Consider the following 144,179-nt stretch of genomic DNA (forward strand, 5'->3'; position numbering starts at 1 on the left):
CATGTTTTGTTGTATCCTTTCTAAGTGTGTCTGTGCCGGTGGGCGTGTGTGTGTGGTGGTGGCGAGACACATCTACATCCATTCGGCCTGTTTGTATTCCACCCGGCTGCCTTAGCGCAGGCCTCAGCTGTCATTATTCCCTGTCCATCGGCTGAGAAGTTATAGTTGGCAAAAAACCCATCAGGTGGGCAGGACAACAGATAATTGAGGTGATGATCGAAGCTGTTCAAAGACAATTGATAGTGATGGGGAAGCGGGTAGCTGAACTGATCGAGGTTTGCAGAGGCTTGAGGAGCGGCAAATAGAAAAGGAACAGATTCTGTTGTTTTTCTTTTTCTTGCAGAAAATTTAATCAATCAGATAGAATTATATTTTCAAACTTTTTTAAAGAAGAAAATTGTTCCTTTATTTTTCTGACAGCAGCAGCACAAAACAATAACTGCCATATCAGAGACCACCGGGGGCTTTATTAATAGCACAAGTCCCCTTTGCCACACAGGAACATATCGAGGTTCCAGGAAAAGCCGTGACCTGAGCATCATATTTCCACCTGCTCCAATTCTAGTGACAAGTTGCCAAACTTCAAAAATCCCCCTGAAAACCCAGTTAAGCTAAAGCAAGTTGTAAAGGTGTTTTTCATAAGCTGAGGAACAAGGGGGAACAAATGGAGGTTATTACTTTCCTCCATTCCAAATAGCCCCCTACTGTCTGGCTGAAATAGGCCTGGGAAAAAAAAATGTCTTTATATCACACATCCATACCTGACATCACTCTTCTGGATTTTTCTATTACCCACTGGCATCTCTTTTATTCCTCTTTTCATCATTTTCCTTTGCCCACACGCAAATGTTATCACCCAAATGTCATCAATTGTGTACATATAAAATCAGCCTATAATGTTAACACATCTGCTCACCAACTCGCTTTAGCGACATAAATCTTCAAAGTCCTTGGATGTCTTTGTAGAAAACTTTAGATTTTTTTCTTCCATTTTAGCCGAGTAGATCAGAACAGATGGGTCTTACTTTTCCAATTAATCTGCCATTTTGAAGGAATTTAACATCAGTAACTGAACCTTTTTGACTTGTTATTAAAATCAAATCAATCAGATTACTTTTCAGTAAAGCTAACTTTACCTAAATATGAGCACTTAACCCATTCAGGCAGGTATAGACACTTAAATTTAGGGCTGGCTATGGTCAGAATTTGATTTGGGGTCCCTCTTCTTGTTAAGAACATCACCAACCACTAACAGCAATTTCAACACAGATTTGGTAGAATTTGGGAGAAGAGGAATAGGTTTCATTTACTGACCTTAAAGTAAACTAAACTTTAAGGTTTAGTCTAATTGTAAAGTGAAGTCTAATTGTAGATTTTTATGACATTCTATTGAAGGTGAAGTCTGACAGCTTACCACAGATCATAGTTCAAGCCAGATGTTTACATTCACTGTATAACACCAGGTCCACCAGGTTCCGAAACAGCTTTTTCCCCACTTGCCATCAGACTGCTGAACTCTTAACTGGACTGCACTCAAAAACTGGTCTCCACTTCATACCTTGCACATATACATAGCTAAGTAACTTTCATTTTACTGTCAGTCCTGCACTTTATATTTTATATTCATATTTTATACTGTATTTTATTTTATTCTGGAGTAACCTCACAACATTGGGACCTCAAAACATTGTCATGTGCCGTATGCAACAAAATTTCGTTCTGTATACACCCTGTGCATGCAAAATGACAATAAAGTCAGTCTAATTCTAAGTCTAAGTCTAAGGGGGGGGTTGTGTTCGCCTGCTCTTACTCACCTGAAGACTTAAATTTGTCATTATGACCATTTAATTAACTCAGAAATTAACAGTCTGAGTTAATTTGAATTATTTTAAGAAGAATTAAAGAAATAATTTAAATGATATTTTCCTCATATTTGATATGAGAGCACAAGTACAGATATCTTTCAAAATATAAACAAGACAATATAGCAACAGTTTGAAATGTCAGAAAAGCATTTTGGAGGCTTAATACTTGGAGAAAAATAAGTTGTTTTGGCTAAAATAAAGGTTTATTTAGTTTGCAAAATAAAGTTTAACAGACCATTTGAAGTGGTTTGGAAAGCTGAAAGTGTTTGTACATGAAAAGTTCAGGAGGTGGTCCATGCTACACTTCCATGCAGCTGTCTTCTTTCCAAAAACAAAATTTGTAACATCAATAGCTCTATCACGCATAGTGACAACTCATATGCATGAAAAAGGTCGGCATTGTGCACATAAAAGCCCACAACACTTCTATGTTAAACAGGCATGGTATCAATAACTCTCTCAGCTGTATGATGACACACACACACTGTCACACACAGACATTGCATCAATAACTCAATATTTCAGGCATCAGTCTTCAGTGTGCGATGCTCTCTGCATGGCAGAAGGGGGGGACCAGGTTAGCAGCAGAGGACAGGAAGGGACGCAGCCTGACAAGCTGTCACACCTTTCAATACCCCAGTTCAGCCTGTCATTAGTTTGCATGCAAGTGTGGACTTCTGGCCTGAGCTGGCACCGTCAGCAACTATCACTGCAACTTCGCCACCCCTGATTTTTACCTGACACACACAAAATTTCATACATGCACAATTTGTCTCCACTTCATTCCTCAGACTTCAACTTTAAACTGGGTTATCAAGGAGGGCGATCGACTCCCGCTCCTCCTGTCGTGACTCCCTCCAAACTCACACCTCATTGCTGGATCCTCCGCCAGCTCCTGAGTATTGACTGAAGCTGTCACCCTCACCGGCACCCTTGACCCCCCTCTGCGACAAGAGATCCATGATGAGGCGAAAGGTTCAAATGATTTTTCTCTAACTCCCGCCAACCTGTTTTCCCAGTGAGATGATTGCTAATGGCAACAATAGAAAAGGGCATAATGGAGATTCCCAAAACAATTTGCCCCTTTGATTTGCAAACCCTAATGTCTCCAGAAGTTGTAAGAGAACAAAGGATGAATGATTTAGAAGCATGTTGCAACACCATCAAACACTGTTTTTGTTTAAGTTTTCAAAGAAGTCAGAAACTGCAGTGCGTAAGCTTAGATACTTTGGCTACATGGAGCTCTTTTTTTGCTAGTCTTTCTTTCCCATAGATAAATACAGTATATACTAATACATATGTATGCTGTAAAATTACTTTCCAGTTACATTTTAATCCTTTTTATAGTACCCCTTTGAATATAAAACCATCTAAAAACAATATAAAAACTGTATATTAATGAAGAACCTACATTTTATCAACACAAAAGTGTTGATAAAGTCAAATTCAAATTAAATAGAAACTTGAAAAATCTGTGGGATTATTAAATAATAATAAATACAAATTAAACTTATTGAGCATAAACAAGTGGATTTAAAATAAATTGTGGACTGTAATGTTTTATGGTTGGAAAAAAAAGTAGCCACAGTGGAAGATAAAAATATGAATTTCCATTTTGATCTGTCAGTTCTCATGCTAATGTTTCTTTGTACTTTCTAAATTCATAAGACAGAAAACAATTACACCACATACTAAGCAAGCAATCTGAGTACAATTGCATTGAGAGAGTTAAGAATTGAGAAGTCTGATTTTCACTTTCTTGAGAGCAATAAAACACAGCGGTTACAACAAACACCTTTGTGTTAATAAGACAGTCCTTTTGTCTCTTACCTTGAGGATTAATGATAATGTAGTTTTTCTGGCAGAGCAACCAATAATTTCCTGCCAAAAAGATACCCAGAGCAGCCATGATGCTCCTCCATTACCGGCCTCATAATATCTACCTGAGATGTATGTATTTATGTGGCAGGAAATAACATTAGAGTGAATTGCCATAACAACTTTATAAATCAGGCAAGCAGAGGGCTGGCAGGAAGAACTGCCAAGGTGGCAGTAATGCTGATGAGAGTTATCTGAGATGGCATTCATCACCTCTGAGTAGGTTCAACGTATTTTATCAAGAATATATGCTAAACCCTGCTTTTCCTGGGCACAACATCTTCTCTCTTAGAGCTGAGTCTTCACCAACTACACAGATGTTCAAAGAATACCAACTCCACCTCTGTTGATCCCTCCGGTCCGTAAGGTTGTCCTGCTTCCCCATCTATACAGACAAACAGTGGAGAGCTGACCATCAATCAAAAGTTACAAACAGACTTCGCTGTGTCATAATTCCTGCGATGGGCTTGTCCGCTGATTGATTCCTGTACACACATTTTGTCTGATTACCATAATGTGTTCTTGTGGCAAAAATCCCGCCAGTAAGGGTGCGAGAGAGGGGTGGGGGTTGACAAGGTGGTGGTAAGGGGTTGTGGAAGGAGGTGGGGGCTGTTCTGCGGCGAGCTGGAAGCAAATAACAAATGGGCCAGACCCCACCTCATCGGGAATGATTTCAATCCAATGTTTCATCACAGCTAGTGGAGAGAGGCGAGTGTTTGGGGTTTGGGCTATCAATTACAGATATGTGTAGGCAGGCAGACACTATCATTTCGCTGATTGTCACCAGTCTACCGCAGTGACATCAGGAAGTGATTCATCAGTCTATTTTCTGTGACAGCCTGGAGAAAGATGACATGCTAGGGGTTTGTGGAGTTATGGGGGGGAAGCCTGAAAGAAAGGGTCTTTAACATGCTCAAGGGACAAACACATTCTAATTCAGACATTTAACCTCTCTCCTACCTGGTTTGTTCCATTCATTCAGTTCAGTCTGAGTCTGGTTTCTGATGATACCATCAGTGCCATTTGTTTATCAGTGTGTCAGAAATTGTGCTGTGGATTGAATCTGTGGCACAAGAAACTCAAAGAAGTTTTTCACAAAAAGCACTACTGAAAACCTTACAATTTCCTTACAGTCTGAGCAGTAATGAGCAAAAGAAATATAACCAAAATATTCCTTGGGATTATAGAAAATAGTGTAATAAAAGCAGAAAGTTATTTGCTTTGAAATTGCGAATTTTCTGAATTCTAACAAAACTGAGAAGATCAGAAACGCTCTGTTGTAAACGATGGGAGTTTTCCAAGACGCATATAGAGGGTACAGCAAACATGTGGAAGAAGATGGTCTGGTCAAATAAAACCAAAACTTTACTTGTTAGACCCCATGTGTGGCAGAAAGCTAACATTACACAGTGCCCTGGAAAGGGCACTTAAAAGAAACCTTATTAAAGGTAGCAGAACAGATTCGAACTGTAGTGAAGGACCAGGTTAAAGTTCAAGAGATATGATTATTTTAGCCATGGATTTTAATTGTCTTTACTCAAAATCACAATTCAGAGACGAGGACCAAGTTTGAATCAGCTTTTTTGCAGTCATCACCTGAGCAGAACAAATATTCTCTTGTTCTTTTAGCATTTTTAATAAAGAGCTTTACATAAATAACATTATAACACCTAAATTCTGACAGAACTAGACTCTGACAATTATCGTCAGTAAAACAATTATTTTATTTTTATTAATAATTAAATAAATAAAGTAAATAAGTAAATAATAATAATAATAAGTAAATAAATTACTTTTCAGGTAATGCTATTTGGTAAATCATAATAATAATAAGCTCTGAATTAAAATATTGCACTATGGAAAAAAGACACCATTTTCTGTATAATGGAGGTTCAGTGAACTGCTCAACTGCAAGCAGTGTGTCCCGGGTCATCCTTCCTCAGAGATTCTTACCAAGTTGGTAAGCACAGATGATACCAGCAGGTCAAACTTTATTCCTCCCCATTGCAATTGCGTCTGGGAGCAGTGACTCTATCAATCTGCTGCCGGCTAGGAAGATTGCCTAATCCGGTAGCCGAGGGACTCTTATCATCAGTCTGCTTCTTCATTGTGTGTGTGTTGTGTCTGCGTGTTTGGCTGTGTGTGACCAGGCAAAGCTTCATTGGTGGGAATGCATGTACTGCTCCTCTGCTTAACATTATCACCCTCATTTGTAAACAGAGTCATCCATCAGGTACAGGACCCCCACTTATCCAAACAGATGAAGAAGGTGTATGTTCTTATAATTTGCTCTCATTTCTGAGAGAGGGAATAATAATAATCTTTCCCTCATGTTCATTTCCCCCCCCTCATCCTCCTCCTTCCTTTTTTTCCTCCACTTTCATTCTCTCACTTGTGGATAGTGTATTAATGAAGCGGTCTAATTTGACACACTGCAGCAGGGTAATGGATTAAAATGCAACCATGCTATCTATCTATGAGTCATAAGTAAAAAAAATGCAATAGAAATATTTAAATTTGTACCTGTGGTATGACTCATGGCCAACTCTTTCTTATGGGATCATTATCATTACCTGGGAAAGTTGAAATGATAAACATGTATTCCTTATGCATAACTGTCCATATTTAAATGTAATTTTCATGAACATTTCTGTGAAACTTTAATGAAGAAAAAACAGCATAGTCTTAACTAATATCTCAGTATTTACTACCCGAACATACATACTCTTGAATATATACCCTCTTTGAGTGTATAATAATAACGTAATAAAAATGACTGACTCTTTACTAAGCCCTAAAATTGTTGGAATCTAACCTTAAGAGCTGAAAGCACACACAGAACATTCCATCTTCCCATTATTTAAAACAAATGGAATGGTGGTGTATGCATTGGTATTTTATTTCATACATTCTTGATGAATCTACGGGATTTAGAAAGGGCAGCTAAGAGTTGCAATTCAAATTCAAAATATTTTATTTATCTCAAAGGGAAGTTACAGTCAGGAGATAGACACCGGCACCCCTCCTAACCCCTCTAGGGACAAGGGTGTACAGAAAATAGATGGATGAATAGAAGTTACATTCACCTGTACATAATTATTTGATTATCAGCAAGTGTGGTCAGCACTGTGGAACATGCAAATTTATCTTAAGAAGAAAAACCAGAGGCAATGACAATGCAGAAGCAATTGTTGCTGCCCATAAATGTAGGGCTTGCTTTCCACCTTACTTAAAGGTTCTTGAGTTCTTTCTGTATTCCATAGTTTTTTAATAGATAGGGTTTGGCTCAAATTAGATCTGCAAGCAGATCAAAAGCATTAAGTGAAAAAAGGTAACTGAATGACAAAAAAAATATGTATCTAACATAACAGAAAAAGGCACAAGCTGCGATTTAGCTGGAGGTTGTGCACAGAACACACAGAGTGCTAAGAGAAATAACCATGCTATCTATTTGCTGATGTCCCAAATGAACTGGAATGCAAGATGACAATGTGCTTTCTCCAGATTTACAGTTTTCGAAACAAATAAATAGATTACATAAGAGAAAAAAAAGATTCCCAGCCAGACAAAACTCGCAGGCTGATGTTTTGTCAGATTAATAATCTATTGTGAATGGATATAAATTTAGAAACCCAGTGCAAACCCAAGAAAATAAAAAATAAAATAAAATGAATAACCCAAGAGGCAGAACACACAGAGCTTCACACATGCTTTTATCTCACAGTTTGTGCTATATTCCACCATACCCAACGCACATCACATATCTTGAGGGTAATGGAAAATCCTTTATCAGATTTGTGATGAGAAAAAGCACCACATTTACCTGCCTGTACAATTCACCCTGAATCCTTAAAGTGGATTGATTTTCTGCTGCACACAGCATTAACATTTTTTCTCACTGAGATCATCTTTTCCTTGTTGTATTAAGGACCTGATATTTGCTACTCTAGTTCCTACTGCTCTATTCATTGCCTGAACTGTCTGCATTCGAAATGTACACAATGAAAATCATGTTTGTGTCAGATGTTTTCCAGCACTTGAAGTGTTGTTTCGGCCATGTTGAAGTGACTGTTCATGAATAAATGCTGTTATAAATGTTCTAGAACTTTTAATGTCAGAATAATAAAAATGTTTAATCATATTTCATTATTTTCTTTTTGATCTTCATGTTGACAATCATCCTTTTTGTCTTTCGCAGCAGGTGTCTTGACTTTTCCAGCTTGTCTTTATAAGCTGCTCAGTCTTTCAGCACTTTAGTCACGCTCTCTCATCGAGCTTTAGCTGCCCAGCCTGATAAGATACAGGTCTTTGTCTCTTAATGCTTTCTTAGTTTGAATACACGGTTGATATGCTGCGATGGTCAACTGCAACAACTTCATACACTGAGATGATCTCTAGCTACAAAAGTATAAGCTACAATGTTAAGGCCAACTGGTAAAGCTTTCAGATATCCTCAGAGCTAGGTAGTGTGAACCAAACCTAATATTTTTCTTAACTTGGGTTATATGTAGACTGTAATGTTTTGTAGAGTCAAATCTTCTTGACTCTATGAAGGGTTAAAGAGAACTCATTGTACAGCACTGCCCATCTTCAAAATATACACATGATAAAACATGGTGGAGGTAACACAATCTGGAGTTAGTTTTCTTCTAATAGAACTAAAGAACATAGAACTTTTTGCTTAAACAGGTACTGGTGTACTTCAGAAAAGATGGTATTATGAAAAAAAACTGTTATGCAGAAATATTAAAGCAATATCTCAAGATATACACCAGGAAGTTCCAAACAAATGGACAATGACAAAATCATACAAGCATGCCTTTCTCCAGCTACTTTAGCCAGGTCCTCCAAAATGTTCCGAGGCAGCCAAGAAACACAGCTCATCTGGCATGTCTTCCTCTGGTGGATACAATAGAACTGAATGGAATTTTGTTGGATTTTAGTTGTTTCGTAATTAAAGTAGTACAAGCAGGAACAACCAGTGACTGGATAAATTAACAGATCTAAAGTCCAGCACAAAGATAACTTTTATCTTTGATAGTAGAAATCATGTCAGGGTTAGTACCTGAAATAAGGAACAATTGCTGAAAGGCTCAGATTCATCATAACTGGTTACAAACTCAGACACTGAAGTGCCGTCCGCCAGCTCCTCTTTCCCTCTAGGAAACAAAGCTGATTGATTGCAGGTGTGCACACCTGCAGATTCCCGCCCTCCGATGGAACTGAAAATCCTGCTCTGTTGCTCCCTCTTTTGGCAGTCTGAAAATACACATGCACTCCCCTGGCATCTTGACAAAAATGTTTTTCAAATCAGTTTGGAATTGTTTTAATATTTCAACAAACAAATGTTCCCGCTGTACCTATTTGCAGGATCAGCAGCTGCACTTTGGGGGAAAATCCAATGTCATCAAATGAGATTCCTCAGACTTGCACTTTATAAAGTTTATAGGATTTGAGCTGATTGCGTGCTACAGGTAGCCATTGGGACATCAGTTCATTTTTCTCCTGTATTGCTCATGCCTAAAAACATTCCTGCCAATTATTCTGGAATTTAGCATGCAGATATATATTTGGTGGAGCTTAAACGGGAACAATTCAGTCTGATTTAATGTCAGACAACAAGACAAAGAGGATATCTTTTCATACAGTATGTGAGTTGAGGAAGACAGTACAAACAAATCCTTAAAGCTTTTACTCTCTGCATTTTTCCATTATTAGGGAAATGGTGTTTATTGGGGATTATTGAGCTGAATTCTTCATTAAATCCACTGAACTGAAATTATTTGCTGCTTGCTATGCACCATAGCCACAAAATCTGTTCTGTCTCTTAGATTTTTATTGCAAACACATTGTATTCCAGAGTGAGCCTCTTGTATAAGCACTCTTGCAAAGAGAGGGCCTGTTTCAAAAGATGCTTTCTGAATAGCAAACATCCCACTTCCTCTATTTGCAATGTAGATGTTGCTGTGTGTTCTTGCGCACTATCGAATTGTTTTCTTAATCGTTTCCTTTGTGCCAAGAAGTAAAGAAAACAGATTGTGTCTGAAGAGCATTGAAAGTGCTGTTGACCCCTGGTCACAGCAGCAACATTAGGACTGCCAGAACAGCAGATAAAGAGCCAGACGGGTCAACCACTTCGTCCTGCTGGGATTGCCTGCACCAACATTTTCCTAAAGACGACAAATTTGGATTTCTGTTTTGTTTGCCCCTATTTTTTTAATTCCTATGCTTATTTTTCATCTCAACCTTAAAGTAAGATGACACAATGCAAAAAAAAAAAACAGCAGACATTTGCCTACATATTTACTGTGTGGTACATTGATATTCTCTGTGCATGTTTATTGTTTATCAAATTACAGAATTACAAATTACAAAAGGTGTAAGCCTGGAAATACAGTAAGTTTGTTTTATTTCATACATCAGCAGCAAATTTCTTCATTAATGTAAAGATGTTCAGAATTCTTGGGGACAATTTAAAAAAAAAAAATCTGTTATAAATATGCATGCAGTGAAGCTGCAACATAATAAGGACCTGGTGAAAAACAGGACGCAGGGAGGCGGCTGAAAGATGAGGCGCAGGCCCTGCGGAAAAAATGTTCCCCTAGCAGAAATTGGTTTAATTAATAGGACATTTTACATAATGATTACAGTGTAATTGCACCGACTAGCAGAGTGTCATTAAATATATCCTTGCTCCTTTACAACACCCTCCAGCTAAAAATAATGACTTACATTGGAAATCACTATGCAACAGGTTCATAAATAACATTTAAACCCATACAAGGCAAGTACTTATAAATAATAAATATTTGCCTTTTGTAATTGAAGAAAAAATGACTGCCGCCTTTTTTTTCTCCTACAACACACCTCTTTGTCCTGTTGTAAGCCTTAGAAAGGAGATTTTCCCCATTTTTTTTCCCTTCTTGTAAGTACTGAATAATTTATTTGCTAGCTAATAGTCAACACTGTCAACACCCGGTGGTGAAAATATACCTGTGTCCAGATAAATTCAGCAGCAGGCTGCAAAGTGATTATTCCCTGCTTCCAGATATTTTGTTGGATGCAATCCCTGTATACACTGTAGTAAATCACAGACTTCCAATTACTGTCCTCCATAAAACAAGGCTTGTATTCAAATCAGGCCACAAAAACGAGGGACGGAGATGGGACAACTGAACCCAAGCAAGCCTGGGGGCGCTGACTGAACATGAACATTCAGGTGTGTGCGCATCTGTCTTTGTGGAGAGTCCTATTTGTTTCTTAACTTATTTTCTTTTATCTAAAGGTGACATTGGTCCGCCATCCATTCTTAGCCACTATTTCTTTCTGGAAAGATTTTCACTCATTCAAAATACTCTTACAGATTGTTTTTGTTCTTTTAAAGAAAAGAGAATCCCAAATTTATATTGTTGAAAAGTAAAACAAAAGAAACATTAACTAATGCCATGTTGAATTCAGTAACCATTCTCAGGGGACTGTTTTGCTTTAAGTGGACAAGTCATTTATAGTAATAGAAAGTCTTTGAAGTGACTTACCAATGCAGTTACCTTTATTTTTAAAAACAGGTTATATACTGTAGTATTTTGTAAAACCACAGGTAATTTTAATTTTGATGCAGTTAATTAATACCAAGCTGAATTTAAAAAAATTTGCTTTACAGTAAAACAAAATCTGAAAAATGTCTTGTGCATTTGCTGCCACTTACTTTGCTCTAAAATTCAGTGAAACTAGCTATCTTTACTAGTTGGCAATTTAGTGAGTAGAATCCATCCATGTTTAATTTAATTTCAGTTTATAAACTGGGAATCTTTAATAAAGTATATAGGTCAGTAATTAGATCAAATAACATCACTATTGGACAATGTCTCTCACCCCACGTTTGAAGCTGTTGCTGAATTGGGGAGCTCTCATATCTATTTTTATGTAGATTGGTGTGTCACTAATTACTTACTCACACAAATGTCCTTTTGTCTAAACACCTGTTCTATATTGGAAAGACAGGAGAATATGCTACTTATGTGTTCATCTCCATAAGCAAGGAAATGGTTTACAGGAAAATAACAACTATATAAAATCTACCCATATCTAGAGAGTAATATTTAAAAAGTTTAAACTGTAGACCCTGGGGAAGTCTGGAGTTAATCAAAGAATTGCGACAGAGAATAATGAGGAGATATGATCACATTAACATTGTGAGTTAATTTTAAGTTTTCAGTGAAGTTAATGTGATTGGTTTTGGACTGAAGAAGAAGAAAAAAATCCATGCAAACTTCAAACAGAAAAGACAAAAACAAGGTAAGCTGAAGACAACAGAGAATCACAGTGGCTAATAGCGTTAGCAGTGAGGTCAGGAACTTAGCTAGATAGAGACACTAACCTGAGGTCATTTGCAAATTAACAGGACAAATGTCCATTTATATATGTGTATAAACTATTCTGTTCTCCTTCACACACATTAAACCTCCGTCAACCTTGTTGTTGTTTGTATATTACAAATCTCTTTTGTCAAGACTTCTGTTCTCCATATCATGCTTGTCCCTATTGAACCGGCACGTCTTATTAATGTCTGCTCAGGTAGTATCATCATGCACGCAGAGACCCCTCAATTCGTTTTTGATCAGTTCTTCTGTAGGCTGTTGGACAAAGAACATTTAGGATGCTTTCCTTGCTGCTCGTTTCCCTGCCACTGACTTCATTAAGCAACCTGCTTTCATTCAATTCACACACACACAACAAAGTGCTTCTCTTTCATACCTATAATCCGACAGCGGAGAACATCCAAGGGTTGCATCTGTGCAGAATGCATCAATAACTGTGGAAACTAAAAGGCCTTGTCAGGAACAGGGAGTTGTCACAGGCGTGGAAAATGATTCTACCCGATGCTCATCTGAAGTGCAATCAGCCCATAATCTGAGAATACATCAGGCCTCAGTGACATGGAAATTTCCTGCTCCTCCGATCTCATTTTCAAATGTAGTAATCACAGAGAGAGGCGCTCAGCCTCACCAAAATGTATAAATAATTTTCATTCAAACATATTAACAGTCAAAATACCAGAATCCATCATGGCTACAAAGAGAGCTCCTTACAAAGCAATCAAGGCCTCTGCATGTGTTCTTTGTCTTTGGCAGCTGAGAGACAAGGCTCAGATTACTTGAGCGAGCCCTGTTTTGCATAATGGCCTACTCCCTTGGTGCTTTTAAACTTCCTTGTCAATCCATTACGGTTACTAAGCCCAGCTTCCTGCCTGGCTTTAAGACAATGCTTTCTTGGTGAGAAGATCTGGATGAGGTCTGAAACACCATTTTATTAAGGCATGCATGTCATCATCCATTCATCTTGCCTAACCAGCAGACACATTTATGTTCCATGGACAAGTTATCTACCATCATCTTCAAAGAGCAAAAACTTGCCCTTTTTATATTACTGGGAAAACCATGGATTTTGGAGACCAGTTAGAAGGTGAAGTAATCAACACTTTTGTTTTTGACTTTTCACATTAACCTGTCAAGCAGAACTGCTGATGAGAAGCTTTCTCAAATTAGTAAATGTTCCTCTGACTTTCTAACCTGTTGTACAGTTTTATGTGTTATTTAAAAACATTAAACATTATTATGACCAATGCTGCTATTGACATGCTACAACCGGACAAACTCTGCAACTAATTAATATTTCTTCCTCCCATCAGCTGGTTACTTACTGTAATTACCTCAATGCCTGTTTATGACTAAGTGATCATGTTCCATCTAGCAATTTTCTCTGAGAATTTTTCTCTGAGAAATTATTGGCTTTATATAGTTTGGGGAACTTCCACAGCAGGACAGTATAGTAGACTTGGTTTGGTTGGGAGGGAAATGTTGTATAATTTGGTTTATTTGGTTTTATTTGTGCAATAAAGTATCATGACCAATGTAGATTTAAGGAAATAAAGTAATTGGACACAGAGTACACAAAAAAAGTGTTGTTGTTTTTCTGGAAATTGCCACTTTTTGTTATTTTTAATTCTCAAAGTTGAGTGAAGAAAATTACAATTTTCCATGATTGACGATATACATTTTTGACATTAAAAATCTCTGATATTGTAAAATGAAAAATTTAAAGAAAAAATTTACAATTTTTAGAAATAATAAGGACATTTACAACAAAAAGTGATAGAAGTCCTCTAAGATTCAGGTGGTAAATTTGGGTGATGCACATCTGGAAATTTTACAAAGTCTTTCCATTCATTCTTTTGTGTTGTTCTGTTTCAGAGAAAATCAAATCCAAGCTTTAGCAGAGTTTGACAAAAGGCATGTGGGAGACTATAGAAATAGTTTGAAAACAACAAAGGGGATGTCCTGAAGTGGTCTAGTCAAAGCTCAGACCTCAGTTTGTGGACTTGAAAAGTTTTTGCAAGGAAAAGTGGAGGAAAATTATAGAATCCAGATGTGTAAACCTGACTGAGACCTAGCCACAGACTGACCTGAAGGGAGTGAATATTTATGCAGCCGCATATTTTATGTTTCATATTTTTATTTAAATGTCATTTTTATGTAGAAATCAGTTTTCACTTTGACATCAAAGAAGGTTTTTTAGGTAATTTGTCAAAAAAGCCAGATTCTGTTAAAAATTGTAAACGGAAAAAAAGGGAAGAAAACCAGGGAGTGAATATTTTTCCATAGATTTTGCATGGACCTTAAAATAGTAGATAGTTGCTACAAAGATTTCAAGATTTTCAGGCCTAAAACATTAGGAGACGGAAAAAGTGGATGGAAGTGTTCCCGAATTGTGCTTCTAAAACCACTTTTGGCCAATTTAGCTGAAACACAACTTTACGCCTGGGCTTAGACTTATTGTTTTGCCACAGATAGTGTCATAAGTTCAACACATTTATGTCTAGAAATGCAAAATGGCAACAAATCAAGCATAACACTATCTCATTAAAGTTCAGCAAAAATATCCCTTTCTTCATGCTAGAGGAGAAAGAGGATGTTAGAACTATTCACAGGAGGCGAAAATTAAGGCAGTTTAAATTTGGAAGCCACCCGAGCTTGACAGGACATGGGCTGCAGTTTTATGTCCCATCATTTATCAGCAGTTTATATTTTCTATGACCGCATTGTCTCTTTCAGGAACCCTAGGAATCACACCAGCTGTAAAAACTGCCACCCTGCATTGTCCCTCTCAAACGCTAATGTTTGTATAACAGCTTGAGTCTCTTAATGATCCACACACACTTCTGCATAACATATTTCTTTCTAATATTGTTTTAAATGTTTTCCTTTTCTGAGCAACACATTTAGGGTCAGTGAGGGTGGAGTCCTTAAAAAAATAGATGACAAATGAAACATTCTTAAGATGGCGTAAAGCTAGTGAGCGAAGGCCTTTATAGTTGGTGATAAAGCACACTGAGGCAAGGCAAACACGCATGAATCACAACTCTTTTCATTACAATACTATCAGCATCCCTCCATTTCCCACTATCAGCTTTAAATGTTAAAACCAAGACTTTTATGTAAAGTTCCATAATAAAAAGAATAATAATGACTTTCCCTGTGCCAACTGATTAATGGGATGGATACTGGTTTTTTGCAGTGAGGAATCCAAAATATTTCCAGCCAAAACTTATCTGAATAGGGAAATGCAGTATGGAGAGTCTAAATATACACAGATACAGAGAGATATTTTTACTTGCAAAAAAATATTTAATTAATTAATTAATACTTAGTCATTAAAATGTTATTTATAGATGCATTTCTTTATTTCTTCTTCCATATCTATATAAAAAAGTTGGTTTAAGCATACAAGAATGCATTACCATATCAATTTAAGTTAAAGAAAGTTAAAGTTAAAGTAATATATAATGTTTGTTTCTTAAAACAAAAATAAATGTCTGTAAATTTGTCTATTTTATCATTTCTTTATATTTCATTCTATCTTGCCCAAAGTGTCTAAAATTTACTTTCCTACAGCATAAAATATTATCAGAATACATTTTGTCTTTAGTCTCTTTGTTTTTTTAATGTTTTTCTTTTAATCTATAAAGCTAACCAGGCAATTGTGAACGTCCAGAGTCACTTATTTTTATGAACTTCACTTCTTTTATCGGTCTCTTTTATCAGATGGCAATGTGTAAAATTATTTAGAATTTTGTTTCTTTTTATTTTTCTTCTACGCTCTTTTTGTGCCTGGAGCAAAGAGGTCAACAAGGAATTATAGCTCACTGATCTGCAGTGGTTGAGCCTTTGAGATTCATAGACAGCTGCAATGATAAAGTTCAGTCCAGCAGAATTGCTAGTAGTGCAATAACAGGAAGAGAGGGTCACAATAAAGTTTAGTTTAATGACAAGAACAAATAACTTTAACATTTGGTGGGGTGCACTCAACCCTTTCTCTGGGATCACATCTGATATATCAGTGGGCAACTGGCCGTGACTGCTGGGCGATTGTGCACTCTGGCACTGGTGATGCATGCAGGGTCTTGTGGCAGGTGTCCATTTTATAGAGTTATTCAGTCGGAAATGCTGCACTCTGGCGAAGGCTTGGGATGGCAAGGAGTGCCTGCGTAGATTATAGTCATAGCACAGCTGGCAGCTTCCGGGCTCTCCATGCACAAAACCGGCCTTCAGCTAACTTTTAGCCTTTATAAAACCAACAGCAAGTTTTTGAGGAGAATTTCAAAAGAAGAGGCAACTTAGATACGAATCTGCACACACAACAAAAATATGAACACAAAGTAGAAATTTTTGTTGTTCTGTTCTTGGTCTTTATTTGTCCTGCTGGTAGATTTAGCGGGACATATTATATATCTTGTAAATGAGATCTTGGATCTCAGGGAGACAACCTGTATAAATAAAGGACAAATAAATAAATAAATAAATAAATAAAAAATTTAAAAAATAAACTTATTTTTATTTTTTCACTTATCTGACTGGGAACAAGGATTTAGACTTTGAGATACATATGTGACAAAACAAATTAATAATACTACCAAGTTAAAAACAATCAATTGTATGAAAATATCGCTGTTAAACTAATGTCACATCTTTTTTTTACCATTTTTAATATTGCTTAATCTACTAAAAATAAATTCACCTCTTCATCCCTCATTCATCTCTTTGTTCTAGATTCTTCTGCTGTTGAAGTAGTTTTCATAACGCTGCTTGTACGATTTAAAAAAAATTTGTAGCAGTCAAAAGATAGCTGGTGACGTATGGCTTAATAGTCAGAAGAATTGTTTATTTGTTATCTTTTGCACACTGGCTGTTCAGTGTGTATGGAACGACACACTGGAGTTCACAGTTTTAAATTCCTTTTGCCATCTCCATGCAGGCAGAATTGATTTTGATTAAATATATATCTAAGAAATGAAAATGTATGTCTTTAAATGTTCTATTTGTGTTTATACCAACTGAAAACATTTTTAAAAAGTCAAAGAAAATATCAGCTTTTGATAGGACTTTGAACAGTGTGGTTTTTTTTAGCTCAAAAAATTTGGAGTTCAGGATTGAATTGAACTGCGAAAGACTGGGTCTGAATTAGATTTTGTACAGTGCCTGAGAAAATATTCAGCACTTCACTTTTTCTACATTTTATTCTATAACCTCATTCCAAATTACATTAAATGGTCTTTTCATAAAATTCTACACACAAACAGCAAATTATGTAAACGTGGAAAAATGTTTCAGATTTTTGCTCATTTATTTATAAGAGAAAACCGAGAGATCACATTTATGCAACATATTCACAACCTTTGCTTAAGACTTTGTTGATCCACCTTTGGCAGCAATTACAGCCTCAAGTCTATGATGCCACAAGCTTAGCGCACAACATATCTTTTGACAGTTTCTCCTATTCTTCTTTGCAGTTTTTCTCAGTCTCCATCAGGTTGGATGGGAGACATCTGTCAGCCATTTTCAGATCTGGGTTGTTCCAAACTTCTCCCATTTACGAATGATGGAGGCCGCTGAGTTCATTGAGACTTTCAACACAGCAGAAATATTTTTGTATTCTTCCACAGCTTTTCTGACCAAGCCTGTCTGATCGTTGTACAGGCAGTTCATCTGAGTTCATGCTTCGGAACCTTACATAGATAGGTGTGGACCTCCCAAATCAAGTCCAATCAACTAAATTTTCCACAGCTAAACTCTTTAGTTGTTGAAACATCTTAAAGATGATCAGTGGAAACAGCTCAATTTAAGCTTTCTGTCAAAGGTTGTGAACACTTATGTAAATATGATTTCTTGGTTTTCTATTTTTAGTGACTTTCCAAAAAATATTGTCACATTGTCGTAACAGGGTGTTTTTTTGTAACAATTTTGTGAAAAGAGATTAATTTAATATAATTTGGAAAAAAGCTGTAACATAAAATGTAGATAAAGTGGAATACTGTGAATACTTTCTAAATGCACTGTAATTGTATTAAAAGTGTGTTGAAACCTACTTTTGACCAAATTTGAAAGCATGTAAATGTAATTTAATTGGCTCCATGTACCTTGTGATGTAAAATGAGATGACATTTGTCATAAATATGGTCACATTAAAAATCTGAATTAGAATTACCTTTTTTTTTTCATTGTTTTTTTTTTTTTTTTTTTTACTTTTGGTATATTTTTAAGCAAAATTTGATCAGTAAAGGAATTAAGCATGTTTGTCTTTGCTGGAGCTTTAGTTTTTTCCGCCAGCAAATTAATGTTAAGCTTGTCTCACAAGCTGTTCTGTTTCACATCAACATGTTAACAACAGGAGCATGCACAGAGCACTGATGAGAAAATTTTATGGATCATAACAATATTCAATTTGCTGCCACAGCACCCTTTGACAGGGTATTTAGCCTCGGTGAGTGATGGGCGCTGATGGCCCTGAGGTGTTGCTGATGGCTGCATGGGTCTGTTGGGCAGCTGCTGGTTTTTGGTGCTGGATCAGGGAGTTCAGGCTGGCGGCCATATTTTCAAAATCAGCAGGAGATTAAGACACTGGAGGATTGATGATGAAATACAACATTCATAAATAACTTTAACACCTTATGTCATTTTACATATTTAAACATTTTTAGATTTAAAAATGTCAATCATGTTACTCTCTGTCATGACTTCTGCACTACTCCAAGTTGCCACATTTCAAGTTTATAAAACCGATTTATGATTGCCATTGTTGAATGTAGGCCTCATATGCAGATTCATTTGAGGGGTCATTATCCAGAAAGAATGTGGGAGACAAAGTGAAAACAGGGCTGGTGACAAATGATCAGGCAGATAATAGGCTGGAAGACACACTTACCATGCTAACAACACTGCACGCAGAATGGACGCGCCCCCTGTCGAAAACAAACAATGTGCTTCCAATCTATCATCGTTGATCCATGTCATCATTACCCCTCGATGGCCGTGCGGACATCAACATGACAATGCAACATGCAGAGGCGACATCAGGGAGAGAGATTATTATCATAGAAAATGCAGCACAAATCTCTTCTGGAGTATAATAGCTGGTGTGGAGAGTGGCAAACAAACAGATTTATGTCTCTGAAGAGGCAGCTTGGCTGAGCAGTGCGCGTGCACATGTATGTGTCTTTGCCTCAGTGCCTATTTGGAAAAGCTTAGCAGGTGAAATGTTGTGCTAATTCTGTACAGGTTGGGCTAATGTCGAGCCCCCGGGTCCTTTTCTGTTGGCAGGTCGGCTGGTGATTAGAGATATAATTAAGAGCAGTTTTGACACAGGCATCGTCCTCCAGCTCCTCCACTGGCCCCCCGGAGCACTTCCCATCTCTGTTTATGGGGCTTCTTCCATTATGCGCCAACAAAAGGAGCCCGCCATGCACAAAACCCCAGCTGGCTCTGATGGGGAGTACACAGCTCCTCTCTGGCGACAATAAAAAGAAACTTGAGTTTAAACAAAAAAAGTTACACCATATTTGCCCAAACTAACTATGATGAAAGGCAATGAAGACAAGGGATCCTCATGTAGGCATCAATATAAATATTACTGGAAGGTCAATTAATATGTAAATTAACTCCTCCATTTAATTAGCTATTTAACTATTTTCCAAGGCCGGGACATATTAAATCATGCTTAAAGACCCCTCTAACTAGCCTCCTGACAATAGTGCTAGGGAGTCGTGGGCTCATAAACTACCGGCTTGACCTATAAAGAGCCCCGAGTCTGCTAATTCCATCTCAGCCTAATTTTATGACTTGCATAAAATAACCATAGTGCAGCTTTGTAGCTGTTAAGAGGATATGGGTAATAAAATGGAGCTGGAGAAAGCATCAGAAATCTCCTCTTCAGTAGTGTCCTCATTTATTATTCTATTATTCTTTGCAGGGTTCCAGGCTCATGTGAAAGACAAATGACCTTATTATATTAAATAATTTGTGAGGATATTAACCGTTAATCACGCATAAACAGCATTTAAAAGGTATTGATTTTCCAGTCCTCTCAACAGCTTGTTAAATTTACGTCCAATAACATGATAATAGATAATCAGGTGAATGATACTCATTTGTAGGGGACAGGGGAAAGGTAATTGGCGCCAGTGACCTTGACTTCAACCATATTTCTTCATCCGGTTGTTTCATGACCTCCGAGAATGTTTCAGTACAGGTCTACAGAGGCACATAGTGTTAGATGTTGTGTTCTGCTTAAGCAGTCTAACACCAGGTCTGTTTTTACTACGGATGCACCAATCAGACGTTTCCTGGAAAATACTAATACTGTTCTAGTATGTTAGGTTGCATTGCCAATTCAAATTTTAAATGATTGCAATTAGATTTTTCTTACCACGACACATGAAAGAGAAAAAAGGTTATGTAGATGAAAGTTTTGAATAGAACATAAAGGAATTGCAAGATTATCTCCATTTCTGTTCCTAACCTTTACAAATATTCCTGATACAATGGGATGTTTTATTGTACATTTGAGGTGCAACTGTGACTCGGTCGTCTTGTAACTCAAAACTCCAGCTTTCTGCTGCCTAACATCATTGTGCCTCAAGCTGACTACTTATCTGTGCATTCTCATAGTTTTATGAGCTAATTTCTGCTGCTTTAAAAAAAAGCTTAAACAACAAATGTTTGTAAACATATTTGTTCAGGCAAATATGTTTACAAATCTTTACAGTGTCATTACTGTTCTATTGGATGGATTTTAAGTCATAGCATACTACAGTGGACTTGTGGTATTTGCGGGGTTCAGGGACATTGCTGTCTTTGAATCACCAAAATCCATGAATAACTGAGACCCTCTATAAAACATTTAGAACTGCTTATTTTACTAGTTCAAACACCAAATATACCATAATATGGATTAATATGAAAAGTTGAAACCATCTTAGCACTACCACAACAATTAAAATCTACTGTCTTGCTTATCTCTACTTTTGGGGTTTTAGCCAATCAGCAGCAAGGAAAATGAATGTTTCGCCTATATTGGCTGCTTTGCAAACGGCAGTCAATGGTGTGTCAACAAGCATTGCGCCTAGGTATTTCAGCTGAGGTGTAGTTTTTCTTTATATTTTTAGGAAAAAAAAAATCGGCAAATATTTTTAAGTGGACAAATCTGTGCACATTTAAATGCGAATATGCCTGGGTCCATTGTAATCTGTTCCTGTTCTAGTATGTAGTATTTTGAGAACTATACTGAATCATCTTGAGTTTGGCATACATTTGTGTTAAGATCCCTTCAGTCAACAAGTACCAGAACCTTCCATTGTAATTACAACTATAAGTCTTTTGAGGTTATGTCTTTACCAGTTTTGCACATTCAGAGAATTAACTTGTTGACCTTAACTGGATCCTTCTAGCACATAACTGTGATTTCATTGTGGCTCTGGTTGTATGTTGAGGGTATTTGTCCTGGTCTAAGGTGAACCTCCATTCCAGTCTCAAGTCTATTGTAGCTTTTCTTTTTCCAGGATTGCCTGAATTCAGCCCCATCCAAAACCTTCATTCTCCCCAAAGAAGAAAAGAAATTACATGACTGCATTTAGTGATATGAGATTAAAAGGAGCTAAATAGAAATGCAAACCTTTCAGATTTTTCTGAACAAAATCTTTTAAAAACTGTGTATGATTATCCTTCCTCTTCATACTCGCTGTCAGTCTAGTCCACAAAATCCAATCTTGAATTTACCAAAATAAGTTCAAAGGTTATCAGTAGTTTTGCAAAGTAGGGAATGCTAGCCCTCTGAACCACAATTATAGTTCTACTATTCGACTTAATCTGAAGCAACAAAGTTCTGTGTGAAAAGTTTCCTCGTTTCCTAAACACTCCAACACTTCATCAGAGGCATCACTCTCCGCTTGGCACTGCTGACAGCTGTATTCTGATCTCCATGATTACTTTTTTTGATGCAGTTTTTCCCCTATCTTTGTGTGTGCGCGCCAGGGATTTCTATATGTCTCCTGACCGCCTGCAGATACCATTTAGATTTGAAAAGTCCTCTAAGTTGCTGTTGGGGAAGCAACTTGCCACAATAATAAATTTGCAGCAGGAAGGAGAGAATAGCAAGTGGCATGCAAATCTGTCTTGGTGTCCCTTTGGGCCCTGGTGTTCACTCCAGGAGAAAATGAAGCCATGCTGTGCCAAACACTGTCTCTCTTTCTCCCAGGCTTAATGTTAATTTCAGTGGAGAGACAGCCAAATAGGGTGTCAACTGGTCTTTTTTTCTCCAGCTACGCAGGCACAGGGAGGCTAGTTCAGTAGATGGATATGTGAGAGAATGGACTCACACTGCCTACTTGACACAGGCTCTCTTGATTCATTATGACAGGCCAATCTTTTATTAGCCTCTGCTTCGTATTCAGACCCCATCGCAAAAAATAGTGAAAAACTGAAATTTTTTCTGCATGAAGCCAGAAGATTTATTAAGCAGCACCTCCTCCTGACCCCATCATCTGAAGGCTGATAATTATTTGCTTCTTATTTGTGTTCAGATCTTGTTATCAAGGTCTTATTTGATATCCCTGTCAACTCCTGCACCATTGAGAGATAACCACACACACCCCTGCGGCTTGTAAATGATTTTATAATGAAAAAAAAAGTAGGTACAGTTAGGCTTTCACTTTGTACTTTCGTCACTGTTCAAGCAACAGCATTTAAATGATGGTTCTGTAGTTTCAGCAGATTTTAGAACAGTAAAGAAATCTAGAGTTGATGGTAATATAATTCAGTTACTTCATTGTAGCACAAAGTCAGTTTTACAGCTTGGTTTTCACTCTTTGAGGATGACCACAGATAAGATATTAACCTGATATGCAATGGTCACCTCCTTCATGTTGTTAGGTTACCTCATATACAAAATATCTGGGGTTTCAAAATGAGGATATAATTAGACTTTTAGATCTTAGCACAGAGGCAATTTGAACACAACAAACTGACTTGCTCACTTAGACATTTACCTGGAATATCTTGCCATTTCAAAATAAAAAGGAAAATGTAATTTGTTTCTAAAAATCTGAATTAGGAGTAACATATAATTTCAAAGTTTGATTTAAAAAAAATAAAATGGCAAATGCCCTGTGTTTGTATATGCATTGACAAGGATTTATACCCTTCTCAAAAGCAATAAAAAAGGCTTTTTTGGGGCATTACTGCAATCAAACCTATTTGTATCTGCTGACCAATTTTATTTTTACAAAAGCTTTGTGGCTTAAATGTTATCTTCCATTTGCTGAGCTGTATGTGCCATGTGCAGATCAAGAAGATACAGTAAACACTATCTACTGTAACTGGAACGTTAACCTGTTTTAACATATCCTACTTTAAGTACTAATTTCAAACGTTTTGCATAAAAAAAAGAGTTGGGAAAAGTGTTTCTTCTGTCAAAATCTATTTCATTATTTTCATTTTACTCTTTCAAATACCATAATTTGCACAAAACTATACTTTTTGTCTGACTGCATCAATTTTAAAATTTTGATCAGATGTTCTGATCAAATATGAGTAATTACTCAGATGACTACTTTTTACTTGAACAAAAATGTGTTGAAGTAACACTTCTTTTACTTTAATACAATTTTTGGGTACTCTATTCATCTCTGTTCAGAGGCAATGCTTGTAGAGCCAGCATCCTGAAGATCAGTAGTAACAGTGTAACTGATTCTGTGCTGGTGGATGGATGTGCTCTGGTGTTGAGCAAGAGGGGTAAACTGTATTGATTCTGATCAAGTCTCATTTTTGTAAGCAGACGGCACTTCACGCTGTGTTTGGGTACCTTTTTGATGGCCTTGACAGATTCTGCTGAATGCTGTCAGAGACTATTTGGAAGGCTGGACAAGGCTGGAGGAGCAAACGGGGTGTGCAGGGAAGAAGAGAAAGAGGAGGAGGAGGAGGAGGAACAGAGAGCAGAGCTGAAAGGAAGTGGAGGAGGGAATCTGTTCATTTCAGTGCAGTCTGGTGACAATTACCTCAGCCTTGGAATCAATTCTCTGTTTACAGACCATTTCACTGTCTTTTACCTGCAACATCACTTGTGTCAGTCTCATTAATACCCCTAGATATATAATGGTGGAATTAGCATAATGGCTGAAGCAAAAGCCTGGACTGGTAGCACATAAGAAATGTCAACACGTTCCCTTCACTAACCCAATTAGAGACCATTAACAGGCTCTCTCAGCAGCAGACATCAGCAAAGTTAAAGACAATTCCAAACAGCATCCCTCCAGCCCATTTATTCACCAGATGACCCATAGTAAATGAAATGTTAGTAAACAGTCAGCCAACTTAAAATTCAGCTGGTTCATCTTCAGTCTGCAAGTGTCCTAAGTTTAAAAGGTAAATTGCTTATTTGGTGTTGTCCAGATGGCACATAAAAAACAGAGCCTACCACTGTAAATCAAACACTCCAAAGATTAAACATGAACTACTATTTTTCCTTATGAAAATATCATCACACAGCATGCTAAAAGCGAAAAAAGGTAGGCAGGCATTTGCCGATCATTGACTCAACCATTTAAACATGTGTTTGCCATGGTTGGCAAGATTTAACAATCTCAGATGCATATTTAGTGGTGGGCTATTAACTTTTTTCAATTAATGGGTTGAAATGTTTCAAACAATCCCAGGGAGTTTTTAGACAGCTGGTCATCTTGAAAATGTTTACAAATTAGCTCGGAGGTAAAAACAAGGTTATTTTTTTAGGGCAGGTAGGAAAGATGTCTCCCAAAAGAACCTGCATTGGAGCTACCAGATAGGCAGATTGCATAACGTAGAGGGTGACATACCTGAAGATATATAATATTCCCAAAGTGCTACTGGATGATTGAAAAATAACTGTACACAGTACCATGTAAAATAAATTACAACCCTTTAATCTGTTCACATTTTTTCATGTCACAACCACAATTACTTTTGATTATACAGCACAGACCAATGCAAAGAATTGTATGACTTTGAAGTAGGGTTAAATTAAATATGGCTTTCAACTGTATAGAAATACAAAATATGAAAAATGTGTCATAATAAATATTTAATAGAACCACATCTTGCTGCAGTAACAACATCATTTTTGGGGGGGTGATTGGATAAAGAACAGTTGTTGTCTTGCCACATTACCTTAATTGAATTTAGGTCTAGCGTTTCACTGGTCTAACCTCGCACATTGATGTGCTCTAATCTAAACTTTTAAACTGTTGTTGTGCCTGTATGTGTAATGTTCCCAGTCAAGTGGGAAGATGTGTTCTTACACCCTCTTGCAATGTATCAAATATTTTATGTCAACCAATTTCTTGAAAGTTTTATTTCAAGAAAAAAAGCATGTATCTAATAAAACAGATGATCAAACTAGGCATGCTTTTCATTAGCCTCCATTGCCATCGTCATCCTACACCACACTTCAGATTTTTTTGTAAACATGTATTTTTTTGTAAAAATGTATAATTTTTGTCCTCTGTTTTAATTATACAAGCAGCAGATCTACTGCACGACAGGTTTATAACAAATCGGTCACTGACATAGCCACCAGGTGTTGGCTCATGTCTGCATCAGAATGCAGCCCACTGTCTGCTGCCCGGCACTCTCTTCAGCTTTGCGTCCAGGCAGCGATGATAAGTCACCCAGCCAGCCAGTATTGATTGGGGGGGGTCTTCGCGCTTTATACAACGGCGAGAAGGGAGGTGAATGATTGTGTTTTACAGAGAACATTATCGCTCTACTCAACACAGGAATGCCAATGGAATTTCCTTGCTCTGGAAATGGAGACGACCACCCAGGCTGGAAGTATATGACTTGACCCACTGAAGCGCTAAGTCCAATTTGAAAGCCAAATTGTAAGGCTAAGAGCAAAGTGGGAAAAAAAGAAATGGTTACAGTTTGCCTGGTGATTTTTCTCCCTTTATCTCTGACCGGTCTACATAATACTATTCTTTCTAGAAAACCACAAAAGCATTGAAACAAATTGCCTTTATCTGCACATGTTCTAGTTGGCTCAACTTAAACAGAACAGGAGAAACTGTGTCCCTTTAAAGTTGGTTGGTTGTTTGTCCTGTGTGTCTCTTTGACAGACTGGTGACCTGTCCAGGGCGTACCCCGCCTTTTAACCATTGACAGCTGCAGGCAGGTGTAGACAGTGAATGGATGTTTATTTAAAAAACAATAGTAAAAATGTGTTTTTCCAAGTCCCAAACTTAATATTATTCATGCTAATGATGAGTGTAAATAACCTTCTTACCAGCACTGTACATCAGAGCATTTAAGGTCTGCATAGCTAATTTAAAGGATGAGTAAAAAGATTAGATGCTTCCATCCATTCGACCCAGAGTATGGACAAATGTATTGCTTAACACAATCTATTTATACAACTTTTCAGACCAATAGCTTTTGTGCCAAAACACTTGTCTAAGCATAGCTTTTTGTTTTCAGTAACTCTGCAAGCAGATTAGCCGAGAATCAGTCTGAAAGCTGAAGATTGCCCCAGCTGATAAAACTTGCTCAAACGTGAAGGTGTTGTCGACTTTCTAATCTTTTCTGCAGCCTTTTTCCTTTCTAACTTCTTGACTCCTCTTGTATCCTCCCTTCTCGTCTCCTCTCCCTCTTTTTGCTTGATCATTTTTTACCTAAATAAAGCTTGCACACTCTCAGAGTAATCAGGCAAGAGTACCAGGACCTAATAGACTCATGAAAACTCCCTTATCAGCCAGGTGCAATCTGAGGCTGCTGCCGCTTAACAAGGAATTAAACATTTTTTCTACGCTGCTGCCAGCACTTTAATTGATTGATGTTAAAAGTTTGGAAAATAAAAGCCTGGTACGTTGAATGAGGTTCTGCTTCCCAGGCCCTGCCGGACCCCACTGAGAGAGGAATCCTGGATTAGAAGTGGCAGTTCACATTTTCGGCATCAGCCAGCCTTGTCATCTTGGCCAAGCCAGGAATGCGCGTGTCGGTGTGCACGTGTAAATATGTGTGCGTGGCATGCATGCCTGCCACATCACATGGAGAGCAGCGGCTGAAAGACACATGTATTTGAAATAAGGGAATCAATAGAACACTTAATGAACAATTAGGAGAACAGCTGTAGGCCTGTCAGATACCCATCTGCACACAGATCTGCTCTGAGAGAGCAGGATTGAGAGTGAGGCCTCGCTGCAGCTCGCAGGCTATCGCCTCAGGACATGTGCAACCCCACTTTAGCCTATCTACATCCATTTTCACCTCACCTCCCTCCCTTCGCTCCAAGCTGTGGGAGCCAGGCCTAATTTAGCCGAGCAGACCTCCATCTCCTTTCATCCCTCATCTCGCATTAGCAGGAAAACCCACTAAAGATATGGAAATGGCACAGGACATCCTTCAGGGTTGTGTCAGGGAAGGGGAGGGAGATCAATAAATTTGACAATCCATGGCATTTAATTAAAATGGCTGCCGGAAGCTAGGCAGTTTGTTTTTCTGTGTGGAACCCAGCCTGGCGATTATTGCTCAAATGAATACATAAGTATATTCATAAGCACCATGTACATTAAATCCACCTCACAGCTTGAGAGGGCTTGGAGGGGGGACCTTTCAACTTTCAACGCTGAATGAGCAGCCAGACACACAAAATTAATATCTCCACTTGTGCCCCCAGTGACTTTTAACGTATTCTTGATGCATAAAGAGATATCCCCCTCAACGAGGGCGCTGACAAATGAACATCGACCATAGTCAGCTCTCCTGATTTGCCAGTCTGTGACAGTGGCGACCTTATGTGCCAGTCAGGACGAAAAATAGTCAACAGTAAACGCACTCTGACAGAGGTTTTGGATAGATAGGTTCAGCCTTCATCTGGTCGTCTGACATTTTTACATGTAGATCAGCAGGCTATGACGGACAGGTATTATGGTGCACTAAGCACAAGGATCTGAGAAGGGCTTCAGTGGGTGGGCAAAGCCTGATAATTGACCTTGTACAGCCTTTCTGTCGTTCTTTATTAAAACTTCATTTAAAGAAGAACAACCCCGGGTGGGTGCTGCCGATGACTCTTTATCTCCCGTTTCCTCAGCAGCCATAATGGATTACACAGGAATCCATTATGCATTCCACACAAGGAAGAAGAAGGGCTCAAAACCTGCTTAAAAATATATTTTTAGTACTGAAAATTAATGTGTTCACACAAGCCACTGAATCATTTTAAATGTTCTTTTTTAGTATATTAGGTATATGTGTTGAAAAGACCTATATTTCAATAAGGCCATGGGCCCAGTGGTGTGAGAGTAATGGGTGTGCTAATTTATTCATGATTTTAGCTGTGTCGTTATCCCAGATTTTTTTCTTCCTCTTCTTCTTGAACAGTATATACTGGCTGTTTCACATCGAAATTGTTGTGCAAAACTATTATAGTACATTTACCTCATATATTTTGAATAACACCATAGAAATGAGACTACATAACCGTTTTGTGCAACATCTGGTACTTTGGCGCAGTTCTGTTTTTATTCAGATCTTTTCTGAAGTTGTAAGAAGTCATGTTATGCAAACAGCAAACATGTCAAAGAAAGTGCTCTCAGTAAGTGAGACCAAAATGGAACTTTTTTAATATCATACCATCAGGTTTGGACAGGTGATTTTAAAAAATACAACTGGTTAAAATAACAAGTTGCTCCATTTAGCATGTAAGAGTATTGTAACTAATTTATTTGATTAAGAAATATATATATATAATAAATCACATTTAGTTTTGTTGCAAGTACTTTTCAGTAGATATGCCCCAAGTTGTGGGAGCCAGGCCTAAATTAGCTCAGCAAAATTTATAGGGTGACCCTGTAAATTCAAGTTGCCACTTGATAAGAGACAAGAGTAACTAGTTCAATCTGACAAGGTGTATGTCTTTTTCTAAGTGGTGCAATTTTCTAATGTTGATATTTTTATGAAAGGTGAAGAAAATGACATTGCTTACTTTGATATGACTTACTTTTAGATCCAAATTTTAACTTTAGGAAATGTTAATTTTTTTAAAAAAAGTTAATTTGTTAAATACTTCAGATTTTTTTTATTGTATTATCAGCAGGGGACAGAGTAAATGTTGATGAAAGAACATTAAAATCTGTTGAGTCTTTACACACACAAATGGTAAAACTTCAATCAAAAATGTCATTGCACAATCAAAATACACTATATCAAGAACTAATTTTAGATGTATTTTTGGTCTATTATTTGCTTCTAAAATTTTAAATGGTTTGATTGCTTCTCCCTCACATTCAACTCATTAGATCTTTCGGAATATCCTCAATAGGATACTGCACCATGTCAAAACCTACAAATTGCAAAAGATCTACACATTTCCGTTTTATCACTGCTGCAGTTATCCCTGCTGTATTGTAAAGAATTTAAAACATTTTTTAATTCTTTATACACTTTTGATGTGAACAGACATGTTCACACAGCATAACAAAGCTTTAGTATTTGTCTTGGCCAATAGTCGAATCATTGTCCACTCAAGAGTTTCAAAATACAGAATGATTATCATGTGTATAATTTTTTACAGTTCTAATTTCTGAGGTATTAAAAGGTTAGATTTGACTATTACAATGACTGTGAGCACAGGTGCTGATTAAGTTGATTCACTGAGGCAATTACAACCAGATCCCCTTTAATTACTGTGGGTTTTATTGCAACTGCGCAGTAATGAAGCACGGGGCCTGCAGGAGTTTTGGATGGAGATGAGATTGCAAAGTAGCACACAAAGACACAAATTTAACAGGATGGAACAGATCACACTCCCACACACACATGCAGCCAGATCTACACACACAATCGAATAAAACCCGAGTGAAAAAAGCTCACATCAGAAACTCTTTTTTTCCTCCTGATTTATGGTTGTCTGTTCCCAACACATAATCCCCCACACACATGCCTCTGTATGTCATTAACCAGGTGTATGCTAAGGAATGATAACCAGGCAAAGCTTGCTTGCCTACTGCATGGCAGAGACTGATGCCAAAAGTCAGGTATGACTGTTACAGAGGGTTTGTGGAGGATGATGCACTCTCCTTTATTCAAAGCATGTCCCGCCATATGCATTTTAGACACAAAGACAGGCTGACAACCTCCTAACCTCCAAAATCGGCTTTCACACGTACACACAACACACTTGCCGCCCTGCTCAACACTGGCATGCAATAAGAAACAAGTCGACAGCTACACAGCAGACAATATCCCCCGCCTTCAGCCTCGGCACCGGCTTCGGATGCATCCGGTTAGTAAAAGCTGACAGAGGGCTGGCCATGCCTCAGAAAACAGCAGAATGAGGAATTTCTATGTTCCTCCACATCACCCCTGAGATGCAGGAAACATGGGATTGCACAGACTCCTCTCACACACAACCCGTAATGTGTTCCCAAGATTCTCTGTCACCAGGAATGGAAATCGAAAGCAGTACACACATCCGTTATCTAAATGTTAACTCCAGTGCCCTTTATGTTGTCACAGCCTGGTGAGGTTAGCCAACGGTAGGTGTGAAGCTTTGCTTTGGGCCCCACCACAGGAAGCCTCTCCCTGTTGTAACGTAGGAAGAGCCTGCAAACCCATACATTAGATACAGTAGTCAATTATTTTTAAGAAAAGTAGATTAAAAAAAGGTCCAATTACACATATAGAAGACATCTAAATTGGAGAACTTGACTTGTTTGTATTTCCATGGTTTGTGAAAGCTCATACATTTTACATTGCACTCGCTGAGGCAACCAAACACCATCTTAAGTTTTCTAAACTTAGGATTTTCTCAGTCTAAATTCAAACCCCCCAAATGATTGTCATAATTTAGAACACCCTTATCTTTTCTTTAACCACAAAGATGGAGTATATGTCTACATGTCATATATACATAATTCTATGTACTTATCTCATCTACATCTATTTATTGTAAAATTTTATGAACACTAAAAATAACGGATCTAAGGTACTGCGTCAAATAAATTATTCAATTTGGACAAAGATGTGGGACAAAAATCCAAGATTGCCATAAACTTCATTGAAAAATCCTAATATATCACACAAGGTTACAAACATCTCTTAAAATAATTGTAAATTAATCAGGGGAAATAAGAGCGATAAAGTTAAGACATAAGATTTAAAAAATAATGAAGCCATATCAGGACTGTAAAAAGCAGTCCTGAAATTTATTTAGATATTTTTACAATACATAGTCTTATAATTTGTTCATTTTACCTTCAAAAATGTTTCTTGTTAATCCTAATAATTTTAAGTCATCTAACGATCTTAGTATAAAATATTCTGACTCGTCAGCTCAGCAAAACATCAACCATATTCCTTGCTCCTTTCCAGAATTACGGTATCTAAAGTTGAAACATAAACACTTTAAGCCCCAGACGCCAACCCCATACACAGTTTTTTTGTTGGTGCAAAACGATCCAGATATTCAGCTCTGGTTATGCCACAAAGCACATTTTTAACCAGAGAGGGAAAAAAGGTGAGGGACCTTTGACCTGTGAGCTGTAGGTCATGTTCACGGGGTAGAACGCCCTTAAAGCTGTCTTGTGTGGTGCTGATTAATCACAGCATCATGACATTTGTCTGGCTTCAGCCCAGAGGAGATGTGTTAGGCATGCAGTGCCTCAGCACTTCTCCAGGAGCTTGTGTTTGGCGGGTGTGGGGGTGGAGGGCGTTGCAGGAGACGGGTGGAGACAAGTGGACAGTTGCACGGGCAGACTTAAGACTCTGAACGCAGTCTGATGCAGCGCAGGCGGTATTTACGCTCCGACGGCTGCAAGATCTGGGAGCTGGGTATATTTAGCCGCCTAGAGATCACGCCGAGATGAGATTTCAAAGTGAAGTACCTGTTTGAAGATGCATGGCATTCCACAAGGGTGGGCAAGGGCTACTGGGTATAAATCTAGCGCCCCTGCACCTGGTGTGAAGTCAGGGAGGGAGTGTGACACCTAAGATTTAGAATGTCTAACACACAAGCTGTACATGTGTAAACTACACATTCATCTATATAAATTTACACGCTCCTTAGAAATGGAAAATGAAAAAAAGACATCACTTTTTTCCTCGATAGACACACACATATACGCACTGTGGGCATAGGATTTTACTTTTTTAGTAGCAACTAATTCACCTGGATGTTGTTCAAGCGATCCATCAGTGTCTGATTTTACATTGAGGAGAATCTGAGAACCTCACTTAGCAGTTCCTCTTTAAAACATGGAAGTAAGGCGAATTGTAATTAATGACTGGCAAGTTTTACTCCGTTACATCACACACTCATTTAATAGTGCTAATTTTGGACTTTTTATATTCCTGGCAACAAGACAGCCACATATTTTTTGTTTACTTTTCAATGCTAATTTTCTAATCTATACATGTAAATTTCTTGAGGTTAAGAACACAAAATAAAATTCCCAGCTAGTCTTTGTTGGTCCCAGATCTCATCTTAAATTTGAGGCTGAACTGCCAGATATCTCAATGTTTATTTTCTTTCCTTAGAAAGTACACCTTGTGCTTATTTACTTGTACTTCCTGTATACATTCATTGGAGAATTTGCCATCAACTCCAATATAATGTATAATTTTTGTTTTTCTGTCTTACAGAAATTACACCCGTTTCAGCACCTCTGTGTTTAATTATGTCCCTTTCATTGATGGTTACTGGCATCACTGAAGGTTTCTTATTGTAAAAGGAAGATTCCTGTCCACTGCCATCACATTCTTTATCTAAATGAAGGACTGCTGTAAAGTTAAAGACTCAATAAAATTGGCTAGACTTCCTTACGCAACTTTTCCCCATTTAGCATAAAATTAGCAAAAAAATAGCCAATTGTGTTATAATTTGGATTAGACTGCATATTATTGTCTCTGAATGATCAGAACTGGACTCATTTAAAGGGGTCTCACTTGTTAAGATGCCAGATGAAAGTTTCATGCCAATGCTTTACTCGAACCCTAAACTAAAATATTAACCTCCCAATTTACTGATTTCTAAAAAGAATCCATGTTTGCATCTTGCTTGTTTTACAAAACCCACTACTCATTTATTGCAATTCTCTTGCTCCTGTAACTCATCAAATAGTCATAGATCCCTGTAAGTACAATGCAAACAAAGTCAATGTTCAAATCTCCAGGCGGCCTGGAGAACAAATGATCATTTCATGTTTCGGACAAATATCCCTCAAGCAGAGGAATGTCTCTGTAGATGCTTTTGGATATTTAATGTCCACGCTCTATCTGCAAAGTCTGTTGCTAGGCCAAAAAAGAGAGAAAGAAAAAGGACAGACATGATCAGGCAGAGAATCTAAACAGTGCCTTTATGTGTCCAGGGTGAGAACAAATGAGGCACTCTCAATCTGTCTCTCCATCTATCCTCACCCTTGGCCCAACTTCCCCACAGAAGGGACATTTCCCTCCTTTAAAAAGCACAGCTCATCATAATACAAGAATTTGCATTGTACAGGGAAAACGGCAACAGATTATCTATGGCAACAGAGCTTTGCACACAAGGATATTTTCTTTTCCTCCACAGAGGAACACAATTGCTGCCAGTGTCACTGGGTCACATTTTTTCCGGTTCCTGGTTAATGGGCTGTAGAGATGGTTAGCACGTACGATTAGTTTTAATCTTCTACATTTGACTGGGTGAGAAAAGGCATTGAATTTATTTCAACACATCGGTGAGGTTTGCATGCTGTCCTGAAAATGAAGCAAACATTTCATTTTCCTTTTAACTTTTATTTTAGGGTGGCTATGAATTTTTCAACAAGTACATAAAGAAATAATGCAAACTAATTCAAGTAAAATACTTTTAGCTTTTTTATTCAACATTTTATTGAACATTTCAGAAGTAAATTCACAGAAAAACATTTTTTGTGTAGAAAAGAACACAAGAATATTTTATAATGTTTAAGTGACAATGACATTTGGACACATTAGCTAGTGTACTTCATGTTAGTTTTAGATTCTGTAATTATTGCAGTGAATTTCACTTTACTGTTGGAACTGAGGGAAATGCATCAGAATATTTGAAAGCTTTACAGCAGGACTGTCAAATGCACCTTAGATAAAAAGTAATATTTATTCATACAGTAAATGTGTCTTTATATTGCAATTTTCTGACTTTGATTCATGCTGATGGAAATGTGCTGTTCATAAATAGATGATTCACACCAGCAATCTTCCAGTTAAGCAATCAAAGCACATTGGTGGTATGGTGTCACACAAGACTTTGATATATTACTGTTGAAAAAGAAAAAGCTCTACTATAACTTAAGTGAACTCTGTGCTAAATTGTGAAGAACTTCCTTCAATGTGTGCATTTTTTCCTTCATGTGTTTCAGAGTTTAATCTAGATTAAGAATAGAAAGTACAGAAACTGAAATAGTTACTCTACCCGCTTTAAATACTTTAAATGGCACATGGACTTCACGTAAAGTGCTGAAGTAGTGAAATAATGTTTAAGGTGTTCACTTTACCTGGAACACATTGTAAATACTCTAGATCAGTAGTTCCAGTGGGTCGGTATCTCAGTGTTACAAATCACTCAGTGTGCAGTCTTAAAAACCTTTTACAGAACAAACTATACAAGAAAAAATGGTGAAATGCATTTTTGATGTAAAAGCTAGAAAAGATGTTTAAAAAAATAAATTACATTTTATATTGAATGTTAATGCCATAAGTTCTTTAAATTATGCATCTGTGTAGCTAGCATACAAAGTTTAGGAATCACAGCTCTAGATTCATGAATCTCAAACTGCAAAAGTAGTAACACTTAGTACAGTAATAACAATGAATACCTTTAAGAATAATAACTCAATAAATTAATCTGCCTTTAATTTTCTCAAAAAAAAAAAAAAAAAACATCTGGTAAATAACTGGGACAACAGCAAGCAAGGAATAAATATTTTTCGGCTATTAATGCTGTGGTCTATTTACCTATGAAGTCGAAACCTGGATCTGGGTATAACATCAAACCCAGCTAATCATGTTCTAGTTCCAAGTTTAAAAAGCAGATGCGTTGCTCAGAACTCAGGCTACTTATTACCGACATGAGTTACCACCATATCAAATTTTTGCATTTTTGTCAAAAGTGGTAACATGTTGTCTAGAAGAGGCTGCCCAGTATTATGTGTTTATAATACTTAACAGATACAGTTTTTCTTACTGCTGCTACCACTAAATATTGAGGCCAGGGTTTGTGTTTTTCTTGAAATTATGACTTTCAGGACCATTTTATGATTTTTTTGTTTACTTGAAAATGCCTCCACCTATTATGTAGTGTCATTGGATACAATTTTGTGTATTTGTTTGATAAATCATAAACTGAACAAGTCAAATCTGGTTGTGTTACTGTTGGCACAACCTGACTTTGTATTTACTGATTAGTATTTATTAGCACAGATCATAAAAAGTGCTGCTCTAGCTGGAGATCCTATTCCAAACACATCTGCCTGACACTGTTGGTATTGAAAGATCAGGACAGAGTCAAAATTATACAAATATATCTTCAAAACAAATACAACCAAATACTAAACCTGGGGTTTCATTTGGGGGAAAAAAAATACATTTTAAAAATGATTTATAGCTTTGTTCAAAACATTATGGCTGTTTAATTTACTCCCTACATACTTAATTTAATAATCACACTGCAGACTTCAGCTAGTTTAGATGCAAAACAATGTTCCATCAAGAGCAGTGCAAGCTGTGCTTATTTCTACTGTAGATATTTTTTATGACCTTCCAAAGTTGGATTTTTTTTTTTTTTTACACATCAAGTTAATTTTACAAATGAAACCCAACTTTTGACAACTTAAGATGTCTGAACCATTGATATAAACATACTGACTACAAAAATATAAATAGTGATGCAAAATACAAAGATTTCTTATTAATTCTACATGTAAAAAATGTTATGAATTTAGATTCAGTAGAACACCACATAATGTCAAATAACTTCCCAAAAAGAATAATCCACAGTTTGCACTGCCAGACAAACACTGACAGACATAATGCAGTGCATTTCAACAGTTAGAATCGTTATGAACATTTCTTGTACCGTCAAACTGGACTGTCAGAGAAGCACAAAGTCTCCAGCTGTGGTGACGGTTCTGCGTGATTCCCTAATAAAGGGCCATTCCCGCTTCTCTGTGCTCAGACCCGCCGACAGGTCATAATCTGCGCTGCGACCTTGCAAAAAAGTAAACAGCGGATATTTCTCCTTCATTGACGGCTCCAGCAACTGGAACAAAAAACAGAGCAGCAACTTTTATTTTGTATTTCTACTCCAAAGAAAGTGTCTTTATGCAAATTGAATTAATTTTAATGGTAAAATAAGTAGATTAAACACAACAGATATAGGCAGGAACAGGGCTTTTGAAACAGCTGTACAGCATATTGACTGGATGACAATTCAATTAGATTTGTGGCTAAATGCTGCCACCTACTGCTCAACTAATGTAGGACTAGCAAAACTAGAATTTTTTTTCCAACAAAACCCCCATCAAAAACCATATCTGGAAAATTACCAATACAATTACTTCACTAATTAAGTTATTTCAAGGTGTTCTGAGTTAGGTTTCTTTACCTTGGACACTTCTTCCCTGATTCTCTCATAATCTTGAGCACTTCTAGAATAGAAACCAATAGTGCAGCTTGGATCCATCTTGCTGAAAGGCATCTTCTTTGGTGAGGGGCAATGGTATGACTAGCAAAATTAAAACAATAAAACAAAATAGAGGGAAAATTAAAAATCTAAAGACAATCAAAATGAAGTAAATATTCATGCCTCTCTAGAATATAAACAAATACAATCTTCATCACTTAAAAAAAATATTTAAAAAAATCTTGATCTGCACCGTGTATGCATTTTAATCTTGCCTATTGCAATGTTGTATGGTACAGCATCAAAGTTTACAAAAACATCACTGAAAAGTACATTTGTCCAAGTAACTTACAGAAATTAAACTCATATTCCTCACACTTTTCTTCTACACTTAAGACAAATACATCCTAGTATTTATTTTTAAAAAAAGAATCAGTGCTTTAAATGAGGCAGTATTATGCATTTTCCAGGCATATAGTGCTATTTTAGAACATAATTACATAACTGTTACTTAAAATAAATTTTACTTCATGATTTAATGTCTTGAAATTGAGTCTTTGTTTAAAACTCTTGCTCCTTCTGAAACTCAGCCTCCTGGAAATTAATCTTTCAGTTTTTACCAGCATTGCACTGAGAAGTAGCTTGAATAATTAGCTCAACAGATGTGCAGTTTCACCAGGTGTGCTAGATAGCCTGATGGAGCTGAGTGGGGGAGTCGCAGGGAAGTGCTGCTCTGTGGCGGAAGCTCAGAAGCTTGGAGCTGCGCTTGAAGGTGGAGCTACGTCCCACCAAGCTTTTTGGTTACCATGGGAGATTAAATTATTTCTCAAACGTGTATCAAAGAATCAATGCAACATTGAAGGTATATTCTTGATGTGGGAGTAATATTAAAATATTATGTAGAGCTAAAAAAGATGACATAATATTGCCCCTTTAATATCCATCACGCAAAAATGTATCCAGAACATGGGTTAAAATTGCTACACCACTTCAGTGATTCATTCTTTAAATGAATCGCTGAATCTCTAAGCACCAAATGCATTCTCAATCAACTGTCATTGTATCAACCTTCCAGACCACTTAGATCTGTTTCTGGTCAACTCTCCATCTCCAGAAACAAAACCAGACAGAGGGGCAAGATTCAGATTCTATCCTCCTCTAATCTGGAATAAACATTAGGAAAACTGCAAACCAGCTGCAGTTCTTTTAGACCAACCTGGGTTTCCTCAACATTTCAGCAGAGCCACAGGCTGTTCAACATTATGCAATACTGTAATGATACAGCAGCCCATGTAAAATTAGCCCCAAACAAAGAAAAAAAAAAACATTTTTTACCAGTCTTATGCAATTTTCTACCATTTGAGGAAGTAAATTTGGGTTTTCATTTGCTTTAGACCATAAACAGTTGCCACAGAACCAAACACTTGAAATACACCACTCCATGTCTAATGAATCTATAAAATTTCAGTTAAATCTTCTAGAGCATGCATTTTCAGTATTTCTCTTAGGTGGCAGCTTCGCTTACCTGAGCAGCAAATAAATCAGCCAATACAGACTCAGTGATTGGGCTGAGTGCTGCTTTAAGACTCACACCTATAAGTACTCACAGAAACTATAAAATCCACATTTACTGGAGCCCTCAGTCAGCCAGTCTGTGTAATTTTACGTTACCTGAAGAGGGAAATCGCTGGTGCTGACATTCACAAAAGACTGACAGTAATGAGGGTCCATGTAAATCAAGCTGTCATCTGCAAGGACAAAACAAAAGACAAGTTATTCAAAAACATCAGATTATTACAGGGAAAAAAAAAAAAAAAAAAATTGTGCTTCTCCTCAATATCTATGCAGAGCAGCTCAAAGTCACCCGCCGGACCTACATGTTGGGGTTGTGTGCGTCAAATGTGCTTTCAAGAAGGCTGTTGCTTTTTAATATCCAGCAGGGTGGATTAAATTCTGCATAATCAGATGCGTTTGTACAAGCACATTTTTTACACCCGCAAGAAAAGAGCTTGTCATTTAATTTTTGTGTGGGGGAATTACTTTTACAAACACACAATTATATTCGACCGTTTTGCATATGATGAATGCAGTGCTGAGCTGTGCACTGGCAGGGAGAATGTATTGCTTGTCATTTAGACATCATCCAACACTGTATTTCAAATGGGTAAAATGTAAATGCGTAAATATTGACTGCCAAGATGTACAACTGAAGGTTTCTCCTGGCTGCTGAAGGTGATGAAGAGTGGCTCACTTTGGGCGCCCGGATGAAATTTAATGCATGCCGCCTATGGAAATCAATTATGGTTTACAACTTGGGAGGTTTACTTGTGATAAATGGGCGAGGTTTTGATGGGTCAGAGAGAATAAAGTAAGCCCCGCTTCACTCGGTTTCATCTCTACTCCTCTTAGTTTTTCTCATACAAACATGAATACATTAACTTACTTTGTCTCTACACATACAAAGGGTATATTATGCAAAAATAATTTGTTATTCACACCAACCTCTGCGTGAATGTATCTTTCTCCATTTTCCATTATGCTGGCACTGACCTTGAAATCCCACAAAGTAGCAGGCCTCCTTGAGCTTCCCTCCAATGATGCCTATGCAGTACTCCAGACGCAATAGCCTCTAAATGAGCAGAGAAGCACACATATGTCTGAATTAGAGCTCAAATGATTTCATTTTGTTCATTACATAATGCACTGGAATTAAATTAACTCTGGTGATGAACCAAGAAGTCAGCTTGTGACCCGAATAGGTCAATTTTCAGTTTGACTGGGTCTTACCACTGATCAGTGTTTAATGTTTTTTCTTACTTTGATGAAATAAAAGCAGAACAATCTCTAGATTATCTTTAAGTTGAACAGTAGAAAATGACTTTGTTGCCTGGTGACAGGTAAAAACTCTAATTGTGATTTTTTCTGCTGAGTGGATGCACCACACCACATTAACAACAACACTCTTCAGTATTAAAGTTGCTACAGAGGGAAGCAGATTTAAAGTTAAACATTTTCGATATTGTGGTGTTCTGAAACAAAGTCACAGGAAGCACAAAAGGCATAAAAATATATTTAAGAAATTGTTTGACAGATTTCATGATTTCTTTTTTCTAATATAATTAAAAACAAGTATTTTGACTAATGTTGATTTAAGTTTGTTTTTTTTTCCTTTTTAAGCAGAATTGACATAAATCAATATCGACAGGTCAGACCTTTACAAAATGAGACCTGAAATCATCCACAAAACTGATCTCTCAAATGTAAAACCGACATTCTAAATTTGCAATTTACAAACAATTACTGAACTTCTACGGCAAAATCACTTGGACTTAACATTAACCCTATGACGTCTATGAGATCTTAAAAAAAAAAAAAAAACCTACAGAAAAAATGGAATTACTCACTTTTGCAAAGTCAAAATACTCTGGGTTTGTCCTTTCTCCTCCGAGCCTCACAGGGATGAGGATGACGACAGCTTGGTTCTCTGGCAGTGTGGGGGTCGGTTGGCTTTTTTGTGCAACAGGAGGACTATCTGCTGCCTCACCAGAGGTTTCTCCTGCTTTCAGGGCCTTGTGGCAGTCCATGACATCCTCATTGTACACTAGAAAAGGTCAACAATACAAAAGTTCAATTGAGTTACGTCCGTTTTTAGAACTTGAGTCTATTGTATTTTTAAAAATATAATTTTAAGACATTAGGCTACTTTACATTCTCATCATTTTATCCATATGACAACTGTATGAACTGCATATTGTGCACTATTGGAGAATTTCATACCATTTTGTTGTTTGACACAAAAGCCACTTAAACCTTTTACAGATCTTGATTTTTCTTCAATAAACTCATTCATTTACAACATTTACAAAAGTGCTTTACTTATTCTCAGTCTATGAGGACCACCATAAGGTCAAATAATCATTGCCTAAATCAGAAAGTAGGTTAGAATGCGTCAGATGGAGTCGTTCTGAGCATTCGGGATCAGAAGGTAGCTTGATCATCCTAAGTGCAGACAGAGCCTTTGCAGACCTGCAAAAATGTATCCAATTCCTCTTTTCTGGAGTGAGTAGGAACCTTAAATTCTGTTTTACACATTTTTCTCTTAAATATCTTTTTTTTTTAAACAGTCATTATTCCATCCAGAAAGCATGTTAAGTATGTAGAATGGAAATAAATGTATTGTTAGACTCTTTAGAATTAGAAAAATATGCATCAACTGTTTCACCAAGGAAACAGTTCAGATTTGAATTTACAAACATAAAACACAAATCCCCTCCTCCCTCACAGAAGTTTTTTTCAGTTATTAAAGAAAAGTAATATTTTACAAATGCTGACTGATTTCCAAAAAAATTTAAAGCTTTTATGTTGTTTCTCACCGTGACTAGCACTAACAAAAAAAGCTACCAACTCACAAACAGCTATCTTCTGCTATTGAGAAGACAAACATGAATCAGCTGAGATAGAGGTTAAGAGGAGGTCGTGGCGGCATGTTATAGATTTGAAATGGATGCGATTGTTGTGGGGAATAGACACAGAGAGTCCTGTCCCCCACTTTTAGCAGCTGGAATCTCACAGCAGCAGAACGACAGAGGAATAAAAGAGCAGTCGACTTGGGCGCCGTGCCCAGTTTCCTGTACTATCAACGGCAGCATCATCTTTTATACCTGTGCAGTCCTGGGAGACGTAGACAGTTATACTCGCCAAGCCAGGCTCCATCGCTTCCTTGACAGCTTCCCTAAAACAAAAAGACAGGAAAAGTAGACAGAGGCAAGTAAGAAAAGGAGAGAAACTGAGGGTGAAAGCCAAGTTTACATTTAACAAAATATATGGGATATTATTACTTTTATGCTGAAAAGGGAGCATTATTTTGAATTGTGTTGAAGAATGTTTTGTCAACAGTAAACCTGCACATATGACAACAAAAAAGAGCCACAGCAAAACATGATCCTACTATAAGTTTATTTACAATCAATAACTGAAACTTATCACGACAACAATAAATAAAAATCCTTATGATTACAAATCTTACACAATAAAAGATAAATATAATAAATGCCAACCTCTAATGGATTTTATCTCCTCCAACATCTTTGTCTTGTTGTGGTTTCCTGATTGAAATGTTCATAATTTGTAAATGTCACTCATTCAAGGTGAGTTTTTAGGTTAGGTTGTGTTAACTTGACCTGGAGCATAGAATTATGCCATGCTCCATAAAAGTTGATACTTGGACATTTTTTTTAATAGTAACTTCAGAGTATTAGTATTTTAGCATGTTTAAAATAGTAGTTGTCTGCATAGTGCATACGTGAAGGTCAAACTTACTTCAAGATGTGTGCTACCATAGCTGGTCCATACCAGTCCCCTGCCTGTTTTCCAATCATCATTCCTAAACGGACCAGACTGTGCAGACCCAGTGGAGCTGAGGAGACGTCCGCAAACCAGGACACCAGATTTCTGTGGTCCATCTCCTTCAAATGTGCATCTGCTTCCTCTGCTGATCCCGACGCCTGGGCTTGAGGTGCAAGAGACTGTCTGCTTTCAGAAATCCTGGGGTTGCCCTGCAGAGAAGCGACAAGTCGCTTAGCTGCTGTGGTGGTCCGCGTTTCTACATCTAAGGGCTGGAGGGTGAGCGCCTCTGGCCAAGACCAGTCTGCAGAAAAATTAATGAATGAATAAGGTTGAGTCAGAATCCTCTAAGATTCTAATTATATCTAGTATAATTAGAAAAACAATTCCATGCATTTATGTTAATTACAAAATTCCTTGAGTTCCCCAAATTGTCTCTCTCAAATATCATTTACAATGCAAATAAAATGCATTTTATTCTGTAAACCTTTGCAGCTAATTAATTCAAATCAACCTCATAAATGCCGTATAAACTGTAGGTGTATTCTTTATTAAGGAGTTCCGTTTCTGTATAGTCAAAGTAATCTGGAGCCAACTTGTTAAAACTTTTACGACCCTAATTGTGACAACATTCTACATTACCCTGAGCTATACAACTGTTGATGAATACATTGCATTTTCCTCATGCAAGTAACTCTCAAACATTTCCTTATTCAGCTGTCTTTAAGATGGCATTTAAAGTGCACCTAAACTTGACAATATTGGGCAGAATCATTTAAAAAAATTTTTTTTAAAGAGTTCTCATTTTCTATTGTAAGCTGTTGTGCTCAATGTAAAGGAATTGATGTTTATTTTTGGCCAGGCCCTATCAACTGTGTAATAAGCCTGATCTTTCTACATTTCTAACCTCAGTTTTAGAGCATTAAAAAATATAAACTCATGAAGACCTTAAAAATAAGCCATCTTGGCTCAAGAAGCCTGAATTCTACTCATTTCAGAAACGGGTTAGTCATAACTCGGTTCAATTATGTTTGAGTGTCCCAGTATTTCACTTTAACACTACCTTAGCCTTACAAACAGGGTGGGAGATGAACATAGAGCGAATGGGAGTAGCTCAGGTAATAAAATAACTCAGAAGCAGTAACAAAATGACCTTGATTCAAAGTGAATCAAATTTAAAATTGATCCATTAATACCCTGAAATGGACTTTCATATCTTTATGGGGAAATGTTTTATTAGTGACAGATTTTAGAGCAAATTTTAAAAAAGAAAAGATTTTTAAATTACTTCATTAGTCAGTGAGACTGTAAAGAATATAAGGAATTCTCTAGTTATAATACTTCTCCAGCCCAATCCCATTTCTCTACTCATTGGTACTTATTTCAGGAAATTGTTAAAATATTAAACTGAGAAATATGACACTGATCAGTTCTATCTAATCCAACCTATGAAGACATGCATTACTTATTATGCATGCAAGCGTCATCTACACAGTTCTGCAACAGATTGTGTTATACTTTTAAAGGAAAATGTATGGTAGTCAAATGAAACAGCCTTAATGCATTTAAAAAACATTTCGATTTCTCTGACATCAACAAGCCATTTATGATTAAAAACCCTCCAAACTGAAAGACTGAACTGAAAAAACTCTGGGCAGAAGAGTTGAGAAAAAGAATAGAAACAATATCATACGAGTAATATAAATTTCTAAAAATCGTAATGTCTTATTAAAAAAAAGACACTTTGGAACAGTTAATTGTGGATTACATTGCTTACAGCTGCATTAGAAAATGTCATGTTTTGAGGGCTGTAATGTCATTCCCCTTATTCCACAAAATATACAGACACCAGTGCAGCACTCAACCTGCAGGGTTTCCCCCAGAAAACTTGCTAAGCCCGGTGGTCGGGGAACCAAGGCGGCCCACCATGTTTTTGTATTAAAAGATGTTAAGTTGACAGGAAAAGTAAAAGTATTACTGGATAATTATATGTTACTTGAAAATGTCGCCAGTGGAACACCATTTAAACCCACAACTAGTCTTAAAAAAACTAATCAAAAAATACAATTAAAATGTATATCAACTATTTGCACTCCTGTTTAATCCAAATTAAGTCAGAGGCTCCCTCAGGCTCCCCAGGGCTTCAGGGGCCCATAAATGCTAATATTTTAACACAGACCACAGATACATAAATGTAACATTTGTTTATTGACATTATCAATGCTGCTAAATTTGATTTAATGGTTTCAGCATACATAAATTAAAATATTTTAAATTATTTAACATTTAAATTTAAGAAGGTAAGGAACTAGCAAGTTTACTTTGTAAAAGTTCAAAGAACAATCTTAACAGTTAGATTGTTTTGTTACCATAGCTACAATCTGATGCTGTGAGTTTAATCTTTGAGTTTGAGCTCTGTTCGTTCAAATACAAATTAGTAAACTTATTTATAAACTTATTACTTATATAAACTTATTTATAAGTTATTGCTTTTTAGGTTGTTCAACTAAACTACTCCCCCTCTCCCTAACACAGTAGCTGTTAGAGGTGGTGATGTTTTTAGCAGGAAGAGGGGCCCCTAGGTCAAATTCTGCTGCAGGCCTCATACAGCATAGGACCGACCCTGCATGATTAGTCAAATCCGCTGCACTGCGCTCAGAGATGCGCAACAAACGGGGAATTTAATGTAATGCTGCTAATGTGGGTTTAGTAGCTCTTCAATTTCTGTCTATTGCGTTTTTAATAAGGGGCCACAGAAGCTGTTCTGGCTGCTCAAATTTGTTGCTCGAGTTTTTCTGATCTCCGCGCGCCTCAACTCCGGCTGACTAAATAGACAAAGTATTCGATACGGTTTGATGCATCGTATAACGGGAAAATTATACTAAAAATAATGATAAAATGATATAAACCCAGCGTGAAGCGCGACTACGAGGAGAGCGCGAAAGCTCCTCACCGGCTGAACCTGCATGACGAGGTTAGCGCTGGTTCGTTAACCCGGCCAACCGGGACCATACATAAACTTTACAGGGAAGACAGAGCCACACGCTGGGCAGCGTGTTGAGATGTAAAGGCCGCATAATGTTTTGTCCACAAATATAAATCATTCTCACCGCTCGCTCAACGCGCACCTCTGAAAGCCTGACTACAAGTTATTTCTGTGGTTCACATAGAGCTGCACAACCAGAGCTAACGCGGTTCCTTTTAAACTCTTACCTTGATGTTCTCCATTACATAATAATTTCTCACTGGCAGTTGGTGTAAATATCCATACAAGTCAGCCTGTGTCCAGTTTGAGTGAAAAGAGGAGAGTGGGATCCGCGCTGAGATAACTTGAGATAAAGCAGCAGCAGCGCGGGAGGCAACGCACAGAGGCGCGAGCTGTGTGATTGGTCCGCTCCCAACTTTAAATGTATAAACTATAAACCTTTTAGAAATAAATTTGCTCCGCAAGTGAAACTCTCAGAACACCAGAGACGCTTGCAATCCGGCTTTAAGATAAAAGGAAAAAAAAGTGACCCCTTCCCCCTCCAATTGTTAATTTTTCTAAAAATAAAAGCAACACTTAGCCTGGGGGGGTCTAGTAAAGCATGGTGGGCCGCCAGGCTTATAATACACTGGGGGAAACCCTGCAACCCTATAGAAATATAAGACTGAGAGTTAAAAATTATGTTTAAGGGGTGAAATGTGCTTCAGACTAAATCTAGCTTTCAGTTTCAGGTTGAGACTGATGAAAAAACAATCTTAGTTCCTGCTTTTAACATTAAAACCATGTAAAAGTGTCAGACTTTAGTCAACTTAGGACTTTTATTTAAAAAAAAAAAGAAAAACGACATTTATCTAGTTAAAATGTCAAGCGATCAAGCTTAACTGTTTTTAATTTTTCCACTCACCTCTGCCCAAGACATGCAGAACAAGAGCTTGAGCCATCATCATCTGCCCAACCCTCAGCATGCAGCCCCAGCCACAGTCTGAGGTCAGAGTGCTGCCTGGCAGCGGAGGGAAATCTTCCCGGTACGTTAGCCACAAACGAGATGCAAAATCTTTTCGGAAAGCCTCTACGTTCCCCATGACGAGGTTCTCAGAGAATTCATGCCAGTCTTCAGAGGGACAGTCGTCATCTTAGGAAAAACAATTATCAAAAGATTATGTTTTAGATGACTGCAATAAATATCAAAATCAGTGTAAGTTTATGTAATTTATGATATTGTGTAACTTACCTTCTGCCTTAAAATGATAGCACTTCCCCAGAAGAAACGCTGGGGAGTTTCTACTGAATGGAGTCTTGGATTTAAGTGCCCAACCTAGAATACATAATGAACAGAACATATATCAGGGCTTGGCTAATTTACTTTGAAAGAGACTCTAAAAGATTGTATTTACTCAGCTAAGTGAGAAACCTGCTTTATATCTGCCACTCTGTGACTGTAGTTTCATGCTACCTACCTGCTAAAGTCATTTCATCCAACTTAAAAGTTTGTAAGCACTCTATTTTGAGTTGAATTCATGTCAACAGGAACAGAAAAACTGTTAAACTAAAGTTGCAATTATTCCCAGGAAAAGATCTCAACTATTTTCAGTAGTGACTCAACCACAGCATGCTCCAAGAATTATATTTAGGTGCTTTTTTGTGAAGTTTCTTTCAGTCACAGTGAAGCTGCTACAAAAACCAAGCTTTTGACTTTTGTCATATCGAATAACTCGTTTCAGCAAGTGATGAGATACTGCCGTTTTCTGTAAAAAATAAAATACGTCTTAAATTCAGCCTGGTTGGACTGCCTTGGTACACGAATCATGTAAATTCATAACCAAGTGATGAATTTACACTTACAACTGCATGTCTCAACTACTCAGAATTTTTGAGAAAAAGAAATTTGGGATCTTAGTGAGAAATCTCAATTAGCACTGTATTCATAAAACAGAAGAATATTTCAGAACTTCATGAAATATAAAATAAGACATATAATTTGCAGCACAGGACTACTACATAGATGCATACAAGCATTGTACTACATCAGTCTGCGAGCCTGCAGAAAATCACTTACTGTACTTCACATTGTGCCACATTGACATGAACTTTGTCTTCAATTTTTCCACCTCGTCGCTCCCTTTGTTCGCCATTTGGACCAGCGAGGGAAAGCACCCATGCCCACACAGCAACGCCAACCTGACCTTTGTGCAAGGCAACAAACATACACACAGCATTAAGCTGGGGTATCACTTCACTTCGAAGTACTACATAAACTGACAGCTTGCAGAAAACACATACCTCAACGATTCATCAATATAATGATGTTCTCTTGTCACAGACGCGCTGCATTGCTGTCTTCAAGTTCAAACATGGTATGGTGTCATAAAACATGCAACATTTCCTTCATAGCCCGTTTAAACTACTTAGGGATCTCCTGAGAGTAGCACTGTTCACGCTTTAAGGAAGCTGTAAAATCAGGTGATCTCGCGGTTTTTCGTGGAGCGGGGACGAGAGTTGGCTCGATTTACATACCAGGGCAGCCCAACCAGGCGGAGTTTAAGACGCTTTCAGTTTAATAGTTCAGTTTCAATCAAATATTTTGACATTTATTTTTTAACAAAATAACCGCCATATTCTGTTAAAAGCATATAGTGAATGTAATGTTTTCGCTCTACGTCAGTATAAGTAGTATTAAAGAGGACGTATTCAGCTAGGAGTAACTAGTCGGTACTCAGGGGCCAGCATCCTGCGTGGTTTAGTTCTCTCCCTAGTTTAACACACCTGGATCAAATGATGGCTCATTAGAGGCTTAAGAAAAACTCTGACATACTGAAATGGTTGTAACTACCACCAGGGAGAAAACTAAAACATGCAGGATGCCGGCCCTCCAGGACTGACTTTAAAAATAACAGCAGTCCCAAATTTACATGTAAGCTAAGGTCCCCCTGGTTCCACATTTTAAAAATAAAGTCTCTGAGAAATTGTAAATTTCTTGTTTGTGGTAACTTCCACATACATCTACAAAGACTGCATGAAAAATATATTATAAGTCATTTGGCTTGTGCTTCATCTTATCATTGTGCAATGTGTACAGTCAATTTGCACATACTGCTTTTTCTCTTACAAATCAAGAAATGGTAAGGTACCTAGAAGAAGATGTATTAAAAAGTGCAAATTTCACCAGCATATATCAATACCAGATAGAGAAAAGTCAAGAAATACTAGTTTTATGATTAACCCTCCTTCTTAAATTACTCCTTACATCTTAATTTATGTCACATTCCAAGCAATATTAAGAGGAGATGCTCAATAACTGTCAGCGGCTAGCGCTATGTGGACAAAATATATATAACTAGATCATCTGCTTGCGTCAAACGGCTAAAAAAGGCAATAACAACTGAACATCCTGTTCCACAGTCATTAATCAGCCATATTAAATCATTCATGAAGACTTTAAAGAGAAGAAAAGACAAAGTTTTTCATAAAAAAGGGGAGATTCACTGAAAGGACAAAATCCTCACCAAAGAGTTGGGAAATACTTTGTAATGAACTTATACGATAACTTTTCATGACTCACATATAGTCAAAAAATTTACAAACATCAATGAAATACATACAAATTGCCTGTCATATAGATCTAGAATTTACTTTTGAGGAAAAAAGAATGTGTGTCTGCATTCTACTTTAAATCTTTGTTAAAGGTCCAAATAGGATGTTTCACCCTCAGTTCATTGAAAAAACCTTGAATGCTATGGCCTAGTAATTTATCCTCTCTTCTATTTTTCTGGATTTTTATCATAAATCTGGAGAAAGATCTTGCTGAGATCCAAAATGTTTTGAAGAAGAAGAAAAAATACCTTTGTACGTTGTATATTTTTGCTCACAGTCAATATTTCTACTTTAAACAATTTGAATCAGAACACATTAGGACATATCACCTGTTAATAGGTTGCAACATCATGTGTTTAAACTGCAAAGCAAATACATTGTTGCAAATCTACAGTAACTTATGCTTCATTCTGATTAATTCTTTATTAAAAATGGTACTAGATGTTTTAGGAATTTGAGTTAGTAATATGAGTAATACTTTGTACTCCAGATGGCTCTTTTAAAATGGTGTACACTAATATTAGAGAAACAATTTTCTGAGCAAGAAGAAGATGCCAGAATAGTGGAATCACAACCATTGAACGTTGTTTTTTAAAACTTTTAGAACTTCTTATTGACACTTAAATAGAAAGCAACTACTTCTATGCTACTACAAGTAATAATAATTATAATAATAACTAGTGGTTTCAGTCACATGAATACATTTGTTTTCAATAATAATAATAATAATAATAATAATAATATATAATTTTGTATATTCACTACAAAATTAAAAGCATCAGTCGTACTAGTAATTGTAGCTGAAATTGTGATATTAGTTCAACTGAAGCTACAGTCAAATAGAGAAGTGCGAAAGCTCATTCTTGGGTGTGTTCTGTTGCGTACTACTCCAGCCTTTACGGTAATGATCCCATTCTTCCGTTGTCCCTGTGGCCGTGTTTTTTCTGAGAGAAGAGCAGAGTGCCTGCCTGGGAATTTTCTGAAAGCACATCAGCGGCCACTGCCATGGCTGAACGCCGCGCATTCGCCCAAAAAATCAGCAGGTAAAGACCGGAGACTCCGAAATGAGCGCTGTAAATGAACACCCTTTTCTTTTTGCTTTCATGTGGGTCTCCCTCAGACCACCGCTGCAGGGAAACCCTGCTAAAGGAGGCCCAGTAAGCCTGGCTCCTCCTTGCTAACCTCTCGTTAGCTGTAGCGGCAGAAGATGCTCAGACCCACCCAGACAGACAGCTGCACTGCTAGCTACTACTTTCAAACTACACTAAATGCAAACAAATGGTTGATGGGAATGTGTATACGGATATATTTTGGCATGAAAAAAATATTTCCGATAGCTGTCCCATCCCGAAAAAGGCTGAACTATAATGAAAAGAAAACCGTTAATTCTGGTCTGTTAGCTGTCTCGTCTACAGTAGCTAACGATGGGAAGCTACTGTAACCGCTGCTGACTCTCATAGAACTTTGTGCAGCTATGTGTTTAAGATGTCTGTAGATCACAAACGTGTAACTTTGATTAGAAATAAATGCCTTTCCCAAGAGCAGCTAAACGCTGTGATAATCTGCTCTCGGCTCCTCAGACAGATCAATGTAATCTCCTTAACAAAGGGGCTTTGTGCAAGCTGTCAAATGCCACCATTCCTTCTATTCTACACTTCAGCAGTCCAAATGGACGCATTTCATCTTTTTTTTCCCTGATGACTTAACGGACAGACAGACAAGTCACTATGCATTTGTTAGAGGAAAACGCCCACTTGTTTGCTGTTTATGAATTCTGTGCGATACGATCTGATGAAGAATGAGGAAATCTGAAAATTGAGGAAGAATAACATTCTAACTGCCATCTCTTTATGTTCTTAAAAAAAGAGGAATCAAATCATCAATTATCTTTTGTATCATTGTGTACATTTGGCATTGATGTTGTCAAGATAAATCTGCTAATAAAACCAAAATGTAATTAACGGTATTAAGTATTATATAGTGTACACACTACAAAATTAACACAATTACCACAACTGTGAGTTAAAGATTACTAGATCTCTTCAAAATATCAGAATTTTAATTCTGAACTGCAACCAGTGTAAAATGTTATGTCCTCTTATAATCATACTTAATAATTAAAAATAATGTAAATCTTTTCTGCATTTTTTAAATTAACTGTTCATTTGCTTAACCTCAAAACATTAATGAAGGACACAGAAGGTTTCAAAGCATGATCACAAGCCATTTGGTAAAAAACAAAATCATGTCTTGGCAAGTCTGCAGTTGTCCAGTAGTTTTAATTCTGAATAGTGGATTGATGCAGTTTGGGATACTTTTTAGTTATGTTTTAGTTATTTTTAGCTGTGTTCCTTGATCTTCCTGCTTACTTCACCTTTCAGATCTTTAATTGTATAAAAACATGAGAAAATCATCTATCATTAACTTCAAGTTCATATTTATGTGGTACTTTATGTTGACTTGCCACATAAAATTCCAAAAAATACTTGGATGTTTGTGGTTTTAACATAACAAGTTATATCAATGAGAATGAATACTTTCAATTGTACTAAATCAGGAGACAGAAGTGTTTTTTGTGTGACAACAACCCTCTACTATTTAAGATCTACCAACTGAGTCCTAACATGTTTTGTCTGCTTTTTAGTTTCTTGACTTTTGTGATCGCAAATGCTCAAAAGTACAGAAATACAAGTCAAACTTTTGTTTACTTTACTTTCATTGTAGAAGACAAAGTAAAGGCTGTTTAAATGGTTGATCTTATTCATCTTACTGAATAACAAAAAAATCCGTCTAAGGCATGTTGATGCTTGTGAAAGTTTTGATTGTGTGACACTAAAAACAAACTGAATGCATTTCCTTAAACATGTATTATCCACTTGAACTTCTTGTACTGTGACCCTTGTTTACTGTGAGTTCATGTGTTATTTCTAGGTTTTAGTGATGTCCAGAAATTGTGGCCATAAAGCTAGTGTTTACTGAATAAAGACCGGCACGTTGGATCATAGTGCTTATTTTGACTTCTGTTTGGCAGCGTTATCAAGCTCTCTAATGCCACTTGGTTGTTTACATTCTATCTATGATGCAACAGATATGATTAGGTTGTCTCCAGCAAACAGAACAGAGTTTATGGTAGCTCCCTGACCTACTGTACAGTATATTACTTAGAGGATAAAGCTGTTGAGTAACCAGAACGTTGTTTGAATCACCAGGCTGTTTATCATGTCATTTCGTTGGAAGTGTTGTGCTGAAAAACCAGAGACAGATGAGAAAACCCTCTAATAAGTGGGGCTAAAATGTGAGGCTTAACTTGCTTTACCAATCTGTAATATAATAGCCAACTGCTTTCAGCTTTGCTTGAGGCAGTTAACTAACCAAGGCATTTAGGAACTCTAGTAGTTTGAGTTTGATTACATCATAATAACAAACTAATTAGATTTTTAACCATATTATGTAAAGAAGTTGTTTTCGTCCCAATAAATTTAAATAATTTAATTTAAATATATGGCGCACACACACAGCTTCTTTTTATTGTTTTATACATTCACATAAAAATGAAATAAAATTGTATAAAACTGATAAATATTAGAGATGCACCAATTGAGATTTGTTGTCAATTTCCTTTCCTGGCCTTTTGTACAGCTTTGATCAGTCAATGCAGAGGAGTAGCCATAAATCATCTTTTGGAACAGAGGCAGTTTGACAGTGTTTGAATGCAGTTTCTGTAGAATAGAGTTTTACAAATACTTAAAATCAGAATGATTGAGTTAATATTTTAAGCTTTTGTTAGTTTATCTCAGGAGTAAGTGCAGTTTGTATAGTTAGCATGACTAAAACGGCAGGCTCTGTGTAATCTTGGAGAATGTAGCCTCCTTTTGTAAGCTACCGACATTTCCAGAAATAGTTATGTTCTATAACAGAGTTAAAAGATAAAAGAACAACAAAGAGAGCCACTTTGCTGTGCTCTGTTCAGTCTTCCTGTAGCGCAATGTTCTATTAGTCCTTGATTGAGCTATCTGGAGTTTGATTCTCAAACTTGAATCCTGCATTTCTTCCTTGTTCAACCTCTTTCCATCTCCTGTCTAAAGGCCTCTACTTCAACAACATCTTTTTTTTTAAAAAAGGTCTTGTTCTCTTTCACCCTTTTGCAGCATATAATGAATATGTTTCATGGGGTGGTAAAAATAGTTTTCTGTTAAACATAAACATAACACATAACATTAGTCAGTAACAGCTTCCACACTTTAAGAGTGTTGTTGTCAGTTGCACCTGCTAATGCTTAGTATGGTTGACTGATTGGGAAAAACTGATCATGAACCACATTGGTACTGGAGAAAAACATCTGAAGTGAATGTCCAGCTGCCTGCAGCATTCAAACAGTCCAAAATGATGATATCCTTAAAACTGTGCCTTTATGGTACATTCAAGTAAATATTGTACACAGATTTGTTTAAGTATAAAAACAGCTCCAAAGTAATTTAAATCTTTTTTATTCTCAAATGTCTGAAGTGATAAAAACAATTAACAAAACTAATAAGGTACAAGAGTATTCAAGTGCTTTGTTAATATTACAATCAGAGTTCAGAAATTGTAAGTACACTTTTTTGACGTTGACCATCTTTCCTCTGTTCTTCTCTGCAGGACTGTGGCAGCAGAGGTCAGGAAGCAGATAGCTGGTCAGTATGGCGGTTCCCCGCAGCTCTTCAAAAACCTCAACGTTGGAACAACATCTAGCAACACAGTGAGTGATGTAAAGCTGTTTCCACCCAGCTGCTTTCAGCTGCTTGCTTTTCTACACAAAGAGTAGATTGTAATTCAGTGTAGGTGATACACTTTGGCTAATGTTATGATTATGTGAAAGAGTTGACTTGCACTTTCACTATTTAGTATGATAAGGAGTGACAGTTGAATGACTTTGATATTATTGCTGCTGTAGTAATTTTATTGCTGCCTTGCCTAAGCTCTGACAGCTTGCTTGATAAAAGTGTAGTGCTGGGGCACTTGGTGGTCAGTGACAGAGCAAATCCACCATATAGAGAGGCTGCAGTCCTTGACACAGCTTTCCCAGGTTCGATTCCTATTCCAGTGTTACTACAACTGAAGTCTACATGTTCATGATGGATAGGGATTAAAAGTAAAATAGATAAAACAGAGATTTAATGCACTCTGTTAATACAAGTTCCCTTCTTGCTTCTCTAGAATCTTCTGACTTATGCTTTAAACATGTTAATTGCACTGAAAATAGATGAGTTTGAGTCTTCTTAAACTGTCCAGTGTTGTTATTCTCAACCTGGAGAGGTTTGGGATGATGAGTTCCATAATCAAAATCCAATGCATTTTTTAGTTTTCCAACCATCTGGAAAATGGCTGGAGCAAATTGTGCTAATGTCATGGTGCCATTCTGCTAAAAATGGAGCTGATCCAAAAGCTAGAAGTGCTCTACAAAGCAAAAGTAACAAAAGAATGATTCCATACTTTAATTTTGTTGTTCCTTCACTCTATATATGGTGATAAACAACAAGTAAAATAATTCTTCCTTTTTTCCCCTAAACTTTTCTCATTGTCTCTGGCCACCAGGTTCCACTCACAGAGGCAGTGGAACCAGTGGACTTTGAGGAGTATCTCATCACACACCCCCCCATTGTTGAGTCCGGTCCCCTCAGAGATCTGATTGAGTTTCCCCCTGATGACATCGAGGTCACCTACACACCCAGGGAATGTCGCACCGTTGTACCAGCTGTCCCTGAAGAAGGGTAAATAAAAGCTATTTAGCAACACATTTCAGTATAAAGTGCAAAATTTGCAATTAGTGTTCATTTTATAGAGGGTGGACATGATCCATAAAAACAACTGAAAATCACCTTATTATGTCTAATAAACATATTAGACATTTGCTTAAAAAAGCCCTCATTCAGTGGAACTGAATTGACATGGTCTGCTGATATTGTTTTTTTAGCACCATGAGCAGAAGTATCAATTATGTGAGAAGTTCAACTTTTGACTATTGTTCTAAATTATTGCCTTCACCTGATATTTTTACAGTTTGAATAAGATTAAATAGTTAACTGATAAAACACGCTATTGAGTTGAAATCATATAACTTCATAATTGTTTTTTTCTGAAGGTAAAAACAATTATGTTTTTATTAGTTTTGTTTACATTTGTAAACAAAACTTTACAAATGTTTTGTTTACATCAAAACATTTGTAAAGTTTATAACAAACAAATTAATGGAAGATTGATATATTGAGAAGCTTTATGGTAAATGCTGCATCATTTTTATGCATAGCTATTGTACCCTTACATCGCAATATTTTATGGGGTGTTACACAAAACTTGGAAATTAGTCGGATAGGTTCTGTCTTTGTGTATTTGTTTGTAGTTATGCACTGATATTAAAATAATGCTTGTCTGATCGGTTTGCAGGGACACTGACACTCATGTCAGAGATTGTGTCAGATCATACACAGAAGACTGGGCCATTGTTAACAGAAAGTAAGGCTTTCCTTATTAACTCTTTGCACCATTTCATTCCCATATCAGGTGATTTACTGTGTATGTTAACAGCTGCTTCCTCTTTCAGATATCATAAACTTGGCACAGGTTTTAACCCCAACACTCTGGACAAGCAGAAGGAGCGTCAGAAAGGTTTACCTAAGCAAGTGTTTGAGGCCGATGAGATGCCAGACAGCAGCAGCTATCAGGATGACCAGGTACCAGCTTCCAGCCACCCTGTAGCTCTTTATTGGCTCTCCATATCGGGAAGATGCAGTGAATCACACAAGCTGTCCTTTCTCTTGGTCTTGTTCTTTACGTTTTATTATAAGTGTTTCCTAAATGTGATCTTTGTTTTTAGGGTGCATTCAGACCAGCCCCAACTAGTCCACTTTAATCACACTGTAGTTCATGAAAGAAAGAGCTGTTTGTTTAGGTAGGTGTGAATGTGCAATTGAACTCTGATCCAGACCAAAAAACAAACTGTGGTCTGCCTACAAACCTAGGTCTTGGTTCAGTTGAAGTGAATTGCAGTGTGCTTCGAATGCATATGTGAATGCCGAATGTATCGGAGACTGCTCCAAAACTAGGAAATAGACTACAGTTATGGTTTTGACTGGTGTTTGGTGTTTTTTTAGGATGATCTGAAGAGGCGATCAATGTCTATAGATGACACTCCACGCGGCAGCTGGGCCTGCAGCATCTTTGACTTGAAGAATTCCCTCCCAGACGCTCTTCTCCCTCACCTCCTCGACCGTGCCCCCAACGAGGAGATTGATCGGCACAATGAAGACCAGCGCAAGACCAGCCGCCATCGCGAACTCTTTGCTTTACACCCCGCTCTCGATGAGGTAACATTTTGATTCTCAAATTAACATCTTGTCTCTCATAGCTTTTAGCTTTTAGTTTTGTTCATCACTCAATCCAAATAGGACTTTGATTTTTGTTTTAATGACTGCCTACAAGTATATTTTCTGGTGTTCTTCTGTGCTTTCCTTGTGCATGTGCAGGAGGAGCCCATTGAGCGCCACTGTGTGCCTGAAGTACCTAAAGAGCACTTTGGCCAAAGGCTACTCGTCAAATGCTTGTCCTTGAAGTAAGTGGTGGAGAGACTTTTTCAGGAAAAAAGAAAACCTCTCTAGTTATATTTAACTGCTCCTTTTTGCTGACTCACTTGTTTTTACTCCTCCTTTTGAAGGTTTGAGATCGAAATTGAACCCATATTTGCTAGTTTGGCCTTATATGATGTCAAGGAAAAGAGAAAGGTAAGCTGTTATGCTTTTCTCAGTTCCTTTCCTGGCCCTGAGTTGTGCGGTCACTTCTGCAAACCATTAAAATTGTTGGGAGGATAAAGGAAATCTGATGAGTGGACTGTAAAATTTTATGCTGTGCTCTGTTAAGGTTTCAAGAATCTACAGTGGTTAAATCATACACTGGAATTATGTTACAGTAACAAACACTAGAGGGTAGCAGTGGCCTTGAGATGTAGCTCTCTCATATATATTGCCTCGCTTCTGTGCTCTATTGATTCACTAGGGGCTCATTTTTCTCTGAAACTACCATGTTTGTCAGCAACTGTGTGCAAGAAATCAAGTTGCAGTTACCAAGCCATTGGCTAAAAAAAATAATATGTTATTATTATTGTAGTGTATTTGTTGTCATACGGATGCATATTTTGTCTAAAATAATCAAATTATAACTTATTTTCTGTTCCCTTTAGATATCTGAAAACTTTTTCTTCGACTTAAATTCGGAGCAGATGAAAGGAATGTTGCGTCCGCACATCCAGACGGCAGCCATCTCCACTCTGGCACGCTCTGCCATTTTCTCCATCACCTATCCTTCCCAGGATATCTTCCTGGTCATCAAGGTGAAGCAGCTTTGCTATGATTTCGTTTGCGTCAGTGATGAATTTAAAAATTCTTAGCTACTTTTAATTCTTCAGAATTAAAAATGTTAGGGGTAATACTTTATGTTGATTGTAACAGAGATGGAGAAACAATATATTTGAAATACAACATTTGCAACTAACTAGATGGTCTGTGTAGTCACTAATAATTAAAGGAAAGGATTAAAATGTATTTTTATGTTTTAGTAGTTCATAACAAACAAGTTTTTCTGGGATCTCTGGGAAAACATACATTTTTATGCGTTTTGACCTTTCATCCACACAAAAACTCAGTTTGATATTACTAAAAGCAATTATTTATCAGTGGAGATTTCATAAATAGTTTTTGGGTTCACATAAAAATAAAACTTAGTTTTAGGTTTGCACACAAACATTCTGTGGCAAAGAATGTACCAGTATATCCATACTTGCTTTGGCACGATTCCCAATCGACATAGTCTTGTGTTTTATTAACTTTATATTCTAATATGGTATTTAAAAGTAGGTCAACTTATATATCTCTCCACACAACCGAATCTCCTGGCCCCATGTTTAATTCGTAACAGGAAGTAGTGGTTGTCCTGAAGGATTCTGATTGGCTGATATAGCTTTTAGCTTTGCGCAATGTTACCCGCTATAGGTTTGGCATGTTTAAGGGAATATTCTCCATCGACACAGGTTTGTGTTGATGGAGCCTTTTCTGGAAAAAAAAAAAAAAAAAAAAAAAAAAAATATATATATATATATATATATATATATATATATATATATATATATATATATATATATATGCTACACATTAACCTGTTTTTTTTCTTTTGTGAACAGCTAGAAAAGGTACTTCAGCAAGGTGATATTGGAGAATGTGCAGAGCCTTACATGGTCTTCAAGGAATCAGATGCAGCCAAGGTACGATCAGTAGGAATTAGATCAAAAAATAAATGCAGAAATTTTACATCTAAACTGAAGACATAATGTGCAGGTAATCCATATAGTTACCCAGATTTCTTTTTTTAATGGCTTGTTTTGACATTTATCAAAATATACAGTATCAGCATTTAAATTAACTAATAGGAGCGAGGTTGTGCTTCAGGGATAGACCATAATTTGTGATATGGCTCTTTAATTAGTAAATTGCAAGTATGCTTAATTTAATATATTTTTTATAGAACAAAGAGAAACTGGAGAAGCTCCGAAGTCAGTCAGAGCAATTCTGTCAGCGTCTGGGTCGCTACAGGATGCCTTTCGCATGGACCGCCATCCACCTGATGAACATTGTCAACAGCGCCGGCAGTCTGGAGAGAGATACCGAATTAGAGATGAGCCTATCAGGTCTGAATTAGCTGTATAACTCAAGCAAACATTGAAATTAAAACAACAGTATAGACTTGCAATTCTACAAAATGTTTACAGGTATGCATTTAACTGGGTCCAGGGAGGGTTAGAAGCGCTGGCAGCCATGCATGAGCCTTTTGGACCTGTCGGTGCATTCCCACCCTTTAAAACCTTTATCTAAAAACACTTTCTGACAACAAATAGTAAGAAAAGTCAGAGAAAATAAACATCCAACAAAAACATGCAGCTAAATTGATCCTTGGAGTGTTACTTTGAGTTGTTTGTTCAGCCTTTGGTCCTGCAATGTACGTGGTGCAATGCAATGTTTCATCTATGCAATGTTTTCTTTTAGCTGCCTTAGTTGCTGGGCAGATTAGAAATAGCTAAGTTTGGGGTGCTGTGGTGGCGCAGGGGTTAACCAGAACCCACATATGGAGGCCTTAGTTCTTGACGCAGCCGTCGCAGGTTCGATTCCCGGCCTAGCGACCTTTGCCACATGTCCTCCCCCTTTTCTCATTACACTTTCCTGTCTATTCACTATCAAATAAAGGCCACTAGAGCCAATAAAAACTTTTAAAAAATAGCTAAGTTTAAAAGGTTTTTTATTCTAAATTTAGTTTTTCTTTAATGTTTAAAGAGAGAAAAGGCTCATGGTCAGAACGGAGGAACTCGAGCATCATGGGAAGGCGCTCCCTGGAGAGGACCACCAGCGGAGATGAATCATGCAGTCTGACAGGATTTAGGCCTGCAACACTTACCATTACTAACTTCTTTAAACAGGTACACGTTTATTCAGAAAACCCATTATCATTCATTATGGTGTTTTTCTTTTAATAAATTTCTTTGCTTTCATGCTTCCTGATAGGAAGGGGACAGGCTCAGTGATGAAGATTTGTTTAAGTTTCTGGCTGATATGAGGAGACCTTCTTCAGTCCTGAGGAGGCTCAGGCCCATAACAGGTTCTGACAACTCTTTGATGTATCACCTTTTAGGACATTGGAAAAACAGAACAATATTGTTCAGTTTAATTATTTATTTTTTCTTTCCCACCTTTTATCACCATAGCCCAATTAAAGTTGGACATCTCTCCAGCTCCAGAGAACCCCCATTATTGCCTGACTCCTGACCTTACCCAGGTTAAACCTTACCCAGACAGCAGGGTGCGCCCCACCAGAGAGATCCTGGAATTTCCTGCCAGGGACGTCTATGTGCCAAACACCACGTACAGGTACACGAAAATAGTTTTTACTTTAAGAGTTTTCTTTAATTATGTCTGTCTCATCAATTTTAGGAGACCAATTAAATCTCTTCTCATCCATTTACTTTATTTTGAAAATGACTTGATGAATTGGGTCAGTTCACTGCTGTGATTGTAATTGTTTATTTCATTCCTGTTGTTTTGTGAAGGTCATGGTTGCCAGAACCCTGCACACACTGACAGCACCTCCATGCACAGACAGATTCGATCTGTGTACATAGTGGACGTTGTCCACCTGAATAAGGGCTATTTTTGTCAAGGTGACTTAGAAAATTAAATGTTACCAGACAGCAGCCAACAGGGCCCCACTGTTGCCAGACTTGCTGTTTTGCATGTAAAACGTTCTCCATCCAGTAGAGACTGATTTATCACATCCTATGATTAAAAGAATTTTTCAGTTTCTCAGGGGGGAGAGAAAGACGGGGTGGACCTTTTTTATTAGTATGTTTTAAAAGTATCTTCAAATCATACAACACAAAATTTCACCATATTATAATTTTATGATCACAGAATAAATCCAAAAGGACTGACATGTCGGACATGTAAAGGACTAAATACGACATGGCTGACTTCCCAGGATGTCTTCAAAAAGTCATGTCAATGACGATCAAACGTATTTAAATAGTTGACATTGATCAAAGGTAACTGCCTCTATAAAAGCACAGGTTTTAGAAGTTTGTTTGTCTGGCGCAAACAAGCATGTTAGTACAATGTCAGGGCGGTAAGACAATAGCAATAGCCTTACAGAAGTAACATCACTATTTTTTTTAATCAAGTGAGTTGAATTAGTACCAGAAAAATTTCCATTTAAATTGTACTTAGTGATGTACTTTAATTAAAAATAATTTAGACAAGGGGTCTGCAAGCTTTACAATCTCAAGAGCCAATTTTGTTCTCAGTCTAGCAAAACAAAACAAGTGAAGAGCCCCATATGTTACATGATGTTCTGAAAAAAGAAATAACATTTTTAGTTAAAGGAAAAACATGAAGTATTTTTGCTAGAGCGAGAACAGATATATCTTCTTCTATGATATGCTGATATTTATTTGAAAAATAATAATAAAAAACACCGCAAAGTTCCCAGCCTATTCTTTAGTGGAAATTTAGTGCAATTATTCCAATAAAAAGAAAAAAATATCTCTATTAAAAACAGTTTTTCTTTGTTAATCAAAGTTCTTATGAGCCTTTGTGGAAGATACAAAGAAGCCAATTGAGGCTACGACTCCAGGCCTCTGATTAGGACCAAAATATAATTAGAATGTCTTATTAGTGTAGTAATAGCTGAATTTCTGAATTTTTAATTTCCTTTGAACAACTTCTCTTAAAGTGTTTTAATAAGATTAGTCGAATATAGAAACACATGTTGACACTCTGATTTCTTTATTTCTTTTTTCATAAATACAGTAGGATTGGATAGCATATAAACATTTTTGCCAGGAAGACACCAAGTTTGACACACATTTACAAAACAGAAGTTTGTGCTGCACTAATGATGCGAGTCAATATGACCCAATATGACAGTGGAGACTCAAACACACAATGTTAGCTAACAATGCCCGCATTAATCATAATCTTATGAACATATTTTAAATACTATACAGAATAAAAATAAAAAACTGACCTGACAATGATAAAAGGTAATCAGTGCACTGCCAAAGTTTGAATGATCAATAGTTTGCTGACAAAACCTTACTTTACCTAGAAACCTGAGAGGTTGAAATCAGAGGATGGGGTAGTACAAAACAATAAAAAAAATCTAGAATGTCTACAGAAGAGTAAAACAAAAGCAGCCTGCACATTATAGTTATAGCAAATACAATTCCTATTGAAGCTTATATATTACAATGTGCATTCATTATGTAATAAGACAATGGCTATTCTGCCTGTTACTTCAGACAACATGTTTCGCATCATAAAGATAAGATACACTTCTAATAGTATAGTTGGCTTAGAAGCTGAAATGCATTTAGGTTAATCTGATTGCACAATTTATGATTGAAATTCATTGAGAAGTTTTCAACCCATGTAAGTCCCCGGGTATCCGGAACAGAATCTGTCTGCGATATGGATCAATAGGTCCACTGATTGCAGATGTTGTGTAATAACTGTTCTAGTGTCCTTGGTGCATCAGATCCAATAGGTTAACAACCTACATGCCATTATTGAACCATTGCATCATATCTGTAAGTCCAAATTATGACACATTTCACCCAACAAAAAGTTAAAAGGCAAACTCAATCTTGCTTCCCTTTCTGTGGAAACTTTTAACTGAGTGTAGATCATTATGTAAAGACATAGAATAGCAAGACTATATATGAACACTTGAGAGGTGTAAGGTTAGTTTCCGCTATCTATTAATGCACGTAAGCTGATTTTGCTCATCTTAAGGGAATATGAAGGTCCTGTGCCAGGCCGCCATTGAATGCCCTTCCTCCTCACAGACCGTCCTTTTGTTCTCAAAGAGAAATACTTTCCATTTAGGTTGGTTTCACTGCACGCACTCTGCCACCAACCTCCTGCAAATGCATGAAACAACAGTTGTATCAACACAAACTGCAACTAATTTCTACAATTTCTGCCATGAGAGATACAGCACCTGTGCAGTTGCGCGTAGTACAGTCAGGGCTACAGCCGCTGTCGTTCTTGTCTTTTGTGGAGAATCTTGATCCGGTCAGGTTGGTCATCACGTCAGGTAGGTCCCCTGCAAAATGGCTGACGTGAAGGGTGTAGTCCTCGGAGGGACCTTCCAATGAAAAGCTGTACTCAGCCCAGTGCTTTTCCTCCTTCCAGTCTTCCACGTCAATTCGCAGGATGTAACTTCCCAGTCGGCTGATGGTGTGTATTTTCTTTAGACCCAGCCAGAAGTCCTCTGTGGGAAACCTCAATCAGCACATTGATCCATTCTGAACTGCTTATACTGTATGTGAAAGAAACTTCTCTGAAATGTAAAACACTTTGAAATGCAGCATGATTGATCTTAATTGTGACAATGAAAGCTGCAGAACTGGCTAACTGCTCAGATTTTACAAGTGTACTCACTCTCTAGGTTTCCAAAGCCTTTTTGATACATTTCCCATGTTTGGTCAAAATCCACTGTACTATCAACTCTTTGCTGAATGACAGTGAAACCCTGATCTACAGAAGAAAAATGGAAATGTACAGTTCCATATTAATTTATATCATGTTAAGACGTCTCTATAAAAGGTAAAAATAAGTTTTCTGTTTTACTTACCTGAAGTCATTTCACAGTAAGCATAAAATGGCTCAGATTGGTTTGGTTTGACAGCATAGACTCCACTCTTTGTTTCTCCTCTGGTAAATAACTCACTGCAGTCTACAGGGAGGTCTGCAACATATTCACAAGTGAAGACAGATTGTAACCAACTGATCTAAAATTGAGCAATATTTTTATCTAATGACAAATTTTAGACAGTTACCTCGTGTTTCTGTTCCAGTGGAGTTTATTTGCAGATATTCAAACATATCAGTGGCTGAATGGTCTGAATCCATTGACTTATCAATAGTTTGCTGGAAGCTGTTGAAGCTAAGCTGCAGAGAAAAAAACACAAGTATTTTCCATCTTGAAAGAATTTGTCTACATCATGTTTTTCAAGGTGCAATGTGTGTGTAGGTTGCTATATATTCCATATCTACCTTTTCCTCCAGATTTTTAATCTTGATTTTCTGGTGGTCCAGCTGATCATGTTGCTCCTTCACTGCGTTTAGAAGGCTGGTGATTGTTTTCTCTTGTGCTTCAATTACCTCCTAGAAAATATTTGATTCATGCATAATTTCCACATTATTAAAAATAAAAGTTGAATGTGTTATTTAAAAAAATGTTCCTTGATGTTCAACTGTTGAACAAAAACCCCCAGATATTCTGATAAGTGTGAGAAATGTGAAACAGCAATGCCAAAATAGTTTCATTATGAATAGTATACTATTCTTACTGTTATGTCTTCACCAACTTCCTACTTTTGAACATTCCGCAATAAAGTTTTACGGAACATCAGCATTAGTATCACAACATGTATTTCAATGAAACCAGTTGTAGAGAAAGGCTTTTAATTTAGCATTTCATGGAGTTTTATAATCTCTATCTCCTCACCTTAAGGGTTGTGATTTCGCTGAGCTGGTCTGCAGGGATCATGCTCTCTGACAATCCCTTTAGCCTCTCCTCCAGGCTTCCCACTTTGCTTTGCAGCTGCGTGCGCTCCTGCAGGATGGTGTTTATCTTGGTGTTGATTTCCATGGATAGGTTTCTGATCTCCTCATTGTTGACCTTCAAGATGTTAGTGGTCTTCTTGAGTTCCTCCTCTTCCTCTTTGATTTCGGATGTGACCACCGAGAGCTGGTAAAAGGAGCGGTCAAAAATGTTGAGCTTTTGGAAGATATCATTGATTTGGGCTTTGGTCTTGTGGACAAACTCTCGCAAACTCTGGCCAAGTTGGAGGAGCCCGTTGGCCAGGAGGCGGACGTCATCCAGCATGGCGAAGCGGGATTTTGCTTCTGTTGGAGTCGCTTCTGTGGTGAGAACCTCTGAGGGCAGGGTGGGGGGCTCCCTCCTGGGCGAGGTGTCCAGATGGTACGCAGCAGTTGAACCAGCTAACAGCAGAAACAGGCAAAACAGCTTCATTGTGATTTTCCTCCTCCAATCCTTAAATGTCAAAGCTGTTCCTAACGTTGCTTTCACTACTTTTTAACTCTATTCTTCCTCCCTGTGCTTACCACCAAGTTTCCTTTACTGTTAAAAATGATTAGAGAGCAGCAGGCGGTGCTGCGTTATATACCCACAGTAGAGGCGGGGGGATTAGCTGATCATTAAACCCTACTATGTTTTTAGCTTTGTCTCCCACCTCCTCCCAAATCCCCCTCGAGCCCTCCCTCTCTCAAACAAACAAATCACAGTAGTGTGCAAATGACATGTGCCCCCCACCCCTTCTCTACTAACCATTTAACCCCAATCCCCTCTGTATACCACACCCTACCCTACTCTCCATCTGTGGTGCGGCACTTTAGCTGATCAGCAGAAGCCAACAATGGCTATCTCTGTTTTTGATGGATCGTCAGCCTAATCAATCTCAAACCTTATAACCCTGCACACTCTTTGCTCAGATTGATAATGCTGTTTGTAATTAATTCTCCTAGGTTTGATTTAGTATGGTGCTGATTCAGCCCAGCCAGACTCTCTCTCTGTCTCTTTTACTGCTTCTCTCTTTTTTATTTTGTGGCGAGGGGAGAAGACTCTACATCTGTGCTTCTGGGTATGAATTAGTGTGAAAAATTTGAACGGCATCTAGACTTATTTGTGGTTTTATTGTGTGGTCTGTATTTTCATTTTAAATAAGTTTTGTGCACAAGAATGGATATAATTAGGACAATCTTGGGTGTAAGCGCTGCATGATAACCTTTGTAAAAAAACACCACAGTTTTATATTTTTTTTTGTGGAAAAAAAAAATTAAGTAGGAATTTTATGGTTTATTTATTTTATTTAAAAGTTAGCTCGTGCTAGAATGTATTTTACAGCTACCAATTACTGATTGATTGCTGTTATCAATCAATAAATAATTCACAAATGCATTCTCTTAAAACACTTTCTATATGAGTGGGAGCAAGAAGACTAAAAAGTCTTTTGTAAACCTGCCATTTTCTCAATAATTACAAAATATTTTTTCATACTTGTATACATTAAATTAACAATATAAGTTTAAAACATGTCACTCTTCTCAATATTGTCTTAGAAGTGTGTAAGACTTAATCATTTTTATTCTTATGAAGTGTTTTGAATTGATTTATTGGTGAGGATTTTTTCAACTCATCCAAATTGTTCTGTAGTTTTACTCCATGCACCAAAATGCATTTATTTTAAAGCAGTATGCACAGTTTTACTTTTGAAATCATACTTACTTCTGTTTTTTATCACTTGATCTTGAACTTTATAAAGTAATTGGCAATAATCTCTTTAAGTTAACCAAGTCCCTTAGTTTTAAGATATTTGATTTTATTAGTATGCTTTCTATACTACTATTATCTATGATAATTGTCAAACATTTTGACTTTAATACATTTACTTAAACAAAAACCTAGAATACACATGTGAAATGTATTCTAATATGCTGCTAGTTGCTTGAAAACCTTTTTTTTAATAACCTTGTATAAGGAAAAAAAATGTAATCAGAAGTGATGGGCAGAACTCATTTATCTTACACACTGACACACTTATGCTTGTATACATACAAGCATGAAGACCAAACTTCATCAGATGCTTAGATTCGGGATGCTGCATCTGCCTGTTGATGTCCCTGTTTGGAGTGAATATGTCTGCAGGGAACAGTGGTTTTATTATTTAAAAAATTCCATCACGGTCAATGCAGTGTGCTTACTTTTAAATAGCAAATAGTAAAAGGAAAATTGTGGAATTTTATGCTCTTTTTGAGTGGTTTCATTGGTTGACTTGGTCAATTAAAGCTTGAGATGGCCAAACATCTTTTACCACACTGCTAAATTGAGTACTTACTGTACACTGCTGAATTGAGCACTTGTGATTATACTGGCACCTAACAATTTTTTTTTTTAGAAAATGCAGGAGATAAAATCTTTTTCTTGTTGATCTTGGAATGCTGGCACTTTGAGCAAGCCCCCTTGCTATTTGCTCAAAACCAATTTTTGGCTCTCATAATAAATTTAAGGTTTCACAAATTTTAAAGATTTCTTTTCAGAGTTTACACTGTAGTAATACAGCATTACGCATTCCACCCCCTGATGAGATGGTGCCCTGAGTGGAAAGCAGTTTTGCCCATACCAATAACTGTGTGGTCAAAGTTTTTTATATTCACTTTGGTGCTAGGAGGCAACGTTCAGCAAAAAGCAGCTGTTTCCAGAGGAGCTTCAGTGTGCAGACACGAGCTGCTGGGGCAAAAATTAATACAGTTCTGTGCCCCATATCGTAAACACTCCCAGCGGTGGATTCCTAAATCTCAGGCATAGTGATGCAACAAACCAAATAGTTTATCTGCACTGACTAATTTATTGGAGCGCTCTGCTTTTATGCACTCTGGCAGTGACAGTACATCTTAAAATCCCGCACAGCCATCTTGATCAGCTCTTGTGTTATTTGTGATTTTGAGTCTGGATGACCTTAGTTCCCAGTAATGAAGAATTGATTAAAAACTTTTTCTTCTTCTTCTTCTGGCGACCAAAAGTTGGATAACTGTGCCAGGAATCTGTTTCATCAGCTCAAATCTGGTTCTAGTTTATTATTTTCCACTGGACCAGAAAGGTTAGTATAACAAAAGACTTGAGAACTTAAATTTAAGTAGGTCTAGTGGAGTCTTCGTGTCTGGAGCTGACAAGCCGTTCACAAACTCGTGCTCCATTGCAAATTCAAATGTTGATTGTTTTTTTTTTCATCGAAAAGTACTGGCAAAGCAAAGTTTACTTTTCTTTGTGTACTTATTAACTTAAGCTGAATCTGAAGAGATGAATGGACCAATCATGGTTGCCTCTATTTGTGCTTATTGATAGCTTAACTTTGCCACAGCAAAATTATGCCGAGGTCTACTGCAGTTCGAGATCAATGACCTACTTCAAAGCAGCCACGGCTGTTGCTCAGATACCAGAAATATTTTAGAGAAAAATAAGTAAAATTCTAGTTATGAGACAGAGATTCCCACACTCCTTACTTGGTTGTGGTTCCAGCTGTTGTCTCTGTGGGTCGAGCCCCCCCAGGACTGATTACGTGATTGTGGTTAGCCAGCAAACCCCAAGCTATTTTACACTTCCTATTGTGGGGCCGCCTTGTTCTCCCCCACTGTTATAACCATCTTTTGTGACTCAACTGAAGCTTTAGTTTTGCTTCCAGTGATTGTTACATATTTTGCCACTTACTGTTTTTTTATCAAGTAGGCAGAAAAAAAGGGAAAATTACAGTAGTTTCCAGGCTAACAAATGTAGAATAAAAAAAAAAAATGCAGGTTAAATATTTTATTTTCTACTTTGTAGAAATGTAGCTGAATGATAGTTTTCCTGAGGATTAGTCGTCTACTGTACATTGACGTTTTGACTGGCCGAGCCTCCCGTATTTGCCAATCAGAGCATGGCTTATGCAACAGTGTGACCTTTGACCTTAAATCAATCACTTCATGAAATCCGATGTTACATTTTAGGGTAAATGGGTCAATCACTCCTTAAAAATGCCTGTTTTCCTTGAAAGTAAAAGCTAGCACAAAGTCTTGTCACTTTTTGAATTAAATGGTCTTTGCTAATAGTGTAAACTAAATACTGGGTTGTGTTTGTCTTTAGGGTTTTGTTTTTGGATAGAGAAATTAAAATAAAACTAAGATAATTTTACTGTAAAAAACAAATGCAGTAAAATTATCCAACATTTTTGCACAACTTGCCTACTTGAAATGCATTTTTCTTTAATAAACTTGTCGTATGGTGACTCTTGGGCTTTGTGTAAATTACTATCTGATGTGCTGAATTCTTTCATTTCAGGAATCTGCTGTATGTTAACCCTCAGAGTCTTAACTTTGCCAATCGGCAGGGCTCTGCTCGCAACATCACAGTCAAAGTGCAATTTATGAATGGAGAGGATCCAAGCAATGCAATGCCGGTATGCCAAAAGGAATAGTTAAGCCACTCCAGAGAATGTTATATTTGATTAATTATAAAAGTGTTGTTAAGTTGGAAATTTTGCTTTTTGGCAAAACTATTGGCTTTTATACATATTGTTGTGACATTATTGCTTCTTATCCTTCAGGTCATATTTGGAAAGTCAAGTTGTGCAGATTTTTATAAAGAGGCCTACACTGCAGTTGTGTACCACAACAGGTGAGTGTGTTAATCTCAAAAAATTCAGGACCTTTTATTTTTAATTGCAGTAGCATGATTCATTTGCTCCCAGTGTCTTCATCACAGCCTGAAAAAGAACTTAACCAAAAAGAGCAGACAAAGAAATAGACTGTTTAACTGAAGTGTGCAGTTCTTGTAAATAAGAATTATTACATCTGAAAAGTGTTCTCTATTGTGGCTGTATTTAAGCCTGTTTAACCTAAGTTTTGCCCAGTAACTTTCAATAGAAATAAAAAATTCCAGTAAATTTCTTCTTTTTCTGAATTGAAATAACTTTGTCCATGAGAAATAAGAGCCCAGCTATGACCTCTCTTAAACATTTCCTTTCTTGTCAGTTCCAGTGTATTTGTTGATACTGAATGCTTGTTGTAGTGTTTGGTTGGTTCTGAGCTTGGGCCTGCAGAGAGTTTCCTCCTTTGGGACCTTAAAAAATTCCGCAGAAGTTAATTGTGACTTGTTACATAATTGACCTTTTTCATCACATAGCGACCTCAATTTATTTGTTGACTTGAAATAAAATTGATTGAGATATGAATGACAAATTTGTTAAGAAAATTAGTTTGTGGGTTGACCAGTAATGTAGAGTAGAATGTGAGTGGCCCCTGGAAAAACCTGCTAAGTCCTTTCTGCTACAGCCAAACGGCATAATAGGTTGTTAACTCTTGTTTTGTGTTATTGAACATGACGATTGATTTTCGATGTATGGTCAATTTATCAATTTATTCATGCAGCAAACAAGGGCCTCTGTACTGCAGTACTATAAATGCCAAAAATGAATGAATAATCAAATAACAATATTTTTGTGAGTTGGCAATGTCAAATGCCCAACAAACCAATTTTTAAAGATATTTTAACATTTGTCCTTAATGTCTGAAGATCCCCTGACTTCCATGATGAGGTGAAGATCAAGTTGCCTGCCTCCCTGTCAGACCACCACCACATTCTCTTCACGTTTTACCACGTCAGCTGCCAGCAGAAGCAGAACACGCCACTGGAGACCCCTGTGGGGTACACGGTAGGTGAAACCACAATAGTGCTCTTAAAAACACGGATCTCATGCTTGAACGGATGCAAGTTTACACCTACTGATGGAAAAAAAAAATCCATGTGTGTTTTCCTTCTCCAGTGGATCCCAATGTTACAGAATGGTCGTCTGAGAACAGGACACTTCTGCCTGCCTGTATCTCTTGAGAAGCCACCACAGTCCTACTCTGTTCTCTCTCCAGATGTAAGATCTGCTAAAATAGTGTGTTATTTATTACATTTAAATATGGTAAACACAGTAAGGTTGTATGCAATGTCCTGTTAAACCTAATAGCATGTTTACAGGTCTCACAATGAGTGTGACATTAAATGAACACAATCTATGTGATGTCAGCCAATTCCAATTAAAAGTTAGTTTAACTTTTTTAATAGATATTTTATATCTTCTTTCTTCAGAGGGTTTTGTAAATACGAGTAAATCTTTAAAACGTGAGAAACCCATATTAAAAGTGCATGAATATTAAAATGCCTTAAAAGAAATGATACAGATCTCTAATCATCTCCAACAAGAGTTTATTTTTAGCTGGGTTGTTGTTATGTACCTTTGACTGGTCTTCAGTTATAATCTCTTATAGAAAGAACAGATCTCATTCATTCACTTTTTGCCATCCGAATATTTTCTCTGTTATATTTCAGGTTCCCCTTCCAGGAATGAAGTGGGTAGACAACCATAGAGGAGTCTTTAATGTGGAACTTGCGGCTGTTTCAACTATCCACACACAGGTAAAATTACTTCATGCTGCACCTTCAGAAAATCTAGTACAGTTTAGTGACTTTTTCAGATGAACTCTCTCACCCTCTCATTTGCTTGTTTTATCTGCTTATATTTTGATGTTATTAATTATTACAAAGTAACTCCTCTGAATAAAGAACTACTTCTTTGTTTGCTGGCATAACTTTTGCATCGGTAATCATTTTGAATTAAAAAGAAATTGAAGTCTTGTTTTTCCATTTTTCCTTCTCAATACTTTAATAATAGCTAAGTGTTACCTTGCCAGCAATTTACTGAGGTCTACTCCATCTCCGCATCAGTTGCTGTTTGGAGACTTGACTGTGGGGCTTAGAAGCCTTACTGCAGCTAATGTGCTCATAAATCACTGCTCTTGGGAGAGATTGGAGTTGTTAGATTCCCAAATGTTCTTGTGGTAAAGTTCGTTTTTCATTTTTCACTCGATCAGCCAACTTTAAAACATGGAGATTATTGTACAACTTGTATTTAAATTGTTTCAGTTGCAATTTGAGAAGCACTAGTCAGAAATTTTAAACAGAAAGTTTGTAAAGCTCTGACCTGTCGATTCTATTTTCTTTTCTATTTTCTTTCCAAAATACTTTATTTCTACTTTATTGTGGAATTGAAACAATGATTCATAAAAAAACAGTCCAAAGATTATATTATACAATTTTTTTTTACAGTAAATTAAAAGTCAACCAGTCTATGAGAGTGACAACCTCAGTGACAACTTCCACACTGTAGGATGGTGGTTTCACAATTTGATTGAGCTTCAAGTATTGTGCGTTCGCTGATTGGAAAAGCATCAGATTTTTATACTTCATCTGGACAATCAAAAATAGCCAAACAATAAATTACCTAATTATTGTTGCATCTCCAGTTATATATAAGTTTTTTTCCTTTTTTTCATTATCTTTTTTTCTCAATTTATTACCAATACATCAGCAAAACATTTCTCATCCTCTTTTTCCAGGACCAGTACCTGGATAAGTTTTTTGCCTTGGTGCATGCCCTTGATGAGCATGTGTTTCCGGTGAGAATTGGAGATATGCGCATCATGGAAAACAACCTTGAGACCGAGCTCAAGTCCAGCATCGCAGCACTCAGTTCGGCTCAGCTGGAGCCGGTGGTTCGATTCCTTCACCTTCTTCTTGACAAATTGGTGCTGCTCGTAGTTCGGCCGCCAGTCATCGCTGGACAGATCGGTATGATTCTGGATTACACTGACTAGAAAGGAAAGTGTGTACTGAACACTGAAAGAGATGGACACATAGAATGTGTGGTACTTTTCTGTTCCGGTGCATTCGGTTTTACAGTGAACGCTCTAATGTTTTGTGTGTTTCAGTGAATCTAGGTCAAGCATCCTTCGAGGTAATGGCGTCTGTAGTGAACCGGCTTCACAAGTACCTGGATACCAGCCAGGACATGCACGGCCGCAACAGCCTGCTGTCCTCTTACATCCACTACGTCTTCCGCTTACCCAGCACAGATCCCAACTCGCCATCACCAGGTATTTTACAGCCAATACTTTTAATTTGATGCCTTCTTTATTCCTGATCTTTTTTTCACCTTGTTTTGTTAACTGGATTGATTTTCCAGCTCACCCTCACTGCTCGTCTTTTACCAGACCCGTCTGCCTTAATTTCTCTTCCATTTCTATTTTTTTTTACCTTTTGACTTTTTTCCCTCCTTCCACATCCATTTTGTCTTCTGCCTGCCCAACACAGACAACAACTCATCTTTAACAGGTATATATGATCCATTACTCTACATTATAATATGCAGTTTTCCACGTAAATATCGTCATCTCTTCACCTAAGACTATTTTAATTTTGATAATTTTTTTCTATTTTTTAAGACACATTTTTAAATCCAGCTGCATATCAAGTTCTCTGGAAAAAAAGTGAAAAATCCATCCACCCACCCACTTGTTTTTGACAGTTTCCTCCTGATCGACTTAGATTGAAATATTGTTTTTCTTTCATATTTAAATGTATATTTGTCTATAGGTTCATTGGGAAATTTCTGTATTTGTATTTAAAATGTTTTAAATGGGGGTATTATGTATTTTCCAAGCGAATTGTGCCATTTTATACCACAATCAGTGTGACCTTATTATAAAATTGCTGTATAAATCTAAAACAGTTAAAAGAAATTGGGCATTATATCATAGCTGTACCTGACTCCTTGAAATTGGCTTCTGACTCTTTAAGAACCTCCAAACCTTTCTGACACTCCCCTTTCATCATATCATCACAACAATTCGTCTCTATGCCGTTGACAAATGCTCTGCACTGTAGTTTGTATAATAATCCCAGTAGACTTGCAATTCCACCAGGTGTCAAAATAAGTTGATTTTGCATAAAACCCCCTTTTCTTTGTAGATTTAAGTGATGGAAAATATGGATTATTGACGTGAAAAATGTCTATCGAGCTTTATTAGAATTTATAGGCTTGCAACCTTATGGTTTGCTGTGGTGCCACCTCCTCACACACCCTACTCGTCACATCCAATGTCTCCCTTTGTGCTATGTCGTAGGTCCTGGAGGGTTGGGCGGTTCGGTTCACTATGCCACCATGGCTCGCTCAGCTGTTCGACCAGCCAGCCTCAACCTCAGTCGCTCTCGTAGCCTGAGCAACAGTAACCCTGACATATCCGGTACACCCACCTCTCCCGACGATGAAGTTCGCTCCATAATCGGAAGCAAGGTAAGAGGGTCAAAAATGTCTTTAACTTCTTTCATATGTCAAGTTTCATAGACAGTATAGAGGAAGAACCATTAATAAAAATGTTACATTGCTGCTAAATACTATGGTTAATTACTTAGCATTTTTACAATCTAGTAGCCTGGCCCCAAAAGGTAGGTGAAAGGGATCTATACTTCTTAATCTACATAATGCTGAGGCCTCCATGTGCACCATGACCCAGCTGGGATGTTGCCACCATGTGAACTGTATGGCTAATTTGCAAACATAAAACTGAACATCTTATCTCTAACCGTTGTAACATCAACCTGTCACTGACAGACGTATCTAAAAAGCTTAAACTGATTAGTGGTTTCACACTAATCAGCAAATATTGTCAGTGACATATTTTTAAAACAATGACAAATGGTTTCATTCATGTTTTTATTGGATTTCTTTGGTATTTTATTTCATTGTATTTATCTGTTCTCATGCATTTTGACTCGTATAATTTGAGATTTCCCACTTTAAACCTTTTTTTTTACTCGGTGAGTGAATGATTGAATGTGCTTTTTTTAACAGTCTTGCTTTCTTGTAACCATTATATGATGGATGCAGCCCTTTATTGATAAATCTCCCCCTTTCTGCTAATATTTAACTAAACCTCATTTTATTTGTGCTCATAGTGAAAGGGATATGAAGAACATTTCAGCCTTGCTTCTCTGTGGTGATGATTTTAATCTTAATTTACTGACAGTTAACCTTTTTGGGGGGCCTTTGGCATCTTCCGGCAGTCATGACTTTTGAACGTCTTTAACTTGTCATTATTCCTTCCCTCCTCCTTTCCCCCCGTGCTGCTCGCTTGTTCCCTTGCCTCCTGCCTGCCTTGTGTCCTTTGACCTTGGCACCCATAGGGCTTAGACCGCTCCAACTCGTGGGTGCACACCATGGGCTGTAGTGCCCCCTGGGGATCCAGCCTGGGGTCCGCTACAGAAACCATGCAGGTGGTTTTATGAATGCCCCGTCCTTCACTTTGCCTCACTACAAGAACAACCTTATTCACACTGAATGGATACTGGAATATTTGAAGTTTTGGTCTATTGTTGTTGCTGATGGTCACAGAAAAGTGCTGATAAATACATTGTAGTTTCAAACTATGTTATAAAATGCTTACAATATTCTTAAGTCACATTACTTTCATTGTCAACCACTGTTGACTATATATGACAAAACTAAGGAGACTAAAATTGTAGAGGTCCAAAAGTGCCATATTTAATGAATAGCTAAAACATGTGTAAAATATTCCAAAGAAAATAGAACCGGAGAAAATAAAAAACCTTGCAGCAATGCTACTGGAGATTATTAGCTGGCTTTTGCAAAGCAGCCAATCCAGGAGCGCCATTTGTTTTCTTTGGTGCTGATTGCCTGTACGTCCAAGAGCGAAGATAAGGCAGATTGTGGATGTTAGCTTTTGCTTAGTAGTGTGAAGACAGTTTCAACTGTGTGTTTTAAATCATATTAACATATATTTGGTGATTGAAATATTAAAATAGGTTGTCATATGATTATGACTTAGAGATGGTGTCAAGTCTTTACAGATTTTAGCTATTTACGTAAATCACAACTACCACCATTATAGTCAAATACAGATATATAGTTAATTTAAAGATAAATTTAGCAATCTAGTTTTATTGAAAATAGTTCTCCAAGTATGATTTAGCATGATTTACAAGAACAGAACAAAACAAATAAAATATTTCCCTTGAAATTTTATATATTTATATCGAAAATGTCCATACATTGAGAGCAACATGAAGCCCAAGTCATATTCCTTGTTTGTGTGTACAAGCTTGGCCTATAAAGTTTATTCTTATTCTAAATAATTTAATTAATTTTTTTAGATAATATAGGTATATAGGTCTAGAATTTAAAGGGTCTTAAAAATTGACTCAGACCTCAGTAAAACTTCTTGAAATTTGCAGAATCCCTGTAAGTATTTCTTGGTCATGGATTACAAGACATTATGAATTAATACTTTTATGTCTGCTTTCTCATCAAATGCAGTGGATGAGTCATTACCGCTTTGGTCAGATATAATTGGTGTAAAGTTAACATTCTGTGCAAATGACTAAATCAGATGTGAAGAATCTAAATGAGAGTCACACTGACCTTCATGGTTCACTGTACCAGTAGCCTAGAAACATAGGATGGTTTCTAACTATAGTGAATTTATTTTATATGGAATTAGTTACACAATTTGTAATATCTTTATCTATATGTCTATTATTTTCAAGATTGTTATTTTTATTGAAATTAAAATTATTTACTCATTTGAATGTTCATTTACGACATTGTGACACTTTTGGCACTCCATAAAAAAGTCATGTATAATGTTTAAAAGTGACATAAAAGACCAATACTTTAGAATATTACAGCATTTTCCTAATCTTTAAACCACAATCCTTCCATGATTTCACTCATGGGAGTCACAGCCGCCTCCATGACCTCCCTTTCATCCTAGACCTTGATAGTTGGCATTGATAGTTGTTTTCAGTGATCTGACAATAAATTGACATCTCAGAACTTGAAATCAGACCATATTCAAAGGTGTTGAGATTATTTTAGCTGTATCGATATGATGTAGATTCTCTACTAACATCTTACTGGATACATAAAACACATTTTTATATATCCCTGGTTACATTGGGTTGTTATAACAGAAAACGTTTGTGTTCCATATATACACATTTCACTTTAACAAAGTTTTTGCATTCATGTACCTGTTATCCATGGTTTGCCACATGAAAAATTAAGTTCAAAATATTAGATATAAAGATTGTAATTTTTGTGCTGCTTGCTGAAAATGAGCAAACTATCATCCACTAATGAAGTAAAAAAGGAAAACTTAGTAGTTTTTTTTATTTGGAAAGTATGGATTATTCCAATAAAAATATGAAGGAACTCTTTTTTTACCTTTTCATTGTAGAAAAGGCTAACAATAATAAGTGAGACAAATAGTTAATTTCTCATAATTTTTGCTGATTGGATCACTGAAGACTCATGTCGCTGCCAATTATGAAAAAGGTTTCAGATATCAACACCCTTTGCTTCTCACATCTAATGCCTCTCTTTTTCTTCTTTTACTTGCATGAAAATCATGTAGACTCAGATATCCAAAAGCCAGTTTTGATTTGGGACTAGAATTCTCCATTTCTCTCTTTTCATATTTCATCATAGGTCTTATCACAATAATTAGACATTGCCCAAACATTTAACAGAAACATGATCTTCCAACTATAAAGATTTCATTCACATTGTTTTTTTGATGGGGAAGAAAAAGAGTAGTGTTAGAATTTATCTCAACCGTCATGCCAGTTTGTTGTTCGCTCTGTCTCCTTTCCTTCACCTGCATGACTCTACTCACCCTATATTTTCTATTCACTTTCTCTATTAAGATTTTTGTATTGGTGAGTGTGAATGTGTATCAACTCATGTGAGCTTATTGCCACACATTTTCATTTAAGGTTTAGTCCTGTTTCATTTTAAGTTTTTTATGACATAGGCATTGTTACTTAAAATATTCATCTAATAAGACTCCAAGATAGTATTGTGTTTGTTTATGAAATTATAAGTATTCTATTTTACCCACTAATTTGCCTCAGGAAATTATTCATACCCCTTTAACTTTTCCACAATTTATCATATACAACCACAAACGTCACTGTATTTCATCCCTCTTTACTCTGATGCTCCAAAATAAAACCCAGTGCAACCACCTGCTTTCAGTAGTCACCAAATTATTTAACCCCTGTCCAACAGAATATAATTTAATTTCAGTATAAATGCAGCTGTTCTGTAAATACCTCAGACATTTGTTAGAAAGCATTAGTGACCAAAGAGCATCATGAAGACTGAAGTATACAACAGACAGACCAGCGCATGCAAATATTTTAAAGCACTATTAGATTATAAAACAATATCCCAAGCTTTAGACATTCCAAGAACCCATAATCCATAATCCAAATTCCAATAATATGCCACAAAGACGGGCTGCCCATGTAAAGCGACACACTGGTGGAACAAATGGGGCCAATTGGGCAGCTGCCCCCAATTGGACTTCTGCTGGTGCCTTGGCACTCGCCCCTTTTGTCAAACATATGCAACACTTGAGTAGGGTTTTGGGGTGTGATCCAATGGACCTTGCAGGCGTTAGTGAAGCTCCATGCAGTGCTGCCCCCCTGCCAGGTGGCCAATGGTGTATTCACACCTGACACATTTGGTCTACTTTAAAAGACCACAGGTCATGTCCCCCGTTGGTCTGGACCTTTTGGGTAGGTGTGAATACACTCAACTCAAATGAGCTCTGGTGTGGCTTGCTTCTGTTGTGAATACAGACCAGTTTCAATCCAACCTACTACAGGAAATTTACATCTTTTTGGACTTCAGGCAGAGCTGCTTGTACTAATTGTGCTGGAATTGTACCTGATTTGCAGTTTTCTGCTTTGCGATTCTGCTGCCAGCTGCTGTCTAATGGATCAAGGCGATGCCTGGTCTTTTTCACTTAGTAGCTCATGTTTGCTGACGTCATTCCAAAATTTGAAATATCACATTGTGAAACAAATGAGCTGCTCTTGACATACATAATGGTTTTGCAGTTGTAAAAACAGCACAAATGTGCACAACAGAAATGCAGCACCGAGGACTTTCAAGTTTGTTTACTTTCCAGGTCTATGCCCCAATCATTTCTGCCCAAATGAACCATGAAGCAATGACCATCAGTTGTGTGGCTTTCTTTACTAATTACAAACTGCTAGCATAAAAACACAATGCAATGTTCACCAGGAAAGTCCTTTCGTGCACTTTTTTCCCAGATGGTTTGCTTTTATAAACATGTGAATGAAGATGTATAGCAAAACACTATGTGTACAGGAAAACTAACACTTCAAGCAAATATATTTTTTTCTAGCAATTTTCACATAAAGTTACTAAAAAGTGCTTCACAAAGGCAAAGCATAAAAAATTGAGAAATGAGAATAAAAATCTGTCAAATGACTAAATTCAAATGGCACAGATAATTAAATATACAGTCTAAGGGCTTGTCTGCGACAGACTGGCGACCTGTCCAGGGTGAACCCCGCCTCTCGCCCGGAACATTAGCTGGAGATAGGCACCAGCACCCCTCCCGACCCCACTAGGGACAAGGGGGTTAGAAAATGGATGGATGGATGGATGGATGGTCTAAGGCAGGGATCGGCAACCTTTTCATTCAAAGAGCCATTTGGGACCGCCTCCCAATAAAAAGAAAGCACTTGGAGCTACAACCCATTTTGACGTCATATATATAAAACCTACTGTATATGCTATGTACAAAAATTGATACTATGTTGCGTTTATGAAATCAACAAACTGCTGCAGAGAACACGAAATTGTATTTCTGCATGTAACAAAACGCATTTTACACTTTGTTGATGCTCAATTTCAAACAAAATACCCCCTGTCTATTTGGGTCTTTGAAACTTACCCAACCTGCACTGAAGGAAAAATAGAAACAGAATGCAGTCACCTGTCCTCCTCTTATTCAGGAGATAAAAATCAAAACTTATCCAAATATTATCCACCGGCACTGAACGAACCAAGCAAACCAAAAAACGCGCAGTCTGCTTCTGTGTCCCATCGCGTGTATGCGGTCACCTGTCCTCCTGAATAATAATAAAAAAAAAGAGACTATTTCACTTAACAATATATAGTTATGTATTTATATTTGTAGATAATCTCCATCTGTAAATGGCTTACCATGCTTGATTATTTCCTGAGTAGCCACGAAACTGGCACATGTAGTGGAATTTGCGGTCTTAATCCACTTCTTGAAGTGACTCCTGCTCGCTTCAGCCTTCCGCATCAGCTCCGAAACGGCCTTTTTTCTCTTCTCTCCCTCGGGATATTTTTTAGCAAAGACAGAGTGTTTGTTCTCGAAATGTCTTTCAACATTTGACTTCCTGTTGTTTGCCAGTCTTTCGCCATATATTAAGCAGACTGGTGAACCAGTTTCATCAGCGGTGAAAGCAAAATGATCTGTCCACGTAGCATTAAATGTTCTGCCATCTTCAGAATGTTTCCTTTTCTTGGATTTATTCATGATGTATCTTCCAGGCAAGGGTCAAAAAGTCAATAAATCAGTGCGCTAAAAAAATGCGGTCTGCCAGACATGTGGGGTATGCCAGGAATGCCTGTCACACATCGGCGGACATGGCGTATATTTTGGGTGCTAAAAATGTTCAAAACTTTTGTTTTAATGTTACAAGTTTACCATAATCTTCAGATTTAAAAATTTATTTTAAAATGATTTTAATTTATAATTTTTCTAATGATTTAATTTTAATAAAATATTCTATTTCCCAAAGTCACTGGGAGCCACAACAGAAGGATGAAAGAGCCACACGTGGCTCCGGAGCCATTGGTTGCCGACCCCTGGTCTAAGGGCTTGTGTTGTTAGTATTGGCCATTAACACTGCACACCACCCTTAATACACAATTACCACTGTAAAACATGGTGGTGGTGGCAGCATCATGATGTGGGAATAGTGATAAATACTGGGCATTCCTGAAGTCTTTAGACTTTAGCAGGCAATAACCCCTATACATACAGTTACAGCTACCATAAAATTGTTTAGATCAAAGCAAATTATTAAGAGTCAAGGCGTCTAAATACATTAAGCAATAATGCTCAATGTGCATTATGCACATTAAGCAAATGTGCATAATGCTTTTCAATTTTTTAACTAGATATATTGAAAATTATTTATTATTTTCTTCCATGTCACAATTACACATTATTCTGTGTTGGTCAGTAACATAAAAAGCAAATAAATAAATTGAAGTTTGTGGTTATAATGTCACCAAATGTTGAAAAGTACAAGGGGCATGATTACTTTTGAAATGCACTGCTAAAGTAAAATAAACTCCAGACATTGTAGGCTAGTCTATCAGTGTTTGTCATTTTAATGTCTCTTCATTCTTGTAATAACCTGCGGGGATGCAGAATGGTGCATCATCATAATGACTACATCAGAAAAATCTATCACTTAAACACTTGTATGCAGCCATTTTGCATTTCTACCGTAGGGCATTCAAGCCAATGTTCCTCTTGCTTAGTGGCACAACATTTAGGTGTTGTGGTCCTGTCCCGTGTCTTAATTGTTTTGTGTCCTCATGTCTGAAAAGCAACACAATCACAAAAAAAGTGTGTTTTGTGCATGTATATGTGGGGAATGCGTGACCCAGCATACAGTCCCTGCGGCTCACGTGCTGAGGAATGGCCCCACACTTTTGTTGCTCCTCCACTAATCTTGCTGTCACCGTTCCATTCATCCCACCCATAGGCCATGGAGCGCTGTGGCAATCGCATGTCTTCGCACACTGAGAGCGCCAGTTTCTTGCAAACTTTAACAGGACGGTTACCCACTAAAAAGGTAGAGCCACTTGCACTGGGAGAGGAGCCAATCCCGCCCTCCTTGTCTCCGCCTCCTCACCTGTTCTGTCTGTGGATGTGTACCTCTGGATTGGTTGATGTCGTATTTGGTTTTTGTGTTGTTTTCGTTGAATGCTGTATACCAATACTTTTGCCTCTTGTTGATATTTTAAGAGGGTTTGAATGTTTTACTTTTTTTTTTTTCAGTCTGGCTAAAGCTAACTGTGAGGTGTTCACATTGTCTGGGAAGTCTTCCCAGTCAGAAAAATGTCCGCATTATTTTGTTTTTGCTTCTTTTTTGCAAATGTATAAATATTGTATAGAAAATCTTTTCTAAAGTCGTTTGATACTCAAAGATTTTTTTTTTTCTGTTTGGGATGAAAAGAAATTCTGTCAGGTTGTGTAATCTACAGTCCAACATTTCTTAGGTTTGATAATTAGTTACGGTATATTGAATTTCTCATTTTTGTCTTTGTGAACACAATTAGGGAAGACTTGCCAGGCAAAAGTTGGTGTGTTAGCCAGACTACACTGAATATTAGGGTTGAATCTACAGTAGGGGAAATTTATTTGTAGGAATTTGTTAGCAATAAAAACTTTTCAAACTAAATAGCATTGTCATGTTTCACTGTAAAATGCTATAGACTAAATAGAAACTTTAGAATACAGTTTAGAGCTGTAATAGGGACTGCAGGTGTAGCTCCGCTACAAATCTGTGCCAGAAAAAACTGCTGTACTTTTTCAGGGTCCTTACTTTTGTCTTCCTCTGGCTCTGTTGCTTGTTGTTTCCTTCTCCGTCCTTGTCTCTCCCCTCCATCTCTCGATGTTTATGTTTCAAATTTGCCACCCAGCTCTTTCACGAGGAGTTGGCCCTGCAGTGGGTGGTGAGTAGTGGAAGTGTTCGGGAGGGGGCTCTGCAACAGGCCTGGTTCTTCTTTGAACTGATGGTAGGAGATTATTTGTGTACGGCTTGTTTTTTCTCATTACTACCTTTTGCAAAAACATGACAGTGTCATATGTTATCTCATCAAAAACCAACACTACAGGTAAAGAGCATTATCCACCACCTTTACTTTACCGAGCGCTTGGAGTCGCCAAGGAAAAACCGATTTCCCGAGCGCTTTATGGATGACATCACAGCGCTGGTCAGCACCATTGCTGGAGACATTGTCTCTCGTTTCCAGAAGGTAAATGAAGACCTTCTGGTGTTATCGGCTAATATCTCAAGAAGTAGAATTTCTTGAGATATCAGCTAGGGGATTTGGAGGATTTTGTTTTTCAACAGTTAGTTACTCAGAGACTTCCTGCCTACACAAGAACAGTTTGGGAAGTAAGAGAGATAATTATTGAAATTTTGATATTTGTTTGGTTTAGGTTTTTTGCTAACAAATGTAGGTGGCCCTATAATTACACCGTACAACTGTTTATGAATTAAGATAAAAAATATGTTTGTACTTGTCATGTTTTCAGGATCTGGAGTTGGTGGAGAGGATAAACACTAGCCTGGCCTTCTTCCTCAATGATTTGCTGTCAGTCATGGACCGAGGTTTTGTCTTCGCATTAATCAAGACATATTGGAAACAGGTGCCTATTATTACTTCACCCATCTATCTATCCGTCCATCCAACAATTAATTCCTGCATTTGGCTTACCATTTGTTTAACAATTTGTCTCTCTCCCAGTTCATTTTTCCATCCATCCCTTTTCTTCCTTATGGTCTCCTGCATTCACAGGTTGCTGTTTTAAAGCCTGACTGTAGTAGAAATATATACAAATCCAGAATAATTTTGTTTGTGTTTTTACTTTAAAATCAGCTAAAAATAGTTTGAGAACTAGAAATTTAAATTCAGAAACATATGAAAATCCAACATGAAAACAGTCTGACCATCATGCTCTTGCACATTTTGAATATATTTTAAAAAGATCACAGCTCCAAATGTTACATGAACTTTTGACTAAATATGCTCCAATTCTTTTTATCTTAAATAACGCACTTCAACATGCTGGAAGACTTATATTCCTGTTCTCAATTTTTTTTGTTTAGGTGTCGACAAAGCTCTATGCTTTGCAGAACCCAACTCTGGAATCTTTACGGCTGGATTTTCTAAGAATCGTTTGTAGTCATGAACACTACGTTACCCTGAATCTGCCCTGCAGTCTGTTAACCCCACCTGCCTCGCCTTCACCGTCAGTGTCCTCGGCAACCTCACAGGTCAGTCAGAAACACTCAAATGCCAGATACTCTGAATTTCATAAACTTAGACTATGGTAGTTGCTGTCTGACTGACCTCAAATCATATAATAACTGTTGGCTTTTACTTAAGCAGAGCTCTGGGTTTTCTACACACGTCCAAGACCAAAAGATAGCCAACATGTTTGAGCTTTCTATCCCATTCAGAGAGCAACATTACCTGGTTGGGCTTGTGCTCTCTGAGCTTTCTGTTATACTGGACCCAGACAATGACGGGTTAGTATGTTCGTAAAGGTGATATAAAAATGGATAGATTCTGTTTATGCTCTACATTCATGTCCTCTTTGTTTAAATGTTTGACTTCAGAATGTTTGGTCTCCATAAGAAAGTGGTGAGTGTTGTTCACAACCTCCTGTCAAGCCACGACTCTGACCCTCGTTATGCTGACACAGAGGTCAAGGCTCGGGTCGCTATGCTCTACCTGCCTCTTATTGGAATTGTTATGGAAACGCTGCCGCAGCTCCATGATTTTACAGGTAAAGTTCAGGAGTTTTCATTTAAGAGTAATTATGTGAACTCATGACGACATGAAACATTCTCCAAATTAACAGTAGTTCTGCCAGGATTGAGATGGCAGGGATGAAACAGAAAAAGCATTGTTCTTATAATTAGAAACAAATCTTTCAGCTTTTTTCAGTTTTCTTTGATGTCTGACCTGCTCATTCAGATTTTGACCTTTTTATGCTGGAGGTTCTTTGATATTTATCTTACACAAATCCTGGTTGGTCATTTAGCACAATAGTGGAAGTTTTTTTTTTGTTGTTGCATTAATGAGCAGGAAAAAAAATCTATTTACAGTATTTTAAGAAATTGTGCAGTTCTGATCTCTGTCTGAACTGCAACTAGCGATTATTTTAGTATTTGATTAATCTATTGATTCCCTTTATAAATAAGAAAAATGCTATTGTACTACATGAATTGTAATATTATAGCATTTTGGCTAAAACTAGGTCACTTGAGTTTTGGATAAAATATATTTACAAAGGTGTTTTTAATCTTAAAATTCAAATTGTACAGATTTTTCATATAATTTTGGCTTAATTACTTCTCTGAATATCCTATTTTCATTCAGTTTATGGCCTTTTTATGAGCCTACTCTAGTTAAAGATTAATCAATTACTAAATTAATTGACAATTGTGTCAGTACTCTACTAATCAGGACTAATCCTGCTTGATCATTTCAGGCTTTCTGAATATTAATCAATCTAAAATATTTTCATATTTATTTTTGTCAAATGTGACAAATCTGTTTCCAATGGGCACTTAGCTCACTTTTAAAAAAAATCTAATTCCTCTTTCCAGAAAGTTAGAAAGGAACAATTCATTTTGGAAAGTTTGACATTTGTATTGTTCTCCTTTTCCTGCAGTCGAATTAAATTGTTTGGAACAGAATGTGAACAAATGCCAATTACCTATAGAAATTTAGAATATAGAAACTGTTGCATTTGGACTTTAAATAGCAACACCACTTTGCATCCTTTAAGGTTATCAGTTGAGCTTCAAAGCATAGCACCCCCTGACATGTTCCCTGCTAATCTCTAACCTTCCTTATCTTATGTTTTTTGCTATTTTTAAACTGTGTACTTTTGCGTCCACCAAGGTCTAACGCAAATTGTGCGTTTGCTTTTAAATTATGTTTTTAGAATTATAATGGATTTTTCTGTATTGTTGTATATGATACTTTTTTATCATTTGTACTTCTTTTCTTTTTATAACATTAGAGTCGCACAATCAGTGGGGTCGGCCCGGCTGTCCCCAAGGTACGGCTGTGGGTAGCGGGGGAGAAGAAGCAGAAGGAGAGGGCAACAGTATGATCAGTCAGACTGTTGCCATGGCAATAGCCGGTACCTCCACCGCATCTCCAATGTCCCGACCAAGTAGCTTTTTGCTGAACTCGCAGGTAGTTTGCTGCTCGCTATGCGACATAACGAGTCAGTATAAGTTAATTAAAGTGTCTCACCACATTTCGTGCCCATCTGTTCTCGTTTTTCCTCCCTGCGATTTGATCTGGGAAATCTCTCCAGACGGGTCGCCAGCATGGGAGCTTCTCGGCCGAGTCCAGCCGCAGTCTGCTGATCTGTCTGCTCTGGGTTTTGAAGAATGCCGACGAGCTGGTGCTGCAGAAATGGTTTACAGACCTGTCTGTATCTCAGCTCAACCGCCTGCTGGATCTCCTCTACCTCTGCGTGTCATGCTTTGAGTACAAGGTAGCATCCCTGATGAGATGGATAGATTTACTTTTCTAAAGATGGTTAAGAAAAGCCTTGAAACAAATGATTATTTTGTTGCTGTAGGATATACTTGCAATGAAAATCTAGAAAAGTGTAATTTAAGTACATTTATTTGGTCAGAAAAAAAACATGTTGGGAAACAAATATCTTATCAAAAATGGCCAGTGTTACTTTTGTTGGTACTGCGGCTGCAAGTTTTTTATACACCACACTTTTTCTAATAGGGCACCATGTAATCTAAAATTTCACAAGTTTAAAGCATACAGAGAGAGATCTTTGACCATTGCTGTTTGCACAATTTCTCTAGATATTTCAGAGTCCTGGTTCCTCTCTTGTACTTGGGTCTCTCCAGCTCACCCCTCAAGGTTTCTGTAGGATTTATGTGTGAGGGCTGAGATGTCCATGGAATGAGGTTAATTTTTTGATCTTCCTGCGGAAATACTGAATGAAAACCAGATTTCATCACCGTACAACCAGCCAATTTTTTTTCAATATCCTGGTATTCAAAGGGCTCATGATCCTATATATTCCGATGCCTTGTTTCCACTGAGCGGTACGCCAATGTCTGGGTTAAACCCACACGCCAAACAAAGTACTAGTGCCACGTCTAATTTGACACACTAATACTTGTACGATTTTGTGCAACACAGATCCCACACTATAAGCAACATTAGACAATAGCTGCTTTTCCAGTATTCTTGTGAAAGATGGTCGTACATTTTTCAAAACATGATAAACAAATGCATCATCATGCTTTGTCTGCTGTGGTGATTAAAATTATCATCTGCTGCTTTTTGTGCTCCAGTTTTCTATTTGGTTTTTGGTTTTGCTTTAGATAAACTTCCTGCTGTGCTGTATCTTTGCTGCTTGCTCTTCTTTCTGTGTGCTTTAGCTACTAACTTGCTTTGCTTGCTGGTTCTGTTCTGCAAATAACTTCCTGCACTGTGTGCTCTCTGTCCTCTCACTCACTGTGCTCTTCATGGAAACAAGGCCCATGTTGTGTTCACCATGCAGGGAAAGAAGGCATTCGAGCGCATGAACAGCTTAACGTTTAAGAAGTCCAAAGACATGAAGGCCAAGCTGGAGGAAGCCATACTGGGCAGCATCGGCGCCAGGCAGGAAATGGTGCGGCGCAGCAGGGGACAGCTAGGTGGGGCTACACACTTTGTCACATGCACATGTAGGAAGACCTGCAAAAAAAAAAACAGCTAAGCTTCAGAAAATGCAACAGAGTGCTTGGCTCAAATGGAAATTAACAGACAGCTTACAGTGTACAGCCACAGACACGTGTACTTTATTATCAATTATCAGATAAAGCTACTGCCAAAAGAAGTTATTTCCCAGGGTAAACACAACCTTTTTTGCCACTACTGAATAAAGTAAATAATGTTTCTCCATCATTTAGAGCGGAGTCCATCTGGCAGTGCTTTTGGCAGTCAAGAAAACCTCCGGTGGAGGAAGGACATGACCCACTGGAGACAAAACAGTGAAAGGATGGACAAGTATGTTCTCTTAAAAGTTATTCCTTACCACTCTAGTTTTATTTGCCAGAAAGCCTAGTCAGTACATTTTATGTAAATGAATAATGACAGTGTATATTTTTTGTGTGGTTTTCTACAATTTTGGTTAAATTTAAGTAATGTTTGAACTTAGCAAGGCTCTGATCATTTATATAGTGAACCCTATATCAACCACGTGTTAAACATTTCCCATTTATTGCTTATATTTTCTCTGAGTGTCAGGATTTTTTTTTATCTGAAAGAACAGACACAAATCACATTTCTCACAAAGTAAATTAAAAAAACATCAACAACAAATATGTACAGTGAATTCAAGGAACTGAGTGAGTGGATGTGATGGAGCCCGGACTTTTTCAGGTAAATTTAGTTTCCAGTCCTAATTTGATTTATTTTCAGATATTTCCCACCCTTCTCAACTAAGTCCCAAAACTTGAAAGATATTTTCTCACAAGCAGCTTATTGGTTAGCCTTTCATGTTTATTTTTCTGAAATTGCTAGTTTTATGACATTATTTGTTTTTATTTATTTTTTAAATCTTGATAAATCTGTTATGCCCCACATTGGAACCTTGAATGTACGCTTCGGTCCACATTTTTATCCCTTTGTTGAAGCTGGACAAAAAAATCTTTAAAATAAATAGATATTTTATCACAAAAGCAAAACCTTACATTATTGTACTTTTTAAAAATTCAACTTCATATCACTTCTGAATATTTTGCAGATGTGTTCTTCACTATTAATTAACATAGAAATATGTCTTTACTAATCTGGTTCCCTGTGACTCAATTGAGGTCTGTCAGTCCTCATAAATCAGGAAATTGCTACAGCCCTACCCATATCTAGAGTCAAAGCAATAATTACATTATTTCTTAAATCAGGCATGTCTACTATGCATGGTAAGAAGTATAATACAGGAGGCAATTTAAAAAAAATCTAAATTAACCACAGCAATTTTTCAGTGGAAGATTGTGTTTTACCTGGGGTACCTCAAAATTTTATCAGGAAGTATAAATTTCTGCACATTATTAAAATTGGAGAAATTCAATATGCAATGTTTCAGTTACAGACCTCCATCATTTTGACTGATTGAAGCATTGCATATTAAATATTATATTTTATATTCTAACAAGTTTTTGTCAAGATGACTCTAACATGTTTTGCAACCATTGCTGTTTTTCTGATTATTTGTTCACAGATTTTACATTTTTTTTATGAAAATATATCTAATATAGAAACTTACCTTTTTTTTGTTTTTTTAATTTTTATCCAGCAAGCAAAACATCTCCCTTTATTGTTTGGTCTTCATTTCATTTCACATCTTTTTTAAAGTCTACCTCCAGCTTTGTTTTTGTGTTAATTTCCATGTGTTCTCTCATGTCGCTGTGTGTTTATGTAGGAGTCACAGATCAGTCAGGTATTGTATGGCCTACATCTGTCGTGTGCTGCTTTGAGTTGCCCTCTGCTTTAGAGCCTCGTTTAAGGTGTTTTGTCATACATGTGGGAAGTGAGCCAGTTAAAGTGGAAAACGAAATGTTTGTTTCAGTTACAACATGATGTACTGGACTTTGGACCAGTCGGTAAATAATTTTCTGATTTATTTGTGTTTCTTATGACAAGAAGTAGCTGATTATGCAGGGAAATCATCAAGGTTTTCATTACTCATTTGCTCTCCATTTTAACATTTTAAGTCTCACATGGGCATGATGGCATAAACAAAGACCCTGCAGATCCTGGTTCTGAACCCCTGAATCCCTTGCCCCTCCACTCCCTTGTCCCGGTAACATCGTATGCTTTTGGGTTGATAGTGGTTGCTGTGGGTGTGTTTGGCTTTTTAACCAGTATGCTACAAGTCCAGTATTATGTGTCTCTGGTGCTGCTGCTAATTTGTCATGAACTCATGTAATTTTTGGTACAATAAAAGAGTGACATGACTAAAAGCCCAACATGTTTTATTTTGATATGCGGCAATGTAGATAATTTAGCACTTGAAAATTTCCTGTTTAGACAAGTTTGGTTCATACATAAATTTAGTTCCAACATGAACTACTCCTTGTTCTTTCTCCACATTTATAGGTTGTAAATTTATGCTTAAGGTAGCATATTTTGTTATTGCTCAGCATTTCTATCCAACTTATTTTCAGTAGTTTAATTCTCCCTTATTTGCATTGCGAATAGGGGTGCAAGCTGTTCTAATTCACAAGTTTCTCTTCATTAGTGTTTAGAAAGTCAAATTAATCTGAAATATTACCTGAAAAGCTTTTGATCGCACCCACGTTCAATGCACTTAGATGTTGGTGTTAGTCTTAATAAAATCCTGATCTGTGCTGTTTGGTTATACTTATCTGCCTGTAGCAGGTAGTGCAGGGTAGCTGCAGGCAAAGGCTACAGAACCAAACATCAGATTTGTTTCCAGATGGTTCGGACATAAGCCTTAAGTTTATATTTAGTTTAAAGCAAGGAAAGAGGCATTCATACACACATATTGGTTTCTGTTAAAGTAAACATGCTTATTAGAATGAATTAATTCAGTAATAAGACACCATTGGAATAGTTTAAATTGATTGCAGAAATGCTTCAAATTGTATCATTATATAACTTTCAGTGCAACCCTCAATTTTCTATGTTCTATTCATTACTGACTGACATTTACACTAATGCTTAAAAACCTTCCTTGGGTGTCCAGGAAGTGTTTTTTGTATTCTCAGTAAAAATTGTGTTCTTTTTATTTTAAACTGGACTTTGATAGAAATATGTACAGTAAATGTACAGATTTTCATTATGTACAATTCTATGAGTCTCAAAAATAATAGAACTTGTCCATTAAAAAGATGTTTTAACCCTTAAACAGTTTTTAATTGTGAAATATGTTGAAAGTGTGGACTTTATAAACTAAAGCTACAATATTACAATTACAATTTATTCTTTTCTGTTTTTTCTTTTTGATCATAGGACACGAGCAGAGTTGGAACATGAAGCACTTATAGATGGGAACCTAGCAACAGAGGCCAACTTAATTATCCTTGATACTTTAGAGATTGTTGTACAGGTAAGCAGGCAAACACACAGCAACAAATGCCTCAAGTACTGCTTGCGTTTTTGTGCAGGATTTTATACAAATTGAAAGATTGAGAAAACACTTTCATATTTTTATACTGCATCTGTTTTATTTCTCAAATAATTTTGCCTTTGTTTATCTTGTAGACGGCATCAGTGACTGAATCTAAGGAGAGCATTCTGGGTGGGGTGTTAAAGGTGCTGCTTCACAGCATGGCTTGCAACCAGAGCGCCCTCTACCTTCAGCACTGTTTTGCCACACAAAGAGCTCTGGTTTCCAAGGTTGGATTTTTAGACTTTTAAGAATACTTAAATGCTGATTTGTTTGTTTTTTATTCAGTCTTTGTCCTTCATAAATCTTTTTTGCTGAATTCTTCTTGTTTAGTTTCCAGAGCTGCTGTTTGAGGAGGAAACAGAGCAGTGTGCGGATCTGTGTTTGCGACTCCTGAGAAGCTGCAGCAGTAGCATCAGCACCATCAGATCCCACGCCAGTGCTTCCCTCTACCTCCTCATGAGGCAAAACTTTGAGATTGGTAACGTAAGTAAAACTGCAGACTGAAAGGCTACCAACACTAAATAACTGGATCTCAGCATTTGTTCTCTAGTGTTTGAAGTTTAAATCTATTGCAATGTAGGTTATATAATGGTACAATTAGTATGCAAAAGCAATCTATTTTCATTAACATCAACCAATTTGCTGCAGAGCTTAAAATGACCCACACTTCACTCAAACGTGGGTGAATGACTGTTGTGATTTAATTAAAGGCATCATTTCAAGAACTCAAAGGAAGTTAAACCCAAGATGGCTTTAAAAATTATTCATGTGGATTAAAAGTCAAATTTCTCTGCATGGTATGCAAGTCATTTTCAATCCATGTTTTAAACTTGTTACAAATTCTTGTTTCTCGCCTTTTTTTTATTTGTCTTTAATTTTTAGAACTTTGCAAGAGTGAAAATGCAGGTGACCATGTCTCTGTCCTCGCTGGTCGGAACGTCCCAGAATTTTAATGAAGAGTTTCTCCGTCGCTCGTTGAAAACAATCCTCACCTACGCAGCGGAAGACCTAGAACTCAGAGAGACCACCTTTCCAGATCAGGTACTCATTTTACAAATCTATATCAGATATTTATTAATTTTAATAATTATGACTTAATCTTTTTCATTTTAGCACCAAACTTTCTTTTCATATTACTAGAGCAAATTAAATGTAGTCTAATTTTTTTCCTTTGGTGTTTTTTTTTTTTTTTTTTTTGTATTCCCAGGTCCAAGACCTTGTGTTTAATCTGCACATGATCCTATCTGACACGGTGAAGATGAAGGAACACCAAGAAGATCCTGAGATGTTGGTAGATCTCATGTACAGGTAATGAACACGAGTAACCAAGAACCTATAAGTTTATCCCTCTTTGGTTTTTCTCTCTCTGTTCTAACTACTTTTTGTTCCAACCTTTAGGATTGCGAAGGGATATCAGACATCCCCAGACCTGCGTCTGACGTGGCTGCAGAACATGGCGGGAAAACACTCCGAAAGGAGCAATCATGCCGAGGCGGCGCAGTGTTTGGTGCACAGCGCTGCCCTCGTAGCAGAATACCTGAGCATGCTGGAGGACCGCAAGTACCTTCCTGTAGGCTGCGTCACCTTTCAGGCAAGGACGGGTCTGGTGGAAATGAGATCAAGTTTGTTACCATATATTTTGGTTTATATGCCTTATTGTATGATTTTCAGAACATTTCTTCAAATGTGCTGGAGGAATCGGCTGTCTCTGACGATGTCGTGTCACCAGATGAAGAGGGTATCTGCTCTGGGAAATATTTTACTGAAATCGGTCTTGTGGGCCTCTTGGAGCAGGCCGCTGCCTCCTTCTCCATGGTGAGAGTACTTCCTTTTAGTCCAAAACAAATGTCAAGTCCAATTTTTCATCAAGTCGTTACTCAGTTATGACATTGAACGGGAAATTGACAGCAATGGTTAATATTTATAACAATCCCAAAATTGTGTTGTGAGGTATGTTCACAACAAAGGTCGAATTACTTTTCAGCAAAAACAATTCCAATTCATTTTCAGTTATGTAGAAGCTAATTTAGTTCAGATTAAATTAAAATCAGGCTAATTTCATACAATACAATTATATTGTAGGACTCACATACAGTTATATACAGTTCAGTTCAATCAAAATTATGATGAAAATACAGTCAAATGATAATCTAATTCGACAGGAAGCAATCACAGTAACAAAACAACTATTCCAAACCCAACTAATTTGGTTATTGTATAATAATTGTGAAATAATAATTGAGATGTGAATCTAAACCCTTTCACTGTATCTCTATGGAACAGACAAACAGGCAGAGTACATATTGGGAATCACAGCAGGGAAGAAATTATTTCTATGAAAACATTTTGTACAAAAGAAGCAAGCTTATCAGGAATCCAGTCATGCTAATTTCTCTGGGACTAATGCTGAAGTTTTGGTTGTTTCAGTGAATAATTCTACTTTATTGAAGTTTCCTTTCTCTCCAGGCCGGGATGTATGAGGCAGTGAATGAAGTATACAAGGTGCTAATCCCAATCCACGAAGCCAACAGAGATGCAAAGAAGCTAGCCACCATCCATGGTAAACTACAGGAAGCTTTTAGCAAAATTGTCCATCAGGTAAATATACAACAAAGGAAGAAGGTTTCGCATTGTTTACAGTTTAAAGTTGTCAAGTTAAATATTAACTTAGCTATTAATAAAGGAAATTAGGTCATTTGGATTTGATCATCAACAGTTATTTTGCCACACATGTAGATTTTGTGAGAACTAATTTTTAAACATCTGTAGGTTGCCTTTTTTTAAAGTCTGCACACAGAATGAAAAAGTCCAAACTCAGCCTTCACCTTCTAATGAACGTGTATCACTCCCATCTACTGTCACATTAATAAAACTGTGTAGAAGCTCAAAACCAGTATTTCATTGAACAAAGGTTGTTTGATTCATTCAGAACCATGTTGGAGCCCAGCTGTGAAACAGGCTTTCACACAGACACAATATTGCACGATGTTATTGTTTATAATTTTATCTTTTGTATGTTTTTTTTTTTTTTTTTGATATGTCGGGCTCCTGGCATGCTATTTCATTTGTTTCTTTAAGAAATAAAGGATGCATGAGATATCAGATTCCAATGTCAGCATTGGTTTAGTCACTTGGTGTGTAGTTTTAGTGGTGACCAAAAATGATTCTTCTTGAATTATATTTGCTTAATTTGGTTCTAGATAAGATGGAATTTTCTCCAATCTGGAATAGTTGTGAAGGAGAAATTCTCTTGGTTATATCATCCTGTGCATGCGTGGACCACGCTGTGTGTGGGGGTTGTGAATGTCTTGTCCTCACATGTCCTGTTCTCTTTGTTACACAGAGTACTGGCTGGGAGGTAGGTGGTTAAATAGTTCCTGCTTGGCCCTGCTCATGTTTATCTTTATTTTAAATATTTTCATTTACTCTCCATCTTTTTATTTGCCAGCTGCGAGCGCTCTGTTGCTCTTCGCTTTATTTTCATTCATTCAGCCCATTAACAGCTGCAGACATTCCCAACGTCTGCCCTGCTGGGGATGTTGCTGTATTTATTCACCAAAGCCCTCACCTGTCTTCATGTCTCTTCCCTCATTTTGTGCCGGAGGAACTTGTTTTTTTTGTTGTTTTTTTTCAAATGTGACAGTGTTGACGGGCTGTGCATGACAGCCACGAGATGACACTAATGACTAAAAGGTCGACATGAATGCGTCACCAGCACAATCCGCTCCTAATCCGCCCTCGTCTTCTGTCTCTCTGCTGGTGTCAGTCAGCACTCACTCATCGACTGACACCGCCTGCTGCCACACTTCATCTCACCCTCATCTTCATTCACAGGGCTCGATTTCAGTACACATTTTAAACACGAAGGTTCTCGGATCTTTCTAGCCTCACTCAATTTTATAAACCTTTTCTAATGAAGGTGTTGCAAACATTAGGTGGAAGCTGGAATCAGATTATTTAAGCTGTCTTTTTTTTCCAGTGAGGGTTCAACTAACAGTATTTTTTGAGTTACTTGATTTTTCCTATTGATTTGAAGTTACTATTATGATGGACTTTTTCTTTTAATTATATAAACTAAATCGACCCCTGACTTTTAATTACTATTATTTTCCATCCAGCCTTTCATTGTCTTAACTTTATTAACCTCTGGGTGAGTTTTCGTGGTTTGTTGCATGAGTTGGTTCAGATTCTGTTGTCTTTTTTTGTTTTGTTTTGGAGTTGCACGAAGGGTGCATGGTGGTGTTTAAGGACTAAGGTTCTTTATTTCTGACTTTTTCCCCTTTTTCTTTCATCTCGCATGGTCTGGAATCATTTTCTTCAAATCACTGAAGATATTTTTGATCTTATGATCTTGTGTTTGTGTTGTTTTTGTTGATTCTGGGGGGCAACTCCATCCTGATTAAAATTTGTTCTGTTTTCTCCTTTTTGATTTGCCTGGTTGCTGACCCTCCCCTCCCACTTTACTTAATTGTGTCTTGTGGTAAGTGCATTAGTTTAAGGGTATTGACAGCATTTTTGTTGCAATATTGTTAAATGTTTTGAAAATCTACCAAGCCATCACATTGTAATATCCTACAAAGGAAATTTTGTTACACTTTGACAAACACACCTGTGCTATTTAAAACAACATGCCGGTTCTCCTTTGGTCTTCTTTTCCTTGTTAAGCTTCTTGACTCTTGCTTCTTTTTTGTTGTTCTTCAGGGTAGAATTTTCTCAATTTTAACTATAAATAAAAATATAAGGCAATGATTCAGCAAGCCCTCCTGCTGCTTTGATTCATGGCTTGAATTCAACAGTTTATATTATATTGTCAGAAGTGTCTGTTGTCTGTTTTCCCTACTTTTTTTGTTGCTTTGTTTGTACTTGAACTGTTCAATGAAAAGCAATTGAAAGTTACCATTTCTGGAGGCTGTTGGGCTTCTCTTAGATACTTTCTTTTTTTTTTATCTTTGATATGCTGATTCTTACTTTAGCCAATTCTTAACTCTCTAAGACTTCCTGTATTCATATTTAGTCATTTTTAAAATGTACTTACATCACCAAAACCTGGCAGTTTAACAATTCTAATAACTTGTGCGCACTCGAGTGTTTGCTCTGCGATGACTTTAAAACCAGTAAAAAAAAATCCTAATTCAACAGTATCTAATTTGACTATAGACAATCTGTAGTTTCCCTAGAAACTGCAGATTGTTTCCCAAAGTGCTAGCTTTCCAAATTGGTATCAACATTTTCAAATCAAGAATGTTCCATATCAAAAGAATAAAACAGTGGAAGACTGAAGTATGTTCAGTCTTCCTGTTATCTGCTGAATGTCTTGCTCTCTCTCTCTTGCAGGCTAAATGAACCACTAACTTTTCTCACTGTGTTATGGAAAACACACTTTACTTTTTTTTCCAGTGTTTTTGCTCTGAATTAATTACACTGAAATTGACAATAGGTAACCTTGTCTTTACTCAGTAGAAACCTCCACTCTGTGAGCTGTTATCATTCTTTTTTCAATCTTCATCTGACAAGTAGCAGTCCAACACATAAATAATCACTTCCCAGCCCATTTCTTGGTGCATCTCTTGTTAACTTTCAAAATCTCTAGATAAACCATTACACACTGCACAACATGCTGTATATAGGTCATGTTACTTTAACTTTAGGCCATTTTTATTTCAATAAGACTCTTCAACACATTTTAGAACACAGATGATGAATGTTTAATCCAGAATGTCAAACTCTTTTTCATTTTGGGCCATACCAAGATCAAAAATGTTCTCAAAGGGTTGACTGCGGCAGAATGTATTGATAAAACTGCCTATTAATGAACTGTAAAGATATTAATATATTGCTGCATCTACATTTGATGGCTACTTCTTGAAATTAAATATTATTGAACATCTTTGCACATTGATCCAAACTCTTCCCAGGGGAGGAGGTTGCCTTCTGGAAAATACCTCCTGTTTCTGTTGTACCTGAAGTGAAGGCTTTGAACTCTTTTACAAGTCTTAGTCGATCTTGGTTCCGACATTGTGGAGAACTGTGATTTTTATCTAAAGTTTTCATTTATTTAGAGTTGAAGACAGTCCTCTGACAGGTGTTTTTATCTGCTCACAGGATGGGAAGAGGATGTTTGGTACGTACTTCAGAGTGGGATTTTATGGTTCAAAGTTTGGCGACTTGGATGAGCAGGAGTTTGTGTATAAAGAGCCGGCCATCACGAAGCTGGCCGAAATCTCCCACAGGCTCGAGGTAAACAGCTCTTCAATAACTCCTGAACTTTTGAACTAAAAAAGAATGACCTATCTAAAATGTTTATACCTAGCAGAAGTGTAAAGTCCCCGCCCTCTTTTCTCTTAGAGCTTTTATGGGGAGCGCTTCGGGGAGGAGCAGGTAGAAGTCATTAAGGACTCCAACCCTGTAGATAAGTGCAAACTTGACCCCAATAAGGTTGGTGCTCCAAAGCCTCATCACCATGTCAAATTCATCCACAGCAAACCCGCCTGGTCATTTGACGACATTTTACTGTGCACAGGCCTTCATCCAGATCACGTACGTGGAGCCGTACTTCGACACTTACGAGATGAAAGACCGCATCACCTACTTCGACAAGAACTACAACTTGAGGCGCTTTGTGTACTGCACTCCTTTCACCTTGGACGGCCGGGCCCACGGGGACCTGCATGAGCAATTCAAACGCAAGACCATCCTTACCACATCACACGCCTTTCCTTACATCAAGACCAGGATCAACATCATTCACAAGGAGGAGGTAGGCCATGACTTAACAAGCAGTTAACTGGAAAAGACTTGGACAAGCTGAGAACTGAACAAAGATGAACAACTTTGTAAACAAGTATTTTTTGAAGGAGTTATTGTGAAACGTTAAAATGGTAAAAGGAAAATTATGTTTAATACATAACTTGATACATAAATTTAACTGCTTAAAGTTTATTTCCAAAAGGTACTTTTCTGACAAACTAGGCTCATTGGAACATGTATTGTAATTTTTTAGATATGACTGTAGTCTGTGACCCATGACAACCAACAACTGTCATTCTGTTGTGGAATTTCTTTACAGAAATAGGCAATTACAGATTAGAAAATACTGTTTTACTTGCAGTAAGTGAAATCTCTGGATGTTTTTCTATTTCCAGATTATTTCCACACCCATAGAGGTGGCGATAGAGGATATGCAGAAGAAGACGCAGGAGCTGGCTTTTGCCACCCACCAGGACCCTGCTGACGCCAAAATGCTGCAGATGGTTCTGCAGGGATCTGTGGGCACAACGGTAAACCAGGTCAGACATCAGCGAAACACACAACACTTCTTTTTATTTTATTCTATATCTGTTGATGCTCATATAGAAAACCCATTTTTAGGGTCCGTTGGAAGTGGCTCAGGTGTTCCTGTCAGAAATCCCAAGTGACCCAAAACTGTATCGACACCACAACAAGCTCCGTCTGTGCTTTAAGGACTTCACAAAGAGGTACTTTATGCTTCCAAACTCTGTTTGTTAGGATATTTCAGTTTTACGTTCCAACGTTTGTCCTGCCAAAGGTGCGAAGACGCCCTCCGGAAGAACAAGAGCCTGATCGGACCGGACCAGAAAGAGTACCAGAGGGAGCTGGAGCGGAACTACCACAGACTGAAGGAGGCGCTGCAGCCCCTCATCAACAGGAAGATCCCACAGCTTTACAAACCCGTCCTGCAGGTCAACTCGCACAGGTGAGAGAAGACATGTTGCCTGTCTGCGCTCACTTCTTTGTTTCGGTGGGTTTTTTTAAAACAGTGTTTTGTTTTTGTAATAATCATGCAGCAAACGGACAGCTTGATAAGGTAGCTCTGAAACTACACCTTGTGTTTTTGTGTCGTCATTTAGAGATTTTAGAGTTTTCTCAAGTAAAAAAAAACAGTTTGCAGCACTGCAGCCACCTTTAAAAACAGAGATTAACATGGAAATAGTGATGCTGCACACAAACACCCAAATATGAATGATTCTTTTATTGTGCATTTGGTAAAAAAAAAAATCACAATTACTAACACTTCTGCCATTTGATTTTGATATTTTAACAGCAGATACATGAAGTGCCTTGCCAAAGTATTCACACCGTTTGAACTTTTTGACACGTCATATTTCATTCTCGTTCTTCAATAGATTTGATTGAGATTTGATATTATAGGCCAACACAAAGTAATAGAAAACTGTGAAATTGAAAGGAAATTATATGTGGTTTTCAACTGAATCTGAAAAGTGTGGCGTATATCTGTGTTCACCCTCCTGTACTCTGATACGCTAAATAAAATTCTCTTCAAGTTGCCTAATTAGTATACAGAGTCCACCTGTGTGTTTATAAATCTTGCAGTTCTATGAAGATCAAAAAACTCTGGTTATAAGTTTCTGCAGAACACTGTTCCTAGTCAAAGTCCTACATTTAACACAACTGAGAATCTGTGGCAAGAGCTCTCAGAAGGAATAAGAAAACCATGCGTTTCTTTTCATCCACTTCACAGTTGTATATTTAGTGCTGGTCTATTGTATAAAATCCAAATAAAATACATCTTATGTATTTTATTTAATATTTTATTTTATTTAATATTTAAAAATATTCAAGGGTTGTAAATACTTTTGCAAGTCGCAAAATGCTGCCCAACCTCTCAAATCAAACTTTAAATGAAATCATCCAGCTCATCAGTAGTTAAAAGGAGCTGGTAATCCAGGAAAAAAGCGGGAAATTCTCTGAATTCCTCTTTTTTTCATTTTGCAGAGATTCCTTCAGCAGACTGAGTCTTCGCAAGCTTGACATTTGAAGATGGAGAGATTGCACTCAGTCACCCACACAAAGACTACAGAAATTTGCAATATTAATTTATTTTGAAGTGTAAATAGGAGTGTTTGTTACAAGCGAAGGAGCTCGGTACGTCATTCCAGTGTCTTAATTTGTTTCTAGACAAACGGTCACACAGTCTGCAAAGTGAACAAGGAGATCTTGAGGATCAGGAGTTGCTGTTTGTTGCTATGGGGATGATTTTCCCTCAGCTACCTTAAGAAACCCACACATTTAAACACTTGATACCAACAGAACCTTCAAGCTGTAAACCAGTGAATACGAAGAGTGCTCTGAGCCCCGGATAAGTGCCAAACCCCCTGCCCTCCTTTTTACAACCAACGTTTTTACAAGTATCCACAGAAAAAGGTACCACTTTAAAAGTCAAGGTGTTTATTTAATTCTGTACGATGTGTCAAAAAATAATGTATTCAATTTCATTTGTGCACTTTTTTTATTATAGCGTAGCAATGCATTTATGACTTGAAAGTTTATGTATTGGAGGGAGGCGAGGAAGAAAAAAATTTAAACATGGAAAAAGTTGTACCAGTATTTATCATAATGCTTTATTATTATTTTATGTTTAAGCAACATTTTAAAATTAGGTACTTAAAACATCCTTGTATAATTTTATGTAGTTTTGTTTTACTTTGAATATTTTACTAAATAAATATTTTAATGTTCAGATGGTGTGGGATTTCTTTTCTTGTAATGTACAAACCTATGTAAATAGTTTGGAATAAGATTGAAAATGTAATTTAATTCAAAAACTGAGACATATATACTCATTAGACAGTGACATTTGTCAAGCACTTATTTCTGTACATTTTAATCACGGCTTACAATAAAAATACAAACGATAAGATAGCTTTACAAAAACAGTTGTACTTGGTCTGGCTTACGACTTTCACCTGAATTACTAAAACTTTCATTTTAAAGCGACTTTTGACATTTGGTTCAGTAGCAACCAGTTCAGCTTAACTTTCTATTAATATGTTTGGTTGCAGCACTCTGAACAAACAGTTCTTCTGCACTTTTTATTATCCAGGATGTTTGATAATTGTCAAATCAGCAACTATAACATTTGCTATAAAAATAAATTTTTTGTATAATATTCAAATTTGAGAAACTAAATCAAACCAGAAATAAAACCCATTTAATTTTTATGTACTGGTATAAAATGTTTCTGATATGCTTAGACATGTACCTATATATACTTGGATATGTATTACTTAAGCTAAATTCCAGTTAAGCTGCTTTACGCAGGAGAAAACGACAATAAAGCGAAACTGGAGGTAAAAACTTTATTGCTTGTCTGCTTTCAACCCAAAGGTAATTACAGCTGGTATGGTCTACAGCTTCACACTTATCAAGGTTGCTCTCATCTTCTGAAGAAAATCTTCAAGCAAAGTACAGAGTATACGTCACAATATGAAGTTTTGTCTCACAATTAACTACAGGATGTCAAAAGGTTGCTGGATTATATGACAATTATGACAATTCTCATCCTTTTTCCCAGGGCAGATTTGAATTTGGTAAAAATATTTTCGCTGAAATATAACTGAACATGTGGGACACTTAGAGCTGTTAAGGGGAAAACACTAATAAAAGAAAGCAACTTGTGCAATGGGAGTAGCCTCAATTTCTTTTTCCATGTTATGACCAAGGTGCAGTGAGGTAGGTTGAGTGGACCCAAATCTTACATTTTTTTATTCATCACATAAGCAACTGATTTCTCATTCTCAGGTTTGCAGAAAAAATTGTCTAGTCTGGGAGTTCTTGTAGCTTCTTGTCCCTTATACAGTTTGTAAAAAAAAATGTGATTAGTTAGGTATTTTGAAGAAATCTAGGATAAAAGATTTTTGTCTGTGGTTATTACTGTTATGAGTGATACAGCAGGAATCATTTGGACTTTACAGGAGTTCTCAAAGTATCAAATAGCCTCTCCAGAAATAATTTCAAATTTTTTCTCTCAGACAGGAAGTGAATGTGTGATCAATTAAACATAACATTGCACAAAAAAAGGCTGGCTAATGGGCAGCTTTAACCATTTACTTTCCCTCAATTTACTACTAAACTCTGTAAAAGGCATAAAAGATAAAGGATTTTAAATTAAGAGTTGTGTTTTAAATTCTGGACATTACTGAAACTTTGACTATATAAAATGTGATATAAAAACCTGGTTTTCTAAACAGATTGCACACGGTTATTTTTGTATTTCTAATAGAAATATATTGTAAATATGTTTCAATACATCAAAAAAAAAAAAAGTGTCACTTATTGAAGGCAGCCCAAGCACAGTAATAAAAAAACAGCATACAAATGGGAGATTTGAGAAAAAAAAAATAAAGGGACAGTTTGAGAAAACACTGCATTGAAAAAGTATTTTGCAAATTCTGTCACATGGAGAGAAAAAAAAAATCTTTGATCTAAATAAAAGCTGTGCTGAAAAGTACTCTTGCCACCAACAACCCTTAGACTATTTTTGAAAGCCAGTGTCAAAAATACACCACTACAAACAACTAAATCTGTACAAAAAAGGCTTAAACATCCCTGATGTGTACAAAAAAAAAAAAACAAAAAACACAACAAGGAAACATTTTTCAGCTAGTTTTTATAGTGAGCCCCTGCTTTAGAGTAGAGTCAACTGGCCTTGGTCCTAAAGGAGGAGACTGCTGCAGGCAGAAACAAACTTTAGATGATGTGTTTAAATGGCAATGAATGTTTTTGGCACCAACAATTACAGATATGTGTGGGTACATTTATGTCTTGTGCTCATTTTAGTGTCAGGGCTCGGGCATCCTTTTGTAAAACAGCAGGTAGGGTGTGGATGAGGAGCACGTTTCAGGAGAACAGGCTCGCAGGAAGTCCTCCTCCACAAACAAACGCACTTCAGAGTCATCAAACAGCAGCCATTTCCCCTCATACTCCAGCAGGCTGGTTAAAGCTTGCTGCTCTGCTGCCTCCATCCCACCAGGGGGAGCCATCGGCGCATCTTCCGGCTCCTTTTTGAGTCCGCCAGCATTCTGGCTGGAGCTGCTTAGCGTCTTTCTCCGTTTAGATCCCTCCGCTGCATCACGGTTAGCTGCTTTGCTGCCGCTTCCCAGGTCGCAATTGGGCAAACTCCTCTGTCCCCCCAGGAGTCCAACGCCTCCCTCCAAAAGCTTTTTGCTCCCTGATTTAGTGCTAGCTAAACCCGCTCGCCGCTGCCCCCTTGTGCTCAGGCTGACCGACACCTCGCCATCGTCGAAGGTTGTGTTTTCGTCTGTCTGTGCTCCCTCTTTGCTTTCTTTTACATCCTCCTCAGTAACTTTTTCTTTCTTGGCCTGCAGCCAGACCTTTGCGTCTTTCAGATCGGACATGCGGATGTAGGTGGTGTAGTGGCCGCTGCTGATGGTGACACCGCTGTGCATGACCACAGCAAACAGTTCATACTGCTGCCCTGTAGCAGCCGATGGCTTTGTGCACCACTCGTTCAGAGACAAGGTGAGGGGCGTCTGTAAGGGAGTGTTGACTTTAGAGAGGCCTGCGTACGGATCCACCCTGCCAGGAAAACCAGGTTAGACACTGAACCTTAAGAGTTTTGGTTTTTACAAAGGATCGGTTTGTGAACTCACTCCAAGCTGCTGGCAGAGAAGCGCTTAAGGTGAATAGTGATGACTTCAGGAGTTTTGTCAAACAGCAGACTCCTTTCAGCCTCCGTGTAGTGATGACAGGTTTCACAGAAGTATTTATCTTCACCAACGATGCGCTCCACAGAGGCAAACTGAGAAATGGCCCACGTCAAGGTCTTCATCTCAGGCTTCGGGTCTGGAGAGACTGAAAAGATAAACCTTACTTGTTTTGTATTAAATTAGTTTCATTAACAAGTAACCATAAGTAGTAGTTTAAAATATCTCCTCTACATAACCAAAATTCTACTTCTCAAATTAATGGCAGAGTTATTTTTGGGAAATTTTGTTATTCCAATAAAGCAATCTTGAGAAATGCAAAAAGCTAAACTTGACTTTACAACAAACACAATCAGTGAAGAGAAAATGGCTGATGAGGCACACAGCATGCCTATGGAGCTGTGAAAATTTGGAAAGTTTCTTCTGTTTTTACTTTTCTGTCACAATTCAATATTTTCAATGCCTCACCTTCAAATAGATCCTCTGGACTCTTCGGCTGGTCGTCCAGTACCGGCACGCTGATGTCCTGGAAGTCCTCTCTCCGCTCTGTGAAGCTCTCACACTCCAGACAACGAGTCCTCAGCACCAGTCGGCCCTGGAACAGTTTCTCCATCAGGCCCAGAACGTCTGAGGCAAACAGAGAAACCTGGATCATGATCAGAGCTCTAACAAACATACTGGATTCAAGGCAGAAGTTGAATCTATTTTTCCCCAACAGTCATCAGTTTTTGACAGTGTGTTGCCTTACAGGCATTACTCAAACTTACTACATTTTCCCACATTACTCCCTCTACCTTCATTGCTCATCTCTTACCTTGCTGTTTCTCTATTTGACCTGTAGCTGACTTCCTTGCTACAGACTGTTGAGTGCTTTTCTGTTTTGGCTCCTCTGACGGTGTGTTCTCTGGCTCGGATTTGTTCTGAGGTTTTGGATTTGTAGAGCTGATCTTCCCGACGCTGCAGAACTTTGAGAAAATACTCGGCTGCTTCCCTGACGATCTCAGCCAACCCAGAGTACCTCTCTTCTTTCTTTTCCCACTTGTCTCTTTACTGGATGCTTTTTCATCTTTCTCTTCATCAGGATTCAGATTCTTCTTCTCCTCCTCTTCTTCCTCCTGCTGCTGCTCTCCCTCTTTACTTTGAGTGCTATCCACTGTGATATCACTGGAGGACTTCCTCTTGGAGCGAGTGAAGGGTTTGTTTCTACAGACATTTTCCTCAGTGGACTCAGACTTCTTAGACTTGGGCTTCTTCTTGGCATTTCCCACCTCTGTGTCGCTCTTCCTCTTTCCGCTGACTTCGTCCGTGGAAGCTCTGGATTCCGTCCCAGAGAAACTGGAATCCGAGGGAATGCCATTCTCCTTTTTAACGTCTCTGTCGTCGTCCTCCTTCCTCTCCAGCTCCTGCTCTTTTCTGATAGTGTCACAGGCCTCCTGAATGTATCCCAGGATGCATTGCAGAACCTCCTGAGCATCATGCTGGAGATAACCTTCATACATAGGGTTCAGCTGCCTGCAAAGCACAAAAACACAGTAAACACACAAAGTATTTTCACTATAAACGCATTTAAATATCAGAACAACAAATTTGGTTTAAATTTACTCATTCAGATCAACATTTGTTGTTTTTTTTGGTGCAAATACTTCAATCATCCTGTTCTACTTTTTCTCAGGTTAGCCTTTGAATAGCAGCAGCAGGATGACAGGACCTGATGGTGTGAAGTATTTTGCGAGGGGGCGTGGCCAGCTCTCCCTCGCTGAAGCCATTAGGGTTGAGCAGGAAGCTGGACTGCAGCTGCTCCACTGAGGTCATCAGGCTGCTGAAGCTCCCAAGGAGCTCGATGTGAGCTGGCACAGTCTCAGACACACACTCTGACTGCTGACTCTGAAGAAATAAGACCCAAGAGGTTTGTTGAATAAATGTTCTAGTTGCAACACACAATAGCTTTAGAAAAACACTGAAAGTGTGTATATATATATTAAAATCCAGATAAATGGTGTAATATTCTAAAAACAATTCTTTAAACAGTTTGCTTTGAACCAACCTCTTCATTTTTAACAGTTTCATCATTTGGTTTTTCTGGTCTTTTGGAAAGGTCATACAGGTTCTTGACCCCTTCTCTGAAGCCAGGGCAGTAATACAGAACCTGCAGGTGAAAAACACAATTCATTACATTTTAGCTCCATTTACACAGATTCCTAAAGCCCAACAGCCAATGAATACCCCAGACATGAACATGTGTAGGATGGCTTCCTTCCACAGTTCAATTGGTCTTTCCAAAACAATTGTCAGAGGCTATGAGTGCATGTGTGACTTAAATGTAGATTTAAAGAGCAGTCTTCAGCTATTATAAACAGCTTCTGCACACACAACAATTTAAAGAAAAGAATTATCAAGATTTTATCAATTAATCAAAATTTTGTGTTTCTGAAGATCTTTGGAAAATCTGGATGTTTTTTTAACAAATGCACTCTGTGGGTTTTCATAGTTCACAGTGACGTTCACCAAAGGTCTACTTTCTTGGTGATAAGCGTGCTTTGTGGGAAGGAATGACTGAAACAAAAGCCAGTTTTTGAAAATATTTTCTGCCATTTCTAAGTTTGTTTCAAGGAATGGAAGTGAAAAACAAAGATTGAAACTGGATTTGTGATGAAATAAAAAGAGATTTTATGTAAAAGCAGTTATACCAAAACAATTTTTATAAAGTGAAACATGTTTTTATGGGTCAATCAATATTTACCAAAACATAAATACTGAAACCTATGTTTCAGTATTTATACTGAAATCCATCTCATACTTTTACACATTTTTTGTACTTTTTTCTGTACATCCGATATCATTTCATTGTGAAGACGAGGCAAATTTCTTTATCTTTTGTTCTCTTTGAAAAGGAGAGGCATCTCACCTATTGTAAGCAACAAGTGAAATATGACACTGCAGCAACAGGCCCGCTGTGTGAATAGCTGTTACAGAAGGGATCACACAAGAATCCAACTGGGTGATAAAACGTCCACCGCTTGTCGTCTCTTCACTTCCAAACAATGCCTCTACAGATAAGCTACAATGGGGCAATCTAAGCACACAATGCATCATTCAGGAGAACACACTGCAAAGCAACCTCTTATCTCCAGCCTTAAGCCGTTCTATCTGAAAACACCCTTCTCTTCTTTTAGTGAATGAGAAACAATTTCATCTCTTTGCTTCTTTATGGGTTATTTTGTGCTGCCATGTGCAAAACCTCATTAAAGATTAGAAACCAGCAAGTATTTAGTAGAACTCCAGAACAAACTTAAAAACTAGTGAAGCAAAATAAACTTTTAGGGCACTAGTCAAATTATTCATTAAGATTCAGCAACAATATGTGACCTACAATATATTAAATACATTTCTGAAGATTTTTTGATTTATAGAACTTGAACTAAGAAGTAATCACCCACCTGCAAGATGCTGTTTAAGTAGCAGGTGTTGCCAAGGTTATTGAGACCCACAAAAGGCACCAAGTTCTCTTTCTTCTCACATGGGATTGGAAGGCCAGGTGAAGATGGGCAGGGGGCGGGGCCATACACCACCTGATCACAGCTGCAGCAGATTAGAAAACAAAACAGGAAATAGATTGTTTAATTTTCACAGTCATTGCTTAAATTATTCAAGGTTTTTTATATGGAATGAGAGCATAAACTATATATAACAGTAACAATATTATTATGTTTGCCAAAGTTTTTCCTCCAGTGTTCTGGGCCAAAAGTGTTATAAGTATCTGATAATTCAACAAATGTTTAAAACAGATTTTATTTCTATTGTGTAGCCCTAATTTAGAGTGGGAAGATATTATATGTTCTCCGTTTATCCACAGTTGAAAACCTCTTTGTGGTGTATACACAGAGGGTGTATACAATTCTAAAATGGAAAAGTCACTGTGAAAATGAATACAAAATTATAGGAAGAATCTAAACATAAAAAGCTGAAAAGTTTTTTGAAACCCAGTTTGATTTCAAACTGGCCAGCAAACTGAAGCTGCTGGATGTTTGTAGTTGTTGAGATTATCTACACAGAAAACAAATTGGAGAAACAAAACATACAGTGTTTCTTCTTCCTACAGGGATACAGTTCATATTTACGTGCCCATTTAAAATACCATTTTATACTATTTCTGTGACTAAATGTACATTTTTAGTACTAAAGAACCATTTCGTTTTTATTTACATAAACCTTAAGACTACTGAACCTAGACTGAGAAAACTTTGAACTGAATGAACAACAACATCTGGAAAATAAATATTTTAGAAAATGTTATTTTTCTTACACATTTAATTAATGATAAATGAAGATGTCAGTTTTGCAGAAGTTTAATTTCTACGATCTCTGTTGAAGTTGGCAAAAGTTATACTGAACATTGATGTTTTCTTAAATAGATAAAATTATTTCCAGCAACTAATGACTGCTGTTCCTACATGATTTATGACCCAAATTCTGTTTGTTCAGTTTTGCTTTTTTTAAAGTGTTCTATAAATAAACTTTGACTTGACTTTTTTTTTTTTTTGACAAAATGGACATTTGTCAACTGTTTATAAAACAAAAGTTGATTTGTGTACTGCTGACAAAACAAGTTAACATGGACTACTTTTAAAATATCAACATCTGTATCTCAGCGATTAACCGAGTGTTGTTCATAACATGAAAATGTGGTTGATTATTGCAAAGTCTGAAAAACAAACTACTCAACTACTACTACTCACAAACCCACCTGGCTGGAGAATCTTCTTCTTCTAGTGTTTTGGCCTCTTCTGCTTGAGGTTCGGAGAAATTCAGAGCTCGTTTTGTGTCCTTCTGGAAGAACTTTAAGGAAAGTTTGTTCCTCTTCACAGGACTCTCCTGTCCTGCTCCAGCATTCTCAGCCAGCAGACCTGACATCTTCGTTCTCCTTGGTATCTTACTGAGACCGAACAGCGCAACTCACTGGCGAAAAAGAGAATTACAAATTATATTTCAGTCGGCGCCATCAGAGCTCGACATGAACGAACGTAACTACGCACTTAAGTGTCAGCTCCTGTAATGTAATTTTGAGCTAAACAGTTCGAGTTCATCAGTTCAGACGGTTCTGGTTTATAGTGTAGTGTACAGTTACAAGTTCAGTATTATATAACATATAACCAAGCTAACGCTAACTTAATTATGCCTGTATAACCACCCCTCCACAACAACCAGAGACGAACCTCTGCCTCCCTATTTTTTTTTTACAAAATAGTAAAAACAAAGCAGTGTGCATTTAAAAACTCATTCCAAACTATTTGAACACAACACAGTACAAAAACTGGGTCGACATGGAACGGTGTTGTGAAGCAGTGGGAGGAGTAAACAGGCAGCACGCTGCCTTCAACTGCTTAATTCAAAACAACGAACTATCTTCATTCGAACAGTCAGAGGACACGTTTAAGTCTTACCTGAAGGACTCATTCCAGCTTCAGGTTAAATATATATTCCCAAATATACAGTCATTCAAACCATTTAGTCCGCTGTTTGACTATTCAGACCGTGCAAAGAGAAGTTGGCGCTTTTTCCTGCTCGAAGACACGTTGACCGTTTCTCCGCCGGTGAAGAATCGACACTGTCTGAAAATATCCGACAAAAATATCAAATAACGGTTGCATTTCATAATAAATGTAAACCATGCGAGCACATAAATCTTATAAATATGCACAAGATTTTGTAAAATTAGATAACGTGGAAAATTTACAGTCTAAAACGCAGGCTCATCTAAAGACACCTAAAACAACAAAATCATTCACCCTGTTGACGCCATGTTTGTAGTGTTTTCTGAAAGGCCAGCTAAGCTAAAAAGGAGAAAGAGAGTTTGGGGTTCCCATCAAAATAAAGGCTGACAAACAAAACAGCTGTTTGCTGAGAGGAGGAGATTTTATCAACAAACATAGACAATTTGGTTAGGTATACAATCCATTTTTGGATAATTGTGGTTACTTTAGGTATAGTTACGAATGCCGATCCAAAGTTGTTTGCTGTTTGCGATTTACAGCAAAAGTATTCGTATTTGGAAAAAACTATTTCAAAGTTGCATTATTATTTCTTGATATTGTGATAATATGTTGATTACATCACTTTCTACCTTTCCGTCATCACAATGTCCTGCAGTGCTTCTCAATTCTGGTCCTCAGGCCCCCCTGCCCTGCATGTTTTAGGTGTTTCCCTGCTGCCACACACCTGGATTAAATCTATGGGTGATTAACAGGCTTCTGCAGTACTTGATGCCTGCAGAAGAAGTCATGCAATCATTTGAATCAGCTGTTCTGGTATAGAGGCACATCTAAAACATGCAGAGCAGGGGGGCCTGAGGACTGGAATTGAGAAGCACTGATTACTGCAACCACGAATCTATAAAGGGCATACAGGGGTCTCAAACTCCAGTCCTCGAGGGCCGCAGTCCTGCAACTTTTAGATGTGCCTCTGCTGCACCACACCTGAACAGAATAATTAGGTCATTAAGGCTCTGGAAAACTGATCTACACAAGGAGGAGGTCATTAAATCATTTCATTCCAGTGTTTTGTATCTGTGGCACATCCAAAAACTGCAGGACTGTGGCCCTCGAGGACTGGAGTTTGAGACCCCTGTATGTGGCATAATGACATGTAAAATGTTAACTAAACGTCAACAACTTCGTGCTTTTATTTTGAAATCATAAATCCGTTTTCTACCTGCAAACCTGACATTATTATTGCTTCGGGAAGCTGTATGCTCCAAAACAATTATAATAACTGAACATATACCGTGTTTGTATCAGTTTAAATTATAAATGGTTTCATTATAAGTAAAGTTTTACATTCCTAAATTAAGAAAACGGTCCAGTCCCTAGGAATTATTAACAACGGTTGTACACAGTTTTAATTGACAGGGGGCGACATTATCCAGGAAATGTGACAGCAAACTATCCAGCAGCATCATCACCATCTTCACTGGACCATCTCCTCATCTGACAGTCACCAGGCTACTCCTTCATGATTTTAACGGTAAGATACAGTTTGTTTGTGCATTGCTTTCTGGGGGAAAACGTACATATATTGTGATCGCAGCAAGAGCTGTCTGTTTAATATCGTCTCACCTTAATAGTATCAGTTGCACTGTTTTGTTAAAAGGGCTACAGAATGTTAGTGCTGGCGTGGGTTTGTACGATGAGGGGAGTATCGTAGCACCTGAATGCTGCCACTAAAAAAGCGAAACGACAGGTGCGTCGTTGCACGGTGGGATTCAAACTGCGGGGACATTTTTTTCTTCATACGGCGATACTCGAGCTGGACGTTCCGTTTATTCTGCTGCTTCTGCTGCAGAGTGGATGCTTGGTCAGCAGCAAACATTGCATCAATGGAGCTGAGCTATACTGTTCCCGAGCTTCAAGAAACCCCTTGGTTATCAGGTGGTGTTGCAGCAAGGATGCAGATAATGGACGGTAGTAGTTTAGTCTAGTACTTCCTGTGAGACTAGCTGATATTCCCAAAGGTATCCTCAGTCTAATGCTCCAGAATAGGATGTCTCCTCAGTCTCGGGTTTTGGAGTGACTCTAATATAAATTTCATGACTGGTTCAGTGTGCAAAAATCTCACAAATGGAATAATTTCAAGGTATTTCATCCCAAATAACACAGCTACACTTTCTTCAAAATTTACTTGATTAATAAAGAAAGTAAATCAAGAGAATGATTTACCAAGCTGTAATCTGAGCTGGTTCAGAGCTCCTGTTTGGGGGGCCTAGACAGAATTTCTGTTTATACAGTTCAGGCGCAAGAATGTGTTGAAAAGACAACCTCTAGTCATGCAATCAACAAAACTGACCTTTATGGAAAATTGTCAAGAAAATACTTCAAAGAAAGCCATGCAAAGTTCTATTTGAAGAAACACATAAAGTCTAGGAAGAGAAGTTCTGTTCAGATGAGACCAAGACAAAAATGGTATTTGTTGAAAACTAATGCTGCACTTCCGCTTGAACAAGCTAATGTGAAACATGGTGGTGGCAGGATCATACTATGGGGAAGCATTGTTTTTAAAAGGAACTTGAATAGAGTTGATTAAAAGATGGATGGAGATGTATGCAGGGAAATAATTGAATAAAAACTGTTAGAAGCTGCAAAAGACTTGAGGTTTTGTTTTGAGCAGGACATGTACGATATAAGGTCCAAACTGAAATGGTTTTGATCAAAGAATATTCATTCATGTGTTAAAGAATCCAAGTCAAAGTGGCATTCATAGAGCCTTTTCATAAAGAACAAAAAGGAAATAAATTCAGCCTGCAAATCTGGTAGAAACATACTCTAAAGACCTGCAGCTGTAATGTCAGTGAATGCTTGTCCTAGAACCATGTCCCCTCCACTTCAAAAGTTTGCACTGCTGTTGTTAGTCTATGAACTTGTTGGGCATGTTTTACAGTATAAGGTTGTTTTTTTAATTCTCATTAATTCTGCTAGGGCTTCAGAAGTTAATGGCAGAGTAAAGGATGGAAATTATCAAATGGAATGGTGTTTGGTTTTTATTTTAGCCTCTCAAAAAATTAGGCTGATTATTTTAAGAAAAAATAAAGAAAACACACAAAAAACCCAAATGTAAAAACAAACAAGTAGTTTATTCTGATTGCTGTTGTTTAAGGGATTTAGCTGTTACGAGAGATGGAGTGGGGTACTTCAGAAGCATTAACATGTTAATCAACTAGATTTCTTTCCCACAATGAAGACATTTTTACATATTAGGGAGCTTTGTTTTGCTCGATTGCTAATGCAACCAAAGAATGATGATTCTGGTGGTTTTAGGGGCCCACTATTAGTTGGGGGTGTGTGAGAGTTTGGAGGAGAGAGTACTGGGGGATGCTTCTCAGTTTTTTAAACCTTAGGTTGGCCCTGGATCTGACAAATACAACTGATGGGGCAGTAATTTTCCACATCCCGTCTCCTAGTCCATCTAAATCCTAACGTGGGGCTGCATAATAAAGAAGCATTATTGTGTTGCCTTTCTCTCATCGCCTCCTAATTTCTTCTTCAACAAAAGGCAACTCCCACCACCCATGTCCTCAGCTATAGAGTATGACTTTCCTAAAACAATAGAAACAAGACTTTAAACACATAATTAAGTCATTAAGCAGATTTGAGCTTTGAAATGTTAGAAATATTATTTCTATTAAAGGAAGAATTTGGTTGGTTGGTTTCTTTTCACCTGATGTAAATGCAGCAATTTTGTATATTTTATTCTTTTAACTTGTGTTAACGAGGAGTTCTTTGCATGCCCTGTGCAATGCTGCTGGCCTTTATTAAAGCAGGCTTTGTCCCAGGGGGCGTGGAGCCCTCACAGCATGCCCTGGGAGATGTAGGTGGTGTGAACGCTTTAAAGCCCAGGAAAAGAAAAAAAATCTCCCCACTCTCATGCTCCATCTCTGTCAGGAGGAGATCACTGATGGGAAAATGAAGGCATGTTGAATGACAGGCAGCGGTGCACTCCAAGGATCTTTTTAGCTCTCAGTACAAATCCTGTTGTCACAGCTGCACACAGTTGTTATTTTGTTATTTGCATCAGATGAACTATTACTATGCTGCAACACTTTTTATCAAACCTGGAAATACATCGTTAGCATGTTTTCAGTCTTTCTGATTTCATTTGAAGAACTCATTGCGCATAAGGCAGTAAAACACAAACAAATTAAAGGATTCGTGTTTGAGAGTTACATCCCCTCCTTTGACCTGCAGGGCATCCTTCAAGGTTGGGAACAGCTGGTTTAATCACATCATTGCAGTGATTTTATAAGAACACACATCTTGAGCCCCGAATTCAACTCATTAGCAGCCGTTTAAGGCATGAAGACTCTTATCACGGTTTATTTCTTTCCACTGAAAAAAAGTACCGGCGGACAAATCTCACAGGCTGCACTTGGCTGAGGAGAAAGGCTTAATATGTCATTAAGCATAAGTTAACAAGCGCTCACAGCTTCACATGTGTATGCAGTGGATCTTAAAAGTCTACAAACCCTTGGAAAAATGCCACATTTTCATAAAATAATGATATGAGTGGAAAAAATAAATCACTTTACACATTTAATGTTATATATGTCTTTTAACAATTTAACCTAAAAATAAACAAATAAACAAATCAAATTCTGATTGCATTTCAGTGTTCTGTATTATTTGGTAGGAGTTTAATTGCATTCCACACTTTGACTTGGTTACAGACTTAGTCACAATGTGTTCTTCTGGTGACGCCCTTTTTTTTTTGCTTCCTGGCTCCAGACTGATATCTTTCTACAGTTAGATCACTTAATTTTTTTTGTAATCTTTCTGCAAACTATTCCTTTAGCTAAGAGATGCAAATGAGCAAATAAAAAAAAAAATCTTGCTTGTGCAGCTGAACTTTGTTTCTAGGCTATCCTATGCTTTATAATTAATAGCAGAAGTGTTCCCAAGAAGAGTGAGTGTTAAAACTAAATTAAAAGATGTTTTACCAAAGTACTCGTTTAAGGGTGTGCACATTTATGCAAACAGGTCAATATTTTTGGTTTTTGTATTAAAAATTCCTTCCCTTAGTGTCTGTTTTTTACATTAAAAAATCTGGCAATTCTTCCAGGGATGCGAATACTTTTTAGAGCCACCGTTCATCAGGCATGATCTCCCGTTGCACGCAGGAGTTTTCCATGTCCACATACTTTAGAGCGGGCTTCCCATTTGATGCATGCTGAGAAGGTGGGTGTTTCCAACCCGGCCACTCTGATGTTGCGAAGAATAGCTCCTGCATCCTACTCAGTCTGCTCTCTACTCTCCTAGCTCTCCTGTTTCATGCAGACTGTCTGCCTTCCAGCGTAGTGCTGTCCTTTCACTCTCCACTATTCATTACCATCTTGTGTGTGTTTTCACAAACCTACTAAGGTGGACCAGAAGCGCTGGCACAGAGGACTGACGAGTTCATGCTCAGATGAAAGAAGCATACATATAGATGTAACTTGTCCTACAACGGCAGAAGCTTCTACTAAATTGCAGTTTTATTACAAAGGATAGAAAACTCACTTAAAAAGGTAAGAAATCATTTTTATTTGCATTTTATTTCTTCACTACATATTTTTTTGGCATTCTCTCTGTAGTTTTCCCTTATTTATTATTTGATGTTTTTACTACTACATTGCAACAATCAACAGTATCATCATACCATTTAAATCATATTTCCATCTACATAAACATAGTTGCAATAGGCATAATTTCAAGAGTTACCAACCAGGGGATTATTTGTTTAGAGTGATCATATCTGCAGCTTCAGCTGATGGCTTCGGTGAACACTCAGTGGGGATGTCTTCGCTTGGTTTCCTCTCCCTCCTTCACTGTCAAACCCCTCCTTGCCTCTCCTCCCTCCTGTGTCTGCATGTATTCACAGTTAGTCTCAGCCTCTGCTCTGCCTGCTTGCCTGCCACAGACCGTCGGCTCTGATTGGTTGGCAGACTGCAGTTGCACATTAAATGTTGGCTGTTCACTATAGGTGTCATACTGTGCACGTGTCTTGTTTGTTACACTTACAATTTTACCTCAGTGCTCAACCTGAGGAGCACGTTAAACGGGGCTGACCCGGATCAGTGCCCGTCCCGCTTTCTGAGTTTATTTGTGTTTGTGTCGGTGTGTTTTTCTTGGAGGTGCAGAGAGGTGAGTCATACCGGCTCACACGCTGGTGGCTGCCACCGGCGTTCAGTGTAACCACATCGTGTTGTGTGATTATCAAATCGGCAGTGTCTGATGTATCTGCAAAATGTCGACCTTTCAGGAAATGAAAACAAGCAAATTTGCCCTTTTTTTGAAGAGCTTACCATCTATTGATTTTTTTGTTTCTGTGCAATGTGTCCTATTCGAAGGAGGTCAGATCTGAAAGTAGTTTTTACAAAGCCAGTAGCCAGTAGTAGGAGGAAATCATAAACATGGAAAAAGTGAAGTTGTACACTTGTTTAGCATTAACAGACTACTTGATTTTACATTTCCTTGAAAAGGTATTAGAATCACCAAAAATATTTTCACATTTTGTAATTTTTCACAACCACAAATTTTATATTAAGTTATTGTGATTGTATGTAGAATCCCTGGCTGGGGTTTTTCTGCATCTTCTCCACAAGGAGGTGGGTACATTTCTGCTTATCCGCTAATATGCTAATACCAAAGCTAATTTTTTGCTTAGTGGTTTTGCTAACTTCAAAAATGTTTAGCATACTTAGCTTTCTGTAAAATCATTTTTTCCAGATAACTTGTAACAGGATAATTTACATGGTTGTTTTGTAAATTTTCAGTTTGACATGTGTTGAACGTTTGGTGATGGAGTGTCATAGCTAGGTTTATAGTTGGTGCATTGAGCCGTCCCCACCTCTCTCGTTGTTGTCATGCTGTCACTGCGCCTGGTCGTGCACCTCTGAATTTTTATGAGTCTTTGGAAATTGCGCATGCCATCTTTCTCATAAACTGGGTGATTTGCAAAATACTCTTGCAGAGCCGGTCCACCTGCACTGGCATTTAAATGACTCCTCCATAAGGGCTTATTTTTAAAGAATATCGTACCACTTACAGTACATGTTAAGTATAAAAGCCACACTGTGTTGGTGTTGTGTTTTAGCATTGGCAGAGCTACTGTTGTTTGTCCTATGTGTCTCTGTGTTGCCCAATGATTGACCCCTTGACCCTGCCAGGATAAGCAGGTGTAGACATGGATAAATCGATTTTATTTGATAGACCAACACAAAGTAGTTCATAATTATGAAGAATTTCATACATTATAGTTAAAACCTTATACAACTGCAAAATACCCTTCAGTCAAAGGATTGACTTTGGGGGACTGAATAGAAATGCAAATTATTCAGATTCTTGCATGAAAAAAAAGAAAAGAAAAACTGGTTTTTATCTCTCTTCTTCACAATTAAGCACTATTTTATTCTAAGAAAATTTGTCCCACTTGGCATGAAAGACACTATGATTTTAATAATAAATGTATTTTGTAACTTACTCTCCAGTGTGTAATATTAATATAAAAGGAATCTAAAAGTGCTAAAAAAACCCCCATGAACAATAAAGTGTTCAAAGATAACCTTTGCTAAACTGAGGACAGTATATAACAGATCTAAAGTATTCCACATTCCACCCCATGTTTCTTAATGGTACTTAAAGCCACAGAGGGCAACGTTGTGTTGTCAAATCCCAGTGGATTTTGCTGGAAGCATCTGCAATGTTTCAACTGTCCTGAATACAGCTGACTTGTACTTGCAAGGGTTTTTATCTCATGTGACATTTAGAAGCAGTAATCAATGCCCTTACTGACAAGATTATCTGGACATTCAAAAATCAGTCACAAAATTCTGATCATTGTTTCTGTATTGATGAGGTTTTGACCTTTTAAGCTGGATTCAACATTTTCATTATTACGACACATTATGCAATGTGATGGCATCTAAAATCTTTAGGTTTAGAGCTGGTGAACTTAATGTGTTTTTATAAGCAATAGATAACATAAGTGGGCATAACTGTCAGCATTCTATATGTTGACTTTGCAGTACGTGTGGGCTTTGTCTTGCCAAAGTTCTTCATCTCTGTCAGAATGTGAGAAAATGTCTTGTCCTCAACAATCTTGTATTATTGTACTGAATATTTGCTCATTTTAGTTCTGGACTGACTTTAAAAGAAACAAAAAGTCCATTCAGCCTTGTAGCAGACACCCAAAGGTTGGGGGCTATAATTAAGACGTATTTGGATCTGTTCATAATTGAAAAAAGACCCAGTTTTATTTGAAGAAAAGTAACCCCACTACATGATTCCACCAACACCATGTTTTCCTGTAGGTATATTGCTTTTTGAATAACGTACAATGTTCTTTCTGTGTCAAATATACCAGTGAAATTGGGAGTTCTAGAGTGGCTTAATCTGACCAATCTGACAATCCTGCATTTTTTAGTTCTTTCCCTAGTTTAATGCACCTGGATCAAATCATGGCTCATTAGAAGGCCCAAGAAGAACATTGACATGCTGAATAGGTTGTAACTACCACCAGAGAGAGATCTAAAACATACAGGATGCCGGCCCTTGAGGACAGACTTTGGGCACCACTGGGCTAAACATGTTTGTCATATTAAAAGTAGTTATTAAAGTCCTAGTATTTTACCAGGAGTATGCACACTTTTGAGACCCACAGGCAGTTTCGATGTGAAACTAGAATCCTGTGAAAGATTATCCTACTTTGGTTCTGCTATGAAAAGCAGGGCATTAAAGACTAATGCCGTAGGTAGAATTCTACTAAAGAAAAGGCATAGCAGCTTAATCTGATGGACAGTGTATTGAAGCACTGGAGCAGTCGCACATGCAGACACATTCTGAGAATCTGTAGCCAGTCCAGTGAGCATTTTAGGATGGCTGCTCCTATACAGAGCTGCTGCACTATGAAAAAATGGCCATACAGTGCTTTTTAACCCATAACCCTCCCACTGTAGGCGTGTGTGTTTTTTTTTTCTTTTTGGTGTGGTTTTATGACTTTCAAAATAGTAATTAGTACAGCCTGCTTTCCTAAACATAGATGCCGGCAAATAGTCAATGTAGTCAATGACACATTATGCAGTCTATACCCACTAGCATTGTGCAGATCTGCTGTGTCAAGAACTGCAAGTCAAGGATGGAGATGGTCCATAATTTTCCCAGATGAGTGTTTGAAGTCGGCCTGTGTCAGTGGATGCCAGGCTGCGTTCTGTGCTTCAGCTGGCTGGACACCCAGCTCTCCTCATGTGCTTCATATTCCACAGACTTCCACATCCACGACTTCTCATAAGGCTTCACTGAACCTGTAAATTCCTCTGTCGGGGTACACAGCCTGAGTGTGTTAATCTGCAAATGTTTGTGCTAAGTTGATTGCCCCTGTGCATGCGTGGGTTCTCTCCGGGCACTCCGGCTTCCTCCCAGTTAGACAGTTAGGTTAATTGGTCTCTCTAAATTCTCCATATATATATACACACTCTCGTCTAAAAGTTTTCAGACAGAGTATACGTCTGCAGCATGCTGGCCTCCTTAAAGTCAGATTCTTTTAATTGTTTTATTTCCATGATATTAATGGTTTGAAACAGATTCTCTTTTATCAAACAAGTGGCAGAGTCATGGAATAAGGAGCTTTAAGGCTTCTTAGCTCAGCTGTGGGAGGGACGGGACTCCCTAAACTCTTTGTGTGTGTCAGTCAAAGCAGCCAAAAACCCCTCGCTGAGAACACACACAGTTCCATGAGAGCCAGGAGTCAGAGCATACACACACGCCAGCTGAGCGAACGCCTGGGGAGGGTACTACTAATCTCATTCTCCGCTGACACTAGTGATCATCTGTGCATGCTTTCGCAGCTCTTTCTCCTGCTATCCTGGTATTCCAAAGCTGGAGGTGTGTTTGCTTCTATCGGTGTCAGCAGATCAGAACAGTTCACAGAGACACCAGGGGTGTTCGTTCACTTTTTACCAGCAACACTTCTAATCTGCAAAGCACAGCGTCCCACTAACTGCAACACTTTGCTAAAAAATTGTTGTGTAGCACAGCAATTCTTGCAGGGTAGAAATAAAGAAATAAAAGCACTGATTGCGATCTAAATACCCGATTTCATCAAGTCTAGGATTTGTTGTTTCTTTCACCTGAAAAATTCAAAATGTTTCTATATAAAAGAAATCCAGATGACTTGTGGATGGTCCAAAACTGTTTCCTTACTGCTGACAGATTGAGACTGCTTCTGTTTGTCCTCCGAAGAATGTTGGAAATTATTTAGTTTCTCCACAGTAATCAGTCTTCAAGTTAAACCTTGATTGGCATTACACCAATCCTAAAAAGCTTCTTGGATGTTTTCACTGATAGTCTTAGTTTAATTTATCTTTAAAAGATGACTTTAAACCTAAATCTGCCAAGGGTATGAATAATTTTTGGCTTGAGAGCAGTGTTGCAATTTTTAATTAGATTTTTCAGATTTAAAAAACACAGATATAAATGATGTGTAATATAAAACAATCAAACAATAGAGTTAAAAGAACCCAGAGTGAGCTGCCTTTTTATTTACCCTCTAGTTGTGGACTCAGCACTTTTGTCCCAGACAATTCATGAGTTTGTTGTGGTTGCAGTTGCCCGCTATTGGACATAAGCCAGCCAGCACTGAAATCATTGCCAGCGTGGGCAGATTTCTGCCTTTGCACAGAAAGCACATTTTGTGTTTTTTAAAGGAATGTCTTACATCTGCACAGCATGCTCCAAACTGATTCAGTCTGTGATATCTGGGCAGATTAATTGAAGTTATTTAACTCAACATTATTCATTCCAGCACCTGAATTGAAACATGGCAGTACATGGAGTTGAAAATCCAAACTGTTTCTGATTTGTGCTGATGAGGAGATTGCATATTTGGAGGTTATTAGTGGGTAATTATTTCCCACTGAGATGCATCAGATTGCATACAAATTGCATAGCATTTAATGCACTGATGAAAATGCCTAATTTTAAATGTCACACAATCATTCAACTGGAATAAACTGATTATCATTTACCCTATCACTATGTTGCTCTTTTTCTCTTTGTGATATATGTTACTGATTTTGTAACATATTTTATATTATGGATGTTAATATAAATCCTTAGTGTCTTGGATTCATGCCTCTGAAAAAGAGCAAATGTTTTGAAGCACAATGTGTTAATGTGCAAGGATAGATCTGCCTTTTGCTGTGCGAAATGATGGTATGTGTGTTTTTGTGGAGCTTCCTTTGTGGACGTGTGAGTGGGTGACGTTGGCTGGACAAGGGTCAGTGAGTTGGGCGGGAAGGCATGGAGATCAGAGGAACAATACTGTAAGACTTTCCCTTGTTTCTTGTTTTCACGTTGGGTGGAGGACATTTGCTTGGTTTTCGTTTTCAAAGAAAACTAGCGGTTGATATCGTAAACACACAAAGTGGAATTGATGACATCTTTTATTTGTTAAAAACAGATATGCATATTTGTTTACTTTGCTACTGATGGAATGGATTGCCGGAAATGTGTCATCCTTAAAAGATTAAAATACTAATAAAATAGACTATAAACAAAAACAGTTTTTAAAATAAAATTAGTAATTTAAACTGGATTCAGTTGCACTATTTAAATTCTAAAATAATCTATAAAATCCAGCATTTTCCAACATTTTGCTGAAGACAAAAGCAGAAGGCAGTGTAAGTAAGAGGAAAAAAGAGCATTTTTTTCTCTTGAGAATACATGTGAGGTCAGACACTGATGTTGGATGAGTTGGACTGGCACAGAATCCCAGCTAATCCATCCATGTAATCCATCCCTTAGATATTCTGTCAGGTTGACGTCAGGACTCAGTCAACTTCCTCCACACCGGCCTCACTTTTTCAGGTCTTTATAGATCTTGCCTTTTGCAAGGGAGTTTAAAAATTTTGAAAAATAAACAATGGACAAGTGCAATAGTAGCCTGATAAAAAAAATATCCTCTTGTTTTACAATTGACTTCATACAGAAAGTCTGGACCCTCAGCTGCTGAGAAACTATTGCTTTTATGTTGAAGTGTGTAAGGACTGAATCTGATTTTACCCGATTGCTAATGTTTGGTCATAATGTTTTTTTGATGTACCAGATTGATCAGGAAAGAAGTTTGCATTGAATCTTATAGGAAGTTGCATGTGCTGTAAACAACCATCAACCAAGTTGAAAAAAGATACAAACGGATTAAACTGTGCTCAGAATAGTTTTTTGGCCTAAATACTCTTTTTTTAAGTTTTTCCTTAAAAGCTAGGGTATAGAGCTGTAAAAGGAAAATTATAATTTACTAGGATTTTACTGTAAAACTATTGTGACATGATGGTTTTTGTCCTCCACCCATAGGGTGTTCATTTCTGTTCTTGATGGCTGGTGTTCTGCATGCTTTAGCTGTTTGTCCAGTGATTTAGTCAGCTACAATACTTCAACATTAGAAAAAGCCGCTCATGACCCTCCAAAGATCACCTACACCTGCAGCAGACTGTTAAACTTAGTTTCCCTAAATGCATTAGTAACAGAAAAAACACTGCCTTTTAATCAAAGAACTGTATTGGTATTGATAGAAGACAGTGATCGGACTACAGCGTATTCATTAAAGAATAAAAAATATGCCATTTGTTTGGCTTAGGCAGATCATTTTATGTATATACAGCTGGCTTGGTTTTTGCCAGAAATAACGGAAAAGGCCGGAGATTTCTCAAGGAGCAGCAATGAGAAACAATAGCATAGGTCCATCCCTGTATTGTTTCCCCAGCGCTGCTACTTAATGGGTTCCTGGCATTGACACGCAGGAAAAAACAGAGTCTGTCGTGAGAGAAGCCTAGAGTGCTGAGGGTAACACGGGACTTCCTTAATGGAACCTTTGTCGTCAAATACTGTGTTCTAATTTGCTGAACTCAGAAGGCAGGAACTTCCTGTTTCAATATTGTTGGAAATGACTGCTCCTGTAATGAGATGCATTTAAGTTTGTGCTAGAAAGTGTTTAAAAGATACATTTTAGCATTTTAGATGATACATGTACATTGACACGAATGGGGATTGAGGTGGATTGTGGGGTTTTTTGCACTGAATATGATTCTATGAGACTTAGAAAACAGGTAAGGAGGAGGCTAACGCCTGTGGTCACATGACAGACTCTGCATTATTCTCACTTGCTTTATTATTGTCTCAACCAAAATGCAATATGGTGGTTCTTTTGAGCTGTTTATGCCCAGCCTAAAGTGCTCTGCTATTGATTGGATGTTGAATTGATGAGACTACTAAGACTCTGTAAAGATAAAGGTGCATGTATATTTACCAAAACAATCTGTGGTACAACCCTTTTTGGATTGGCCCACACACACCACATGGTCACTACAATGTTTTAAGGAGTACAGATTAGGAATGTGGGCTGTGGTTTGGAACCACAGTCCACACAATGCAACTTTAAAGTGCAGCACTAGTCTAAGAGGATCCCCAGCTAACAGTAAAGTCTGCTATTTGGCTACTTTAGAGTCTCTCATAAAGCTACATTGACAACAGAGAAAGAAGGATGGATTGGACCAGTGCTTAATGTCAGCAGTTTTCAATAGCATTATGGTAGTTTGCTCTGCATTTAACTTAATTACTCTCCTGAAGTCAAGCCAAATGTAAATATCCCTGGTATGGAAAAAACCAGGCTGAACTCCAAATGGAGCTGCCTGTCACAGTCAGCTAGACCCAAAAGCCTGGGAGAGGAATCATTTGTTAGTATCCCACAACAGATGGAAGATTGTACACTGTTTGGTCTAAATATCCAAACTCTAAAGTAATTCAAATATTTCCTTCAATATCGAATCTTCAAAGTTCTAAACAACACTGACAGTTATCCTACAGCTTTTTGTTGTTAAATAATTTTGATCTGTACTGTCTGTACAAGGAACAGAAACATTGTTCACTGTATGAACTGGTAAGAAAATATTTTGCTTGTTTCTTTTGTTTGAATCTTGCTGAAACAAACCAAACTGTGACTCTAAAGCTGATCTACATACCAAAGCAGGATTTTTGTGCACCATTTCTCTCCTCTAAGGGTGGAATTTGGTGCCTGTATCAATGGCTATGCTTTTCAGGTGTGTGCAGTGAAGTGCAGGTAAATAGGAGCCTAAATGCCCTCTTGTGTTTTCTCCATTTCTATATTACACCAAAACTCAAAGTGTCACCCAAATGTTGAGAGATTCAGAGAGATTCTGACCAGGTTTGCTCCAAAGTGTCTTTGTACACTAATAGCATGAAGTGACATTGCATGCATTTTGGTAAGTCACATCTGTTTGCAGCGGGAGTTGAAAATTACATTTCTTTTATGAGAGAGACATTCAACATGTGGATCAGGATGTCATGTCTTTGTTTATGTGGATGGCATGCACTTCAGATGCAGTCAGAGCATGAGACTCCATGAGGCTCCAGAGCCCAGCTGGGTTGTTTTCAGTCAGATTTGATGCTCCTTGAATGCAAATTAGCAGTTCAAAAGCTGAGACTGTGGTTCTCTCTAGGAAAGGGAGGAGGTTATGCTACCTTAGGTGAAGTTTTAGAGATGACTGACTATTAGCCAGTTAGCTTAGATCAATTTAGTGTTTCGGTGTATGATTGTTTCTGCAGTCACGTTATCATATCTTTGTGGTGAAGAAGTGAGATAAACAGCTCAGTCTTCCAACAGTATTCAATGTTTCTTCACAAACCCATGGCCATTATCTTGGGATTATGAATAAAAAAAACCAACACTATACATACATCCAACATTCCAGTACTGTGTAGTCGAATATGATATTTTAAAATTCCTAAGAGGTTCCTAAAAGGAAGATATATGCTGAACCTCCACAGTGGTGGTAGTCCAGGATCTAAATAAAGATGTTCCCCTGGGAGGTTTACCAGGTTGAGGGCTACTAACAGATCTAGGACATGATAAAATCTCCAGGCATTAAAGTCAGAGAAGTAGGGTTGCATAATGTAAGGAAATCATTCAATAGCAATATTACTGGTAGAAACTATGATGGCAATAATAGTTGTGATAAATCCCCATCTTCCTCAATCACTTTTGGGAGGTTGGGTGCTGTCACCGGTGCCAGATCTGCCAGCATGACTTATCTGCCTACAGTGACCTAGAACTTAAGGGCAGTCTATGTGGTTGGTTAACCTAACATACTAACATGTATGTTTTTGAATGGTGTGAGGTACTTGAAGAAAACAATGCAGAAAGCCTCTTGCCAGGATTTAAACCAAGGCTTCCAAATTCTAAGCTTTATTTTTTTTCACAATCCAAATAGGAATGGGTTAAGATATCGACCCTGCTTTATTTCAAAAAGGATTATTTCTCACTATAAATAATAAGATGTGACTTTGTGACAAATCTTTTAAGCATATCTTAAAAACACATATTTGTTAATTTCTGTTTAAGAGTTTTTCTTAGATCTGACCCTATTTTACTTTACCCCAATAAAGTAAACAACTATCAGAAAATCAAACTTTAAAGAATGTATGTTTTTTATTAGGTGTTGAATCATCACATTTACTGTTGTTTTTATGTTTAGCTGGGAAACACAAACTCTTCATGTCAAGCAAAGCCTTCAATTTTACAGTATTTCATTTCCACTCCATCACCTTCCTGCAGCCTTTGATTACACGTTTTCCTCAAATGGAAGGTCATTACATTCACTGCCTGGCCTCTCCTGTGCTGGACATATTCTGTGCTTACAGGGGGTGATGAGGTGCTAAGCCCAGAGTTATCTACACTGTGCACACACCCAGAGCTCTCTTCCATGTGAGCTTCCCGACCGAATTGCTCAAAAACCAAAACTTAGCGCGTGCGGTTTACTGTTTGCAGTGTCACACTGCTCTTGCTGACAACATGAACAGCAAGGAGAGGAGGAGGGTAAACCACAAGTATGTGACTGTTTAGAGAGTAAGGGAAGCTGCTGAACTATGGGAAGGTCTCAGCTGTCCAGACTAAAGTGTCACATTTAGTCTTTTGTTGTTCTGATTTTTCCATCTTGCACAGCTCAATCTTTTCAAGAGACGTGAAATTTTGAAGAGTTTAAGACGATATGATATTTTTAAAAAAAGCTCTCCTCATAAGAAACACAGATTTAATACAAATAAAAGATTGTGACTACTGGAGAGAGGCACCAGCACCCCTGGTGCTAGGAATAAGCATGTAAGGTAATGGATGGACGGACGGACGGACGGACAGCAAAACAGAGACAGGCTTTTGCTGTCTCTGTTGACTATAAATTTGTAAACAAAATGTCAGCATTTTTAGTCTAAAAAAGAGATATTATTTTAAGACCTCTATGGACTCTTGATTGTCTTGCAGCAATTTATTGAGCAGAGAAGTTACAATGAAGACATTGTTCATTCCAACACTTTTTAGCATATGGAATAATCAATGAAATGCAATTTTTTTTGCTGCCAAATGAAGAATTTCATGCAAAGTGAAGAACTCGCACTTTTGCAAAAATATTTACTGACAGCAGATATACCTTCTGTTGTCAAAAGGAAAAACACCAGCGGTTTCTGCACAGTGGTGGCTGTGTGGAATAGGAGACAGAGGAGACAGAGACCTGTCAGTTTGTCATCTTTTCTGCAGTGTAGTTATGTGTGTGTGTGTGTGTGTGTGTGAGAGAGAGTGAGAGTGTTTTCTTTTTTCATATTTTTACCCTGACAGCTTTTGACAGAGTCCAAATCAGTTTCTTCAGCGGCTACACTTTCTAAACTCTTGTTCGTCCTCTCAGAGTGCTGTATGTGTTGGCATTTATGTAAAGGTTATTTATGATTTTGCAAGCTGATATATTCTATTTCTATCTCCCCTGTCTATGTAATTGTGTGGGCTATTGATTGTTTTTTTTTCTTCAAAAGGTTTTCTTCAAGGGTGGTAACAGTTTAAAGATCTTGGATTTTTAACAGAGATATGCAGTTTCTGAGATGAATGCTATTCTACTAAAGGTCAAAAACACACATATTTGAAATGATTGAAGTCAGGTGGAAAGGCACAAAGTGAGAAAGAAGAAAACAAGGGATGAGATAACAGAGTGCAGACAGATGCAAGACTTTTGTGTAAAGAACTTTTTGTGTGTGTTTGCACTCTAGTTATTTGATGTTCCTGTCCTGTTTCACAAAAAACTATAATACATTAAGGGGTTGCACAAGGCTTGGTTATGTGGATGAACAGAGTAGAAAAGCATGAAAACATACAGATGTTTTTAGGCTAGCTTGAGCTTTCAGACAGGTGTGTTTGTGTGCAGACACAAACAAAGTGAAGTGTTGATGTGTTTCTTGTGTGAGTTGCACCAGGTTAGGCCTCAGTGGGACTGATTCTGACCTGGATTTAATAAGCCCTGAACTCTTGCTGCTGATCCACCTGTGAGTGACTGTGTATGTGCATTTCAGCATCTCGCCATCCTTTCCTGGAGCAGCTAAAACACTTGTTTCCCACCCGGGACCACGCAGACACATCTATGTTTAGCCACTGTTCTACTTTGTGGCCCAAAAAGCACCCTTAAATGTATTGTAAGCCATATTTTAAACCATCAAATATTACTCTGAGAGAAAAATATTATTTAATACTGTTTAAGCAAACATTTTTGCTTTAAAAAAATGTGTTAACTCCCATCGGGTGTCTGCATAGAATAGATAAAACGTGTGGAATAACAAAACAATGTGCCTCCCACCCAGTTTTGCTGGACAGAACGGACGTTTTGTACATAAAAGAGTTCAAGAAGCCTAACACCTTTACTAAGTCATGGGCAGATGGAATTATGTGTAAAATAGTTTAAAATTAGAAGGAAGACCAACCAGTTTAGCCATGCAGCAGAAACCAGGCAGGCACATAGCAGAAATTAGTTAAAGAGACACGCAGTTAAAACAAGACCTCCTGAAGTGTGCCAGTAAACAAAGCATACATTATAGCAGCCTGAAACAGCTTGCTCTACTGAAATATTTCCAATCTTCACAGAACTGTTACATTATTTACCATTTCTCTAAATACATGATACTCTGGTTAGGGAACTGCTAAAGACTCAGAAAAGTGACTCAGCAATCATAAGTAATAAAGTGGGAAGGTGCAGGTGTCGCTTTGATACAATCAGTATAGATAGATTGCAGCACTTGAGCTCCCACACCCATGATGAATGACTCTAATCAGGAGGAGTGTATCATCAGGGGGACCTCTTGTGATTGTCAATCAGGGGCAAGTATTCAGTGTGTTTAAAGTTAGCATATTTAAATACCACAGCAGGAAAAATGAATCAATAAATATATGCCAATAATGACTTTTATCATGAAAAAAATCAAGTAATAACAATATTATAATCAGGGAGACAAAATTAAAAATGAACAAATTTAATTACATGAGATTCAAATGGATAATAACTCTTTAAAAGCTTTAGAAAATGACTTTTTAAAAAAATATTTTCAGTCCTAACAGGGATCTCGGGTGGTTAAGTGTGAGTCATTACTGCTTTAGCTCTGACTGCACCGTCAGTTCAGTGGCAGTGTAAAAATAACCAGGGAGCAACAGTTCAAAGTGCTTTCCAGTCAACTTCTACTGAGACCGGGATGAGCTGCTGCTGCGATTATGACTGTAGCCATGGTTAAGCTCAAACAATCACATTTGAATCATCCACTAATGTGGCTAGAGTCAAAGTTTGAATAACCCTTTGTGCAAAAACGTGGGATATTACAGTGTAGCACAAGAGCTGCAGCTTTAAAATAAGTGAGAAGTAAAAGAGAGTAAAAGTTGACTTTATGAGAAGCTGTTATAAAAAAAATGATTGCAGGAAAAATCCAACTATTCTTCAGGCAGTGTTAGAAGTTTGCCTATAGCTAAAGACTTTGATTTCTAGCAAATGTCTGCAACCATCTTTGCCATAATACTAATTTAACCTACCTTTAGATTTTAATTTTAGAAGTTAATTTTCCAATCCAGTTGAGCCCCATTTTAAATATACAGTTAAACTCTAAACTATTCATACATGTTGGAGATTTATATTTAACTTTTTTTTCAGTCAACAAAGAAGTTTCTTATACAAAATGGCAAATTTCTTTATTCATCGCAGTTAATACACAAGGCAATCTAAAGTGCTTTATTGGACGAAACCATAAAAGATTCTCTTAAGACGCTCTTAAGGTTTTGCTTAAAAGAGAGCATAATATGTCAAATATCTACAATCAATGCATAAAAATAAATGCGAAAATACAATTTTAAAAGACAAAATAACATTTAAATTGCATGTAAAGTTAAAACCTTGCAAGTATCAGCGTACTGACGAACAGATCAATGTCTTTCAAGTACTTGAAGTTGATTGGTTAAAAATGTGTCCTCTAAAGATTTTGAGTCATTATGACTTATAAACTTTGAGCAGGCTTGTTCTGTTTATTGGTTCAGATATTTTAAAAACTAAGACAAAAGTAATATTTTATAAATGGCTGTTCATCTAAGGTTGTAAAAATGTAATTGTATAACATTGTCACGAGATGTTTTTTTTTAAAACTCAATCCTAATTTGTGAAACAATAAAACCATAACTTGTACTTTTTAACTCTTTATTTAAACCTGACAATACAGTGATGTGCATTGTAATTATATTATTTATTTAAATATGTATAACATTAATAACTATTAAGAGTTTTATAGTCATTGTGACTGTCACATAAAGGTTATTTTTCCTGAGTCTAGCAATCATTTTTAATAATTCACCAGTGTGCATGCAAAATAAATAAATAAAAAATACATGATCAAAACTTAGAAAAATGTAAACACATCCCCCGTTTATCTTCTTCTGGTCTATTTAGCTACCAAAGTTGCTGACAAGTTACCATTATCTCTCCATTCTCCCCGGTAACAAAATTCCACAGACAGCTCTCCATGTCAGCCAATCAGATTAGAGGTAGCCTCTGTTTCAAATCAGCATTTTACCCTGCTGCTAGAAATCCTTTTGCCATTTTGCAAGACAGATAGAAACATATAGCCTTTTTGCTATGTGCGTTTTTGATTTCATACTGCACAAATGAGGAAATATACATATTGATGACCTTAAGTTTAATTTTAAAGGCAGAGAAAAATGGATTTTGGAGGAGGGCAGAAATATAGATGAAGACAGGAGGGGTTACAGAAATACAAAACAAGAAATCAATAAAGCAGAAGTGGCGATGAGAGCAGGTTGACATTAACTCGCCTTCAGATTCCATCTCTCATGGCAGCTGTGAGGAGATGTTATGAGAGAAGGAAGAGACAGGATGTCAGTGCAGGATTCTAGAAGCCATTTATTTCCTTGAAAATTCTGGCATACAGCTCCTTTTATACAACCGCTCAGAGGCAGAGAGTTAGAAAAAAAGAAGGTTGTAAGACTGTGAATGATGAAGTGGTGGCAGTGGTGGCTGAAAGAGAAGTGAGAAAGCTGGATCAGCAATTTTGGCATCTGAAATGATGACTTAGGTAGCGCCAGCACACTGACTCAACTCTGTCTTTTTTAGAGCACTGCAATCACTTCTTGAAGCTACTTGGATCCCCAAACCAAGTTTCTCATTTCTATGATCACTAGTTATGTGGCACAATCATAATAAACAGTGAGAACATTTCAGTTTAAATTAGCTAGCTTTGTCTGTCAGTAGGAATTAGGTAAACCTTAAAGAGTAGGATATGTTTCAGACTTGGGAGTAAAAAGAGGACAACCACTGACAGCTTCCTCTCCAGAAATATTTAACTGAGTTCAGTTTGCTTGCAGCGTCCCTTCGTAGTACAGAGGAGTGTGCAATATCGACTAATATTGGAGAAACCAGGTATAATGAGTAAAACACTAACTCAGTTTCAAGATGATGTAATTCCAAGATAACTCTCAACAAGGACTGAGGCACGTTTTTGGATTTTAAATATATATCACACAACACTGAAAATCCTCTGTCGTTGCAAAATATTAATTTATTGAAAAACAGATGTATTGCTGTGTTTTAATAAAATTGGTGGCTAAACATGCGGTGCTATGCAACGTTCAAATGCGTCTTGGCTGTTCTGGGCATAACTTCACACACAAGTTACGTTCGCTCAGTTGCATGTTGGGAAAATTATTTGCAAAAAAATGCTTGTATTTGCTGTCCTGTTCATAGAACATATCTAAAATATTTGAAAATAAAAAACAGCAGCTTGGAAGTTGAAATACTTTGCTACTTGACATGCAATTAGCTGATATTTGCAAGCAGGCAATTCAGAACTTGCATTCATTTTCAGCAGCATTGTATCCCCAATACTCTGGATGTTAGTGCCAAGATAGTTTCCTCTGTTCGTATCAGAGAATATTTCGAACAATTAAAATAGGCAGTAGTAAGTGGCTAGTACCTAACAAAACTTTCATTTCATTTTTTTTCAGAAGCATCTGAATTATTTGATAAATTGTGTTAACTCCATTTAATATTACTTAAAAACCAAGAGGTCAAACAGTCAGCTTTCAGCTTTAAATTGAAATGGTGCCCCATGACCTGCTTTTTGCAATGATACGTAAGGCTGCTAATCATCTTCTGCCCTCTGTAAAACCAGTGGGGATTCACAGAGGACAGTGGGAATATCCAATCTTTTCTATTGAAGAGAAAAAAAGAAAAATTGATTTAAAAAACGATTACTGTTCCCACTATGAGACTTCAGTATGTAGCAGTTTTTCCCTGTTGTGTGGTCGTGCTGTTTTCCCACAAGATATCGAAAGTCAACACATGCTTTGCCAGCATGCACAAATGGCTGAAACACAAGCCAGGAGTGACCACTGTCACTTTGTCTTTCTGTGTCACGACGGAAGCATTATGCATTGTCTGCTACTGACTAAGCTTCTTCAAATCTCCCAATCCAATGAGGCAGTTTGGCCACAAACCAGAGTCCCAGATTTATCCATAACCATTTGAGTTGGAAGAATCACACCAACTGTGCCTTAATACAGGCAGAAATAACCAGCCACCACGACAAACCCAATTTGTCACCAGGAGGAAGCAGATGGACAGTCGATCTGTTCATCACAGCCCAGATATGTCTTTATCTGGGCATTTTTACCGTGTTACGAGCTTATCTGACAGGTTCTTGTCATTCGCAGTTTGTTTATTATGAAAACATGCAGGATATCTTGAGTTCCTCTGTTTTATATCTGCTAGTGGATTTATGGGGAGCTTATGTCTTTTGTAAAGGACATCAGTATATTTACAGAGTGTCTGTTTGCATTCATCCATCTTCTTTATTGATAATAAACATGATTTTCACCCTCAGCCTCCCTCGATCCACCATGCAGACTCATAAATAACCCACACAAGTGAACAGTGAGAGGCATGCTAAAATATAAACATGACTTTCTGTCTCTTCCTGGTTCTTATGTTATTTTTAACTTGAATGGTGGTAAGATTGTTGGTCTTCCTTTTTGTGTATCTTTGTGCCTTGCTGACTTTTATCCTCCTCTCACATCCTCCCTACTCCCCCCTACCTATTGTCATTGGAGCAGTGAGAAAGTGAATCTGAGGCAGAAGACGAAAGACCCTCAAGTGTTTTTTTCCCCATCATTATACAAATATGCAGACACACACAATTTTCGTAACCTCTACATGCACAGTACCATGAATTTTTCCATTGTATAACTACAGACGTTGGGTATTTTGCTGGGATTTTATGTGGTAGACAAATATAAAAAACTATTTCTGGAGAAACTAAGGATAAGCAGTTTTTCAAATTTTGTATAAAAGGAAAAAAAAAAATGTTTTTTTATGGTGGTGGCAGCATCATGCTGTGGTTATACTTTTCAGTTGGAAAATATAGTTTAATATACAGCCAGAGCTACACTTACATTTTTTAGATCAAGCATGGGTCCAGTCAAAGTTCTGACCTAAATCCAGCAGAAAAAATTGATGGGTTCCACAAAGTACTGAATCAGTGGTACAGAATACAAATGAAGAAGGATTTCAGCAAAAGCAATGGCTAGACTTCCTTATAAATGTTACTTTGTACAGATTTACATTATCAGCTGAATTTGACAGAACTGCCTTACAACTAGGGCCAAATTGTAATGTATTTTAATTAATCTGAATCATTTTAATTCCACATCACAGTTATGCACTACTTTGTTTTGGCTAATAATAGAAAATTCCAATAAAAGACATTGAAACTTGTGGCAGTGCAGTGACAAACTAGGTCACTGCGTTGATGTCCTCACTGTTTTAATTGCTCTCCATAGTTTAGTAAAATTCACAAAAAAAATCTAAGAAAAATAATAAAAACTAAAAGCTATAATGCATTTTAAATGTTCTAAATTGGATTTGTTTCCGATGTGCTATATTTTTGGTGTGCTTGCATTTATATTTATCGATCAAAAATGATCCAGGATAAGTACATTGCTGTCAAAGCGTGACAGTGCATTTTAGTTTCTCACAAAGAATATGTTTGTCTCTGCGTGTGGGTGGGCATCCAGTTGCATGCATAATGCTGGATGTGAGTAATGGGTATACATTTGCATGCTGTTGTATTTTCTGCTTTTCCTTTGTTTGACATGTAATCCATCCAAAAATGCAAAGCTGATCATCTCAAAATAACTTGATAAATCCCAAAAATATATTTAGAAAGTTATAATCAGTAAATATTTGGCATCTTTTTACATTGCGTCACTCTAGTATTATTTGATGTAATGACTAATTGATCAAGTGGGTACCATTTAGAACAACAACACTGCCATCCTTTTAGTTTAATGGGAAAAGCTAATCACTGCAGCAGCCGCCAACGATGGCCAACAACATAAATACCCTTTTTTATCTCGGTTGCATTTAAATACATTGCCGTCTCTAATTTGCCTCGTCAGTGAGAAAAACCCATCCTACAACATCTTGAAATTGAATTGTTGGTAAACATGATGCAGAGCTGCTGAGTGAGGCCCAGCTGACACTTGACACGAAGCTTTCTGTGGTGTTTAACGTTGTGGTGAATGGGAAGGAGATAAGCTGACGGGCAGAAAGAGCCCTCCTTTGAAGCGATTAGTACAGTGGCAGACAGGGACTAGTGCTTTAGATTGATTGAAGTGTAATCCTGGTGGATAATCATGCCTCCTGATGTGACATGTGTGGCCATCAGCCTCATGCAACACCCCCTATTTTCACTGTAGATGCATAATCACAAACAAAGAGCAGCGCCGATCACATGGGTCCTGATTCTTTCTTCATAATAAGTGATTCAGGTTTGTTCTTATGATTTTGCTTGACCTTTGAGGAAAGTTATTTATAAAAAAAAATCCCACTATATAAAATGATCCCATCTGTGATCTCAGATCTTGGGGGTGTTTTATTAAAAATGCTCAGTATGTAACACATGAAATATTAGTTTATCTGAAGATGGAGGAACAATTTGTTATATTTTCACACATATTTTCTGTGTAAAACAGATTACACATATGATATTTTCCATGTAATTGGATCTTCTCTGCTGATTTTGATTTTGTTCAAAACACTGTTTAGCTTAAGACACTGTTTTCAGGTGCTGGCAGGGAATCAGAGCCAGCCAAAGGTAAAGGCAAAATTCTTATTTTTTTTTATTGAGAATGATGATCCTATTAAATTAGACCGTACAATTTAACAGATAAATTAAACCATTTATACTGGTCAAGTTAAGAATTAAAGGAACTGGCAACTTTGTAAAAGTAAGAAAGTAAGTAAAATTTATTTATATAGCACCGATCACAGACATTAAAAGTGCTTCACAAAGACACAAACATAAAACCAAGACCATCAAAACTGACATAAATGCCCACCCACACACAGACAGAAACAAACATATTCTTTAGCAGTCTAGTTAAAAACCTTTTGTCTACAGGACAAAGAATACTAAAAACTACAAACTGTAATTGTTTGATTGTTGTGTAGCAGTTGCAATCTGATCCTACAAGACTAATCTTTTCTTTGTTTTTGAGCTCAAAAGACATCTTAACAAATAATGACCAAGATTGCTTTTAAACTCACACGATGAAACTTGACGCCCTCTCCAAGATTTCACCAAATTTGTTAGTGGTAGGGACGTTCTTAACTGGAAGAGAGATCAGCAACCAAATCCATAACTTTCGACCAGGATATAATAGAAAACACAAATGTTGTAGTCATATAGCTGGTAGGTGATTTGTTTAGAAAAAGGATTTTTGAAGTGAGCTGTTTGGACAAGGGCAGGTGAGTGGATGAAGCATCTGTTTCTGTCTCTTTGAAGCCAGCTTTGACCCGGTGAATCAACAACGCAGAGCCTGCAGGGACAGTCAGCTGCTCAAACCGCTGTTCTACTGTTGACAGCTGCAGTGTCCAAAACATGGCTGTGGTAAAGAAAAGAAAAAAACTGCAAGCTTGGTAAAATCTGTTATATTGTTATGATTGTGACTTAACAAAATTTACATGTGTATCCATATATTAAGAACAAAACAAACCAGTGTCTGTCACAGAAGTTGTATGAAAGAACAAAGTGATAAAGCAATTAATAAATAGTTATGGGGGTGAACAAGGATTTCTTACTGCTGCAGCAATCATAATCAAAATGTCACTTCTGCAGGTTGGTTATACTTAGTGTTATTATTTTGCAATATCGAAGAATCACTGGGTCTCTATTTTATTCCATTAGCGCTACATTTACTTTAATTTTGTTACAAACAACTACAGTGTAAGATTATTTTAAATGTTAGAAGACCTGACATTGACAGAACTTGAACTGTGTCCTTTTGATAACTTGATATCTGTAGGTTTCGTCTCTGCTACTCTTCAGCAGGAACAATTTGTTCTCAAAGGATCACAGGCTTCCCACAATATGTAGTTGATTTTCCTTCTGACTTTTGCTGAATTAGTGTTTTTATTAAGAGGATGTCATGTTGAGGTGACACCAGGAAATACCCAGAACTTGGTTGAGGGACAATATTTTTGTTTTTCAGAATATATTCCAGAATCCATTGGAATGGATGGATGGATGGTTGCTCATCCGCTAAGTAGATTCTCTGCTCAGCTTTAAACATTCTAATGTTTTACTATTACTTAGAACCTAGCTAACATTGACCAGATTGCAAATCCGCTATTTCCTTCAAATTAGTTTAGCAGATTAGATGCCTATGAATACTTAGAGAAGGGTTAAAATGTTTAGTCTGTGTGAATAGAAAACATTTTGCTGCTGAAAACTGCTGGGAAATTATGTAATTATCTATAGGAAACAATGTCTCATTTCGTTCTAAGACAACTGACAGACTTAGTTGGCGCTCAAAGTTTTGAACACATGCAGCTTGTCAAAATATTTTCCTTTTCACAGAAAATTCTCCTGTTTCAGTTTTAGCACCTCATAAGTGTATTCAAGTCATGACCACATTTACTCTACAGCAGGGGATTAACCACAACCAATGCTTAAATACTTTGAGTAGAGGCATTTTAAGATGCCAGAACTACACTGACGAAGCCACAACTTTTATTTTTTTTAGCCGGCAACATGAGGTTATGTTATTGTAATATGGACTTGAAGGTATTTTGACAAGCTGCTGTAAAGTGATGTTCAGGTTTGCACAAAAATGATCTGAAATTTCTGCATGGATTACCTGCTGTATTCATACTCGGTTTCACTCGATTAGACCAGATGTCTTACATGGAAGCTGGCTGGTTAATCTGATGTGAGAAGCCATGAGGGAATGCTGTTTACATTTGCATTTTCAGCTGCCCTGCCATATGTGTGTGGAAAGCTTTCAGTGCTCCGGTGCTTTAATGGAAATTTCTTGAATTTATTTTGAGATCTAAAGCTATTTGGAAAAAACAAACAGAAAAGCTTGAATTTAAATCTTTAAGAAGCAGAAAACTCTTTGCAACAAGTGACACACTGGTAAAAGGTTCTCATACTCATTTAGCTTTTTACCCCTTATTTTGTAGATTCAGTGACTGCAGCAAAATGGACCATATTAGTATTAAATGAAGCAAAAGACTTGTAGAATATTGGATTACATTTTGTTGAAAATTAGTGTTACATGCACAAATTCAACCGGAAGAATAAATCTGCACCCATTAATCAACATTCATAGTATTTACACAAAATTCAGGCAGCAGCTTCATAAAGATCCTGTTTGATTTTGTTGAGTTAGTCATCCGTTTTCCTCACCTACACATTGTAAATATTTTCTCCTTCCTTTTGCTCAAGGATTTCATTAAAGTAGCGAAGGGCTTGTGGTTACATCCCATCCTGCAAGACAAAGGAGGGGTCAGCGGGGGGACAGGAAGGAAGTCAATCAGGAGAATAAAAGAGGGACGAGATATGGGTTGATGTGAGTGAGACCCAGTTCTTGAATTAAATGAATCATAAAAAAACCTTTAAAGGTCATGGTTTGCATTGTAGCTCACAGAGATACTAAAGCCTGCTGGTGTCATTATGCAACCATATGTTACATATTACAGCTAAATAAAGTTCAAGGATGTCTCTTTGAATGGCCTTTTATATTTCATATTTTGCTTCAACACTTGCTTTAGACACTCTAGTCTCTAGAGTGTCCAGTTTAGGATATTCTTATACTTGATATAAAGTCGAGTCAGTTAGGAACAGCGTTGACTAATTTCAGTCTGAAATGACATTAATGTTAATAAAATAAATGCCAATGATGTGCTTCAAAACCCAGAAGCTAAAAAGCGAAGTAAAATAACACTACCTTTTGTCATTTTTACAACTAGCTCACTAGCATGAATATTAATTTTTTTCTCTTTTTATAACAGCAAAGGATACTTTTTTCCAATTGAAATTTCTACCATAGAGCCTCAGTTTGATACGGTAACACAAAAACATGTAACAGCTTCATCGTTGGTTTTTAATACATCAATCAACACATACAGCTACAGTTTTCACTGACTTCAGGTCTTACTTCTGCTGATTATTGCTACAGTTTTCTTTATTTAGTCCAAGATCTAAGTAGGCTTGCTCTCAGTTACACCTTGTTGATTAATTGTTTACTGACATATTTCAGAGCACTTTTAATAGTGTGTGAACAAAACTTACAGCAGAAGTTTAGCATCAGGAATTTTGCACGTTGGGGACAATGAGCTCATAACTGAGAACGGATGAGAACATCCTCACTTGCTACGAGACTGCTTAAGGATTTTCTTTCTTCTTCTTTGCAGCTTTTTACTCGCTTCATGTATCATATTTAAACAAACCTTTGGATGTAGATTTATTATTAACCCTTATAATAAAGCTGTTGCCATCTGTTCTCTTAGTCCTATAGGAGCCAAAAGGGTAATTTTCACTGCCGCTGGGAAACAGACAGAATTTTTATTCTTTCCTCTCGTACCATTCATCTGCCAAATAATAATAATAGGAACATAGGGTTCTCTCGCTGCAGCACCGTGACGAGCTGAATGTGAGATTTAACTTCCCTCAGTGTGATTTTTCTAATAAACTCAGATCTGCAGGTTCTTTGATAGAAACTAATCCATTGCCTCCTCCACACCTACTCACACTTTGAAAACTGCTGACTCACTTTGATTGTTTTTTTTTTTAAATGATGCTCACTTTGTAACTGAACGATTTTCTCAAAGTAGCTATAATTCTCCCTCAGTGTTAACTGTGAGAAACCCACATGTGACAGTTAGCTGCATGGAAGGATGCAGGTTCTGCATGATAAATCAATGTGTCACAGTGTTCTGTATCTCATTCTCTGTGTCTCATAGAATAGCTGCATGAGACATCTTCCCTTTGTCTGCATAATTTTTGATTGTTTATAGGGAAAGCACGTTGATGGTTGCTTGTGGTTAAATGGTTCAGGACATTTTCTTGAATAAATTTTGCCATTTTACTCATAAGTATGTCCATTAATGTACAATAAAGATTTTATTTTATTTTTTTCGTGAAAATTGTTTAACAATTTTGCAAAGCATTATAAATTGTGCGCCAATTACTTTGTTCACTCTGTAAGTTGTTTTTTTAAAATCCAAATGATTTAATATTATTCCCAGATCTTGTGTTTGGCTGCACAGTGGCGCAGTTGGTAGCACTGTTGCCTTGCAGCAAGAAGGTCCTGGGTTCGATTCCCGGCCGGGGTCTTTCTGCATGGAGTTTGCATGTTCTCCCTGTGCATGCGTGGGTTCTCTCCGGGTACTCCGGCTTCCTCCCACAGTCCAAAAACATGACTGTCAGGTCAATTGGTTTCTCTAAATTCTCCCTAGGTGTGAGTGTGTGTGTGTGCATGGTTGTTTGTCCTGTATGTCTCTGTGTTGCCCTGCGACAGACTGGCGACCTGTCCAGGGTGTACCCCGCCTCTCGCCCGGAACGTAGCTGGAGATGGGCACCAGCAACCCTCCCGACCCCATTAGGGACAAGGGTGAACAGAAAATGGATGGATGGCTGGATGGATCTTGTGTTTCACTAGTTCTTAACTTTTTTCTATGAAATAACCTGCTTAGAGCTGCATTATTGTGTCACTGACAACCTCACTTTCAGTGCAACTTTGATCTTCCTTTTATTAAATTCTGAATTCTTTAAAAATGTGTAAAACTCAAAAAAAGGCAGTAAGTTGAGCAAAAAATGGCAGTAAGTCTGAGTGAAACTCAAGGATTTATTTGTTTCGGTATTATTGGAATAATTTTGTCCAAGTGTGATTTTGAAATTTAAATAACTACTGAAAGGGAATTGAAAATAATGTGGGGAAAAAAACTGAAATGTCACAAGCTGACAGTCTATTAATTCTTGCTGTGCAGTTTAATTGAAATTTGGTAAAGTGTCACCATGACGCTGTGACACCTTTTGGCTTTGATTTATTAAATTGACTTTTAATGGTTCTCCTGATGTTTTGGAATTCAGTCTGTTTTTGACTATATTCTGTTATTAACAATAAAGCTTCAGAAAAGATTCTCACTTTACAAAATTCTTCACAAACTGGTGAAATTCAGTGGGTTGACAGGATCATATGTGTGTAATGAAGACAAATGAGAAAAGGCAAATTGTCCGTTTTTTAACCACAGCTGTAGGCGTAGAAAGAAAGTGGAGGCATAAATTAGAGCTTAGAGAAATCAAGGTCAAGAATGACCAAAAATCAGAAAAGACAGCATAAAAACAGGCCTTTATTTGATCAAATTATGCTTCAAGAGCCTCATTTAATCAACTGAAAGAGGAGATTCTTTTGAAGAACAGGGAATTTGTAGTTACCTATCAAAACACAACTTTTATGTAAAGGAATGTATGGATGTTCATTTCTCAAAATATTAAATAATTAATGACTGGAACTGTACTTAATTACCAACATAAACAACCCTGAGAACAGTTCTTCCCTAAGTTGCAGGCATACTTAATACAAAGATTTTTTTTTTTTTTTCATTATTGTTCTCTAATAAATTTAATAAATAAATTTTTTTATTTTGTCACCTTTTCTCAATAATTTCCTTGTATTCTTGGACATAAGTCAAATTTAGTGATGCTGAATTTTTTTTTCTTTTTTTTTTTTTTTTCAATTGACAATGTTTAGCAATGAGCCATTACCAGACAAATCAGGAAGCCTTTGCTTTAGCAAAAACATCTTCTCAGCCAGCTCAGAGGGTTTCCTACATGCAGCCAGGTTTTCACAGATCACAGCCTGTTCTCTTCCCATTTTGGAGCAACCTATTACTGTCTCTTCTTGGAAAGCAATTCATTTTCTTCTGAGGGGCCAGGACTCCCTAATTTAAATTGCCCTTTCCTTATATAGAGAAATCTATTTTTCGTCATGCAGTATCTTGGCTAAAGTAGGTGCATTGTGTCTCTTTGCTGACATTTGCAAATATACAACGCATCGACAAAATGTATTATGCACCCTCATCCGGCCTTAATTTTGCAGTACTTTTAATTAGTCATTTATTCACACACCCTCATCTGTCATGCACATCTTTTAGAAGCGTCTGAGCTGTCTCTAAGGAGTGTAACTGCCTCAAGTCTGTCAACAAGTGAGTACTTCATGCTGCCTAACCAAAGCCACTGTTTAAAAATTTGTTCCTTTCAGGTCAAGCTACTCAGAATTCACTGTGTTTAAATGCTTCATTAGGTGCCCATTTCCTTGCTATGATGCAGGTTTATCTCATTAACGTAGAATAACGTCCAAAATATTATTTATTTTTAGGTTACAAGTAAAACTCAGTCATACAGTCTGTCAGTCAGACTGTATGACTGACATACAGTCATACTGGACATCAAGTAATATATTTCAATCATTTGTTTGTATTGGTTTTGATTATTTTGGAGCTGTTGTATCCAAATATGTCAATGGATAATTTAGTGGAAGGAAAAACTGTGGTAAAAAGGTGCAAAAGACAGCAGGGAGGCGAATCAAGTGTTTAGGGGAAATGCTCAAGGTGTAGGTTATAACTGGAGTCAGTACATCAGCAGCTGCAACACAGACAGGTATCCAGGAAATTAGATGACAATTGCAGATGCTTGCATCATCATAGAAGCAGTTCACAAAAAAGAAAAAAACGAAACTGAATGCATAAGCAATCTATCATGGAGACTGAAAATCATCAAAGCCTGTCATGATGGGCATCAACATTAGCATATTGCTGTGCAGTAACACTGCTCAATCAGTAGCTGCGATGCAGCATCTGGAAAGTAGGTGGTGTGAACACCCACACACACACCCACACACACACTCCCGCACACTGACCATACATACAGTCAGCCACAACATTTTACCAACATTTTTGAAACTCACAAGCTACATAGTAATTGTGAAACAAGTATATCTCTGCAGAGAAAGCTTTTCTTCCGTAGAACAATGAAACCATTATATATTTTTCCTGAGACATGGAGGCATTTGTGCTTCATTTTCAGACGTCTCAGCCTATCAAACAGACCTTCACCTCAAGGAAGCTGTTCCCCCGTTTGCCCAAATTGTGTTTGTCTCCAAACAACAGACAAGATGACAGTCAGTAACGCAGTCAGCCCTAGGGTACAAACAATCATAAAAGGTGAAAAAAAGGGTAACATATAGTGTATTTTTTTAAGGTTCTCTTCCAAAATACAGTATATACCACAATCATCAAGAGAGAAATAGATGGAATACATTTTCTGTTTAAAACTTTAACAAAGTTGTGTGTGTTGGAATTTCTTTTTGTCCTTTTCTATTTCTCTCCCACTGAACCAAAATGAATGGATCTTTCCAAAGAGAGAGAGTCTATTTCAGGGAGCTGGTAATTTTGGAAGAGTTGGAAACAAAAACCGGCCTTAAAGAGTAGTGTCTTTTAGTCAGCCTGTCTGCTCAGTCTTGATTTACTGACATACATTTGAGGTAGTGGTGACTCAGAAAGAGGAGAAAACAACTTCTTTCAGTTTAGCTGTAGGTAAAATATAGAATGGAAAGCTGTGATTTTAGTCATCCTCCACCAATCAGTTCTCTACAGCTGTTTTCTTGTTAAAGTCACACCTTTAGTAAAGTTGTAGTAATGACTAAAATTTCAGTTGGTTAGGGCAACTCTTCATTTCTATAACCCTAAACAAATGTTTATCAGTTAATTTCTGATAAAATTTTATTGCTAATTCTTGGAAGCTAACGGGCCTCTCAGGTTATGGTCACCCAGTTATACATCTATAAGTGAATAACATCATTACATTGGGAATCTGTCTCAAATGTGGTCTTTCAGCTACTGCATAGGGCTTATGGCTAAAAGCAGAAATTTACATACACATTTTTGTGTTAATTTAGAAACTATAAAAATCTTGGTGCTTTTGGAGTAATGGCTTCCTTCTTTCTGAGTGGCCTTTTGGCCTACTTCTGTATGATACTTGCTTCACTTTGGATAATGAAGCTTTTAAATTTGAACAAAATCCTATAGTCAGTTCTTTGCTTATGCATTAGTCATATTTCCTTTGCATTATTATTTTTTTTAAGCCTGGCTTCCACATTCAGCTGAAACATTACAAGGCCTCCGAGTCTGTACATTAATGTGTGTGAAATTGATTATAAACATAAGAAAGTGGAGTAAAGAGAGAACAAAAGTGACCTTGGTAAACCTTTTTACCTCTCCGTATTATTTCCTTTGTAGAGCAAAGAGAGAACAATGAGAGGAGTGGGGGGAAGGAGTTTATTTGATATCCTTCCCGTACTCAGAGAATACTCCCTCATTCCTCTTTCAGTCCAACTATCTCTGTGTCTTTTTTGGGTCAGAGCTGAATAAAAGCTGCCCTTGGAATTAATGGCTTCCTTCATGGCTTCCAGTAACAAGCATTCACTTATATGTTTAAGACTCAGACGAACTTTACCACACAAAATGAGTCGTTATTGACATCAGTCTAGGAAAAATCAAGCAGAGATTAGTGCACACAATGTATGCATCATGGGTCCTAGAAATAATGTGCAATTTGAACCAGGGGTATGCTGCATCAAATTTTAAAAAAGCAATTACCTACCCGTGGTAAGTGCTGGAATCATTGGATAAGTTCATCTGATGGCGATTTTTAGCCCCTTTCCTACACATATGAGCCCTTTTCATGAATGTTGGTGGGGTATGAGTTGTCTGTTCTACTTGCCTTTTAAAATACAACTATCAACAGAGCTTTTCTCAAACTTGTCTAGCAATCTTTCCAAGTCAGCCACATCACTCACAACTTTGTGAACATGCACCCTTTTTACCGTAGGTTTAATTCGTATAAAGATTATGCAGACCCTCATCGTTTTTATTTTTTAAGACGATTAAACCTCTTTTGGAGAATATGCAGATTATTCCACTGTTAATGCAATTCAAAATAAAAATAGTAATTCAGACAAGGTTTTGTTAATGTTATAATTAGATCATCAGAAAGATGCAACATTGCATTTCTGCTTTTATGCTGTAATACTTAAATTTTCTATCCTCTATAGCTGCTATTATTCAAGAAGGGTGAAGATTAAAGCCATAGAGTGTAAAGACAATCAGCAAGTAAAAGCATTAAAGCGCCTAGTGGAAAACAATGAGCTCCTAGGTTATTTTATTGGGTCAGGATTTATATTAAAATCAGGATTATAGGTTTAAAGAACAACATTGATTTTTTTTTCCCAATCTCACTTCAGTGCATATTTATGACCTGAAAAATGCAATAAAAAGGAGAGAAATCCCATCTAAAAACAGTTTCTAAAAATTAATGCATGAACACTAAACATGTCTCCAGGCAGGTGATATATCTAATATTATTATGACATATATTTTAGTCCCTCTAGCTTGCTAAAATGGTCACATTTTTAGATGCTGTGTTGCATTTTGCATTTAATTATTGTGACTTTATTTATGGCTCTATCGTGTTTGATCGCACTACGGCAGAGCAGAAAATGTGAGAAAACTTATGTTTATACCATCTGTCTAAAACAGATTAAGATGTTATATGTTCCAAAGCTGAGCAGAATAAAGCTTTAAATGTTTGCACATTTTTTAAGCTATTCAGTTCTGTTCTGCTAATTAGGACAGAGAAAGGACAAGAAGTCAGACTACAACCAGAGTTCTGACATCTAACAGGTTTTAAATGGAAGTGTATTTGCTTTAAGAGAACCTGCAGTCATTTTCTAAAATGATTCCCTTACAAATTTCTCTCTATACTTGTTTCCAAATATAGAGAGAATGTTGGATGATGTTTAATTGGTAATTGGTATTAAACATCAGCTAGCAAAATAAGCCAGTTTTTGTGTGAGATTTACAAACAACATTGTAGACAGATTTAGAAAAGTAATTAGTGACAGAAAATGAGCAGGCTGTCTCCATTTGCTCACAGTGGAGTCATGCCAAATTCAAAAATAAGTGACATCTCAGAAGGATTATTTGTAAAGGATGTTTGATTTACCTGTTGACTAATTCATAACTATTAATACCTCAGCAAAGAATTAGATATGACCCATGACTTTGGTGGCATATGGGAAGCAAAGCAGCTTTTTTTTTTTTTTTTTTGCAAATTGTGATCCTCTTTTCATCCTAAGGTTCAGTTTAGTGCTTGGCTCAGGCATGAGGAAAAACCCGACCCCATCCCCCTTTAAAGATAGAAAACACAGGACATTTTAATCCTTAAGAGACCCTGTTCTACCAAATTACAGCTTAGGTTGACTGTGCAATCTCCAGTGCTCACGCTGACATGAAATTTGCCCCAGAGTCTCTAAAAGAGTTAAAGAAAGTGCAATTTATGTTACAAAATGACACTGATGGGGTACAATGTTAAAAGCCAAATTATTGGCATAAAATTTGGGGCATTCCAAAAGGTATCAGCTTGAACTCAAAGTGTTTTAATTTTGTAATAGAAATAGTTGCAACTGTAAAAATCCTAAGTTAAATCAACAGTAGATAAAGACAATTTTGTCATCCATCCTTGTTGTATTAGTTGCTTCTTTAAAGAATCAGTGTCCATAAGGTACAATGCTGTCATTTTAAGACTTTTTTAAAAACTAGACCTAAAAAATATTTCAATTTTCTAAACTATGAGAAATGTGTAAGGTCTAATTTGGTGATGGCCTACATGATGGCAATACAAAATGTCAATGCTTGTTTCTCAGCTGGGCTGGTTTAGACATGATAAGACTTGTATATTCTGGATGTGCAAAGAACAAAATCATAGATAATATGGCAGAAAAATCATTGTGATTATTTAAAATAATTGTATTAAAAATTCATTATTTGAATCATAAATCAGAATTTAAATCTGTGGTATTGAATAGACTAAAACAGAAAAAGAAAGGTTCTGGAGCTGTTTGTGTGAAAAAAACCCATATTAAATAATATTTTTTTCCAACTGTGGGATCAAATATAATTTTTTTTTTTTTTACTGTTAAAGCAGTGCTTGAAATATCAGGCGTGTCACAGTCCTAACGGCAGGACTAAATAAAAGTAGTTAAAAAGCACTTAAACTTTGCTTATAATAATTGCATAGACTAGATCCGAAAGAATACCACTGAAAGAAAGCAGCACACTTCTCAAAGAAACTAATCAAGAATACACATTCAAAAGCCCCTTTGAAATTCCCTGAAAAAAATTACAGGCTGACATCTAAACTAATGACATAGCTGGTAGTGAGATGGGGGAAGATGGCGCTGCTGTCGATGTGTTCAATAATGAACATTTCCACATTTTCACATAGGCTGTTATTTCCTCTCTCTGCCCACTCTAGCAGTTGATTATTTTCATCTTAAAGCAGTGGCAGATTTTTATTTTTAATTCAAGCTCAAATCTGTTTATTTTCCTCTTATGGCCTTTGTGTCACATTATTCTTCTTTTCTTCAACCTCCAGCTAGACAAGAACCAGGATGAGATTTTCACGGCATGATTAACTTGAAAGAAAGTATTATGGTTTTGTTGTATTAAGGCAAAAATGTAAACCAAAAATAGAAAACCTAATATAATTTACCAACAGTTATTTCTTCTGATGTTACAATAATATGTTTTCATTTCTGCTAATGTTATAAAATTTGATTATCAGTTTGATTTTGACAGACATACTTCAACAAAAAGTGTTGAATTGAATGAATGGCTGAAACATTAAATAGAAGTTTTTATAAATGTGCTTATTGTACAAAGAGTGCACTCATACAACACATTAAGTTTAATCTATCTCTGTTTTACAAATTTGTCCTTTTTGAAAGTAATGAGAAAGTGTAGCTGACTACACTTTCAGCCATCTGACCGGCAGCATCCAGGAACAAGTGGGGGAGGGGCATAAAGTGAGAAAAA

At 37.3% G+C, this 144,179-nt stretch overlaps 4 protein-coding genes across 28 annotated transcripts; 1 reads left to right on the top strand and 3 right to left on the bottom strand.

Annotated features, from left to right (window-relative positions):
- Nucleotides 1-33,944: 33,944 nt before the first annotated feature.
- On the bottom strand, nt 33,945-47,530 carry atg4c (autophagy related 4C, cysteine peptidase). 2 transcript variants are annotated; one of them, XM_028028605.1, is made up of 11 exons: nt 47,350-47,530; nt 47,126-47,252; nt 46,301-46,384; nt 45,974-46,201; nt 42,060-42,387; nt 41,402-41,472; nt 40,145-40,341; nt 39,243-39,369; nt 38,412-38,488; nt 36,723-36,842; nt 33,945-36,377 (listed from the first exon to the last, which is right to left on the bottom strand). In XM_028028605.1, the coding sequence occupies exons 2-11, from the start codon at nt 47,199-47,201 to the stop codon at nt 36,210-36,212; spliced, it is 1,476 nt and encodes a 491-aa protein (XP_027884406.1). In that variant the 5' UTR covers nt 47,202-47,252; nt 47,350-47,530; the 3' UTR covers nt 33,945-36,209. The 2 variants fall into 2 exon arrangements, with proteins under 2 accessions (XP_027884406.1, XP_027884407.1); XM_028028606.1 differs by having other exon boundaries at nt 36,210-36,377; nt 39,291-39,369; nt 47,350-47,529.
- Nucleotides 47,531-49,553: 2,023 nt separating this feature from the next.
- On the top strand, nt 49,554-99,024 carry dock7 (dedicator of cytokinesis 7). Of its 23 annotated transcripts, XM_028028857.1 has the most exons (53): nt 49,554-49,703; nt 53,299-53,398; nt 54,235-54,410; nt 55,084-55,152; nt 55,241-55,370; nt 55,791-56,003; nt 56,163-56,248; nt 56,351-56,417; nt 56,873-57,022; nt 57,869-57,949; nt 58,210-58,372; nt 59,013-59,155; nt 59,241-59,334; nt 59,441-59,603; nt 68,131-68,248; nt 68,396-68,466; nt 69,364-69,502; nt 69,614-69,715; nt 70,168-70,254; nt 71,235-71,466; nt 71,607-71,771; nt 71,989-72,009; nt 72,801-72,970; nt 73,861-73,950; nt 80,326-80,415; nt 81,266-81,361; nt 81,461-81,601; nt 81,885-81,998; nt 82,459-82,626; nt 82,739-82,881; nt 82,972-83,141; nt 84,387-84,565; nt 84,690-84,872; nt 85,887-86,046; nt 86,302-86,398; nt 87,813-87,830; nt 89,366-89,462; nt 89,618-89,752; nt 89,856-90,008; nt 90,408-90,566; nt 90,733-90,833; nt 90,924-91,116; nt 91,197-91,340; nt 91,992-92,123; nt 92,869-92,883; nt 95,628-95,762; nt 95,871-95,960; nt 96,046-96,282; nt 96,668-96,811; nt 96,894-97,000; nt 97,072-97,239; nt 97,331-97,350; nt 98,280-99,024. In XM_028028857.1, the coding sequence occupies exons 1-52, from the start codon at nt 49,666-49,668 to the stop codon at nt 97,344-97,346; spliced, it is 6,453 nt and encodes a 2,150-aa protein (XP_027884658.1). In that variant the 5' UTR covers nt 49,554-49,665; the 3' UTR covers nt 97,347-97,350; nt 98,280-99,024. The 23 variants fall into 23 exon arrangements, with proteins under 23 accessions (XP_027884658.1, XP_027884649.1, XP_027884652.1 ...); XM_028028848.1 differs by lacking the exon at nt 97,331-97,350; XM_028028851.1 differs by lacking the exon at nt 97,331-97,350 and having other exon boundaries at nt 95,637-95,762.
- angptl3 (angiopoietin-like 3) lies at nt 60,997-64,417 on the bottom strand. Its single transcript, XM_028028875.1, has 7 exons — nt 63,742-64,417; nt 63,288-63,398; nt 63,071-63,182; nt 62,866-62,979; nt 62,673-62,768; nt 62,230-62,502; nt 60,997-62,149 (listed from the first exon to the last, which is right to left on the bottom strand). The coding sequence occupies exons 1-7, from the start codon at nt 64,267-64,269 to the stop codon at nt 61,971-61,973; spliced, it is 1,413 nt and encodes a 470-aa protein (XP_027884676.1). The 5' UTR covers nt 64,270-64,417; the 3' UTR covers nt 60,997-61,970.
- Nucleotides 99,025-99,629: 605 nt separating the features above from the next.
- usp1 (ubiquitin specific peptidase 1) lies at nt 99,630-107,776 on the bottom strand. 2 transcript variants are annotated; one of them, XM_028028873.1, is made up of 9 exons: nt 107,452-107,776; nt 106,755-106,966; nt 105,448-105,589; nt 104,055-104,156; nt 103,719-103,900; nt 102,825-103,522; nt 102,479-102,637; nt 101,957-102,158; nt 99,630-101,882 (listed from the first exon to the last, which is right to left on the bottom strand). In XM_028028873.1, exons 2-9 carry the CDS (start codon nt 106,919-106,921, stop codon nt 101,126-101,128), a joined length of 2,409 nt encoding a protein of 802 aa, XP_027884674.1. In that variant the 5' UTR covers nt 106,922-106,966; nt 107,452-107,776; the 3' UTR covers nt 99,630-101,125. The 2 variants fall into 2 exon arrangements, with proteins under 2 accessions (XP_027884674.1, XP_027884675.1); XM_028028874.1 differs by having other exon boundaries at nt 103,719-103,894; nt 107,452-107,619.
- Between the last annotated feature and the right edge of the window lie 36,403 nt (nt 107,777-144,179).

This window comes from Xiphophorus couchianus, chromosome 9, assembly GCF_001444195.1.
Source record: "Xiphophorus couchianus chromosome 9, X_couchianus-1.0, whole genome shotgun sequence".
In the NCBI taxonomy this organism is placed as follows: Eukaryota; Metazoa; Chordata; class Actinopteri; order Cyprinodontiformes; family Poeciliidae; genus Xiphophorus; species Xiphophorus couchianus.

Excerpts from the sequence above, each read along its gene's own strand:
- angptl3 (XM_028028875.1), bottom strand. The coding sequence starts at position 64,269 with ATGAAGCTGTTTTGCCTGTTTCTGCTGTTAGCTGGTTCAACTGCTGCG. Across the intron at positions 63,399-63,741 it reads GCGAAATCACAACCCTTAAG|GAGGTAATTGAAGCACAAGA; the intron begins GTGAGGAGATAG and ends AATATTTTCTAG. Across the intron at positions 62,769-62,865 it reads TTACTGTGAAATGACTTCAG|ATCAGGGTTTCACTGTCATT; the intron begins GTAAGTAAAACA and ends TTTCTTCTGTAG.
- atg4c (XM_028028605.1), bottom strand. The coding sequence starts at position 47,201 with ATGGCGAACAAAGGGAGCGACGAGGTGGAAAAATTGAAGACAAAGTTC. Across the intron at positions 42,388-45,973 it reads TCTGCATGTCTTGGGCAGAG|ACTGGTCTTGGCCAGAGGCG; the intron begins GTGAGTGGAAAA and ends ATTTTTCTGCAG. Across the intron at positions 40,342-41,401 it reads CGTCTCCCAGGACTGCACAG|TGTACAATGAGGATGTCATG; the intron begins GTATAAAAGATG and ends GACCTTTTCTAG.
- dock7 (XM_028028848.1), top strand. The coding sequence starts at position 49,666 with ATGGCTGAACGCCGCGCATTCGCCCAAAAAATCAGCAG. Across the intron at positions 71,467-71,606 it reads AGTCATCGCTGGACAGATCG|TGAATCTAGGTCAAGCATCC; the intron begins GTATGATTCTGG and ends TGTGTGTTTCAG. Across the intron at positions 96,812-96,893 it reads TGGGCACAACGGTAAACCAG|GGTCCGTTGGAAGTGGCTCA; the intron begins GTCAGACATCAG and ends ACCCATTTTTAG.
- usp1 (XM_028028873.1), bottom strand. The coding sequence starts at position 106,921 with ATGTCAGGTCTGCTGGCTGAGAATGCTGGAGCAGGACAGGAGAGTCCT. Across the intron at positions 103,523-103,718 it reads AAAATACTTCACACCATCAG|GCAGCTGAACCCTATGTATG; the intron begins GTCCTGTCATCC and ends TGTGCTTTGCAG. Across the intron at positions 102,159-102,478 it reads TCCAGAGGATCTATTTGAAG|TCTCTCCAGACCCGAAGCCT; the intron begins GTGAGGCATTGA and ends TTATCTTTTCAG.